Here is a 113419-nt window from a genome sequence, read left to right as displayed (position 1 = left end):
TTCAGTGCTCAAATGGAAAAGAGGTATCAAGGCATGAAAAGACATGGAGGAACCTTAATTGCATGTTACTAAGTGAAAGAGGTCAATCTGAAGGGCTACATACTGTATATTCCAACTATATGAATTCTGGAAAAGATAAAACTATGGAGAGAGTAAGAAGATGAGTGATTGCCTTGGTTTAGGGATGGGGGAGGGTTGAATAGGATACCAGTCTACAGAAAATGTTTTCAGAAGTTTTTCTGAAAAGCCGATAACCAGAATTTCATATGCTCATGAGAAAGATCTGGTAGAGAAGGAGTTCCAGGAACAATTTAACTCAACAACAAAGGAGCCATTATCTATGCAAGACATGATGGATGTTCCATTCTTCAAAAATGCTAAATCTCAAGTCTTAAGTGCTTGGCACGTAGACAATCCAGTGGGCCGGTCAGGGTGAAACAGGGAATAAGATAAGCTCACAAACATATAGGTACAGTACCCAGTGCCATTGTAGGAATGAAAATGTAAGAAAAAGGAAGGATAAATCACCTCTACTCCGGTTAAATAGAAAAAGGGTTCATGGAGGAGAAGGCATTTGAGGAAGTTACCGTTTTTTGGCTCTGTAAGTCACGTCAAGGTCAAGTCCTCACAAGGAGGCCTGATCATTATGTCTCAAAGTGATGTTTTTACGTGCGTGCATGCTTTTCTCCTACATTGGACGGGATCTAGAGCAGTGCTTGGGACAGAGTAATCATTCAATATTAAATCACTATAATAAAAACAATATTATGATAGTAAATACTGTATGGATGAGTAAAGGAGTGAATGCATGTATGCATTAATAAGTGGCAGTGAGCTCCTCAGGGGCGGTGGACCTTGTTTTGATTATCTCTGAACCCCGGTCTTGCTGCGTGTACCGTGTGTATTACTGTCAATTCACCGGGCGCTCTAATTTCAAAGAGCAGTCTCCAGGGCCAGCCTGGCTGGGGCGGGCTTCCAAGCCCCGGGCCGGGAGCGACGACTCCGGGCGGTAGGGGGCGCCGGCGTGCGGCCGGGCCGGTCCCCCGGCACCACCCGCGCGAAGCCGGACCCGGGTCTACGCCATGCGCGTGCTGCTGCCACTGCTGCGCACCAGCTGGGCCTGGCGCTTGGGCGCCCCGGCTGCCGCCGCCACAGCCGCCGCCGCCCGCCTGCCGCGGGGAGCGAGCGCAGGGCCCGGGCCGCGCCGCGCCATGGCTTTTTACCGCACAGAGGAGCGCGGCCAGCCCCACTCTCCCGGTTACCGCCTCTTTTTCAGTAAGTAGCTCGCGGGGGTCCCACCGCGCGCCGCGCCGGAGGCTCGGGATGAGAGCGCGGCCTCCATCCCTCCCTCTTTCGGGCCCGCAGCGATCGCCGCGCGGTTCAGGTCACTTTCCCGCACGCGGGGGCCAGCGCCGAGCCATGGGCGCTGCCAGAGATGGGGTCGGCGGACTAAGTCCCCAAACGCGGAGCGCGGAGACGCAGGCGCGGCCTGGGCCCTGGGCGCGGCCAACCGCCCTCCCCGAGCCGCGGGCGGAGCGCGTGGGAGCGCGCCCGGTCACCTGCCCCGGCCGGCAGCCGTTAGCCCAGCCCGCGTCACTGTTCTGGGTTCGCGTTGACTCCGAACGCGAGGAGCAGAGTCCACCGGTTAGCCGCCTTCCTCCTCCCCTCCCCCTCCCGGTGGACGTAACACAACTCCTCCTGCTGAGGGACGCCTGCGATTGGAGAGGCAGGAGGGACTTCGGAGATGCCGGGTCCAGCGGTTCTTTTTCAGGGCGGGGACTCTGATGAAGGATCTCCCAGCAACGTGAATTTATACTCGCGAGTTTGCACCTTGAATGCGATCCACGATCAAGAGCCCCGCTGGTTCCAAAGTAGCTCCTTCTCCTCCGCAAATTGAGCAAACCCAGAGGGCGAAGCGACTTGGGGCGCTGACCTGGCCAACTAAGATGGGAAAACACCCAGGTCTCCATTACTCTCATTTTTCTTTGCACCCCGATATTTCACTGTGTAGGTTAGCTATGATGTGAAATAGCGAGGTTGGTTGAGTTGCTTTCATGCCTCACTGATTTCAGAGCCCCGAGGGGAGTAGTACCTTTTTTTCTGTAAAGTCGACCTTGCCTTATCGCCCACCTATTAGGAACACCAGCTCTAGAGAATTTCAGATCTCAGCTCGAATCCTGGATTCTTTAGCTCTTATCTGGGACCCTGGACGAGTTTCCTAACTTGCTGAGCCTTAGTTCTTCTCGTCTGTAAAATAGGGCTGTAAGAATTACATGGCATAGTGTATGCAAAGTGATTAGTCACCAGGTCTAGAATATAAATTCTATTGTTAATAATACTTGTGATCATTATTGATACCTGTAATTTATAAAATGTTTATACGTATCCTATCTGAGCTTAGGGTCGAGGAGTATTTTATGGGAGAGGAAACTGAATTTGCATAGTTTTGTGGTTATAATGCAGTTGATACTGAAGTTCCCATTTTCTTCAGAATTGACTCCATATTCTTTTCCATCCTAATTTGGTCAAGACTGATCAGGTAGAAAGGAGCCATTAACAAGAAGCCCCAAATTTCTGAACGGATTGTTCCAAAAGGTTACAAAGTGGTGGTTTGAGAAACAGCTTTCCATAGAAACAGTGTTACAAAATGGCAGTTAGGTTTTAAAGTAGATAAAAGCTGTCTAACTCATAAAATGGTGAAAGTAATACAGTAATAAATGATAGACCAAAAAGTCAATAAATATTTATAAAAGCTGGACACTGTTAGATGTGGCACTGAGGAAATTTTAGTTATGGGCCCTGACCTCAAGAGATTGGTAATATCAATATAATTAATTAAGGAAAGTATAAAAACACTAAAAAACTCAAATAAAATTATTTGAATGTTGGCTGAGAAAAAACAGTCTTGAGGATCCTGGAGCATATGGTGTAACCCACTGAGCACTGACTTTGGCATGGGGAGTCCTAGGCCTTGGTTCTCGCTCTGCTGTAACTCACTGTGTGCTGATTGGCCAGGTGATGGCTTCATTTCTTACATGTTCAGTTTCTTTAGCTGTAAAATGAAGCAGTTGACCTACCAGTGATCTTAAAGGTCCTTCTTAGTGCTGATAGTCCTTGGAGACATAGGATGAATAATAGATACTCTTAACATTATCTACTGGGGCCGGGCCTCTATTAGGCATTTTTGAGGCTATATTGGCCTCTCGCTGTGGTTTGTTTCTTTAGCTGCAAGTGTATTTCAGACTCACGATTTTCTTTAACTGGAATGCCACAAATAAAATACATATACATTTTTTTCACTCAGTTGGAACAAATGACAGAAAAGAAGAAAAAAGGTTTTACTGAGGTAAATGGGCAAAAATTGGAAGAAAGGAGAATGTGGTTTGGGGGAGGGGCCAGGTGGTGAGATAGTCGTTGGAAGGTATTGTTGGGTTGAACACTTCCTGAACTAAACGCCAGATGGCATCCTTGGCCCAGGACTGTTTACTGCTTGCTGGAAGGGGTTGGACAAAGTGAAAGGAAGCCCCTTTAGGATTAAGGGGTAATGGGGAACAATGAATAATTTACTCTTTATAAAGATGGTCACAAATTGTATATTTTATACTCTGGCAGTATCTATGTGCAGTAGTATGGTGCAGTTCTCTCCCTTCAAAGAACATGAATATAGCACTACTTGGCTGAAAACTATTATTTAGCATTATTACAGTGGAATCATTTCCCACATTTCCAAATGTATCCCAAGCCTATGAAATACGAGTGCAGTTGGAAGGTAGACTTTTTGGCATTTCATTTCTGTAAATGGTTCTCTTTACCATCATTCAGAAGAATTAGAATAAATGATAGATGCAATACTTTTTTTTTCCTTTTGATTGATGTTGAACTTTGTGGGAACAGTATTGAAGTGAGACAGGGTGACAGGGGAAAAAACATCCTGGTGGGAATCATGAGGCCTCCTGGCCCTGTAATTAACTTTTTGTGTGGCGTTGCATGAGTAATTGAACCTCTTTGTACCTCATTTTATTAAACCATGGAAAGAGGAGATTGGACTTGATCATTTCCAAACTGCTTAGTTGAGCACAAGCATCCCATGGTATGTTACTAGGCTTTCTTTAAAGGAAGAACTTAATGGTTTAATAAATTAGCAAAACACTTCTCATTTTATCACCTTGGGGAGTCACAATGTGCATATTAAAGTTGTTGGAAATTCTTATGTAAAGTAACTTGTCCCAAACTTTTGAATCCAAGAGCCCCTGTTTCTCAGAACATTTGTTGACATCTTAGTAACTCTAGAGTTTGATGGAATTCTATTTGAGAAGCATTGGGTTCTAGACAAATAGTCAAAACACTTAGGTTGTAGCCCTGGCTTGACTCTTTTAGGCATCACTTGACATCCCTTAGCTCCATTTCGCCATCTGTAAAATGGGGATAGCACTGATGATTTTATAGAATTGCTGTGGCCGTTAAATGAGACCATGTTTGTAAAGACTATCAGTGTCTCACACATGGCACATGGTTAATGTTTAATATGAATTATTTCTTTTTCCCTTTTGACTTTAAGACCAAAATTCTTGTTATATTTTGTGAAGGATGAGAACAATGGGATGTGGATAGAATTGCATACTTTGAGTAAGTCCTGATTTATTAATTCCAAGTCTTATAGTTTTAATGGGTACTGACTTGCAGTCTTTTGAATTAGTTGGGAAATCATAACAAAGTAAGACTTGTCCATATGGGACCAAAGACATAGCACTGCATGCCAATATTCTTTGGTAGTCTACATGTTTTTGTTTTGTTAATAACTTGAAAATTCATTATTTTAGATTTTTTAACTTTTCCGAAAGGGTGAGGAGAAGCTACACTTTTCATAATTTGGATTTTATTTTTACTATGGCATAGGTGACTGGTTCACTTAGAGAAATAGTGCTGTAGATAATTCAGGTTGCTTTTATTTAGTGTCAGAAACAAAATGTGTGAGAACGAATCATGCAGTTCTTTAACAATGAATTTGTTTTATCATTTGTAGTAAGACTATGCTTATGTTGAAATTACTATATGTTTTGTTTTTTAAGTATGTCATTTGAATAGTAGGAGGAATCTGCCATTGAATGTACCACACATTTGGACTTAATAAAATTTACTGAATTACATGAAACATGTGTTTGAGTCTTAAATATGAGTTTCTGTAACTTTTTTTTTTTAATTTGGCCCATATCATAAAACTTGAATTGACACAGTAGATCTTAATGGTTATTGTGTGGATATAGAAATGTTAATTATATTTATTTGGTTTTTGTCATTGCCACAGCTTCCAATAAGAATCTCTATAAATGCTTTTAGTAATGATACGTAATAATATGTTGGTACTTAGCATACATATAGCTATTTAATGTGTATCACATATATAATCAGGTATAAGTTTTGCAATCCATTCAGTTTCCTCACTTGCTAATACAAGTAATAAACTTTCATCCTGATACAACTTGCTGTTATAAGAGAAAAACATATAGATTACTTACAAAATGATAGAATAAAATCTCATTTCAGTCCAGTCGAAGGGAAAGTTTTGACACTATTTGGCAATGTCTAATGTATATTGATGGGCCTGATAGAATTCATTAGCTTATGCCTAGTAGGTATGTAGTCTGATTTTTGACAAAGTGAAATACCAAGACGAGATGGTAGGGTGACTACAATTGTTTGTCTTATCTCCCTCCTCATAAATATCCTATTAAAGTGATAGTAGGTGGATAAAAAAGGATAACCCTGAAACAACAAATAAGAAGGAGCCATCAGAGCCAGTGATTTCAAGATATTTATAAAGGAAGAAAAGCAGATGGAGATGTGGTTATTGATGAAGCAGCACGGAGGCAGTCCCAGCTGAAGTCTATGTGCTGAGGGGGCTGTAGTTTCGGAAGAAGCTGAACTGCTTTGCAGAACCTTAGAGAGTTTGTGGACATGTTGATGTCAGATTGGAGGGAGAGAGAGAGAGACATGGAGCCTGACACAGGGGGAGCAGTTTAAGTTTTATCATGGAATAGCACACAGATGTTTACCATGCAGGCCTGGGGCTTAGGCGATGTGCTGGTTCCTTCTGCAGAAATTGAAGAAGGTGTTTGGAGGTCAGTAGCCCAGCCTGACGGTGTTGCTGCTCGGCAGAGCTCTGGGCTCTGTGGCATTTAGGGAACGCCCCAGTGTCACAGCCAGCTTCTTACCCACACATCTCTGAGGGAAGCTGGCCGTTCAACAAGCCTCTCTGCGTGCACATCAGTCTTTTCTAGCCTCTTATTAAATATAAACCAAATTGTCAGGGATCACTTTCAGCCAGGTTTTTATCCTCTGTCTGCCAAACTGCTTTGCCAAAAGGTGTCCTCGGCCTGGTGCCAAGGCGACTCTGATGCCCGCGGTCTCCGTGGAAGAGGGAAGATGGTGCTTGACGGACCAGAGCAGCTGGAGCTGGAAGAGGGGAAGGCAGGCAGTGGACTCTGCCAATATTATCTGTCCAAGATTGAGGAACTCCAGCTGATTGTGAATGATAAGAGCCAAAATCTCCGGAGGCTGCAGGCACAGAGGAATGAGATTAATGCAAAAGTTTGCCTGTTGCAGGAAGAGCTACAGCTGCTGCAGGGAAAGGGCTCCTCTGTGGGGGAAGTAGTCCGGACCATGGATAAGAAGAAAGTGTTGGTTAAGGTACATCCTGAGGGCAAGTTTGTCGTAGACGTGGACAAGAACATCGACATCAATGATGTGACACCCAATTGCCGGGTGGCTCTCAGAAATGACAGCTACACTCTGCACAAGATCCTACCCAACAAGGTAGACCCACTGGTGTCACTGATGATGGTGGGGAAGGTGCCAGATTCAACTTAAGAGATGATTGGTGGACTGGACAAGCAGATCAAGGAGATCAAAGAAGTGATCGAGCTGCCCGTTAAGCATCCTGAACTCTTTGAAACGCTGGGCATCGCGCAGCCCAAGGGAGTGCTGCCGTAGGCACCCGCAGGCACTGGGAAGGCAATGTTGGCCCGGGCTGTGACTCATCATACAGACTGTACCTTCACTCGTGTCTCTGGCACTGAATTGGTACGGAAATTCGTTGCGGAAGGAGCAAGAATGGTGAGGGAGCTGTTTGTTATGGCCCGAGAACACGCTCCATCTATCACCTTCATGGACGAAATTGACTCCATCGGCTCCTCACGGCTGGAGGGAGGCTCCAGAGGGGACAGTGAAGTCCAGCGCACGAAGCTGGAGCTGCTCAACCAGCTGGATGGCTTCGAGGCCACCAAGAATATCAAGGTCATCATGGCGACTAATAGGATTGATATCCTGGGCTCGGCACTGCAACGCCCAGGGTGCCTCGACAGAAAAATTGAATTCCCACCCCCTGACGAGGAGGCCCGGCTGGATATTTTGAAGATCCATTCTTGGAAAATGAACCTGACCCGGGGGATCAGCCTGAGAAAAATTGCCGAGCTCATGCCAGGAGCGTCAGGGGCTCAAGTGAAGGGTGTGTGCACTGAAGCCAGCTTGTACGCACTACGGGAGCGGGGAGTCCACGTCACCCAGGAGGACTTTGAGATGGCAGTAGCCAAGGTCATGCAAAAGGAGAGTGAGAAAAACATGTCCATCAAGAAGCTATGGAAGTGAGGCAGATATCCTTTGTGTGGATCCCTCAAATAAAGCTCTATAGGACAGGGAAAAAAAAAAAAAAGTGACCTCCATGTGGCAAATTTAATGATAAATTTAAAATTCTCATCTCATGTGAATTCTCAACAGTATTTTCACAATGAAGCCCTCTTTCTTCCTTGAAATGTTTTCTTTTTCCTTCTGGGACGGTGCTTTTATCTTCTTTTGATGGCTTCTCCTTCATCAGTCTCCCTTGCTGCATCCTCTGATCTGAACCCTAACCTTTGAAACGGCCCAGGACTCAGTTCTTAGCCCACTTATCTATCTGTTCTCTCTAGGGCAGGGGTTGGCAAGCCCTTTCTGAAAAGGGCCAGATAGTAAATAGTTTAGGCTTTGCAAAACCTGTGGTTTCTTACAACTACTTAACTCTGCGTTGCAGGGCAAAAGCAACCAGAGAGTAAAAGTATGGGTATGGCTGTGTCCCAACAAAAGGTTATTTATAAAAATAACAACAGGCCATGTGCTGACTTTGGCCCATGGTCTGGAGTTTCTGTTGTTGCTTTTGCTGTAGATGATCCCATCCAGTCCTGTAGCTTGAGATACCATCTATGCCTCCCAGATGTGTAACGTTAGCCCTAGTCTCTTCTTGAGCTCAAGATTTACAGATGCAGTAAATGTACTCTGTATTTCCACTGAAACGTCTAAGAAGCATCTCAAGGTTAACGTATACAAAACAGAGCTCCTGGTCCCCTGCCCCCACCCAACTATTTCTTTCTGTCTTCTCACCTATAAGCAGTAACTTAGGAATCACTGTTGTGGCCACCACTACTCTTAGCCCATATCCAGTTCATTAGTTTCTCCCTTCAGTCCAGCTTTTGAAATGTATGCAGAAGACAATTCTCTCCACTCCCACCCTTGCCACTATATCCATGTCACCATTGTCTTTCACTTGACCAATTGCAGTAGCCTCCTGATCCTTCACCTTGCCTCCACCATTGTCCCCTGAAGTCTGCTTTCCGCCAGAAGTCATCTTGATTCTTTAAGACGTAAGTCTGATCGTGCCAGGTTCTGCTCCTCGTATACAAGTTCCTGTGTGACCTGATACTGGGCTTCCCCTCTGAATTCATTGCTTACCACTCTTCCTTTTGATCACTGTGCTCCAGCCATCCTGGCCTTCTGGCTGTTTCTCAGACATGCCATGCATATTCTTGCCTCTGAGTTTGCTCTGCATGCAGTGTTCCTGTCTAGATGTCTGCTTGACTCACGTCCTCACTTCATTCAGCTCTGTGCTGAAGTGTTACCTATCAGAGAGATCTTCCCTGGCATTTCCATATTTCTCTTTTTCCCTCTCTTCTTGCCCTGTACCTGCTAGAGTTAAAAACATCTCCATCGCTCCTATATATCGCCTCCCCCACCAGAATATAAGTTCCATAAAAGCAAGGAATTTGTATACCTAGTACCTAAAACAGTGCTTGGTATACTGTATGTGTTCAGTAAATATTTACTGAATGAATAATTTTAAGAAAACCTTATAAGCTAAATGGGAACAAAAGAAAGTAGAAAGAGAACTTGAATTTTTCAAAGTCGCATGGGTGTCCTCTGAGATTTCAGAAGCGATGGCACCCATTAAGAAGGAAGAGGAGGCTATGAAGAAAAGGCAATCAAAGAACAAGAACTCTTGGAAATTAAAAATGTGATTGTTAAGACAAAGAAGTCAGTGGACGGTGTAGTGGGTTGAATGGTGTTCTGTTGTTTTAAGCCACCAAGTGTGTGCTAATTTGGTATAGCAGTCCTAGAAAGCTGATACAGAGAAGTTAGAACGTAAGGTAAAGAAATCTACCAGAAAGTAGAACAAAATGTCTGAGACAGCAAAAAAATGAGGAAGAAAGAAGAGACATTGAGATTTAATCCAGGAAGTCTAACGTTTGGCTAATATGAGTTCCAGAAAAAAAGAACAGACAAAATGTAGAAGAATTTTCAAAGGAATAGTGGAAGAGATCTAAGAATTTAAGTACCCAAGTGTTCTGAGTCCCAGACACTTTCTTGTGAAATCTCTGAAAACTGAAGCTTCTATAAAGAGGACCCTAAAAGTCCCTGGGGTTGGGGTCAGGGGTGGGGAGGGAGAACAGGTAGCCTGCAAAGGACTGAGAATCAAACCGGTATCTGACTTAACCAGCAGTGCTGAAAGCTCGGAGACTGGAGTAATGCCTTTGAAATTCTGAGAAAATGATTTTCCTCCTAGAATTTACCCAGGCAACCATTAATCTAGGGTGAAGACTGAATCAAGACGTTTCAGACATTTAAGAACTTGGGAAATTTACCTCCCATGCATCCTTTCTTACACAACACAAGTTAAGGATATGCTTCTGCAAAACATGTAAGTAAACCAAAAAAGGTGAATGCATGGGATCCAGAAAACAGATCTAAGCCGGAAACCAACAAAGCAGAGTCTAAGGGTGCCAAGAAAACTTCCAATCCAGATTGCAACAGGAAGAATGAGATTTCCAAAGGGAGCTATTTGGGTAGAGAGAGGATTCCATAGTTTTTATGGAAGCTGTGAGACATTTGAATAATTGATAGATATGATTATGACTGACAATGGAAGGAAGAATATTAGAAGCACAAGTCATAGAAGCTGAACAAGAAAGGAAATTTATTTATGACATTCTACCTGGCCAAAAATCAACACACAGACAGTGCTTCTTAAACTTGCCTGACTCTATGAATTATTTGGGGGTGCTTGCTAATAATACAGATATCCAGATTTCTCTCCTTAAGATTCTGATTAGATATGGGGGTCCAGCGATCTGTTTAACAAGTAATTCAGGTTTTTCTTAATCTTAGGAAATATACTAACAGGAAAAGCATAGAAAACTCAGTGTGATTATAGAACATTTTATGAGCCTTGAAAAAATAAAAGTGCAGAAGATAAAATTAGAAGAGAGAAGGATGAAGAAAGAGAGGTAAAAAGCCAGTTAGCTGAGTCAAGAAATACTGTATATGTTTGGTGGAGCAAGGAATAAAGCTGTGAAGTATTAAGATTGGCCAATAGAGAATTTAAAGGGAATAGGTTGCGGTCAAATAAACTAAACTTACCTCTCAGAGCTGGAATCAGTAGACAATATTCTAAAATTGTAAATTAAAAACTAACCATATAAATATATTATTTAGGGAGATGAAGATAACATCTAGATCTAAAGTAAGTTAAGGAGGCGTAGGTGGGTTGCCCTAGAGTGGAGCTGGATTGGAGAGAGGTGGGGACTTTTTTTAACCATGCACATGCATTGCTTTGTTTAAACAACAACAAAATAGATATTTATAAAAGTAAGTTGGCAACGACTTGGTTTCAATTGTAAAGAAACAACCAGTCTGAGCTACAGATAATGAAGTTCAAACTTAAGATTTATCACTAGTTTACTCTGAGGCTCTAAGAAAGGGCTATTTCTAATCTGTGCTTCAGTTGTATCTTTACAAGGTGATTACCACAGTGCTTGCTGCATATACCGTGTCTCTCTGTCTATGCCTCATAGGTATACTATAGATTACCCTGTTCATTTTATAGTTGATCAGGATAGGTAGTACAGGTTTCTCCACTATCCAGAAAGGGAGCAGTCCTATGAAACCATTCGTAAGCCGAAATGGCATAAAACAAAGAAGCAATACCTTAGGATACATCTTGCTAATAATGAATGCACAAAGTAAATGGAGAGAAAGCACAGGTGCTCACAGACACAGTTCAAAGCTATGGCAGCTTGCTGCTGAGACGATGAGTAGTTCCCAGGGAAGGAGCTTGGCCGGGCCACTCTCACTGCTCAGGGGTGCTCGCTGCCTCTATAACAGCTGCTGAAAAACACACCGAATGCTGTTTTCGATTTTTGCCTTTTTTTGTAAAAGTGAAATTCCTCTTCGGATTTCTTTCTGTTAGCAAAACCAGGTACTAATGTAGGTCTTTTGTAAAAGTGAAGTGGCGTAGAGCGAACTTTCAAAAAGCAGGGGATACCTGTACCTATCTTTAAATCCACCTTTAGAGAATCTTAATACCCTTTAAGTGGAGCCTAATAGCATACTTATAGCACTGACTCTAGAAAACTTTTAATGGATTCTCATCCTTCCTTTGTGTGTTAGGTCAATGATTAGCTCTCTAATTGTGCCAAGAGGACTCCTTTGTTTTTAAATTTACAGGATGATGCTGATCCTGATAACATGTAGTACTTGCCCTATCTTATCTGTGGGCATTGCTCACATTTTAGCACTTTTGTATTCTGGCATCTAGTGTGTTGCCTTTTACATAGTACTAAATTGTATCTTGCTTAATTGAAAAAAATTGAGAAAATTAAGTTTCAGAGAAATCGAGTGACTTAATCAAGCTCAGCAAATACATGGCAGATTCTTGGCCTCTGTATTCATTGCTCCTGTGCAGAGTTATTGGTATGTTGCCCATCAAAGCATTATGATTATCAGCTATCTAAGGCCCTATTTTATTTTCCCAGAAATTATTCTTTTTTTCTTTATTATTATGTTTTTATTTAAACTATTTCATGATCCAAATGGCTTCTAGTAGGTTTGGTTATCTGAGTCAGACCATTCACTTAACATTTATATTCTTTTTACCTTCCAAAATGGCAATTAGAAAACAATTTTAACATATATATTGACATTACCTTAGTGTTTGAATATATTTAGATCCCAATTTAAAGAAGTAGGTATCTAAGCACGCTTCTCACAGCTCTTCAGCTTTTAGTGATCACAGCCTAGTCTAGTCCTGTTTTTCCTCATACTTGAGTAGCATGCGTTCCTCTTACATCTTAAGTTTGTTGGGGCTTGTCCCCAGTTAACGAGAGCTTTAGGGAAACTTAACACAAAATCAGTGTGCCAAAGGTATCATTTACTCTTAATTACAAAGGCAGCCTAGCTATTCTGTCAAGTTTCCTGTACTTCATTAATTTTAATAACAAACTTTCCTGGTTTGTACAACTTCCTGAATTCTTAGAGCTGAGATTATTGTTAATTTCCATCACAATGGTAGGTTCCAAATATAACAACTGAAGTAGTATGCTAAAGGATTACATCTTTCTTCTCTTCAAAATTCTGCCTCCTCTTTGTGACTTAAAGCGGAGAAAAGAATCACAGATAGGTAATTGTTATTTGGAATAGGTGCTTCTATTTATATGTTAATATACTATATTTTTCTTAACTGCCTTCTTTTTTTTTTTTTTTTGCTCCATATATACTTATTTTAAAAATTACATAGAATAAAATTCACTCTTTTTTTGGTAAACAGTTCTGAGTTTTAGTAGAAATATAGATTCATTTAAACATCATCACAATCATGGTACAGAACAGTCTATCACTCCCCAAAATTTCCTTGTGGCCCCTCTTTCAAGTCAACTCCACCCTCTACCCTCAAACTCTGGCAACCACTGGTCTGGTCTTTATCCCTATAGTTTTGCCTTTTCCAGATGTCATCTAAATGGAATTGTTTGAGTCTAGCTTCTTTCACTTAGCACATTACACTTTAGATTTTTCATTTTCTTGTGTGTATCGATAGATCACTCCTTTTTATTATGGACTAATATACTATTCTGTAAAGTGCCATTGTGTGGGTGTAACAGAGTTTGTTTATCCATTTACCAGTTGGACATTTGAGTTACTTCCAGTTTTTGTGGTTATTGAGTAAAGCCACTATAAACATACACTTAGAAGTTTTGTGCAAACATAAGTTTTCATTTTTCCTGGTTAAGTACTTAATAGTAGGATTTCTGGGTCATATGTTTAACTTTATAAGAAACTGCCAAACTGTTTTCCAAAGTTGCTGTACCATTTTCAATTCCTACCACTATATTTTATTTTAATAAAAAATATGTAAATGTGACCCACTTATGTACCCTTGTTATTTATAGAAAAGTAGATAATCAAGCAACAAACTGATAATTTTGTTCTTTCTGTTCTTGTGTTGCTCATAGAAGACTTTAAAATCAGGCACAGAATTTGAAATTTGATGCGGTATGCAAAAGAGAAGATTTTTTTTTTCAAGATGCATCCTTTTTAACTGATGGAAAAGAGCTTTATAGATCATAGTGAGTTTTATACCCTTTGCCACTTGTGTGCTTTTTCTCATCTTTATCCTACTTTGTGCACCGGGGTCCTTCATGAGTTACCTTGTTGCTAGGGTGGGAAAAGAAAAATTACATTAACAGCTTGTACAGGAAAATGAAATAGTAATAGAGGTATTTGCTCAGCAAATATTTACTGAATGCCTACTAAGTGCTGGAAACTTTTCTGGATGCTGGGGATCCAGTAGAGAGCATAACAGAGCAAACAACAACAAACAACAAAAAAATCTCCTTTCTTCAAGAACTTTAGTCTATTGATAAGTGCTAAGGAAAACTCACACAGCATGAGAAGAGGAAATAAAATTTTGGTGGAGTGGCGGCCATTATTAAGTTATATACTTCTGATTTTATTGGGCCGAAGCCATGGCTTGTTTTTCATTTGTTTGTTTAAATAAACTTTATTTTGGAATAGTTTGCGATCTGGCAAGGTTGCAACAGTAGTACAGAATTCCAGTATATCTCTTACCACGTTTTCCCTAACGTTAACATCTTTCATTACCACTGTACATTTGTCAAAGCTAAGAAATCAACATTGGTACATACTATTAACTCAACTCCACGTTTTATTTGGGCGTCACTGGTTTTTCCACTAATGTCATTTTTCTGTCCCATGATCCAATTCAGGGTACAACATTGCATTTAGTCATTATATTTCCTTGATCTCCTCTAATCTGACAACTTCTCAGTTGTTCCTTGTTTTTTGTTTTCTAATGACCTTGAGATTTATGAACAGTATTGGTTAGGTATTTTGTAGAATGTCCCTCAGTTTGGGTGTGTCTGATGTCTTTCTCACGATGAGACTGGAGTTCTGGGTTTGGGGGAAGAATACGACAGAAGTGAAGTACCCTTCTCATCATGGCATATCAGGAGGTACATGCTATGAACATGACTGGTGATATTAACCTTGATCACTTGGTTAAGGGTACTGCTTGTCAAGATTTCTCCACTGAAATGTTTTTCCCCTTCCATACTCTATTCTTTGGAAGTGAGCCACTAAGTCCAGTCCACAATCGGGGGGACAGGGTAAGCTTTACTTCTTGGAGGGGAGGACATCTACATATATTGTTTAGAATTTTTCTGAAAGGAAGATTTGTCTCTTACCCCTCATTTATTTATTTATACAATCATTTATTTGTATTACTGTGGACTCATGTATATTTATTGTATACTTTGGGTTATGATTCAATACAGGCATACCTTATTTTATTGCACTTTGTTGTACTTCGAAGATATTGTGTTATTTACAAATAGTTTTGTGGCAACACTGTGTTCTACAAGTCTGTTGGTGCCAATTCCCAACAGCATTTGCTCATTCGGTGTCTCTGTGTCACATTTTCATAGTTCTTGCAATATTTGTTATGGTGATATGTGATCAATGATATTTGGTTTTACCACTACGACTCACTGAAGGCTCAGATGATGGTTAGTGTTTTTTTAGCAATAAAGTATTTTTTAATTAAGGTATATATATTGTTTTTTAAGATATAATGTTATTGCACACTTAAAAGACTACAGTGTAATGTAAACATAACTTTTATATGCACTGTGAAACCAAAAATTTGTGTGACTTGCCTCATTGTGATATTCACTTTATTACAGTGGTCTGGAACCAAGCCCACAGTATCTCCAAGGTTTGCCCATACCTATTATTTATTTTGTCGCTCAACTTGTTCCAGCTTTGGCCTTTGGGAACTCTTTCAGGTTGGCTCCATTTCCCTTTGACATACCTCCAACCTTTTGTTTTGGGCACTTGGTTGGTTTCTGGTATTACAGGATATTCCAGGCTCATCTTGTATATTCTTTGCCCCAGCCTTAGAATCAGCCCATTCTTCAAGAAGCCCTAGTTCTTTTCATTGGAGAATGGTATTTAGAAGCCAAGATTTGGGTGCTAGGTATACTCATTGCTACTGGAGTGTCAGCTAGTCCTCATTTTATTTATTAAGATATTTTTAAAGTCTAAATTTGAAAATTATACCAAAGAAGTAGCAGGCCAGAAGTAGAACATACCCTGACTTAGGAAATTACCAAGTGAAAATTTTCTATGGCTATATTAAGCCCAGCTTTTGGAAACATGCATTACAACAAAAGGATGCATTGGGTTATTGTATTTTATTTAAATAATATATACTTTTAAAGGTATTTTATATATACATTTCAGTATGCAATGAGGATAAAATAGTTTCTGTTATTGAAATTTTCGTTTTAAGCTTAATATTAGCATCCTTATCACTTTGAGTGGAACAAATGATTCGTTTCTTTTAACTTGGTAGGACCTTTAATCCTTTGTTCATGTGAATTGTAGGTGGAAATTGGGAATTCTATTGCTAGGTTTCTCTTGGGAAAATTGACATCAGTTTTAGTCCGTTTCACTTATTAATCAGTCTCTTTTCGAAAGTAAGATTTTTCATATTTGGGGTTTTAGTCTAATTTAGACATTTTTTGCTTTGGATGTTGAAGCCACAGGAATAAGTAAATGGTTTCAGCAACCCAAATATGGTTGATTTGGTATATACAGCAGTCCCCCTTGTCTATGGTTTTGCTTTTCACAGTTTCAGTTACCCTTGGTCATATGTGGTCTGAAAATATTAAATGGAAAATTCCAGAAATAAATATTTCATAAGTTTTAAATTGTGTGCCGCACTGTTCTGAGTAGTGTGATGAAATCTGGTGCTGTCCTGTTTTGTCCTGCCTTGTCCCTGTCCTGGGCATGAGTCATACCTTTGTCCAGCCTTAGTAGATATCTTGGTTGTCAGACCCACTGCCCAGGCATCACAGAGCTTGTGTTCAGGTAACCCTTATTTTCCTTAATAATGGCTCCAAAGCGCAAGAATAGTTATGCTGGCAATTTGGATATTCTCTTACTGTGCCTAATTTATAAATTAAACTTTATCATAGGTATGTGTATATAGGAAAAAAAAAAAAAACATGTGTAGGGTTACTATCCACAGCTTCAGGCATCCACTGAGGTCTTGGAATGTATCCCCCGAAGATAAGGGGGGACTACTGTTTTTCTCTTTGGTCATCAGATTGGAGCAAGTTTTAAAAGTTGAATTAAACTTTAAATTGGGGGTCATCAGATTGGAGCAAGTTTTAAAAGTTGAATTAAACTTTAAATTGGGAGTTAAAGTTAATTTTGAAAAAAAAATTAAAAACTTGTTTAAAATTTAAAAGTGGGTAAGAGTATAATTTGCTCTAAAGAACAAGATAGTCCATTGCTTTAATTCTGTGTTTTTGTTTTTGTTTGTTTTCCTTTGCAGAGAATGTAGCTGGTCACTACATTTCCCCCTTTCATGATATTCCTCTGAAGGTGGACTCTGAAGAGGTATTGTTTTAACTTGTTTGGGGCATGAAGATATGTACTTCTCGTATCACCATAAAATGCTTTTTGGAAGCATCTTGAAAGGAAAGAATGTGGTCGGAAGCTGAGAAGGGCAACGGAGTTATCATAACAGGATTATAAACCTCCTTCGTGAATTAGAATTTGGATAAGAATAGGATTCTTCCAGGAGGACTTGGGGAGAAAGAGATGTTAGTAGTCGATAAAGCTTAGAATTTGGTCAGAAATAAAGATTTAAGGTATAGAATTTAAGAGGTTAACAAGAGGCTTACTGTAAGTAGTAGTAACAGTAGTAGTAGAAGTAATAACATTTGTGAATTATTTTGTTTGCTAGCCACCATGTGAACATATGCCATTTCATTTAATCCTTATGAGTTGCTATTATCATCTCTAAGGACACCGGAGCTGAAGGCATGTTATTGACTTGTCTAAGGTCACACAGCTGGTAAGTGCCAGAACCAGGTTTTGAACTAGCATTTCTGACCACAGAGTTCACGCTCTTTAACTACTCTACGAGACAGATGCTAGAAAGATAAAGTTGGGAAGATCGCAGTCTTTGAATAGTTATTCTTTTAGAACGTAAAATTACTTGACAGGTGTGAGGGTGGAAGGGATGTAAGTCAGGTCAGAGGGAGATCTGCTGCTGAAGGTGGAGCTAAGAGGGGCTCGGAATATTGGAGCCTTCCGAGGACTCGCCTGACCAGTTGGCGAGATGACGTAATTGGTAGTGGATGTTAGTAGTCACCATGACGTTGGAAGTTCTTTCCTTAAAATCTGAGTAGTTACAGTAATTGGCTTACTTCATCTGTTAAGTAAGTAAGCAGGACTGTGTTCCTGGTTGAGATTCTATGGGGCTAGTTAGTGGGCTGGGGTTTTCTAGAACTTTGGGGAGATCAGTGTGAGGGCAGAGGCCAGTGAAGAAGTGGGAAGCTGCTTCAGATGCAAGGCTGGTTTGACCTTTCTGGTGTTACCTCAGGGGCTGAATGTCAGGCATCATCCTAAGGTTCTGGAACGCTGGAGTAGGATTTATGCTGCCTTGCAGCCCTTCACAGGGCTGGACTGTCCGTAACGGTGGCAGCGGGGAGAATAATAGCAAAGATTTATTGAGTGCTCCTAGTGCTTAGCCAAGCACTGTGCCCAGAGCTTGACTTGCATTGTTTCAAAATGTCCCGGGCTACTATTATCATCCTTATTTTGTTAATGAGGTAAAGTACCTTGCCCATGGTCACAGATCTAGTTTGTTGTGGAGGTGAGATTTGAATTTAGGTGCTCTAACTCCACAGACTGTATCTTTTTTTTTTTTTTTAAACATTTCTTCAGGCTTTATTTATTTATTTATTTATTTTTTAAATCATTTGTGCAATTCACAGCACTTTTTTTTTTTATAACTACTTTTATTTATTTATTTATTTATTTTTGGCTGTGTTGGGTCTTCGTTTCGTGCGAGGGCTTTCTCCAGTTGCGGCAAGCAGGGGCTAAATCGCTGTGCGGGAGGTCACTCTTCATCGCGCTGTGCGGGCCTTTCACTATCGCGGCCCCTCCCGTTGCGGGGCACAGGCTCCAGGCGCGCAGGCTCAGTAGCCGTGGCTCATGGGCCCAGTTGTCCCGCGGCATGTGGGATCCTCCCAGACCAGGGCTCGAACCCGTGTTCCCTGCATTAGCAGGCAGATTCTCAACCACTGCGCCACCAGGGAAGCCCCAGGCTTTATTTTAAATGATAGCAGGTTTGAGGTCAAGAAGACAATAGGTGATGGTGACTTGATATAGTTAAAAAAAAAAAAAAAAAAGCAAAAGGAAAGGTATTTTATTCTAAACTATTATTTACAAACACATTTAAAACTATAGTCATTTCCTATAATGTCTGTAAAATTTTCTATAAATAATTTTCCCAGAAAGAGCGAGGAAAAGGATGCCCAGCAGGAAGGGGTACCCTTTTCTACAAAGCCTGTATCTTAACTGCTCTTGTGTAATTCTTCTAGCTCATTACTTCTGAGGAGTATTCAGCTACAGGACAAGGAGTCATGTAATCTGGAGAGAGAAAGAAACCAATGAGAGGGCAGAAAGAACTCCACAGTACTGTGTGTGTGTGAATGTGTGTATGTGTATGTGTGTGTGTCCATGTGTTTTGTTTTGACCAGTGAGCTATCTAACCTAGATATCTCACATCTCCCAAAAATTCTCTTTGATTTTGGCCAAAAGTGCGTGCGTTCACCTATTTATTTATTCATAGACTTATTCATTCAGTAAACAGTTATTGCATGCTTATTATGAGCCTGACAGTATTCCAAGCACTAGAGTTGCAGTGGTAAATAAAGTGAATATAGTTCCCACTCAGCTGGAGGAGACTAACAACCTGAAAATAAACAAGTCAATCAGATAATGTTATGTGCTCGGAAACGAGAATAGGGTAAGGAAGGTAGGAGTGAGTGGTGGGCGCTGCTTCAGGTGTGCTGTGACAAAATCTTTATACCTAATAATACCTATACAGTAACAGTGATGATAATAACATTCGGAGGAATCATGTAGCAGGTAGGGGTGGAGGTGGAACAAAGAGTGGGCTTTAAACATCCCAGTGGGCATAATATTCTGCCTAAGGAGGATGGGTTTTGGGGAACATGAGATTTGGGGTTGTGAAAAATTGAGGATAGGGCAGGACAAAGTAGAACAGGCTATACCGGTGAATTCTGGGCCTTTTGGAGACTGGTACACACAGCGGTTATGTAAATAGGTTTCCCTCGTTCCCAGTCCTAATGGTTAGAATGGTTGCACCTTATACTTTGGGTGGTGGTATTTTAGGAACAGAAGGAATGTTTCCGGGCTGACTTGGAATAATTGTTTTTCTGTTAGTTTTTGTTTCCTCCACTAGTTGTTTTGGTGTGTAAAAGTTACATATAATGTGCGAGCATTTGTGAATGGCATAATTTTTCTTATCAACCCACCACATACTCTTAATTTAAAAGTGCTTGATGGAGGCACAGTCATCACACCTTGGTGGAAATCACAGGCAGGAGGTGCAGCCGAGCGCTTTCATGGCTTGTTAGTCACACTCCCTGGAGTTTCACTTCAATAATGAAATGACTGTTTTAAGCATAGTCACTGGAAACTGCCAGTCTTTCCTTAAAGACTGAACAGAGCCTTTGCTTGTTTTATAAAAACTAGGAAAATATACTTGAAAGAGATTTAGCTTTTCTGATAATTTGTTTTATGAAACGCTTTGATGCTCATGCACTGGGGATGCGAATGCTGAGAGAAAAATGAAGTGGGCATTTGGTGGATTCTTTGTTGAGTCAGGTTTCTGGAAGCCTCTGTAGTGGAATGTTTATTCAATAGGCGTATTTTCATTGCTTTGCAGTCAATGCAGCTGTATTCTTTCATGAAATATCACAATCATAAATACGTTCTTTTTTAAATTGAAGTATAGTTGATTTACAATGATTCAGGTGTACAGCAAAGTGATTCAGTTTTATATATATATATATACACACACACACACACACACACAATATATATATTCTTTTTCAGATTCTTTTCCATTATAGGTTATTATAAGATATTGACTATAGTTCCCTGTGCTATAGAGTAAGTCCTTGTTGTTTATGTATTTTATGTATAGTAGTGTGTATCTGTTAATCCCAAATTCCCAATTTATCCCTCCCCCTCTTTCCCTTTTGGTAACCATAAGTTTGTTTTCTATGTCTGTGAGTCTACTTCTGTTTTGTAAATAAGTTGTTTTGTATCATTTTTTTAGATGCCACATGTAAGTGATACCATATGATATTTGTCTTTCTCTGTCTGTCTTACTTCACGTAGTATGATGATCTCTAGTTCCATCCATGTTGCTGCAAATGGTATTATTTCATTCTTTTTTATGGCTGAGTAACATTCCATTATAGGTATATACCACATCTTCTTTATCCATTCATCTGTTGATGAACATTTAGGTTGCTTCCATGTCTTGGCTATTGTAAATAGTGCCGCTATGAACATTGGGGTGCATGTATCTTTTCGAATTAGAGTTTTTGTCTTTTCCATAGATATGCCCAGGAATAGGATTGCTGGGTCATATGGTAGCTCTATTTTTAGTTTTTTAAGGCACCTCCATACTGTCCTCCATATTGGCTGTATCAATTTACATTCCCACCAACAGTGTAGGAGGGTTCCCATTTCTCCACACTCTCTCTAGCATTTATTATTTGTAGGCTTTATGATTATGGCCATTCTGACCAGTGTGAGGTGGTACCTCATTGTATTTTTGAATTGAATTTCTCTGATAACCATCTTTTCTTTTATAGGAAAATGGCATTCCTACAAAGAGAGCACGAAATGATGAATATGAGGTATATCTAAAGGTTTTTATTTGTGTGTCTCACTTACATTGTCTTTTAAAGACCTTGATGATAGTTTGCATTTGTAAAATGATTCTGAATTATTCTCCCTTGCAAAACTTTTGTGTGCATTCTGATGTTTTTCTTCTTCTAGTAACTCTTTAAGGCAGCTAGGGACAATATTACCATTTTACTTTTTTTCCCTTGTGGTAAAATATACATAACATAACATTTAGCATTTTATCTATTGTACACTTTTTAAGTATACTTTAAGTGACATTAAGTACTTTAGCATGTTGTGCAACCATCACCACCATCCATCTCCAGAACTTTTTCATCTTCCCAAACTGAGACTCTGGACCCATTAGGCAAAAGCTCTCCATTCCCACTTCCATGCAGCCCCTAACCACTATTCTACTTTCTGTTTATGAATCTGACTATTCTAGGATCCAGGAACAACTCTTTTGGGGGTAGAGAAGAAAAAAAAAAAAGTTATACCAACTATATGCTAAAATAAATACATTCTAAATCAATCTTTCAAGTATGTGACTGTCAAACTTTTAATATTTCTTGGCTTAGGATCAGAACATTTGACATATTTCTTGACTTAGGATCATCCCGTTTCTTGCTATTGATACCTTTTTATCTTGCTGCTTCCAGGCAGCTTTTCCTGCCACTTCCTTAGCCTTCTTTTCCCTTTCCAACCTTACTGCTATCTAGTCTCTCGTCTGGCTGAAACTTGTGACCCCAGCCTTTGAATCCACTTCCAAATATGGCTGTGGAGCTGTTTAATTCCTGTCACCTTTGCCTGCCCTCCATCTTGTATTTTCCTAAACTAGTGTTTGTCAAAATGGTCCTAAGCCATCTGCATTGGAACTGCTCAGGCCCCTTGTTAAAACTTCTGATTCCTGGTCCATTCCATATCTACTAAATGAGAATCTCTGCTCGCTGGGGACTGGCTAGTCTACATGCTTAACAAGTGTTCCAAGGCATCCTATACACCTGAAGTTTGAGAACCATTGCTCTAGATGTTGGGTGAATAGACATTCAGGGGCTCAAGTCTTTATAGGTTCCTAGAGACTTTGAGTGTTAAACTGGGAACAGTTGTTTCAGTGGGAGAAATGTATTCCGAGTACACACAGCCAACTTAACATTTAATTCTTAGTTACATAGTTTGTGTGTCAGAGACTACCTGATTTGAGGGTTTTTTGGTTTTGTTTTATTTTGTTTTTTAAAATTCTCTCCTATTTCCCCCACCCCCTAGGCCCTGGCAACCACTTTTCTACTCTCTTTATATGAATTCGGCTTTTAAAAATTTTTAAGATCCCACATATAAGTGATGCCATGCAGTATTTGTCTTTCTCTTTCTGGCTTATTTCAGTGAGCATAATACCTTCCAGGTTCATCCATCCTGTCACGAAGGGCTAGATTTCCTTCTTATGGTTGAATAATATTCCCTTGTATGTATACAACATCTTTATTCATTCATTTGTTGACAGGCCCTTAGGTTGTTTCCATGTCTTGACTATTGTGAATAATGCTGTAATGGGCATAGGAGTGTAAATAGCTCCTCAGTATCCTGTTTTCATTTTTTTTTGGATATATATCCCAAAGTGGGATTGCTGGGTCGTATGGTAGTTCTATTTTTAATTTTTTGAGGAACCTCCATACTGTTTTCCATTGAGGCTGCACCAATTTACATTCCCATCAACAGTGCACAAGGGTTCCCTTTTCTCCACATCCTTGCCAATACTTGTTATTTCTTGTCTTTTTGATGATAGTCATTCTAACAGGCATGAGCATCTATCTCATAGTGGTTTTGATTTGCATTTCCCTGATGGTTAGTGATGCTGGCCATCTGCATGTCTTCTTTGGAAAAGTGTCTATTCAAGACCTGTGCCCATTGTTTAATCAGATTGGTTTTTTGCTGTTGAGTTATATGATTTCTTTATATATTTTGTATATTAACCCCTTAACAGATATATGACTTGCAACTATTTTCTTCCATTCCATAGGTTGCCTTTTCATTTTGTTGATAGTTTTCTTTGCTGTGCAGAGCTTTGTAGTTTAATGTATTCCCATTTATTTGTTTTTGCTTTTGTTGCCTTTGCTTTTAGTGTCAAATCCAAAGTTTATTTGATATTTTAAGAGAAAGAGGATAGAGGAGTGATTTCCTCTCATTTTTTTCCCCAAGTATGTAAAATCTACTGACTGCTTTTTCATCTTTTTTTTTTTCCCCTGCAATAAAAATAGAAGGGAAAAATAGAAAGAAAAGAACTGAAGGAGGAAGTAAATGCCCCTGACCCATACTCAACTTTCTGAATTTGAAATGTGTCCCCTTGTATCTTTGTGATTTTTCTAATAAGTTTCAGCAGGCCATTTTTGGTTTGTAATTAACACTAATCTTAGGATAACCAGACTAACATTGGCTTTAAAACATTACAGGTCGTATGCATTTTAGCCAGAGAGAAGAAAAACAGGCTGGAAATACACTCCTAGTGATCAAGAACAAATGATGAGGGAGAGTGTAGTTTGCAGGATTAAAATTCAAACCTGATCCATTGTTCTTTTGGCCTAATTCAAGTCTCTGTGAGTGCTTTTGGTAGGTGTCGTTGTGTAAAAGGATTGTCACTAGCTTTGTCTTCTCTGTCACCTCTGAGTATTCATCTGCATGCATTTGTTCTCTTATAGCCAGACTTTCAGGGATGAATAAATTATGTGAACATCTGCCATTTCCTTAGGTTTTTCTTTTTAACAGCTACTTCAGACATATTTAAACAGGTGCTGGGGTACCTCATGAAAGAGCATAGAAAATGAAACATAACAGCAGGCCTGTGTATAAGGTTGCTAAGATAGGTATGAGACATACTTCTAAGGAGCAATTGTTGAGAATTCATTCTCAGCTTTGTTCCTTATCTCGTTATGAGTATGCAGTTTTGTCACTGGTAAACTTCAGTCTTATCTAGAAGAACTTACCATCATTATTTTTGTGGCTTGATTTATATTTAATTGTATAAATGGCATTCTTTGAATTAATAGCATTCATGTTTCACTGAGAAAGCCCCAGATATTGTTTAATAGTGCTTTAAACCAGAGGTTCTCAACTCTGGCTGCATATGAAAATTGCTTGGAAAGCTTTTAAAAATAAGCAGTGCCCTGGCTCCACCTGAGAACCATTGAATTCAAATATGTAGGAGATGGGACTCTAAAAATCGTTTTCTTTTTTTTAATCGGTTACAGCTCTCCAGGTGATTTTGCTGTGTGGCACAGCTGAGAATAAGTATATTTAATCACTGTTTCCCAAATGATCTGTGGTGAAGGACAGTTTTTTTGTTTATTTCTAATCTGTTGTGAACTGATACTTTAAAAAAATACAATCAAAATGAATTATTAGAAAAGTGTAATTCAAGTGCCGAATTTTTATTATTAGGTCAACAGTCATAAAAAGTACTCTGTCAGATTGTTACAAATGTTTCTAAATGAACCAGTAACAGTCAGATTACAGATTAGCCCTGGTCCATGACCACACTTGGAGTAGGACTGTTTTAAAGTATTGCTTTGATAAGTTGTTGGTTACTGATATCAGAATGGCATGCAAGTCAACTTTACCTGTAAGACTTTCTCTTTGTGAGGCCGTTACTGTAGGAAATTATTTTTACTCATCACTGATGTAGAGTCTCCTTTGTTTTATGTATTCTGCAAAGTTCAGAAATGCTAAAAAGAAGCAGTGGTCCTTTTATAACTTTAGGGAACCAGAGATCACTAGATATGCAAGCTAAGCTTTAAAACTCTTTGTAAGCTTTATAACTACCTATACCAATAGCCTTAATTTTATATTATGATCATAATAACTTGGATTTAAATATTGTTTTATAATTTAAAAAATTACTTCATAATTGTCTGTATTTTCATTTAAAATATGTAATTCATCTTCACAACAACCTTGTGTGGGGTGAGGAAGGAGATTATCACACTTACTTTGTAGACTGGAAAAGTGACACATTCAGCTCTCATTCCTATTTTAGCTGGAAAATAAAAATTGAAACAAGTTTCCTGGCTCCATTCTGGTTCTTTCACTACCCTGCAAAGGTATTTCCAGAAATGTAGCAACTCCTAACACTGTACGGTAGTGGGCAAGTGACACGATCAGGTTTAAATTCTGTTGTGTTTTAAACAACTTCTCTAATTTTTTAGAAGGAATTTAAGGCATAGGGAGACATATGATGCAGACGCTCAACATTTTTTGTGGGAAAAAAACTAAAGCATTCTCATGCAGGAGATATGTGAAAAGATAAAGGAAGGCAAAATTTAAAATTTTTTCTCTTTGTTGTTTTTTTAAATTGCAGAATTTGTTTAATATGGTTGTAGAAGTACCTCGGTGGACAAATGCTAAAATGGAGGTATGGATATAGCCTATTAATATCAAATGGAAATGATAATAATGATATAAAAACTTGGTTTCAAGTTGTTTGCCATAATATTTTGAAATTGGGATGGTTGACAAACTTCTTTATAATTAAAACAATGGAAAACATTCTTGTGAACTTATTTTGAATCTAATTTCAAAAAGGAAAATATTATTCAAAGCTGAATTTACACTTTAAAGAAAGTGTTTTCCATTTTTGCCTCCCTAGTTTGTTATACACGTATTTATTTAATTTTTCTTGACTCCTCTGTCTTTGAAAATGACAAATATTTTCAAGCTTTTCTTAAATAGATTCTGAGATGTATTTTGTTCATAGACACAACTGAAACATATTATTTGGGGCTGATGATAATTTTGGTTTCTCAGGACTTAATTTTCCTTTAGATTTTATTTTAGTCTACTAGGAATGAAAGCATTTTGCTGGCCAACTCTTGGTTTCTGAGCACTTTCTAAGAGCATCTGCTGTTCCCCTGGTTAGCTTTTTTTTTTTTTTTTAAAGTTTTTCCGTGAGACATGAACCTGTCAAGAACTTCCCTTTTGCTTTTCAGAATTTTAGGATTTCATCTTCAGTTCGGTAAGATCCCTTATAGTTCCAAGTGAAATTTAATTTATGGTACTTAGTTTGTTTAGTTATTTAAGCCTTCTCCTACAACTTTGGATGTGACGGCAAGTATTATTTCAAGTGTTTAAGGATTGTTATGTCAGTATATATTTCTCAGATTTTATATTTGGAGGATTGTCAGTACCTTCACCAAGTCCTGGTAGTATTTTTTTGTTGTTGTTAATATTTTAATAGGAAAAAGTAAAGATACTAGATTCTTCTTTTGTTCTTGCTTTAAATACAATGTTTTATCACTCTGGCTACTCTCTACCTCACTTGGGTATAGGATCAAGATTCTGTGAGATTCTGCCTAATTTAAGCAGTGTTTATTCATTCAAACATGGCTTCAGTTATTTTTTATATACTTTATAGGATAGTTTTTTTTTTTTTTTCTTTTTGCATGGCAATTTGGATATGTTTGATTGAAAGGTAACCTTGAAATGAAATCACTTGGTGAAAATCTTTAAGTTAACTTTATTATAAGATTGATGGTAGAAAGTCCGAGATTAGTAACAAAGAACAAGTTGATTAATCCTTATCCTCTTGCCATTTCAATAAGCTTTCTTATTTGTGTTAGAAATAATGAGTTCATAAGTAATAGAGTGCCTTAAAATATAGTCTGATGCTTCCTTTTCAGACAGTTTTTTTAATACAGAACGGTAAATTAGAAACAAGAACTGGCTTAGTTTATTTTAAAGTGTCTTTGATCAGTAAGTTGGATTATGAATACTTAGTCTGATAATGGCAGATTTTAAAAATACTATTTGAATATAGGATTAATCGTTTCTTATCCCCCACCCCCCTTTGTTCCATGACCTGCTTAGATTGCCACAAAGGAGCCATTGAATCCCATTAAACAAGATGTAAAGGATGGCAAGCTTCGCTACGTGGCAAATATCTTTCCTCACAAGGGTTATATATGGAATTATGGTGCCCTCCCTCAGGTAACATTTTTGTTATAATGGTAAAACTTCTCTGTCTTCTGAAAAAATTGCCTTGTAAATCCTGTGAACTACTTGAATTTAAATTGGTTCTGAGGACATGTCAGTGTGAGAGATTTGTGAATATAAATTTTTTTAATGTGGAATTTTATTGTATCAGTAAATTTTTTTTTCAAAGTATATATATGTCTGTACTCAAGTTCTTAGAGTTAGGTATATAGAACAATCACATTTGGCATTTTGAATGCATTTCTTTTTCTGGGCTTGGCTATTAAGAGTTGGTGAAAAATGTTTTATCTCCTTTATCTGCAGTCATTTCTTTGGAATGACAAGTTATGGTTTTATATACATTCATATATGACAGCACGAATTTTGTTTTTTAAATTTTAACAGATGAACCTTTTAAATTGTTACCTCTTTCAGAACTCATTGTGAATTGAATAAAGCAACTTAATTATATACTATTATGAATTTATAATTTTTAAGTGGGAAGCAATGGAAACAATGACTAAGTAATGGTAAAGCAGCATTCCTATTAGAGAGTAACACTATTTGCTTTTCTTCCTTTCTTCTCCCTTTTTGTTTTCTTCTCATGTTTCCTCACTCCTGCGAAGTGGTAACTCCTTCCAGATAATTTAGTGAGTAAAACTCAGAATATGCAGATTCAGAAGTCTAGGTTTGGGGACACAGAGAAGCATCTGCCTTTATGTTTATAAAAGCCATTAGAGCATCTGTCTATCTGAATATTTAATTTTGATTATTTAAATTTTATTTATTAATTTTAATATTTTGCATGAAATTCCAAGATGCTTTTTGGAAAATATCTGAGAAAAGGAGGTCTTGCTTTATCCAACTCAGAGAAACAGCTGCCCATGTAGAATAAACATTCACAGGAAAAGAAAAAAGAAAAATGTTTTCTAAAGAGTCAGGCTGTCTTTGATGCAGTTAGACCACCCAAGTAGATAACATTCTTGGTTAAAACAGGCATTTCTAACATGGTGTGCTAAGAATGAGGATGTCTGTTGAAACCAAGAAGGCAGGTTTTCTGACTCCCCAGGTGCCTAAGTAGACATCCTGTTTGACCTAGCAGTGAAAGAGCAAGAATATTTTTGTTAAGCTTGGGGGATAGGTCTGTACGAGAAGACATAGATGAGGGGAAGGCCAAAGAAGCCATTGAATTAGAGAAAGACAAAAACAGAGCCATAAAAAGTTTGTATTTGTTTATTTCATTAAACATTTATTAAGGATTTATGTGCTAAGCTGTGTATTAGGTGTTGGGTAAACAAAGAAAAATGAGAGATACGTATAAGGTCAAGGCAGCATAATAAGTGACTAAGAAAGTTGATTTTGGAGCCAGCTTGCCACTTCCTAGTGATGTGACCTTGGGCAAGTTCCTTTGTCTTTCGGTACCTCACCCTCTTTATCTGTAAAATAGAGATGATAAAGTACCTACTGCACATGGTCCTGTTGAGGTTAAATGAGTTATTGCCCGTTTATGTTAGAATAGCACCTAATAGATAGTGATCACATTACTATTACTGTTGGTACTTTTATTATTATATGGTCTTTATATAGTCTCTTGGGGGTGGGTGATCATCAACTAAACCAGCGGTTACAGTGGAGCATAATAGATGCTACTAACTCATCTTTTGTAGTTTATCTGTTTAAAGTCCTGACAAATTTTTGTGCTCCTCTGGATGTGTTTGAATGTGCAAGATGCTCTTACTGCTATTATATTGGTCTGTTAGGTGCAGTGGTTCTTATATTAGAGCAGAGTTCGACTGCAGCTGGCTCTTTGCCCCCTGCCTTCACCACTGCCTACCGAAATTTTATACTCCACCTAGTATCCAAAATACCATTTTGCCCATAAGAGAACCTTTTAATGGTTTCCTATTGCTAAAAGGATAAAATAAAAAGTTCCTAACATGGCTCCTCAACCCTTCATGAGGTGGCCCTGCTTCTCCAGCCTCGTTTTGCAACCTTTGTCCTTCCTCACTTCCATCCCACCACAGCAGCTTCTTCAGTGTTTCGAGTGCCCCTTGGCGTTTCCACACCAGCCCTTCCTTCACAGAGCTGTTTATTCGTTCTATACACATTTTTTGAGTATCTAACGTTTGCCAGGCCATGTTCTAAGTACTGGAGGTAAAGCAGTGATAAAAGGGACAAAAATTCTTCTGGGACTTTTATTCTGGGCAGAGAGACAGACAAAAAAAAAAGTAAAAATGTACAGTACATCAGATAGTGGTAAGCGTGTTAGAGAAAAATAAAGCAGGGAATGGGGCTGGGGTGTGTTGGGATTGTTGCAGTTTACACAGGGAGAAGGCCTCAGTGAGGTGGTATTATCTGGGGGGGAGACCTGAAGAAAGTGGGAAGGTGATTATCTTAGTAAAGACCTGAGGAAGTGAGGGCCATCCAGGGCCGTCTAGGGGAATTCATCAAGAAACAAGTATAAAGGTCCCGAGGTAGAAGGAGGCCTCGAGTGCCTGAGTAACAGAAAGGAGGCCAGTGTGGCTAGAATGGAAGTGAGGAAGAGGAAATAGACCTGTATTCTCTCTGCTGTTTTCAACCAGAGATCTTTACTATCTTTTTACACCCAAACTGATGTTGTAGCGTGTGTGTGTGTGTGTGTGTGTGTGAGTCTTCAGCAGAAGAATGTACTATAGACTGCGTAGAAGTGAAACACCAAACAAAAATAGCTACATAGATTCATGTTTATAAAAAGTTGAAATTCGGCCAGTTGTTGATGGGCAAGGTACTGTACCCAATATCTCTTTGCTTCCTTGTCGATGTTAAGACAGGGTGAGCCTGTTAAAATGAAAGCCAGCCCCCGGTTCCATTTACGTTTTTGATCTCGTGTCTAGCTTCTCTTGCTCCCTCACCTCCACACTGGCCTTCTCACGACTGCTCGAAACTCCAGGCACACTCCTGCCTCAGACCGTCACACTTACTGTGTCCTCCAGCCCGGGACACTCTTTCCCAATGGTCTCATGTCCTGCCTCCTTAAATGTCTGCTGATCAGTTTCCTCCTTCATGATGTCTGCCCAGAACATCCTTTACAGTTTTAACCCACGTACTCCCATTCCTCCTTCCATACTTTATTTTTTTTCCCTTTTCCATTACACCTACCAACTTCGGACATGCTATATAACTTAGTTATTTATTATGTTTATTGTTAATATCTTTTAGCTAGAATGCAGTCTCCATGAGGGCAGGGATTCTGTCTGTTTTGTTCACTGATGTCTTCCAGCTGCCCGGCTTAGTGTCTGGCACCAAGTAGGTGATCAATAAATATTTTGGGATGAATGAATCCATGAATGCACGGTGTACGTTGCATTTGCTTCGTAGGCACGTGTGGGTAATTGGGTTTTGCTGTTCTCTTACGATTTGTCTTGTAACAGCAGGAAGTTTGTGCAGAGCAGTTACCAAGCCAACCACGCTTGGAAGAACATTTAAGCAGCAGAATACTATTTAAGTAGCAGCCTCTCCATTTAGCTTGTGATCCGTCTGTGCGCCCTCATTTCAGACCTTCATCTGCCTAGACTGTTTAACCCTGATAACTTCCCTTGCACCAGCAATAATGCCTTCCTCAAAGTTTGAGTTTGGACTGGGCAAGAATCATCTTTGTTTGTCTTCCCCCGATTGTTCATATTTCCCACATATTATTCAAGTGTAATAACTTTCTGCGTAAATATTTAGAGGACCTGTCTGAATAATGTTAAAGGACTGGAATCACTAACTTCAAGATTTCTTCAGTCTTAATGTAATATCATTGTATTTATTACTTTGAACTTCATTATAAATTTGGTTCAAGGACCCCAAGTTTCATTTAGTACCGCTTCTTAGCTTTAACCTGGGACCAGTGACTAAATGTCTCTAGGCCTATTTGTTCATCTGTATCATCCTGCCACCTACCCCACAAGGTTATTGTGGATATTGAATGAGACGATCAAAGCAAGTTTAGCCCCGTAGTGAGTGTTCAATAGTATTGTCTCGGTGATGACACTGTTGCCACTGATTGATATTAGCTGCTAATAGTAAGTAGCTTTTGCTCCAAATTGAAGCTGGTGAAGTTCAGGTAGTGGTTGAGTAGATCTTACTTCCTTTGACTTGATGATAGGAATTCTGATTGATCAGGAAGGAGTTCTCAAGAAGCATCTGTATACCCAGCTCTGTACCATTCAGTGATTTTTTTGGGGAGACTGAAGCACCAGCTCATGGTGATTACAGATGTATTGGTTAATATTTATAAGATTGTAAGGTAATGATCTCAAAACCTTCATGAGGATGAGTAAGGTTTGTTTTAGGCTAGATCAATAATCTGTGTATTCTGATTTTTTTTCATAGCTTTATAGCCATCCTTTGTATGAGTTTAGCATTATTTGTATTCCTCTTGATTGGTTTTTAAACCCTTTTTAAAGCTTTTCGTGGGTCCCTGCTAAAATTTTTCTATATAGTTAACATATATACATATATACTACTAAGTATATGCCTGTGAGTCAGATTGCTAAGTTCTGAGTTACATACCTATTTACTTTACTAGGTATTCCCAAATTGTTTACAAAAGGAGTTGTAATAATAATACTCCTACCAGTAGTAGTAGGGTTCCAGGTTTCTTTCATCATTACCAGTATTTAGCATTATCAGATTTTTAAGTTTTTGAAATAGCATCTCATTTTGGTTTTAATATGTATTTCTCTGATCAGACTGGGTATCTTTTCATATATTTGTAAGTCATTCATGTTTCCTCTTTGAATTACCTGTTCCTGTCTTTGACCCATTTTGTATTGCATTGCTCTTTTTCTTATTTAACTGTAGAAGTTATTTCTAAATTCTGGATCTAATCTTTTGTCACTTTTGTGAAACAAATATTAAGATTTGGAATTTCCTCTTCTGGATATTTCTTTTCTAGCCTGACTGTGCTTTTCTAGTTGTTTCTCTGCCTAGTTAGATACTTAAAGCTTCACTCGAGGGCATAAAGTTTTAAATTTGTCAAGATTTCCTCTCCTAGTGATTGTTTGAAATTATACTATATTTTTAAGTTAAGTTAGAAGCCATTTAGTATGACTCTCTTTTTGTAGTAAAAAACTGAGCCCTAAGGTATAGAGTGTTAAAGGCAGGACTAGAGATAGAAAGAAATAGTATGGTATTTTTTTCTGGTGAGGGAAATCATGAACCACTGGCCCTAAAATTGACAGCATTTTTATAGCTTAAGAATTTTGCCTGTATGTACTTATTTCCTCAAGAGAAGGAACTAAATCGATAGGTAATTTTGAAAGTGGAGTTTCTGAAGGGAATGTAGACCAATGAACCTCAAAAAACAGAAACACTCACAAAAACCCAATGGAATACAACTTATATGAAGACAGTTTTTGTGTCAGTACAAGAAAGGACTTTTGTAAATATTAAATCTGACCAAAATGGGCTAATTTATCTCATGAATTTGTGAGCTTCCTGTTCACTGGTGGTATTTATGTAGATTATGAATGACCACTAACAACCATAGAATTCAGGGCTAGGATGTATCTAGCAATTGTCTTATTTAAGCCATTCTTTTTATAGGTGAGGAAACTGAGGTCTGAATGTTTTGGCCAAGGTAGTTTGTGGCTAAAAACTATCTTCCTTCAGGCCAGAGTGACTTCTAGCTTATCACATTTGTTCCCTTCTGAGAGTGGGAGTGAGGTTAAGCAAGGTTCAAGAAAGGATTCCTGCATTAGGAAGGAAGAACCTCTCAGATATTTTCTGATTCTGCCTCTGAGTTTTCTAATTCCACTTATACTTCACTTCCATCTTGGTTTCTCCAGCACATTAAGATTAATTTTGTAGCATTGTGACAAATACTATACCATTTATCAACATGGTGTTCTTCAGGGTATTGACTGTGTCCTGTTGGTTTCTGTTCCTAACTCCTGGTTGAGAGTAGGTAATCAATAAATATTAACTCAATGAATGGATGCCTGGTAATAGAAAACAAGAAGCAGTAAGGGCAACAGTAGGAAAATATACTTAGGAGATTCTGAGAGTAAGAGAATTTAAAAGAAGAGAATCATGAATAAGGTTATATCTGAAAGTAATTGCCATTCAATTACCAAATATTTGTTATCAAAATCTGGGCATCATAACAAAATTTTTAATAGCATGTGTTCTAATCCCATTGCCACCATTTAGAATCTGAGCTTGGCAAGTTTAAACTCTGTGCTGCAGTTTACTTATCTGTACAATGGGGTGAATAATGGTACATTCTTCATGGGATACATGTATGTCTATATATGTGTGTGTATATCACTGGGAAGGTATCTCTCACCTATAACCAATATGTAAGGTTAACAGTTATTTTTATTATCCTTATATTTTATTAGTAATATTAGTATTTGGGGGTAATGAAATGTTGTTAGTCGTGGTTTACTGATTTTGCTTTCTGGTAAGGATGGGTCAGTTTATTCCTGAATATGCTATAATTATGATCAGAAGGGAAATACTAGAGTTTATCTAGGGTTTAGCTGTAAATAGGGTTCATTTTAAATTATCTATATAAAATTAGAGGAGCCAAGCTTGGATAATCTGAAATTCTAGGTAACATTCTTGAGATGACACAGTCTCTGCACATCTTATAAATCTGAGAGAAATAATTTCAAGGAACTTCTACAGTTCCATTTAGAATCAGCTAATTATGGAGCTTTTGGGGAACAATAGTGCCTAAGGGATATTTAAACTTGATAACAAATTTCCGTTATGCTGTTCATTTATAAAAATACTCAATGTATATAGTTTATAGCCAACAGGGTATAATCTTTTCAGTAAACTAAAGAGTTGACATCTTTTCATGGTTTTGTCAAGTTTTCGAGATTTGATGACAAAGGTAGAGGATTTTTAAAATGGAATGAAATGAGACAAAAATGGGTTTTTCTTTCGTAGATACTTGTTCTTTGGTTTATGAAGGGAAAACTGGGTTTGTTCTAGTAAAAGTTACTTAGAGTATAGGAAGTTTATTTTCAAACCTGGAAAGCCAGACCCAATGCTGTTCCATGTCAAAGGAAGCAGTGAGTAGTGGAAGCAGCAGTCCAGACAGTTAGTGGAAACAAGGGCACAGACAACGGGAACGTCTGAACTGAAGCTCTAAATAAAAGTGAGCATGAATTTAGACACTGACTGAACTTGGAAGAAGAGTGTGTTTGTAAATGCCACCCACTTTCAGACGTGATTATACAGACAAATGAGAGACAGAAGGGAGGAAATAGTATGAATCTGTTTTAATTATTATGATGCTTAGGGATGTACTGGCATGTTGGCATTGAGCCTATTTAATTTCTGAGAATTTTTCCCTCGGATTATGGCTATCTGTAAAACTTCAGGGACATGTGGAAAGATTAAGATACATTATAGCGAGTATTAACCTATATTCCACCCACGCCCTTCTGTTTTTTAGACTTGGGAAGATCCCCATCGAAAAGATAAGAGCACAGACTGCTGTGGAGATAATGATCCTATTGATGTTTGTGAAATAGGCTCAAAGGTTTGTTTCATAGGCTGTTATTCTAACATATGTTCAACTTTATTCATGCCATAAAATTTCAGTTCTCTTTGGAAGGCACCGATTCTTCAACTCTTCAAAGTTCTAGCCTATTTATCCCTCTGATATCAGTTCTTTTTTGTATCTTTACTTCCTTCTCTTAAACTAGGGGTTGGTAAACTATAGCTGGTGGCCAGTCAAATCCAGCTCGCCACCTGTTTTTATAAATGACACAGCTCCAGCCGTTCATTTACATATGGTCTACGGCTGCTTTTGCACCACAGCAGCAGTTGAGTGTAGCAGAGACCGTACAGTCCGCGATGTCTAAATATTTACTCTCTGACCTTTTACAGAATAAGTTTGCTGAGTCCTGTCTTCATCGTCCTTGCCCATTATCCAGACAGGAAGTTCAACACTGATGAAAGCCAGCTGGAACTCTTTTTTTGTGCCTGCTTCCAGGCTGCCGGGTCCCACTGGGGACAAACAAAACCTGAGCTTTCATAGGTTACTGCTACCCATAGAATACTGTGTGTCTTTGCTCTCATTCTTCCTTTCTCCTATTTTCTACTGCACTTATTGCCAATATTTATTGTTCTCTGCAGACATTAAACTCCTTGTACTTTGTTCTCACTCCCAGCAGAACATGTTGCCTTTAATTTTGTAGAGCTCGTAGAAACCAGCATGTAGGAACCCCCTAACTTTCCCCGTTAGAGTACCAGACACCTGTGCCTGAAACACTCCTTCTTCCCTTCCTTCTGTTACTATGAGACAAGGGCGTCCTCTAGATCATGTCCCTTCTTGCCTCTTGAGTGACACTATTTTCTTAGCTCTTCTCTGTCCTGTATTTACAACTTCTCTTTCTTTATTGGCTTCCTCCCATATGCCTCCTCTCTTTTTTCTTTTCATAGGAAGACTTGTAAATAGAGTAAACACTGACCTCTGTCTCCTCCTTCCCACTTAATCTTCAACCTATTTCAAAATTTTTTCCGTCCCCCCATTATTTCAGTGAAACTGCTCTTACTAAGGTTACTGGTAACTTTCTTTTAGCCAAATCCAACTGGCCTGTTTCACAGGTTTTGTCTAACTTGAATTTACTTTAGTATTTTATACCTTTAACCTCATCTTCCTTCTTCAAACAGTCTCTTTGCTTGGCTTTGATTATATCATAATATCTTGGATATCCTCTAATTCTCGTTCCTCCTGGGTTTCTTTTGCAAGCTCCTTTCTTCTGCCTGCTCCTTGAGCATTGCTTCGCTTGAGGGTTGTGCCCTGGTTCACCTCTTCTTCACTTCGTGTGGAAACTCCCTTGGTGATCCAGTCCCAAGCATTCATGGTTTTGCTCTCAAATTAATGTCCAGCTCAGACCTACATTCTCAACTACCTACACCTACACTTGGGTGTCTCCCAGGCACCTCAAACTCGTCGTGTCCGGAACTGAATTCATTGTTTCCTCCTGTCCACACGAAGGACGTCTCTCCTCCTTTCCTCCTCACCTCCAGGTTCTGGAGCCAGAAACTGAGGGGTCATCCTTGATCATCCTTTGCTTCTCTTTATCCTATTAGTCATGAAATACTGATTCTGTGTTCTAAATGGCCTTTACATCTCTTTCTTTCCATTGTCACTGCAGCCAGCTTTGTCTAGTCCTCAATTATATTGCATTTGAATTATTCCTACTACTGACCAGTTTCCTTGCCGAGTCTTATTTTCTCTCCCAATTCCAGATTCTTTTCCGGCTCTACTCTTTTTTAGTGCCTGTCCCCTCCTTTTCTGACTTCCTCTCCTGCCACTGTTTGTCTGCAGCTGTACCGAACTTCCAATTCCTATAATGTATCTGCCGTCCCGCACGTACAGGCCTTCACACAAGCTATTCCCTTTATGTAGAATGGAACATTCTCTTCCTTCACTTTATTTTACTTTCCCCTTCTTTTCACTCTACCTCCCCCTGCTCATTCTTCGGATCTCAGCTATAATATCCCTTCCTCTCAGGAGTCTCCCTTTACCCTCCGTACACTAACATACTTGCTCTTTGGTCTGTGCTTCCTCAGTACCAATAGTGCTGCGTTTTTTGTCTAATTGTCTCCTCTGAGATGGCAGTGAGCTCTGTGAGGATGGGACTCACCGTTACAGTGTGTAACTCAGTGCCTGGCACAGGGCGTGTGCTTAATGTAAGACGTTCCAAATGCAATCATTGCTTGGTCATATTCTTCTGGCTGAGATTAAATCGTTTTTTTCTGGAAACTCATATTAGCACTTTTAGGTTTCCAGAATGTTATTCAGTGAATAGTGTCCTCTGATTCTTTGTCACTTTGTTTATTTACTATGTTCTTCTGTTACTCTTCTTTTTTCTTTCTCGTCTTCTTCCTCATTCTCCTTTCTTATTCCTCCTCTTCTTCATCCTCTTCTTAGACTTTCTATTCCTTCTTTTTTTGCTTTTTCTCCTTCTGTTCTTCCACTTCCTTCTTTTTTTCTTCCTTGTACTTTTATTCTCCTCCACCCACCCCCCACCCCCGGCTTCTTTTCCTTCCCCCTGTCTCTTACTCCTTTCCTGCAGGGGAGATCCCCATCCAACTTAGATTTCTAGTTTACACCCAGATAAGGACAAATAGGGGCTAGAGTTCATGCTTGTGTGACTCTATAATTCCTTTATCTCTCCAGCAGAAATATGGCCAAATTGTTTGCTTTATTTCAAATTTAAGCTATAGTTTACAAATTTTTTTTTTTGGCCTTTTTTCTCCAGAGGGGGTAGTGAAGTGTGTATAAAATGAATAGATTGAAGGAAGAATATAAATATTTCAATGAGTACCTCCTTTGTTCCAGATGCTGTGCTATATACTTTGGGTCACTTTCCTGTGTCTTATTTTATGATAAGAAGAGTCACTAAATTAAATAACATTACATCGATGGAAAGGTTATATAGTAGAAAACCCTAATTCTTTTTATTTTATTGAAGTATAGTTGATTTACAATATTTTGTGTTAGTTTCTGCTGTACAGCAAAGTGATTCAGCTATACATATATATACATTCTTTTTCATATTCTTTTCCATTATGGTTTATCACATATATTGAATATAGTTCCCGATGCTATGCAGTAGGACCTTGTTGTTTATCCATTCTATATATAATAGCCTGCATCTGATAATCCCCAAATCCCTATCCATCCCTCCCTACCACCCCTACCCCTTGGCAACCACAAGTCTGTTCTCTGTGTCTGTGAGTCTGTTTCTGTTTCGTAGGTAAGTTCATTTGTGTCATATTTTAGATCCCACATATAACAGATCATATGGTATTTGTCTTTCTCTTTCTGACTTACTTCACTTAGTATGATAATCTCTAAGTCCATCCATGTTGTTACAAATGGCATTATTTCATTCTTTTTTATGGCTGAGTAATATTCCATTGTATATATGTGCCACATCTTCTTTATCCATTCATCTGTCAGTGGACATTTAGGCTGCTTCCATGTCTTGGCTATTGTAAATAGTGCTGCCATGAACATAGGGGTGCATATATCTTTTGGAAATTACAGTTTCGTCTGGGTATATGCCCAGGAGTGGGATTGCTGGATCATATGGCAACTCTATTTTTAGCTTTTTGAGGAACCTGCCTACTGTTTTCCATAGTGGCTGCATCAACGAACATTCCCACCAACAATGTAGGAAGGTTCCTTAGAAAACTCTTATTCTGAAGGTGTAATCCTTGGGGCCACTCAGTTTATATTAAGTGCAGATTATTAAATTAATTTAAATCCTTATGCAGATATTAAGTGTAAGTGAAAAGATTAAATGAAAGTATCTTATTTTCACTGATGTAAAAATTTGTCAGTGAGCACGTAATTAATGAGATTGGTAACTGGAAATCATGAAAATCTCAGTACCTGATAAATTGATTTGACTTAGTAACACTAAGTCATTATTGACAAAACAAGGGAATCTAAGAAAACTTGATATACAGGCTTTTAAATAAACATATCAAAGTCACTAAATATGTGGAATAAAATTAAACGTTTTAAATGTAAGTGATTTGTAACAAGGTATACATCATTAATCTTGAAAGCATACTTTTGTATGCAGAGAGCAGTCCCTGGTTGACAGCCAGCAAGTTTAGGGGGACCTCAGTCCTACAATTGCAAAGAATTGCATTTAAATGAGTTCTCCCTTAGAACCTTCAGATCAGAGCCTAGCCTGGACAACACCTTGATTTTGGCCTTGTCAGGCCATAAGCAGAGAATCTAGCTGTGTTGTGCCTAAACTCCTGACCCATGGAAACTGTGAGACAATGTACACTATTTTAAGCCTTTAGATTTATAATAACTTGTTACACTACAGTAAAAACCTAATACACAGGATAACAGGCTTTAAGCAGTTTTACTTTCCATAGTTTTTTATATTGATTGGGTCCAATTGAAGGTTTACCTCATTCTTCAAATTCTAAATCAGCACAGAAGTTTTGTTGTAGACCACTATTACAGTCTGCTCATTCCAGGTTCCCAGGAGTTAGCAGTTGACAAGTGTGAGAAGATAAGTACAGGTAGAGCCCAGAGAGAAAAAATACTAATATCTGTGGAAGACCTCTTGTGTTCTAGTTCATTCATCTGTTGTTTCCTTTGCTCTTTATCTTTACATCAAGGAGTAAGTCATGTGATCTCCATTTTACTGTGGAGAAACCAAGTCCTAAACTATTGTGTGAAGTAGTTGGCCTCAGTCACCTCTAGGAATGGTGGAGGAAGAATTTGACCCCATATATTTGTGACTTAAAAATCCTATCTTTTGAAATATTTTTATAATAGCTAGAAAAGTCTGTAGTAACCCTAGTCTGATTCTGCCTGAAATCTTTGAGGCATCCCTACATTCTTGTTTCAGAATGTCAACTCATTTTTGAAACATGGTCAACTGTATGATTCCCAAGGAATTAGTAACAGAATCTGCTGTGTACATTAATTTCCTCGCAGGGTAGACTGAGAGTTTTATAATGGAACTGAGGCAATAGGTTTTATCTTATATCCAAAGCAATTTATTCTTTTAGTTAATGAGGCCCGAAAAAATATTTAGTAAACGTGAAGTAAGTACGTAATCGCCATCTAAACAATAGGCCTTTGTTGGGACTACGCTCCTTTATCTTGTGCCGGGCTGTGCCTGGCTAGTCCTTAAATCATCTATAAGGAACATCATAGAAGAAAGCCTCTTTTAACACCACATATGTAAATGGGCAAAGGAAAAGGAGCAGAGTCCTGGAAGTTGTTAATAGACTTAGAATCACAGATACAGAAAGTTTTAAAGTTAAGTTCTTTGAGAAGTGTTATTCATTTGGTATCTAACATTATGTGTTCTGCAAAATTTGTTGAATTGCTTTAGACTGAATTGAATTGTGGGGTATTCAGAAGAATTTTACCATTTGTTTTTAAGCATCTTATCCTGAGTTTTTGGTTTGATTGAGAGAATTTCCTTTCCAGTTTTTAAAGTGTAATTGCAAGGCAGTGGTTTGTCTAATCCCTTTCTGTTGCTTATGAGATCAGAGGGCATTTATCATTCTGATGAAACTTGATAATTCCCAGACATGCTTCCTGCTTGCCCTTGTAACCATACAAGTCTCAAATCTGCTCTTATGTTGTATGAAATTTCAAAGTAAATTAATTCTTGTGAATAAAAATAAAACAATTTAGAAGGTGCCTTTAAAAACTATATATGATTCCCAGTAATTCTGATAGACAGCCCTGTCACCAAAGTCTGCTGCAGGCTCCTCAGCTTCGGCACTGTTGACATTTTGGGTGGATGATACTGTAATAGGAGGCTGTCCGGTACAGCTTCCCTGACCTCTTCCCCGCCAATATGCTAATAATACCCCCCAGTTGTGACCACCCAAAATGTCCCCAGGCATTGCCACATGTCCTCTAGAGGGCAAAATTGCCTCTGGCTGAGAAGCAGTGATGCAGTTTATCACTGAGTTAACCAATGGAGCCACCTTTCATTGATGATTATGTGATAACTTTGAACATTTTTGTTTTATAAAGGACCTCCTGGCGGGAGGTGTGTAAGTCTCCCCAACAAGATTGTAAACCTTTAAGAAAGGGGATGCTTTCTTTTTGTATACATAGTGTCTAATATACATAGTGCTGGGTACTAAATAGAGCCTAAACGTGTGAGAGTCTGGCTAATATAATTGTGCATATTCTCCTAAAAGTGGTATTTCAGTTTAGTTTATACAGTCACATTAATCTGTTGGATAAACTAATTTCACCTTCATGCAGATTTATATTAAGATTTCAAAGTCATTTTGCAAATGTTCTGAAAGGATTTATTTGACTTTATGGTTTAAGATCTGTTTTTTTTCTCTCAAATAATTTCAAGATACAACTGTGACTTTCTTTTGCATACCTTGATTTCCAGATGTAAAGCTGCATTTTGAATCATGAAGGAATTATTCTGAAGCATGTGTTCAGATTTCAGCTTACAGTGAAATTCTATAGCCGACTAAACCTTTAAAAATAAAAGGCTATAGAAAGAATGTATGCATATAAACTTGGCATTGGCAACTTGAGGGAGCCACTGAAATAACTTTCTTTAGTACAAGGAACATCTGCTTCAACATGATGCTGTTTCTTGGTTTCACTTAAAATCTTTTTAAAGCATTTTATGAAACCTGGTTTGTCTCTATCTTTAACATTTTAATAATTATTTCACTGTCATTCATTATCTTAAGGCTGTATTCAGATATGATAAAAATTTACTTTTCACTAGTAACTGATAAATATAGTTTGCAAAAAAGGTACTATAAAGCAGTTTCAAAGGATTCTCATGTCTTTTTACCCCCAAGTTTCAAAGGATTCTCATGTCTTTTTACCCCCAAACAGCAGAAGCCAGATTTATATTATAACATGATATACATGGCTTTATTTTCTGCTTAGTATGAGTTTCTAGGCCTAGTACATTAAATTTTAAGATCTATAAATAATTTCAGTTTCCAAAAAGGGATCAAGACATCTATTCTAAGAAGGATATCATAAAAGGCTTTATGACTGTGTTTACAATAATTTTAATTAAGTTTCAGTCTATAGTGCTTTTAATCTTTCATATAGATTTGTATGATATATGAGTAAATTTCTCCAAAGCCTTGCAAATGCTGAATTTCTTTTCTCTTTAAAGGTTCTTTCTCGTGGAGATGTTGTTCATGTGAAGATCCTCGGAATTTTGGCTCTTATTGATCAGAGTGAAACAGATTGGAAATTAATTGCTATCAATGTGAATGATCCTGAAGCCTCGAAGTTTCATGGTAAGTCTGTAACTTTCCAGAAACAGAAGTAAATCAGTGTGTCATTGGAGTTCTTAGAATTTAAAAGAGGCTCATATAAAACACAGTGTATATTTTGGGAGTTAAACTTATACGTTTTGTTTTTTAATTCTCTCTCCATGGACAATTCAATATGATTGTGATTCAATATGATTGTGTCTGAGTTATGTCGTACTGCTGGGAGGAGTAAGAGAAAGAAAAGGAGTGCAGACAGACAGACGATACTTCAGATTAAGAAAGTACAATCTATGGGCTCCCTTCCCCCTCACCTCCTTCCCTCCCGCCCTTCCTTCTTTTCTTTCTTAAATCTCTCTTTTATTCATTTGAGTAACAGGAAAAATAAAAAACAAAAAGGGGAGTGTTCATCAAAGACATAAGCTGGTTTTATACCTAGTTTTTGTTCTGTCTTGTACAGGTGAAGGGAAAGATAACGGCCCTCTAACAAAATTTTGATGTCCCAGAAATTTAAGTTCCAGAAGTTTGGTATGATAAAGAGTTAAATTTCTTTGGTGTCGGACAGACTTCAGTTTGCCTTCTGGCTGTGCTACTTTCTACTTGAGTGACTTTGGATAGATCATTTAACCTTTCTGAATTTCAGTTTGCTCATCTAATAATGTAGGTAATTATACCTACTTGTGAGCTTGTTGGCAGTATAAGAGATGATTTACTTAAAGCATCTGGCTGTCATATGAAGTGTTGAGTATATGGCCACTATTATTATTCTCTGACCAATTTTTTCCCCTAGTTTTCTAACCTTTTTCCTTTCAGTTTCATCCTTATTTGGGATCCTGGTCTTTTCTAGACCTCAATTCTTACCTCAATTTGAAAATATACCATTTCTGTATTGACTGAAACTCATTAACACTTACATTTTAAACTCTCTTAATTTATGTGCATTTAAAACCTTTTCTTCACCATGGAGCAGAAAGGAGAAGTACAGAGCGGGAAACTCCTGATACAGAAAACATACTTTGCAGACTTCCCAGTTTTACACAGAGCTGCACTAGCAAGAGGGATGTGTAAAAGCTGTTCTTAGGGATTTTTTTTCCATTGCAATTGTGCATGCTTAATTTAACGTAGGCATTACCACTGATCAACATTGCTTTTTGAAATGCACCAAAATGTAAGCATAGCTGCATTTAATAAAGGAAGTGTTTTCTTCAAAAAAACAAAAAAACAAAAAACTTTTCTTGCACATGGAACAACAAGAGAGATTTTATGCCATTCTTGCTTGTAATTGAGAAAGGGAGGGGTCTGATTGGGTGAAGTACATATAACCTCAGGGTCAAAACTAAAACATGAAAACTACAATTAAAATATGAGACTCAAACCCATAAACCATATATTTTTCTTATCTATTTCATTATTTTACACTGGATTTCTTTATTATCGTATTTCTCACATATATATGTATGCATGTATATATGTATACATATGTAATAAGAGTAAATCAATACCCAATTTAGAAGTTTTTTAATACATAAGCTGCTCCTCAGATGAGAACTGATAATATAATGATGCAACAGCCAGCAAAAACAAACTGTTCAATTAATTCATTTGTGATGTGGCACACTAAAGTCACGAAACTCTACTGAGGGATGTCCCTTTAAACTGGAGAGGCTGAGAGTCTAAGGAAACTAGTCTTTAGCTCAGTACTGTTGGAGATGTGATTTAACACCTCAAATTCCCTAACATATGCCAAACACTGGTGCCTGTCCTAGTACATATTATTATTCTTAATTTAGAAGAATCTCAAAGGATTTAAATAAATTGCCTAGGGACTTCCCTGGTGGCGCAGTGGTTAAGAATTCACCTGCCAATGCAGGGGACACGGGTTCGATCCCTGGTCTGGGAAGATCCCACGTGCCGCGGGGCAGCTAAGCCCGTGCGCCACAACTACTGAGCCTGCACTCTAGAGCCCGTGAGCCACAACAACTGAGCCTGCGCTCTAGAGCCCGCGAGCCACAACTACTGAAGCCCGCGCGCCTAGAGCCTGCGCTCCACAAGAAGAGACGCCACCACTGTGAGAAGCCCACGCACCGAGAAGAAGAGTAGCCCCCGCTCGCCGCAACTAGAGAAAGCCTGTGCAGCAACGAAGACCCAACGCAGCCAAAAATGAATAAATAAAATTTTAAAACAAATAAATAAATAACTTGCCTAAGTTTGCACATTTAGTAAATAGTGGAACCATGATTTGAACTCATTTCAGTCTGATGAGAAAGTCCATTGTCCATCTACCGTGCTGTACTGCACAATTCATATTTGTGTAATTTACAGTATTTGTAACTAGCAGTATTGAAACCAGATTACATAGTATAAGTACCTTACTCCTACAGTTTCCTAAGGGTTAGAATGAAAAAATATAACTATTTTCACTTTTTTTCTGTTTATACCCCAAATGGAGATGGCTTGCACTTTGGGCATCCTCTTCTAAATTCTTGTTGTGTATGCTCGTACAGAGAGACATGCAGAAATACTGAAACCATGACATGCAGAAATATTGAAGCTTATTTTGGTTGAGATGAAATTATCAGACTAGAATAATTAAAATAAGAAATTATTGTTTTGAAAGGAAAAAAGGACTTCTTTTCCATTACACTAAAAGGGAACACATACATTATCTTCATCTTAAGAAATACAACAGTGCTTCTTTATAATAACTTTTTTAAATCTTAAAAGACTAGATGAGTAATTATTGACATATTTTGCTCTGAAATGGTAGCTGACATTGTGCTTTGTGTTTATTTCCAGAATGAATAAGGTATACAGGGGAAAATGGATTATTTACTTTAAGGATATTTGCATATTATTTACACTGAGTAGTTCCAATACTTAAGTACTCTTATATATCTAGATTTTGTAAGATAAGTTCTGTAGTTTTAACAGTTATAAGTGTTTTCTTTTGTGACTTCTCATTTCTTTTACCTGCACGTTACTGTACATACTCCACATATTCCACGTTTCTTCTCTCCTCTTTTATTCGATAGAGACCCAAGAAAAAAAATAGATGTAGGCACAAATTGAAAGGCTGAAGAGTCTGCAGTATAAATTTTTTTTTTTAATCCTAAATCATGGAATACTAGGTAACTCTATGTAGCAGCTTTTATTTTCCATTGAAACTGAAGTTTGGTTTATATTTATCATATCTCTCTAACATCATCCAGCTCTCCTCTGAAACGATTTCAGACAAAAGACAGAGTTTCTGTTGTCCCGCTGCTCAAGCAAATATTAATGGACAGAAATCATTCCTAACCTTACTTTTTTTCTTCACTGCTTAGCCTGGTGTGTTGTCTGTGTTTTCATTAGCACCTGTAAAGGGGGGGAATTGGAAGGGGTGAGAACTGAAAGAGGCTCACTAATCACAGGGGTTGAAAGCTTCCTGAATTTGTGAAGGAATTTTTACAAAATTAGTTTCTATGACTTGATTACAATATTTAATAGCTTTCTCTTGTATCATAATAATTCATCTTCTGAAGGTACCTAACTTATAATTCAGGAGGCGCTTAAGTACTACTGTAAGCATATGGCTTATTTTATAGGATGTTACAGGTTAAAAATAGAACCTTGGCAAGGGTGAGGGGGCCTCAGAAATAAATAAAGGAATCAGCTTCATGATTTTGAGATTAGGGGAAATGCCTCTGATAACAATTTATGGTTTTACTGTAGTAAGATAAAAATGTATATTTGGATTCATATGATTAAATAAATACTAGCTAATAGATATTAGAAGTTTGGTGCTATTCTCTATCTACTATAAATCTTTAAAAATTAATCAGCAGTATTTAATCTGAAACCAAGCAACTTTTAAACATTTCATTGTGTCCCTCCCACGTGTACCTTCTAAAATCACAAACAGAAGACTTTGGATGGCATTTTTTTAATTATAAAAAATAGTCATATGTTTGGAAATAAAAACTCAGAAGTATAAAAAGTGTATATGAAATGAAAAGTAATGTTCTCCTTCCTACTTTTTCATCCCCATCCCCCTAGTCTTACTTCTCATATCTTCTTCCCCATATGTTTTTAGTTCTCAAGTGGTTGCTTCTGTTCTGTAATCAGTGTGCTCACACCTCTGTTTCTTTTCCCTGTTAACTTAAGTTGCTGCTTTCAAAGATTAGGAATTTAACATCTTATACATCTCTCAATTTAGTTACCATATTTCTTCTTCTGTTATCTTAATAACTCTAGGTATTACACTTTGAGCTGTATTTATTGCTTCATTAATTTTGAACAGTAACTCGTGGCTGCCCAGTGTAAAACCAGGGCATTCAGGTTTCTGTACTTCTTTCCTTCTCTGCCCCTTACAACCCAGCTTCCCTCATCTACACTATGAGTTCTACAGTGTAATACATTTGTAATGCGTAGGTTCTGTTCTTTAAAACCATAACTGTTTTTCATGTTTTGTCTCTTGAATCTGAAAGTTGAAAACTAATAAATAGCATTTACAGTATTTATGTGACTATCATTCACTTCGTTTATCATACTGTTTATCGAATGACTGGTTTTAGACAGGCTGTACCCTTGAGCCTGCTGCATAGCTATTATCATGGGGTACATTTTCCAAAAATTTTTACAGAAAATGCATGGGAGATTGATTTCATACATGTCGGAGTCCATACATGTCAGAAATGGTTTGTTTTGGTGGTCAACTTCTCCTTAAATAACTTTAAAATATCTAATGCAGTAACCTTAAATATAAATTACTGTATTTGAGTTGAAATTTCTATCACAAAGGAGTGATTTTTTTAACAGTTTAAACATTTGTCATCTATACTTGGCATTTTTATTCAATAGGAAGAAGAATTAAAAACATGTAGGGAAGGGTAACTATCTGGAAATTCTTTAAAATTCTGTAGTTTTCTGAGGATGTGTGTAATACAGAAATTTACAGGGAAATTTTTTTATTATTTCCTATATATAATTGTTATTTAGACATTTAAAAAATAAGTCCCTCCTATTAATTTCTACTACCTTAAGAAAAAGAAGCTGTTTTTGACATGGTCAGTACCTATTTTTTCTTTTTTGAAAACAAAAAAGTGTGTTTTAGTTTATAGACAGTATGTTTTATCTATCTATATATATATTTTTTTGGTGTATTAATTCAGACACATTTGTATTTCTGTAAGGAAGTTCTGGGGTTGGGAGGTTTTTTAAGCAATTTTTATTACTCTTTAATTTTTATACATGTAGTTCTAGATGTATCATGCTTGAAGCGTGGTACCAATTTTTTAAAATTAATTAATTTATTTTTGGCTGTGTTGGGTCTTCGTTGCTGTGTGCAGGCTTTCTCTAGTTGTGGTGAGCGGGGGCTACTCTTCCTTGCTGTGAGCGAGCTTATCATTGCAGTAGCTTCTCTTGTCACAGAGCATGGGCTCTAGGCACGAGGGCTCAGCAGTTGTGGCTCGCGGGCTCTAGAGCGCAGGCTCAGTAGTTGTGGCGCACGGGCTTAGTTGCTCCGCGGCATGTGGAATCTTCCTGCACCAGGGCTCGAACCTGTGTCCCCTACATTGGCGGTTGGATTCTTAACCACTGCGCCACCAGGGAAACCCTGTGGTTGTTTTATTTGTTAGGAAATAACTTCTTTGATCCTGATGAACATGTACAGACTTTGGTAGACTGTAACATCCTGTTTTAATGTTTATAGTTTTTTAAACTTTGACTTGACTGAACTAAAACTAGCCATTGCATCAGAGAATACATTTCAGTTGGAAAGAAACTGTGGTTGCTGGCTATATTTCTGTAATTTTAACATTATTATTTAAATCTTCAAGTTTTGCCTTCTGAAAGTGGAGTAGCAACTTGGAAAATCTAAAAAAAGTCTAAACAGCATTTGAAAATGAATTCCTCATATGCCCTGATAGAAAATTGGTCACTTTGGCTGGCTCATTAACACTTGGTGAGCACTAAGACCTTTTAATGCACTGTAATTAGGTTCCAGCCCCTAATGCTCTTAATGGTACCTTAATGACCTGCAAGAGTTAATAAGACTCCCAGGGCACCTAAATTGTCACTAGAGAATGCCTTGGCTGTTAGGGATGATAGCGCTTGGTTCTGAAATAACCAAGTTCAGAGCTTTTTAAGAAGATGGAAATGCTAGGGCATATGTAATTTCTCTCTTGGTTAAATTAACCACCTTCTATAATATAGAGCTTCAGATATTCACCAAACAGATGTTTGAGCCTCTTCAGGACCGCCAACGATGCCTAAGGCCCTTATGTCAGGAGAAGTAATGTCATAAGGAGGTAATTTAAGCCTAGAAGCTATGTCAACTTGCAGAGCAATAAAGATTTCTTTTGATTGGTATTAAATAAATGAAAACTATTGTCTGATGTCCTGTAATAAATATTGCCTGGGCAGTGAGGTTAAAGTTTTCAAAAATTGAAAATCAGAACAATTATATTGATGTAGATACATTCTGGGATGAATAAATTACATGAGTAATAAGGGAATTATTTTAAATGAGGCAGTTGGGACTTTTTCGAAGGCCAGCATTGCACTTGTCCTGAAATTATCAGAATTTATATGTATTTCATATTTGTAGAATTTCAACTTACATTTAAAGAAATTTGAAAGTCAAATAAAACTATGTAGTTTCTTTTATTTTCTTTCAAGGCAGGAACAAACACATGGAAACCAAATCTATTTGACTTAAATTTTCATGTGCTAAATAAACAATTCTAGTGCCCCTGCAATTATTATTTTAAAAATAAGCCAAATTAATAAGGTATTTAATTTCCTTACTTCCTAAAACACAAGTTAACCTTATCATTTAGGGAAAAAATAGGGCACAGCATAGTAATCTTAAGGGAAAATATTCACATTAACCTTTGTAACCGGAAAGAATGGCGTTCCGTTTGCTTTCCTTTGCGTGTGTTCTTTGGCACAGAAAGGGGCCGGCATGTCACCATTGTCGTCCTAAAAGCTCTAACATTTCTGGAACAATTACTGTATGTCGAGGAACTATGCTGAGTGCGTCTTTTGGAATATCTGTTGAATGTTTACCTAAGTTCAAGCAAGATGTGCTAGTGTTCCCTTTTTTGTTTCAGGTTGGGAACCTGAGGCACTGGTGGTTGGGGGCGGGCGTTGGTCGGTGACTTCCCTAAAGGCTGCGGGAGCCACTGCATCGCATCGACGCTCAGAAAAGTAGTTGTGGCCTTGGACTGTCTTGCTTTCTGGGAGCGCTGACCACTTGCTCTTCAATAGTTGAGGCATCAGTGGGATAATTATGATTAGAAGTCCCAGTAAAAGATGGCTCTTTTGATCTTCATTCCTTTGATTTCATTAATAGGTATGGCTTAATAGGCGTGTGTGGGTAGGGATGGGATGTGGGAGGAGGCAGTTGAGGAACGGGGACAAATCAAGTAAAATGTACTATAATTAAGGATAGAATTAAATTACTGGGAATCATTTGCCTCTTTTTTGAACCTTGACCTCTTCCAGTGTTTTTTCAGTCTTCAGTCATATTCCTACAATGTGAAGAGTAGGGGAGGCCTAAATTCTAAAATCCTTTCTTGTATGTATTAGTTATCTGACCTTGGGAAAGTCACATAACCTCTTTTTTTTTTTTTTTTTAATTTCCTTTTTCCCTCCAACACATGCTCCCAATACACAGATAAGCTTTTTCTTTTTTTTTTTAACAAATGTATTTATTATTTATTATTTATTTATTTATTTTTGGCTGAGTTGGGTCTTTGTTACTGCACGCGGGCTTTCTCTAGTTGCTGCGCACGGGCTTCTCATTGTGGTGGCTTCTCTTGTTGTGGAGCACAGGCTCTAGGGCGTGCGGGCTTCAATAGTTGTGGCTCACGGGCTCAGTAGTTGTGGCTCGCAGGCTCTAGAGTGCAGGCTCAGTAGTTGTGGCTCACAGGCTTAATTGCTCCGCGGCATGTGGGATCTTCCCGGGCCAGGAATAGAACCTGTGTCCCCTGCACTGGCAGGCGGATTGTTAACCACTGCGCCACCAGGGAAGCCCCTCACATAACCTCTTGAAGCTTTCTTCATCTCTAAAGTTGTGGGGTTGATCCTCTAATCAGTAAATGACCCCTAGAGCTTTTCTTCTCTAACTTTTGGTTGTTTTAGGAATATTTCAATCCATTATTTAGACAGGCTAAAGCCTGTCTTCTTCTAAAATAGAAAGACCTAAATTATCTTCAGAGTTAGTGCTGAACAAAACGCAGTTTAAATGAAAGATCATGAGATAGATTTCTTGGGGACATTGGCACATTTTTAGGTACTTTAGGGAAGCTGTTAAGTGGTGGAGCTGAAACTTCAGTGAAAGTCTGGCTGACCCAAAGCCTAAGCTTTTAGCTACTTGGTAATGTGGTTCTAGTTAAAATTAGATTAGAAAACCATTTGGATTTCTGTGTTACAAGGCACCTGGATGGTTTTCATTCTATTGGTCATGTAAAATTTCTTGTGAAATGGTAATAAATATTTGTATTTGGGGAAAGAAATCTACCAAGTCTTTTCCAAGAAGTTTTTCTGATACAAGACAAATAGGCTTCTATCTTTGTTTGGTTTTAACTTATTTTGAAGTATATTTCCATTTTTCATGATGTTAACATATATTTTTAGTACAGACGTTGATAAGAGTAGAATTTGTGGAAAAGGAGAATAGAGAAAGAAAAGGCAACTAAAATGAAGGATACTATTCATTAGTCTGTGTGCTATTAAGCATAGATATGCAGAACAGTGTGGAAAACATGAGAACCTTTTAGGGATCCCATGTAAGTGTAGCTATTAAAACATTTCTCTGAGCTGGAACCTCTATTTGTGATGATACAGTGAATATTATGGAACAGAACTGTTATTTCTTGTGAATGTTTGTAAAATGTCATTAAAAACGTATGTTCTCACTTCCCACAGACTTTGTTTGGAGGCTGGTCTTGCACACATTTAGCTCTGTGAGAACAGCATCTACAGCATTGAAATGAGAGCTTTGTGCATTTATGTCACTTCCTTTGGTGGCATCCCTTAGAATTGGAAACTCCTTTTTTACTTTTTTTTTTACTCTCTTTGGACAGAATTTCAAACATGAGCACATTTTCTAGTATCTTTTTTTTTTTCTTTTAAATAATATGGGCAAGGAGATATGGCACTACATTTGTGTTACTGTTTTTTATCTGAAAATAAAAACAAAACTCCTCAGCTGATTATATGCTTTCCTTACTTCCTGTTGTGGTCTGGTAGAGATAATGCCGGTGAAAACAGCATTTTCATGTTTTTTTCCTCTGGATCATTTTCATGGAAGTACAGATGGTTCTCTATATGGGGATGTGGATAGGAAGTTAATGATGTGACTGTATATATAGTTTGATAAATATCCCTGGGTGACCCTGATGGGTTCCTCCAAGTTGAGAACCATTCTGTTAATCTATTCTTCTTTGCTGGTTTGATAATCCAGTCTTGGAACTAGAATAATTGATAACAATTTTGATATATGTTCAGTTAGGAGATGTAATCACCTAACCAAATTTGATGATGTTCTTCTCCCCACACATACCCCTGCCACCCCATATTTAAAGGTAGCGCAGGTGACCCTTGAACAACGCGGTGGTTAGGGGCGCCAACCTGGCACAGTCAGAAATCCACATGTAACTTTACACTTGGCCCTCCATATCTGCAGTGCAGGCATCCTCAGATCCAGCCATCCGTGGATCACTAGTACTGCAGTACACACATTGAAACGAATCCACGTATAATAAGTGGACCTGCACAGTTCAAACCCATGTTGCCCAAGGGTCAACTCTATATCGAGGTTACTCTATTCCCTTTAAGATCTTGAGCCAATTACTTAACCTCATGGAGTCCCAGTTTCCTAATTTACATAAAGGAAATAAATAATGCCTGATTTACAGCTTTTGAAGCTTCAATGACATACTATTACTGAGCCTTTAAAAGTTTTTTGTTTTTTTTTTTGCCAATCTAATAGATGAAAATGGTATTTTGTTTTAATTTTACATTTTTCTGCTTAATGCTTGGATGGAGCATCTTTTTCATATATTTATTGGCTGGTTGTATCTTCCCCTCTGTGAATTGCCTGTGCATGGTGCCCTCCATTTTTCTATTGAGTTGACATATTCTTTTGATATTTGGGAGTTGCTTAGATATTTTGGATATTAATTCTTTACTATTTAGGTTGCAAATATTTTCTCCCTATCTTCAGAGAAGCTGTGTTGCCTTTTGTCTTACAGACATTTTAAAGTCTGACGTACTGCATTTGATCAATCATTTTTATATGTGACTTTAGCATTTTGATTCTTATGTAAGGATTTCTTACCCCATAGTCGCAAAGTTGTTTTTCCTTATTTCTTTTTTATTCTTTTATGTTTTAATTTTTTTACACTTGGATCTTTAATCCATGTGGAATTTATTTTTTCCATGTAAATAATATTTTCATCACCTCTTAACAGAAAAATCTTTTCTCTTCCCCCTTTTTTGAAATGTCTCCTTTATTGTATATTGCATTCTTATTTATACAGATAGTCTGCTTCTGGATTCTCTTTGGTGTCAGTGATCTATTTCTGTGCTAGTGCCACATTATTTTAATTACAACAGCCTCATAATAAAACATATAGAAGGCAAATCCTCCTCCTTTTGTTCTACATTTTCCAAGTTGTTTGGTTTTTTTCTAATGCATATATTCTTCTGGGCAAATTTTTGGAATTAATTGTCAGGGATTTCTGCTATCTTTAAAATATTAAATTTTGCAATAATGAGTATGATATGTTTATATATTTCTCCAATTATTCAGGTTTTCTTGTTTATCTTTTAGAAAATTGATGTAGATTTACTAATGAAGGTCTTACATTTTATGTTAGGTTTGTTTCTAGGTATTTAATTCTTCCACTGCAAAAGCTTTGTTCAGTGTCTGGCATGTTACAGGTGCTTGGTAATTTTTTTTAAATTGATGAATAAATGAATGTATGCATATATATATTGATAAACAAAAAATGAATGTTTTGAGCAAAGTTTGAAAATACCTTCAAAATAGTGCATTTTCACTTATTTTAAAGTGAGAAAACATTTGTACTTAAAATTTTGGCATTTTTAACAATTGTAGTTATGTTTCTTTGGAGTTACCTGTACATTGCTAAGGACAAGTATTTTTTGGTATTTTTCTTTCTCTTGCATAATGCTGTAGGGATTCATGCATATTGTGTGTGATCAGTGTAGTTTGTTCTATTTTGTCACTGAATAGTGTTCCATTGTGTAGATACACCGCAGTTTATCCATCCACCTGTTGACAGAAATTTGGGTTTTGAGTTTGGGCCTAATACAAGTAAAGCTGCTATGAACATTCAAATATATAGGTCTTTGTGTGAACTTATGTTTTCATTTCTCTTGAGGAAATACCTAAGAATAGGATTATAGGTCAGTGGGTAATTATATGCTTAACATTGTAAGAAACTGTCAAACTTTACTATGACTTTATATACCATTTTGCATTTCCACCAGCAAGTTGTATGAGAGATCCAGTTGGTCCCAGAACCTCCATCCATCCTTTGTGCTTTGGTTTCATATTGTCTTAAACAATAAAATGCCTTTTAAAAAAATTAAGAGGAAAAACACACACACACACACATATGTATTCTATTATATTTACCCATGTTTTGCCATTTTTTTACCCATATATTTTATTACTTCCTGAAGATCTGTAGTTTCCATCTGGTGTTATTTCCCTTCAACTTTAGCATTTTTTGTAGTGCAGTTCTTTTGGCGATGAATTCTCTCCATTTTCATTGATCTGTCTTTTCTTGTCTCTTCTTGCCTTTGTTTTGGAAGTATACTTTCACTGGATATAGAATTTTAAGTTACAGGGTTTTTTGTGAAGATTTTCCATTTTCTTTTGGCCTGCATTGTTTTTGATAAGTCAACAGTGTGTTGTTAACTTAGTATATAATAATATATTGTTTTTCTTAGACTGTTTTAAAGGTTTTCTCCTCATTTTTGGACTTCAGCAATTTTTCTGTGATACGCTAAGGTGGTCTTTCCTTTATATTTATTTATCCTCCTTAGGATACCCTGAACTTTGCGGATCTGTAAGTTCATGTTTTTGCCACATTTGGGAAATTACTTACCGTTACATTTTCACATTTTTTTCACCCTATATTTTTTACCTTCATTCTGAGACTCATAACATATTTTAGACCACTTTAAAAATTATTATTATATAAATTTCAGGTGTACATCATTATAATTTGACATCTGTATTCACTACAAAGTGATCACCATGACAAGTCCAGTTGCCATCCACCACCAAACCATTGACCCTCTTCACCCACCTCACTCACCCCTCAACCCCTTCCCCTCTGGTAACCATTAACCTAATCTCTGTATCTATGAGTTTGTTTTTGTTTTATTTGTTTTGTTTTGCTTAGATTCCACATGTCAGTGAAATTATACAGTATTTGTCTTTCTCCCTCTGACTTATTTACTTAGCATAATACCTTTGAGGTCCATCCATGTTGTTCCAAATGGCAGGATTTCATTCATTTTTATGGCCAAGTAGTATTCCATTATGTTTATATACCACATCTTCTTTATCTATTCATCTGTTGATGGACACTTGAGTTGTTTCCATATCTTGGCTATTGTAAATAATGCTGCAGTGAACGTAGGGGTGTATATGTCTCTTCAAATTAGTGTTTTCATATTTTTTGGGTAAATACCCATAAGTGGATTAGCTAGATCATATGGCTTTTCTATTCTTAATTTTTTCAGAAATCTCCATACTGTTTTCCATAGTGCCTACACCAAATTACAGTCCTACCACCAGTGCACAAGGGCTCCCTTTTCTCTGCATTCTCTCCAACATTTGTTATTTCTTGTCTTTTTGAGAATAGCCATTCTAACAGGTGTGAGGTGATATCTCATTGTGGCTTTGATTTGCATTTCCCTGATAATTAGTGATGTTGAACATGTTTTCATGTGCCTGTTGACCATCTGTATGTCTTCTTTGGGAAAATGTCTATTCAGATCCTCTGTCCAGTTTTGAATTGGGTTTGTTGTTGTTGTTGTTGTTGAGTTTTATGAGTTCTTGATATATTTTGGATATTAGCCCATTATCAGATATATGACTAGCAAATATCTTCTCCCATTCATTAGGTTGCCTTTTCATTTTGATGATGGTTTCCTTTGCTGCACAAAAAAGCTTTTTAGTTTGATGTAGTCCCATTTATTTATTTTTGCTTTTGTTTCCCTTGCCTTTGGAGTTAAATCCACAAAAACATCATTAATGCTGATGTCAGTGAGGTTACAGCCTATGTTTTCCTCTAGGAAGTTTAAGATTTCAGATGTTATATTCAAGTATTTAATCCATTTTGAGTTAATTTTTGTGTATGCTGTATTTAGACCACTCTTAATTGTCTCACAGGTCACTGAAACTCTCATGTCTTTTCAGTCTTTCTTCCTTAACTATTCTTTAGACTCCATGATTTCTATTGATCTGACTTCTACTTACCTGATTTATTTCTGCCATATCCAAGTTCTGCTATTAAATTCATGATTTTTCATTTCAGATACTCCCTCATTTGTTGTTTTTTTTTGATAGTTTCATAGTTTTTATTCCTCAACTGAGATTTCCACATGTTCATGAATTGTGACCGTATTTTCCTGAACGTCCTTGAACATATTCATAATGATGACTTTAAAATCCTTGTTTGTAGGGGTCCTCTCAGGATTGATTTCTTTTGATTTTCTTTTGTACCAAGAAGTTATTTATTAATAAGTAAGAGTGTGTTTTTCCTTTATTGTTTGTTTTTAATATCCAATATTTAATTATATCAAAAGTTGGGGGGACTGGGCATGGTTCTTTTTGGGTAGGCAAGAGAGTAATTTAAATTATTTTAAAATATTTAATATTAATTAATTAGAATATTAATATTATAATATATAATATTAATAATATTAATATTATATAATATAATAATATCAATAAATATCTTAAAGATATTTATTATAGAATGTGTTATGATTTTCTCATGATTAAAATTTCTTAATTTTTTTTGTTTTTGGTAAATAATTACTTTTAAAGTTCATTGTGTCTTTGATAAGTCTCCAGAGTAAAAATATGTCATAGGTTAGATATTTCTCTCTCTCTCTCTCTTTCTCTCTCATATTGTTCATGGGCTGTATGTATAAAATGAGCCTTATCAACTGAATTTTTTACCTCATTTACATCATTACTGTTTGCTTATTTGACAAAAATAGAGTATTAAAGTGTGTTTAAGTCTGAAATCTGGGTAAAATGGAAGTCTTGACAAATACCTGTGATTAGAAACTGCTCCTAGTATAAGAGAATGTATTTTTTTATAATAAATATTAGAAAGAAAGTCAATTATCAAACCTTTTTTTTTCTTAATAGATTACAGTTTGTGATATTCAGTTACATTTTAGAAACAAGTGAATTGCTTTATACTGAAAAGAAACTTGATTACATGTTGAAAGGTATACAGTATCTAATGAAAGAAAAAGATAAGTCATAAAGATTGCTTTTAAAAAGTGAAAAGTGTTATGATCCTCTCACGTCTACAGAGATAAAGTGGTAGGTTTTGACTAAGATATTTTAGCTTAATTTCTTTGCTTTTATAAATTTCTAAATCAAAATTAGTTAAGACAAACTAAATTAAAATGGAGAGCTCTGGATTTTGAAAAGCCAAATTAAACTTTAAATTTTGTTATATTGCATCATTATTTTGTTTTGCTTTTTACCTGGCATTTAATAAAGAAATTTACAAAATTTCCAATGGTTTTATATAGAACTATGGTTATTTATAAATCATGTATTTTTAGTTTTAATATAAAAATTCCCTTAAGGAGACTGTATATAATCTTTGTTAATTAAACTTTCAAATTTGGAAACAGCTCTTTTATAAAGTAAATCATGGCTGTACACTATTTGTCAGAAGTTATGACACCTTTGATGAAACTAAAAAAATAGGGTGATACATATTTAGGTGACTGCATTTAGTTGTATTATAATTTAAATTGCTACTTAATGTTACAGACTAGTCCTTTTTAACCCTTTGATACTTTAAATTTTATGTAAGTCTGATCTTTACTGGGTTTTGTTGTTTTTAATTTTTTCTTTCACTGGTAATTCATCTCAGTTCTGCTTTCTAATAATATCCAAAACTGACCATTTGTCACCACCTCCATACAACTACAATTATCAAAGCCCTCATCACATTTCGCCTCATATTGGATTTCCTGCTTCCACTTCTTCCTCTCCACGGTCTTTTCCCTACACAGCAGCTAGAATTCTTCATGAAACACGTACTCTGCCCAGAATCCTGTAGTGGCTTCTCATCGCAAAGCCAAGTCCCTAGTCTGGCCCTTAGACTCCTATGTGACTGCTTCTCTAATCTCATCTCCTAATACTCTTACTTCACCCTGCTCTAAACGCAGGGCTTTCTTAACTGTCTTCCTCAAACGTTTGACGCACACTCGTACCTCAGAGTATTGATTGGCACAGTCTTCCTCCCAGGACTCCTCTTCTGCCTATGTGAATGAGCTGCTCCCACACTTCATCTAAGAATTTACTAAGATACTTTTTGTCAGAGGCCGTCCCTGATCTCTCATATCTAAAATCCTCTTCCCCACCTCATTTGCAGATCGATCTACATGTTTAATTGTAAATTTTTACATCTTTGTCTCATCTTTAACTTACCCAGGCCTACTTTGACAGCAGGTATTTTTAGCAATCTCTTTTACTGAATTCTTTTAAAAACATTCAAGTTACTTTCATAGAAACAAAATCTCATTTTTTTGTACTGATAAAGTCACTACCTTATATAGTTTTTATTAAATCTCATAATTATAACAACAGATACAGTTGGCATGAATGTTTTGGGACTAAACGTACCTGCTTGCTAAAGCTAAAACTTAACTGGTGGGAGCCAAGTGTGGGCTTCATTCTAGAGCTGTCTACCAGACTCAGCAGACAGACCACTGTGGACATCAGGCAGAATATTTACGGAAGTGGAGAGTCTTTGTTAATTGTCTGGGGAATTGATCAAGTAGATCTCGATTAAGAGAGTTTAATTGTAGTTAAAAACTGAAACTGAAATAAGCTTAGCTTGATTATATAAAAGAGCGCTTCTAGATTATTCTAACTTTTATTGTTGGATTAGTTCATCTTGAAAATAAATTATATAATTATCTCTAGTAGAAACTTTCGTATAAAATTAATTCCGAGTGGTAATAAATGACTACTAGAGAATCGCTGCTTTTCTTAAAATAACATATATTATAAAAAGTATATCTAATGAAAATATTCTGGAGTTGGATAATAATGATGGTTGCGCAACATTGTGGAGGTACTTAATGCCCCTGAATCAAACACTTAAAAATGGTAAATTTTATGTTATTTATATTTTTCCACAATAAAACCAAAATAAAAATACATCTACACATAAAAAAAATAATATAAATAAACCTGTGACAAATTATTAATGTGCAATATAGAAGAAAAGTCAGAATTCATGGAATTAGAGGACTTGTATTTATATAATACTAGTTCTACCATAAATGAGTTGGCAACATTTTGACAAATCTTTTACATTTTCTTTTTTTTTTTTAATTAATTAATTTTTGGCTGCATTGGGTCTTCATTGCTGCACACGGGCTTTCTCAAGTTGTGGCGAGCAGGGGCTACTCTTCGTTGTGGTGTGCAGGCTTCTCATCGCAGTGGCTTCTCTTGTTGCGGAGCATGAGCTCTAGGCGCATGGGCTTCAGTAGTTGTGACACGCGGGCTCAGTAGTTGTGGCTCACAGGCTCTAGAGCGCAGGTCAGTAGTTGTGACTCACAGGCTTAGTTGCTCCGTGGCTTTTGGGATCTTCCCGGACCAGGGCTCGAACCCATGTCCCCTGCATTGGCAGGCGGATTCTTAACCACTGCGCCACCAGGGAAGTCCCTTTTACCTTTCCTTAGCTGTAGTTTTCTTAAGTTTAATGTGAATTTACTTACTCCTCACAACTCTCGGGAGTTTTATGAGGAACAAATGAGGTTATTTATATAAAAATCTTTTATGAACTGTGTAAGTCAGTTTATAGACTTCAGGTGGAATTTTTCATATTTTTGGAAGAGTAATTCATTGAACTGACTGTTGGTATTGCATATAAGGTTTTGGCTTGAGGCATTTGCTATTGAGGTTTTAAAAATATTTAAATTGCGTATTTAAAATTTTTTTGTGTGTGTGAAAATGCAGCTGTTTATTCCCCAGGGTTTAATTAATTGAGAATGGAAAAGTTTAGCTTATATTTGGAGAGTTACACTTCTTATTGGCATTATTAAATGTTCAGGTTTTTTATTATTGATGTCTTTTCTTACCAGGTTCCCTTCATGACTTCTGAAGGGAAAACCTTGCAAGCTGAGGTAGATACTGGATAACTTAGTTTTTCCTTTCTTATCTGAAATCAGTGTGTTAAAAAGCAATTATCAAAAAAAAAAAAAAAAAAGGTTTATGCAGTGGAACAGGAAATGGTAGACTGGTTAAGTATAATGATGTCATAAATCAGATTTAAGTAATAGAAAATTATTTATTTTGGACATTGATTAAAGTGAATTTCTGGTTGCTCACCTTCAGTGGACTAAGAGATATTTTCTTCCTCTGAGTAAGAAAACAGTGAGTTGGAGGAACTCAGTTAATTTACAGAGATTTATTTTTTGCAAAAATAAAGATAGGATGTAGGAAAATGGTCAATAAAAAGCTCACTTTAGAAAGAAGCTCTTTTTATAAGAAAAAGAGGAAAAATAATCAGAATTTAATTAGCTGAAATCTTTATTGAATGTTTCATTGCGGCATAACAAAGAACTCTGTGCCTGGGATACAATGTATAATATTAAAAAGATGTGATCTTAATCTTTAGAATTCACTGTTTTAAACATCCTCCATCACTTACTTAACCTGTGTTCAGTTTCAAGTGATTCTTTTTTCCCTTAGTTAGTTGTAACATTTCTACAATTTGCTCCAGAATTACTTTAGATAGATGTGTGGCCCATTGACGTATTTTAAAATTTTAGATTTGAGTGCCTTTAGGCCGCATACTCAGTCTTTTATTTGCCATAGTCTCTGCCATTTCTATGGTCTCTGCCTTACCACACTTACTTCACTTATGTGAAACACCTGGCCTTTGGAGACATATGTCACTCTTGCTAAACCTTTACCTAACAGGCACAAGGCAAGGATAAAAAGGAAAAGGATAGTTCCTGTCTGTTCAACCCATGCCTGCAAAGTTCTTACCTTTTCCTGTCATGCCTGGTGAGTGGGGATTCCCACAAGGCTTGGATGAGCGTGTCTGAAACCAAGTGATCTTTAAATTATCCCTCTGCCTGGTGTCATCTCCTGGTTTTAGTTATAGCTTTCTAATGCTCCAAGTGCTGCTAAGTCTGTTTGTCATTTGCCATAATATACTGTGAATAAAGGACTATGCTAAATTTCCCTTAAGCCACAGTCTAGTGGAGAGTAAAGACTTCTAGTTTTATCTAGTTATTTCTCATACTTTTTGAATTGATATTTTTGGAAATGGTACATTCCTTGGGGACCTCTTTTGGGGGAGGGGCCTATTACTAATACAGTAGTATTTCCAATTATATTTAAATGAATGTCTTCAAAATGTAATGGTTAAGGTGTTTACGTGGCAATAGAACTTAAAAATAAATCCTATAAATCATTACTAATTTGAAATGAAAAACTCTGAACCATCCAGGTATCACTCTGTTTAAAATTGCCCTGACCACATTCTCTGTCTTCCTTACTCTGATTTATTTTTCATCAGACTTTTCACCACTTAAATTGCATATCTATGTCTTTATTTGTTGTCTGTCTCTTCCTACTATGTAAGCATGTGAGCAGGGACTTGTTTCTGATTCCTGTTCTATTTCACTGCTTACAACAGTGTCGGATACATAATGAGACACTTACTAAATATTTGGTGTAGGAGTGCCTGAAACCCTTCTCATCCACCTGTAGTATGTTCTCCTCTGGGTGCTGCCCTCTCCACTCTACTGTCAGCATCCTTTGGCTTAGTACATAAAAAACACGGATCCTGATGTTGTAACTCTCCCTACTCGAAGCCCCCCATTGTCCTCAGAATGACATCAGTCCTTAAGTATATCTCACTTAATCCTCTCACTTTAATACAATTTGTTGTCTATCTGCCTGTTTTTTTTTTTAATTAAACCTTTGAGCTCCTTGAAGAAAAGAACTTTGTTGTCTTCATCGACTTATCCCCTACCCCTTACATGGTATCTGAAGGTGCTCAAGAAATGTCTGTAGAATGAAGGAGTAACATTTTACATGGGGAGAAAAAGGCAAGTCCGGAGGTGATAGGATACATGCTGACGGTGAGCAGCAGGGTTGGACTGACTCCCTCAGGCCAGTGCTCTACCACTAATCGGAGTGGATTTTGATTTTTAACAAAAAGTAGTTTTGTTTCTTCACTTACAGATATTGAAGATGTTAAGAAGTACAAACCTGGTTACTTAGAAGCTACGCTTAATTGGTTTAGATTTTATAAGATACCAGAGGGAAAACCAGAAAACCAGTTTGCTTTTAATGGAGAATTCAAGAACAAGGTGAAGTTGATAATCTTTATTCTAAAATGTGCCTGTGATACCTGTACAATATTTCTTTCACTTTGGGCGATTTCATATGTGAACATTTGTATTTAGTATGATAACAAAAGTGCTCTTTACCAACTTTCATATTTAAGGACATTATTTTATCATTTTTATTTTTTAAAAAGTTTTAGGAGATCTCTCTAAGTAAATCAGTAAGGCTGATAAATACCTATATGCATCTGTTTATCTATCAGTAAGTCCTTCATCTCAGAAAATGAAGGATTTCCATGATCAGTCTAAGTCTGCAAATTGTATATGAAGAAAAGCCTTCCATTTACTTATTCCAGAGAAGAGAAAGTTACTTACCATTAATGCAGATCCAAAGGGGCTTCCCTCCTAAGTGTTCATCCTACCATGGCTGAATTAAGCTGCTTAACAATTAAGACAGCACTTGAATTATCTTACTGTCAGAGGATTTTTCTATTAGAAAACCACAAAGTTACCAGAAAGTGGCTCTAATATGACACATATGGAGGAAATAGACCAAAGAGTTAAAGTCAAAAACATGGACTATGTCTTTTAAACTTACTGCCACTATATAAATTTCACATTATAAACCAACCTTTAAGTGGTACTAATAAATAAAGTATGTTTTGCAGGTAAAGTAAGCCATGGTCGTGAAAACTTTAAGATTACAATAAGTATTTTGTTATACAAGAGTTTATTGCTGAACCCAGTATTTTTTAAAGGTACGTTAAAAGAACCCTTAAGGGCTTCCCTGGTGGCGCAGAGGTTAAGAATCTGCCTGCCAGTGCAGGGGACACAGGTTCAAGCCCTGGTCCAGGAAGATCCCACGGATCCGAGATGCCTCGGAGCAACTAAATCTGTGTGCGATAACTACTGAGCCTGCGCTCTGGAGCCTGCGAGCCACAACTACTGAAGCTCACACGCCACAACTACTGAAGCTCGCCTGCCCCAACTACTGAAGCCCGTGCGCCTAGAGCCCGTGCTTCGCAACAAGAGAAGCCACCGCAATGAGAAGCCCGCGCACCACAACGAACAGTAGCCCCCGCTCGCCGCAACTAGAGAAAGCCTGCACACAGCAACGAAGACCCAACACAGCCAAAAATAAACAAATAAATAAAAATAAACTTATAAAAAAATAAATAAATAAAAATAAAAGAACCCTTAAGATCTTGAGGGCTTTGTCTAGGATTTTCAAAAATAAATGTAAAACTATTATTTTAGACTGTAATCTCTCACTTAAGGAAAATTAGGAACATTTTGGGGGAAAAATATAAAGAATTTTCTGCTTTGGAAAAATAAAGCAAGTTTTCCTTAGACGGTCTTACTAGATCTATATCTATTGTTGATTTTGCATTTTTAGACACTATATGAATTCATACTAAGAAAAAAAATTAGAAAATTTTGAGGTTTACTACCTTCAGACAGTGGATAATCTAAAACGATTATGCAATTGGACTACTTACAGCTTTGATGATGATGAAATTAATAGGTATATGCTTATTTACAAGCAAGATATTGATAGTAGGCTAACCACTTTACATTCAACATCTTATTTATTCTTTCAACAACTCTATGATTTAAATCAGGGGTTGGCAAATTTTTTTGTGTAAAGGACCAGAAAGTAAATATTACAGACTTTGTAGGCCATATGGTCTCTGTCTCAACTACTCAACTCTTCCATTGTAGCACTAACGCAGTCAGAGGCCATGCACAGATGAATGGGCATGACTGTGCTCAATAAAAATTTTATTTACAAAAACACATGGTGAGCTGGATTTGGCCCACAGGCCCAAGTTTGCCAACCCTTGATTTAGATGATCTTCATTACATTGCATATTATAGATGAAGAAATTAATACAATGAGATTAAGTAATCTGCATAAAGTCACACAGCTGGTAAATAAGGATGTGAGAATTTATACTCAGGTTTGCCTGACTACAGAGCTCATGTTCTTAATAATTAACTGTCATACTATGACTAGTTCCATGTTAGTATAATGATGTGATTGCAGTGTCTGTTTTTGGTTTTTAACTAGGCTTTTGCTCTTGAAGTTATTAAATCCACTCATGAATGTTGGAAAGCATTGCTTATGGAGAAGTGTGCTGGAGGGGCTATAAATTGGTAAGGACTTGTCTTTTCTATGTAGAGTTATTTTATTACTAACTGGTACTAAAGAGCCATATGATACTGCTCGGATCTGATTTTTTTTTAAGAGAATTGAAATATTTTTTCATTTAAAAAATGTTTACAGAGCACCTATTTGAAAGGTATTACCAAGTGCTGGGCACTATGAAATTAGGAATTGACATGACCCCTTTTCCCAAGGAATTTATAGTTTAGTGGGGTATACTGTCAAATAAAGAGGCATTTAATTATAAGGCACTGTGAATATATGCAAAGGTGGATTTTCAGCGACTTTTCAACATGCAGACGTATGATTAATTGATGTAATAAGTACCACATCATTTCTTGGTAAGAACAGTTAAAAGCCTTCTTATCCAACAGGATCTGGGTCACCAACTAATTGATTAAGGGGAATCAAACAATAGTAACATATATAACTCAAGCGTTTTATTTTACTTTAAAACATTTAAGTGTACATTCATTTATCAATCTGTGGATATAGGGCTAAGACCTTTTCTGTATAGATTACATATAGATTATATATAGCCTAACTTAATATATAATAGAAAGTAAAGATCAAATCCTGTAATCTTTAAACTCCTTACACTTAAAAACCCTTATAAATTTTTAGGGTTCTTTTTTTCTAACCTTTTACAGTTGTCTTACCACACCTAATTTGATACCAGTTTCTTATAGTGATTCACCTTTATGGAGGCTTTTTACAGCCTCGATAGTGTGTACAGCCTCAGTGGTTCTAGAGCCCACTTGGTGTTCATAGAAACAGTTCTCTTTCCATACTCCCTTCATTGATGGGCGTAATTACAGCTTTAATTATGAAATTGTAATACCAAAGACCACTGACATAAAAAAGGTTTGGAAACAAAAACAGCTGACTCTTGGTAAGCCTAACTAGGAAGCAAAAGTACACAGTCTTTCTGGAGAGCAGAGTCCTACCCATCTTCATTGTCCTCTTTGAATCAGGGGACAGTGGGAAGCCATTTACTCTTCAGCAAATACTGATTGAGGGTCTCCTGCCAAGTACTGTGCTGATAGTAGGGTTGCTGCTGTGAATACAATAAAGAGAGTCCCCGTCCTTCTGGGGCATAAAGTCTGGGAATCAAGAGAGACATTAAAGAAATCATTAGAATAAAGTAATATGGAGTAAAGAATTAGGCAGTCTCAAGGAATATTTTATCCAAGTCATCAGAGGCTCATCTTGCAAATGCTTGGGCGTTATAGCTTCCGATTCTGTTTCTCTTGAGTCTAAAGTAACACTGTGGACTCCATCTTCTCCTCCCATTTTTCTTACCTCTTTTGTGTTGATAGAATACCCTTTTTTTTCCATATAGTCTTAAAATTTAGGTAATTGTTTCTAACATAAATAGTACAACTTACTAACAAGAAAACTGGGTGTAATGAAATGTCATCTAGCCCTCACTATCCTAGTAACTAACAGACTGAATTCTTCTTTATGGTCAAATATTCTAAGTCAGATATTAATGTGATGGGCTCCTCTAAAAAGAGGGGCCTCTGATTATCCAAAGAGGTATTTGCTTGCCGTTTGCTTTCCTCTCCTTCCTAATGGTACTTTCAGAAAAGCTTTTGCAGTCTTTAACGGGACTTGTATGGTTCCCAGGTTTCCTGAGCTGCACAGCTAGAGAACATCTCTGGTTAGGTTTTCTATAGCTTGATAGCATTCCTTCTATGCTGATTCTAATTATCTTTACTGTGAAGGTAACTTTATTTCTATGCTCCGTGGAGTCATTTTGCTGTAGCTTCCTAGGTAAAGATAAGGATTACATTAACAATAACTGGCATTTATTGAACTCTAGTAGTTTTCAGGTTCTAAGAGTTTTATATGTATTATCTAATTAATATTCACCAGAACCCTATAAGATGTGTATCATTATTTTATCCATTTTACATATGAGGAAATTGAGGCCACGTAGAGATTGTGACCTATCGAAGGTCTCACTGTGTGATAGATTTAAGCCAGACTTCAAACCTACTCTCTCAACAGCTTTATTCTTCCTCTATGTTTTCAAAGAAGACAACAAAATTAATTTTTTTAGCTTGAAAAATTTTAGGATATAAGTTTCTGGTTATAAATTTTACACATCTAGATAATTTCAAGTCAAAATATTCAGAATTTTAACTCATTTTTGTCCATATTTTCTTTATTTTTTGTCATTACTTGATTTGTAAAATATATGTATATTAATAAAATTTTTCTTTCCTTTGTCTTTACCTAATGAATTGCTTCTCTCTCTCAGTTCCTTACAGTGTACTCTGTTATTGATTACCAAACCATCCCCCCTTCCTTTTTAACCTGTTCTCCCCACGCAAATCAGTTTAGGTCTGAACTGAAGACATTATCACAGCAGTTCTCTCAAACAACGTATAGTACAGCACAATTACCCAGGGAAACCATCAGAAAATTCAAATGCGTTATCCTTTTCTTTAAACCTGGTGAATTAGGATCTCTGAGGAGTAGGGTCTAAGCATCTGTATGTTTTAAAAGCTCCCTGGCTTCTGATGAGCTTCTCTGCTTAGAACCATTAAATCCAAACTTCTCTTAGAAGAACAAACAAGGCCTTCCAGGATTTGGCACTTGCTACCCGTCTAGCCTCATTTTCCGTCACTTCTTGCCTCTTTTTTCATGCTGCAACAACTTAGAACCACTTGTCACTCCTCACAAACACCATGTTCTTATTGACCTCTGGGCCATACTCATTTTGTTTCCCTTTGCCGTGATTTTCTTCTCACTTCTTGAAATGGCTGACTTACTTATCTTTTAAGACTTGGTTTTGACGTTGCTTTCTCAAGGAAACTTTCCCTCATCCTAGCCTTGTGCTTGCTAAGGTGCCATTACACTCTATTCCTTGCCCCCCTGTGTAGTCCTATCACTGCATTTATTAATTAACTGCTTGTTTTATGAGTTTGTCTTCTCCTCTAGAGTGTAAGTTCCTCAAAAGTAGATGAATAAAGATGTTGTATTCATCTTTATATTCCTTATCCCTGACATGTAGTAGCCACTCAATAAATACTTGTTGGAGTAATTGCTGAATAATATTTTAAAGCCAACAAATAGATGTTTTTTTAAAATAAATTTATTTATTTACTTATTTATTTATTTTTTGACTGCCTTGGGTCTTTGTTGCTGCACGCGGGCTTTTTCTAGTTGTGACGAGCGGGGGCTACTCTTTGTTGCAGTGCGCGGGCTTCTCATTGCGGTGGCTTCTCTTGTTGCGGAGCACGGGGTCTAGGCGCATGGGTTTCAGTAGTTGTGGCACACGGGCTCGGTAGTTGTGGTGCACAGGCTTAGTTGCTCCGCGGTACGTGGGATCTTCCTGGACCAGGGCTCGAACCCGTGTCCCCTTCATTGGCAGGCGGATTCTTAACCCCTACTGTGCCACCAGGGAAGTCCCTAGATGTTGTTTTTTAAATCCAGTAGTGACTCTACTGTTTCCAGGAGCCCTGCATTTATTAAATTATTTAATTGATAATCTTCTTTATCACAATAAGTTTTGTCATTGTTATTTTTATTCCTTTTCCCCACTGCTTAATGTTTACTCTGGAAGCTACGTATTTTTTTTAGCAGGGATAATTTTGTTATTTCTGTTTTTACCAAAAACAACTTTAAATTCTTTGTCGGAGAAATACAGTTTTTTGCCATTTGGGTTTACTCTTCAACTCCTCTCACCCTTTCTTCATCATGGTTTATGTATCTACCTTATTTTTAAGAAATCAGAACTGCACTGTTCATTTCACCCATTAATTTTATTCCACTAATCATTATTCCCATCCATTCGTCTTACAAATTTTTCAAGTTTTGACTGATTCTCAACTTTCCTTCTAATTATAAAACTGCTTTAATTTCTTTACTCATAAATTGTTTTGCCTTGCAACTACTCTCCTGTTTAACATATTCTTTACAGTACTGTCAGAATTATCTTTGAAAAATACAGATGTGATTGTCATTTTTATGCTTAAAATCTTCTTGTGACTCCCTTCAATTAATAGGATCTAATCCAGCTCTTCTATATATTAAACAGTGTGTCTAAACCGACTTTTCCAGCCTCCTGTTCATCTCCTCGTATTTCATTGTCTTTCCTCCATGAATGCCTGCTCATTCTTCAGGAAGCAGTTTAGATGTCACCTCTGCAAAGTATTTTCATTTCTTTTGGGCAAAATTAACTATACCTCACCTGTGCTCTCATATCACTGCTATTTCACACCTCTAGGTAGAACTTGGAGTGTTTTATTACTTTTTTTATGCTCTAGATTGAGTTTGTACTTTAGCCCTAGTGACAGGACTTGACATATAGTAGGTAGTTTAAACATGCTTACTAAATGAAAAAATTATATAAATATATATGAAGTTTTTCAAAATATGTCTATATTTCAAATATATATATATATATTTTCATATATATATTCTTCCAAATTGTTTATGTCTTAAAGTTGTTTCTTTTACCTTTCCAGAGGAAGGTGTATCTGATCCATATATGGGTAGCTCCAGTTCTTTTAGCTTTGTATAGATTTACTTCAATGTCAGTTTTCTTCGACAAACTCTGGAGGTTATGGACCCAAATCATCATTCTTATCTCTTTAAATTTTCTCTCTCCTTTTTTCTTGAGTACTTTGCTTTAGAATGAAAAGCCTTGAGCAATCTGAATCCTGGGCACTGTCTTTGAGGATTCTCATGAGTGTGGACCTTTGTCTGATTTGAAATTGTCTTGAAGAAAATAATCTTCTCTTGACTAAAATTTCATATTGCTGGCCCTGTAAATTTCATCTTTTAGGTATCTGTTTATTATTTGCAGGTAATTTTCTATTTCTGTTTCTTTTTATTTAATCACTTATTTTGCTCTTTATATAGCTATTAATATATCTTTATTATTTGTAAATGAAATTTGGTTTGTTGTGCATAGAAATTTTGGTATTGTTGATCTTTTGTTCTAATGTCATATCTGCTTATTTTGATCAGCAAGATTGTGTGTAGGGTACACAATGTTTTTAAATTTAGAACAAAATATTTAATATCTTATTATGAAAAGGAAAGCAGCACATTCTTCCCAGTCAGTATTTTTAATCTCATATATAGTAGGCACCATCATCTTTCCTTTAAGTGGTTATACTGCTTCTCCTCTTGTATGCCATAGTCATAGTTTGAAAGCTAGAAAGAACCCTAAATATTACAATGTTCATGGGGGCTCCATGGTTCAACATTGTATCCCCAGCATCTAGAAATGTCCCTAACACATGGCATAAGAATAATTTTTTGAATCAATAAATAACATGAGTCAGTGTTAACTATTTTTGTATAAGGGACAATTCAGATAAAATTAAAATGTTTCTTGATAACATGCCTTTTATTACACCTTCAAACATTCAAAGTAAAAATCACTTCCTTAAATCCTGAGGAAAGTATATTGCAACCCAGATTGCATTCTTTATTAACTAAAAGGATATTAGTGAGGAGGATGGCACTGTTTGTAGAAATAAAATCCTATAAAAAAAGGGGGGGCTATGGGAGAAATAGTAACAAGGGACTTTGTAATCTCTCCTCTTTTATATTTTATATATCATTCAAGAATCTCCTAAGTCCATTTGTATATACCTTCCATTTAATTCTTGAAACAGCCATACTAATAATTTGTCCAAGGTGAAAAATGGCAGAGCTTGTTGGCTTCCTAGATTCTAGCTGGTTACTTGTCAAGATATTTTATTGGGGATATTTTAAAAGTTACTCAGTTTTTTAAATTTACAGAATATTTTAAAAGTTACTCAGTGTTTAAAATTTACAGTGCTGGCTTTACTATTTTCTTTCTTTTCTAATATTTCTGTTGATGGTTTTGCTTTGTTGTGGGAATAGAGGATTACTTTAGAAATAGGTTATCAGATTTAACAGGTAAAAATAGAGGACACCCCCTTAAATCTAAATTTCAGATTTTAATGTAAATGTCTCTTGGGACGTACTTATACTAAAAAATAGTTTGCTTGGGACATACTTATACTAAAAAATAATTTGCTGTTTATCTGAAGTTCAAATTTAACTGGGTGTTCTGTGTTTTATCTGGCAACCCTATTTACAGGATTCCCTGTTCTCTCATCACCATTTTCCCAGAATTCCCGAGGAATGTTTCACTTTGGTGTAGTTTTAATGTTAAAAACATTGTGTGTAGCAGGGGTCCCCAACCCCCAGGCCACGGACCAGTATCTGTCCGTGGCCAGTTAGGAACTGGGCCACACAGCAGGAGGTGAGCGGTGGGCGGGTGAGCGAAGCTTCATCTGTATTTACAGCCGCTCCCCATAGCTCGCATTACTGCCTGAGCTCCACCTCCTGTCAGCATTATGGTGAGTTGTATAATTATTTCATTATATATTACAAAGTAATAATAATAGAAATAAAGTGCACAATAAATGTAATGGGCTTGAATCATCCCCAAACCATCCACCCCCTCCCCCCACCCCAGTCCGTGGAAAGATTGTCTTCCACGAAACCGGTCCCTGGTGCCAAAAAAGGTTGGGGACCGCTGGTGTATAGCATATTTAGAATACACCATGTTTTCTTCAGAGGAGTAGCACTTAAGACTTTTCAGTGTCTGTTTCTTTGCCTTGTTCCTTTTAAATTTAGTTTTGACTTTCTTTAGAGAAACATTTAACTTATAAAGCCTTACCTTTTTCAATTTTTAGCTTACTTAAACATGGGCTGTGAAGAAGAGAGTATAACATAGTTTAGTCTTAAAGATGATAATGCCACCTTTCATCAAACATCATCACTTCTGCCAAGAATGAAAACAAATTCCACATTTTGAGTCTGGATAGAAAGCAAAATGACCACTTTCATAATTGCTATGTACCCAGTGTCTGATTACGGGCAGATGTAGCTGAGAAGATAAATAAATAACTAGATCTTTTATCATACATATCCCAGCATATTTCACAAAGCCATTGCCAAAATAAATTTGATAATGTACATCCCTTAGATCCACTTGGAGAGCACACATGCGTGTGTGCGGGTGTGTGTGTGTGCATGTGTGTGTTTCATCTATTAATTATCTCCTTTAGGGATCTGCTAATCACTTATTCCTTCAATTGTGAAAAATTAATTTGGCTTTAATGCCCTTCTGTACTACCTTTTTCTGTATCCATTTTAATCTGATTTCTTTGATGAAATTTTAAAAAAATCAGACTTAATACGTTTGAGGGGAATGATGCATTTGCTTTCATCTGGGAGGTAAGAAATACGTGGTGGGTAGCATGTTTGTGGAGATAGCATGCTAGTCCCCACTGTGTGGGAAGACTTTGGACTTTATAGAGCCTTTACTGGTCATGGGAGGAGCTGCTGTCTGTGCCTTGCTAAGCTTCCTTACTTGTACAAAAACTGAGTTTTCATGTTCCTGTGGTTTCCTCTCACCACTGTTAGCTTAGTCTTCCATACCTGTCTGAGGAAGAGATTCTACAACATCTTTCAGCAGCCAATTACAGTGTTTATCACCTCACTTAGAGGAAAGTTCTTCCTCATGGTCGTCGTTCTGTGGGTCAAATTTGTTTTTTCTTTTCTTCAGTAAAGGTGAAGGGTAGTGGAATAGCCTTTTATATATACCAGGAGATTATTTAAATTTGTATACTATCATTTGATTTTTTTTTTTTTTAATTCTGGAGAGTGCAATGCTATGGAGCACTTTATATTTATAACTTTGCCTGAAAGAATGTACAAGACCCCAGTTGTCCTAATTTATATTCATCCAGGTCCTTTTTCAGGGTATCTTATTCACATGTCTGCAGTGCTCTAGCATTCTGCATTAGAAGGTCTCTTGTCTCCTTTTGAGTGAGTGAGTGAGTGAGAGACAGAGAGAGAGAGTATGTGTATGTGTTATTATCCACTGAGATCCAAAGACTCAGTAACTGTTGGCTGGGATCATACACTCAAATGTAAAGTATTTGAGAGCTGGTTTTCTTTTTGGCAATTGCTCCTTTTTTATCCTGTTTAATAATAATATTCTCTTTTCCTCTCCAGCACAAATGTGCAGGTATGTGATAGCCCTTTCCATTGCTCTCAAGAGGAAGCAAGATCATTAGTTGAATCGGTAAGGGACAAATGTCCAAGGCATCCTTTATTCTTATAAATGTCATGGGGAAGTCTAGCAGAAATTCTGAAAAATCTAGCAATGAAATGTATCAAGCCTTTTGGGGAGCATAAAGTTTAAAAATAACATTAAAATTATTTTTTTATGCAGGGAATTTAGATTAAAAACCTTAAAACCTTTTAGTTGTATTTCTATTTTCTAAAGTACATTAACCACTTAACTGATTTCATATGATACTATTTTTCACCAATTTATTGTTGTTTTAATGCATTTGCTCTCCTCTATACTGACCTGTTCCAATGAGTTATCCACAATCCAGTGTCTAAATTGTGACTGGCTGCTGGCACAGGTGCATTTTGGCTCAAAAAAAATGAAATAAATACATCTCTTTTCCTTTTTTTTTTTTTTTTCCATTTAGTTTGGTTGCCTCACAAGCTTTCCTTCTCTTAACTAAGAAGATATCCTCGGATTTTTACATGTCTTAGTGATAATGCTGCCTGGAGGCAACTGAATTTATTAGCAAAGTAATGCTTGATTTGGAGGCCACTAAATAAGAAAATTCAAATTCAGATAATCAAGTAATGTTGCTATGTAAAGTGTGTTCAGGAGTGATCTTAGGCTAGAAATCCCATTTATTAATTAAGGGTTTTGGGGTTTTTTTTCTCTTAATTATCAGATAGAAACTAGTGAATTTAGATCTTTACTTAAGGAACAACAAAAATGTTTGCTCACAATGGCTGCTTTGAATTTTTTTCCCATTAATTAATCAGTTATTTAATTATTGCCTGCTACGTGTGGTTAGACTCTTGGTGCTGGGGATGCAGTATTAAAAGACACAAAAACCTCTTTCCTCGTATAGCTGACATTCTAGTTGGGGTGATGGATAATAAATAAATACACAAGTGAAATATATAGTGTTTGTGAATGCGATAAATGCTATGATGAAAAATGAATGAGGGAAGAGGGGATAAAGTGCCAGGAGTGGGATGGGAGTTGTAGTGATTGAAAAGTAGTAGGGGACAGCCCCACCGAGGGGAGAACGGACCTGAGTCAAGATTTGTAGAAGGTAAGGGACTGAGCCAAGTGACTATCTAAAGGAGGAGAATTCCATGCTGCAGCCCAAAGGCCATGAGGCAAGTGGGTACCTGACATGTTCAAGAAATACCCGAGGAGCCACAGTGGCTGGTGGAGTAGAAAGAGTCTAAGGGAGAAAGGAGGAGATGAGATCAGAAATGCGTGGATCTGGGGGTGAAAGTGGAGGCAAGTTATTATGAAAGACACTGTAAAATACCCTTAGAGACTATTTTAAGAATTTCATTTCTTATTCTGAATAAGAAGGAACCATTGAGGGATTTAAGCAAAGGAGTGATATGATCTGACTTAGATTTTAACGAGATCACTCTGGCTGCGTTGGTGAGAACGGGCTAGGGAAGCAAGGGAAGAAGCAGGGGAGCCATGACAGTAAGGCAGGCTACAATATCGGTGTATTTTCTTCAAGTTTTCAATTTTATATCTGTGTCATTAGATTCTGAACTTAGTTCTCATCAATATTTATTATTAATTCTTTAAGAAAAAAATTAAGGAAAACAAATTAAAAACTTTATTCACGTAGTCTCCCACTAATCTCAGATTAAGACTATTTCATTTATTTTAGTTTGGGTGTTATAAATGATAGATATAATAGATACTTGTCTTAAAATTAGCTGTAAGAATAAAGTTTCAATCTTACATCTTTTTTAAAAAGTTGTTTCCTAGCATATTAGTAGGAAAAGTCCTCTTGGAAAAAAATAATAATTGGAGAACATGGATATGATCTGGATAGTTTGATTTGGGGAACAAGATTAGAATTCAGAAACATTAACATCCAGCTTTAATTACATGGTTTGGTAGCTTTGTTGTGTTTCATAATAATGAAGAAGGTGCTATACTGATTTTTCACTGAGAAAGCTATGGTAGAAAATCAAAATGCAGAGAAAGCAGTCCCTCGTCATCAGCTCTAGTGGAACTTACTGTATATGGGATTTCACCGTTAAAAATTTGTAAGTCAAAGAATTGCTCTATTAGCAGACTCATTAGTGATTCAGGAGCTCAGATTAGGTAACAATTTCTCCTGAAAATTTTATCAACTTGTAATAATGAAATTCTTTGTAGTCAGAGCATTTTGATTTGGCATTTTATCTCTTCAGAACCACATTGAGATGTTTGAATCAGCATTACTTAGGTATATATTCCCAGATCTCTCTATTTTGCTATATATTGAATGTTGCACTGACTTCAAAGTACTGTCAGCTTTTGTTTGTCCTTTGCTTGCTCAGAATAACTTAAGGCATTAAAGTCATCCATCAAACTTGATCATGTTCAGACCACATCAATCCTGGGCCTGTATGGAAACAAATTATAACCCCAAGGTTTATTAGTGGACTTAGAATAAGTGAACTCATTCTAACAAGTTAATCAACTTAGGTAATATTATCTTAAGACAGATGCGTAGATGTTAAATGAGTCTGGGGACTTACCTGGTAGTCCAGTGGTTAAGACTTTGCCTTCCAGTGCAGTGGGTATGGGTTCGATCCCTGATGGGGGAGCTAAGATCCCACATGCCTCATGGCCAAAAAAACCAAAAAAATAAATAAAACAGAAGCAATATCGTAACAAATTCAATAAAGACTTTAAAAATGGTCCACATCTAAAAAATTTTTAAAAAATAGATAAATAAATGAGCCCGAAGTTATGCTTAAAACAAGGCCAGATAGTAATACAAGTTTTCACTTTCTAGATGTATATTCACAGAATATTCAGAATGATCGTTAACTAGGTGAGATTTTAGGATCAAGTAATTGGCTTTGGTGAACATATACTTTTAAAGTATACAAAGAAAAGAAATGGACTAAACTCTTGAGGGATTAGGAGAACTGTTGCAGGAAGCATATACTGGTGAACATATATTGATCAAAATACAATTAAGTGTAGTAGCATTGAGGCCTCCCCCCAAAATCATTAAGTAGTCACCCAACAATATGTACAGATCAATTAAATTAGGAAAAATAGTGTCACCATAACCAAGAAAAATAAAATAAAAGCCAACACCCTGATGACTATTATTTGGATGCATTTTAGAAACAAAAGAGAAAATATCTACAGAAGTAATTTGTCAGACTTAGGTTAGAGATCTTAAGAAGGATAGCTGATCTGGATCTGAGGAGGATAAGGAGAACTGAAATGGTCAGAAAGGTTATTGGATTTTGTTTATAAATACAGATGTTTGAATTATATACAATCATGAAAGGCATGGCTGTGTCAAAAACAAGGTTTGCTACTTAGATCTGAACACACTAGGGATCCACAGAGACAGTTGGTTACTCTGGGCGTCCGGGCTACAGTGTGTGGCCACCGGCAACAGGAGTAACTCTCAGTGGTAGTTCAACCACAGGACCACCCAATTACATTTTTCTGGATAGTGTGTCTTTTTTATAGCCAAAAAGGTAGGACTCTTTCCCAATTTTTGAAGACTGTATGACCAGAAGTTGGAGCTTTATTTCAGGGAACAAGGTTCAGAGCCTTTATAGGGAACAAGGAATGTATGTTTGTGCATGTGTGTGCACACATGAGTGTGCGTGTGTGCATACACATGTAGTTTTCCTTTTAGATCTAATATCAGTTGATATTTAATGACAATTGATTCTGGGATTTAAGATGCTAGTTTTAGGATCCTTTACTGTATATAAAGTGTTATTTGGAAAATATATTGAGAAGATGGGAACAAAATTTACAAGCTTTATCTAATGTATATAATTAGAGAATACATTGTTTTTTCTAGTACATGTGGACACTTCCAAAAATTGAGTATATGTTAGGCCACAAAGAGTTGGAAAAAAATACCAAAGAGTTGAGGTAATGCAGACCACATTCTCTGTCAACAGTACAACAAAGTTACTAATCAGTTATAAAAATATTAAAAGAAAAAAACCCCAAATCTGTGTTGTTTGGAAACTAAAAATACCTCTCAAGTCATGCCTCAAAAAAATGAATTATGAAAAATTATAAAATATTTAAAATTGAATGACAACTAAATCACTCTATGTCAAAACTTGCATGATGCAGCAAAAATAGTTTTTGAGAGAAATTAACTGTATACAGCAGAAATGAAGAAAGAAAATTGAGAGGCTGAAAATTCAACTCAATAAGCACTGTTTTTTTCTATCTTTTTACATTATAAGAGAGAAAATTATAAAGAGTAGAGCAAATATTTAATGAAATGGACAACAAGGAGATAATGAAAAGGATCAATTAAAATAAAAGCTGGATTTTCTTCTTTTAAGGCTAATAATATAGACAAACTTATTACAGGAAAGGCAGTGAAATAGAGAAGCCATAAATAAAAATATCAAAAATTAAAATTAAGACATTATTACAGACACAGGAGATACATAAGTAATCAGAAAGGAATACTCGGGACTTCCCTGGTAGTCCAGTGGTTAAGACTCCATGCTTCCACTACAGGGGGGACAGGTGGCATGGGTTCGATCCCTTTTCAGGAACTAAGATCCCACGTGCCACGCAGTGTGGCCAAAAAAAAAAAAAAAAGAAAGAAAGGAATATTCTAAATTGCTTTTGGCAATACCTTTCTAAACATAGATGAATTGACAATTTTTAAAAAAATATAAATTACAATGTCAAAGCAAGAATAAACAGAAAACCCGAATAGACTTATCAACAGTTTAAAGGAATACTTAATTATGAAAATGACAATTTCTCCCATATTAATTAATGAAGTCAATCTATTTTTAATCAGAATTTCAATAGGGTTTTCACTGAACTTGGTAAGATAATCCTAAAATTTATATGGAATATTAAAGGGCCAGGAATAACCTAGAAAAGACTGACAAATTTAAATAAAGTTTTTTTTCAAGCTGTAAACAATTAAAGATACCACAAAATAAGTCAAAAGATAAGCCACTGATTGGGAGAAGATACTTGCATATAAGTGACAAAAGGATTAACAACTTATTCAAATCAACAAGAAGAAAATAACCAGTAGGAAAAAAAAATGGGCAAAAGTATGAATGGGCAACTCACAAGAGGGAATATTTAAATTGCCAGTAAACATGTGAAAATCTGCTTTATTTCCCCAGTGATCAATGAAATCAAATTAAGACATAGTGCAATTTCATAGTTACCAGATAGGCAAACGTTTACAAGTGTTTTTAAGCAAGTGGAGAAGGGAGACCACTCGTACTTGTTGATATGCTTTATGGGAGTATAAATTAGTACAGCTACCTTGAAGAGCAATTAAGTGATTTCTAGTATAGTTGAGGATGCTTATAACCCACTATTCTGAAGTTACCTTTCTAGATGTACATTCTATAGAGACACTAATACATACATTTTTATGATCAGACATGGGAGAGTTGGAAACTCGACAAATGTCTATCAATAGAAAACTGGGTAAATAAACTGTAGTATATTTGTACAGTGGAATACTATACCACAGGTAAAATATGTGAATTAGAACTATATGACTCTACATGGATAAAACCTGAAAGTGCAGTGTTGGGTGAAAAAAGCATTTGCAGCAGGATATAGTATGCATTGTTGAAGTAAAGTTTAAAACACCCAAAGCAGCACCATATATTTTTAATGAATACAAACAGATACGTTGCTCACATTTTAGAAACATAAATAAGAACAATAAACACCAGTTTCAGCATAGTGGTTAGGAGAAGTTACTTCTGAGAGGGAATAAAAATAAATAAGGTCTTTATTTTTGATGAGTCGGGAGAAAAAGAGACTTCAGTTGTAACTTTTCTGAAATAACCATGTTAACTCTAAAAAAATCTAGAGCGTAGATATTTGTTATAATGGTCTCTTCATTTTCTGTGTGTTTGAAGTATTGATATTTCATAATTAAGGGAATTTGTATGCCCAGAAAAACAACACAGAAAATTAATGAAACCAAAAATTGACTCTTTGAGACCAGCAAAACTGATAAACCCTTTAGCCAGAATGTTCAGGAAAGAAAAGAGAGAAGACAGATCTTTAATGTCAGGAATGAGACAAGTGGCATCACTACTGATTTAGGAGCTATTAGGAGAACAATAGAGAAACATTGTGAAAAAACTTTATACCGGTTAATTTCACAAGTTGGATGAAATGGGCAGATTCCTTGAAATACATAAACTACCAAAACTCACTGAAGAAGAAATAGGCATAAACAACTTAAATTTGCACTTAAAAACCTTTCCGTAAATACAACTCTACAACTCTAGACCTTGGGTCCCACTGCTTTTATTAAGCATTGTACTGAAGCTTCTAGCCAGTGCAGGAAGGCATTAAAAAGAAGGAAAAGGCATCCAGGTTATAAAGGAAGATGGCATGAGTGTCTATATTAAATATTCCATAAAATCTAAAGCTACTAGAATAAGTGATTTTAGCAAGGTTGCAAGATATAAGCTCAATATACAATAATCAATTGTATTTTTATATATTAGGAACAAAACTTAACGAAAAATAAATACATTATTTATAATTGCTTCAAAAATATGAAACACTTAGGAATAAATCTGGAAAAAAAATGTGAAGATCCTGTACCCTGAAAACTGTAAAACATTGCCCATAGATATCAGAGAACTAAATAAATGGGAAGATGTATCATGTTCGTGGGTAGGAAGACTCAATATTGTTATGATGTCAATTCTCAAATTGATCTATAGATTTAATGCAGTATCAATCAGATTGTAATACACTTTTTTTGTAGAAATTAACAAACTCATGTATGTGAATACTAAGGACCTAGAATAGACTCAACAACTGTGTAAAGAACAAAGTTGGAATACCAACTCTTCCTGATTTCCAGACATTTTATACAACTACAGTAATCAAAAGAGTATAGTAATGGTGTAAAACTAGAGAAAGATCAGTTAAAACAAATCCAGAAATAGACCTACATATATGTGGACGACTGATTTTCAAAGTAATAAGTTTTCAACAAATAGTGCCTGAACAGTTGGTTATCCCGTACGGGAGCAGTTAGCATCAGTATGTACTGTGGCCACCTCTTTCATCCCTAAACTTTACGGGAAATCTCATAAACGCATGTTGGCGTTTACGTAACCAGGCGAAGGACTTTAGGTGAATCCATCATCAGAAGCGTCTGATGTGAGTCTGAGGCATTGTTATCGCTAAAAGCAATAGCACTTAAAAAAATTCACACCAAAGCCATATTAACATTTTTTTAGAGGCCCACAACAAAGATAATCAATAAAGCAGCTAGTTTAGAAGTGCACACTTTGGGGTTCTGTGCTCTAATGGGAAACTGCCAACTAATGAATATTTTTAAATAGTTTCAAATATGAAAGGTAATGACCAGAAGAATAATGTTACAGTTCATTATAGTTGTTGGATAGGACTTTTAACAGCATGCTTCTCAGATCGTTTCCTTTGGGCATGTACTTCATCTCTGCTTAAAGCTATTGATGACAACAGCAACAGTTTCCTTGCACATCTCAGAACAAGATGACAATCCTTGGCTTCTGGTTTTTGAAATCAAGCCAACTCAAAATTAAGTTCTGAAGTCACTCTGGCTGGGATGCCCTCTTATCTCCAGGGTTGCTTGGACCTCTTGGACTGCCTAGGCAAAAGACCCTTCCTTCTGTGGGCACTCACTTTACATCTGCATCACAGAGGACTGTGTTTCCCTTTAGAGTGGAACCTTTCTGTGGATGTGATTTTTCTAATGAGGTCATGCTACAGTATTTATGCCATACAGATTTGTTTTATTTGTGACTCTGAAAATGAACATCTTTGTGGCAGTTTACTATTAAAAAATTTAAATAATGTATTTTCTTGATAAATCAGGATCTGATTCTAGTATATCTCCCTCTTCCTTTCCCTTTCTTTCCTCTTAAAAGCTTCGCTGCATTACCACTGAAAGATGGACAAAGGAGATGAAAGTAAAATAATTTTTTTCAGCTACTAGCCAATTGTATACATTCTTGAAAGGAAGAGGAAGTAGATTAAACTAACATAAACCTAAAATACTCTTACGGGGACTTCCCTGGTAGTCCAGTGGTTAAGACTCCGCACTCCCAGAGCAGGGGGCCCGGGTTCGATCCCTAGTTGGGGAACTAGATCCCGCGTGCCACAACGAAGACCCGGCGCAGCCAAATATTAAAAAAAAATACTCTTACATTTTGTTTATGGATAACTAAGAATTGGTCAAGTTTTGTTGATTTATAAAGCAGAAATCAGAAAAGAAATGTGAAAATAAAATGAATATAGATGAGGGAGATTAAGAGGTACAAACTTCCAGTTACAAAATAGGTGAATCATGGAAATGAAGTGTACATCAAGGGGAATGTACTCAATAATACTGTAAAATCTTTGTATGGTGACAGATGGTAACTAGATTAATCGTGGTGATTATTTTGTAATGCATAGAAATACCGAATCACTATATTGTGCGCCAGGAACTAACATAGTGTGGTAGGTCATTTATACTGCAACAAACAAACACACTCAGAAAAAAAGATCAGATTTGCTGTTACCAGAGTGGGGGGTGGGGGGAGGAAGAATTGAATGAAGGCAGTCAAAAGGTGCAAACTCCCAGTCATAAGATAAGTAACTACTAGAGATACACGGTAGAGTAGGATAAATAGCATTCATGCCACTGTATGTTACACGTGAGAGTTGTTAAGAGAGTAAAGCCTGAGTGCTCATCACAAGGAAAAATGTGTTTTCTTTCTTTAATTTTGTATCTATATGAGATTATGGCTGTTCACTAAACATATTGTGGTCATCATTTCATGATGTAAGTTAAATCATTATGCTGTACACCTTAAACTTATACAGTGCTGTATGTCAATTATATCTCAGTAAAACTGGAAGAAGAAAAAAAAATGAATATAGAGTAACTGCATTATGAACCGTGGAAACATAATGCAGGGAGAGAATACCCAAGGTAATTTAATTCAACTAAAACCCTACTGCACCTGAATGAAAAATCAGGAACTTTTTTCTCTTTAATTTTGAATCCTTATAATAAAGTAAAAGAACATCAATCCTCATATCATGTAGTAAAGCAAGCTTTTATGTTGGTTGAGTGTGCCATGTTTGTTAATTAATTTGAACAAATGTAACCTGCAGGTGAAAATGCCTATAGGGACCTGGTGGGGTTATCTGAAGGAGTACAAAAGAGTTGTTTAATAGTTCATATTCATTTAAAATACAGTTTACACATGAGTAGGGACAGAAAAGAGTAAGCCTTCTTTGGTTGATAAAAGAGGAATACTTTGGTAATGAGAACACTAAATTTGTTTGAAAGAAATTAAAGATATGAATATTCATGAGAAGTATTTTTGGAGTAGGAGAGGAGAGGAGATAGCATTTTTAGAATGAGAGTATAAAGTAATACAATTTCCTGGAGAATTTATCTTAGATGAGTAGAGGGTGCCCACATTCGTCCCCTACTGAGAAATTAGGAGAAGTAAGTAACTGAAAATCCTTCTGTTTCTTACAAGGAAAATGTAATGATGGTGACTTCTGAGAGTGAGGGTTGGGATTAGGTCACTTTAAAATGCTGCTCTGTGCGTTTCTTTGTTCTTCCATTTTCTGTAAGCAAGTGTAATGTTTAAGAATCAGGAAGTCATTGACAGTAGATGAAGAGTTAAATAGCTGATGTGTATCATGAACCCATTGTTGTTTTCAAATTTAAATGTTGGTCTCTTTTGACATATGTTAATATGGAAAAATGTAAAACAAAAAAAACCAAAAAACTTTCAGACTTTCATAGTTATTTTATCTCTGTTAGATTTACCTGTGATGTTTGTTTTCTTTTATATGAGGCTTTGTACAGTCTGAATATATTCTACCAACCAAGAAATACATTTCAGGAATAAAGAAATAAAACATTCTTGGAATTATTTTTAAAATAAAATGTAATGATAGATGTTTTAGCTAGAGTAGTTTGTCCATTTCTTTTCTGTAATGCTTTTTAGGTTAATGAGAAGCTGCTCGATTATTCTATTTCATATATCATACATTTTCTTCCCCTGAAATGTTTGACAGCTCCAGCAAGAAGCAGCTGCTAATTTTAAGCAGGAAATCTAAACAGCTACCTTTCCAACAAACTCTGTAATAGGCGTCCTGCACAATTTAAAGAACATAAGAATTTCAAAGAATAAGCAAGTTATTCTGTTTTATAGTCTATTTAGAAAAACAGAGCCATCAAATCCCAAAGGCCTAATCTCAATTTTTATGTTGTAGTGTTACTTTCACCCCCAGAATTATTTAAGTTCTGCCATCCTCAAAACCAACCATGGTTAAGCATTTTCCCTGTGCTGGGAAGCCGAATAGAGTTTTCTTTCTTTTTTTTTTTTTTGAAGTACTTGGAAAAATCTCACGGATGTTTTACATAAAATTCGTACAGAGGTCTTCTTTATTTACATTGTTACATCATCATGTTGTATGATAGAAAATAAAACAAAGCATATTTGATTAAACTTTTTCTCAAAGAGTAGAAGGAAAAATAACTTTAACCCATTTATGATTCAGGGGAATGTATTAGCCAGCGTTTTTCAGGGAAACAATCAATAGGAGATACATATGAAGAGATTGTTAAGGCTTGGTGATTCCAAAATCTGCAGAAGGGGATGGCCGGCTGGAGACCCAGGAAAGCCAGGGATTCAGATGAAGTCCAAAGGCAGTCTGCTGGAGAACTCCCTCATGCTTGGGGAGGCTGGTCTTTTTGTCTGTTCAGGCCTTCAACTGATTGAATGGGGCCCACTCACATTATGGTGGGCAATCTACCTTACCCCGAGTTCACCAATTTAAAAGTTAATCTCAACCAAAACCAACCTCCAAGTTGGCACATTAACTATCATAGAGAATCTTTTAATATTGCTGAAATTCATATTTTTCTGCTGAGTTGTTCTTCAAGACTGTCCTTAGACCTAAGGAGGGGCCCTGCTTTGGGTCCTTCTTTTTAGAGGGTCCTGCTTTGGCCCTCATCCAATCACGTCCCTCCTCACAGGGCAAGACCGAGGGACCAAAGTTGTGCACTCACCAGGAGCCCAAGCCCCCATTCTAGACCACCTTTTAGTTACTCAAGTCCCTGGAATTCCTTACCCAGCTAGCTGCAAGCCTGTTTCCAGGGCCTACATGGGCATCTCCCCAAGTGCACGCTCATGACTGTGCGGGCTCTGCTCACCATTACTTCTACAGGGGCCTGTGGGTGGCTGTTAGGAGGCAGGGGACACCTAGATATGTGAGCTACCCTTGTGCAGGTGAGGCCCTCAACACAGAATGGAGCCTGGGGTAGCAGAAGCGGGGTGGGATGAGGGCCATGTGCCTCTTCTCCTTACTCTGCCATGTTCAGGCAGTCTCTAAGGTGTCCAGAATGCTAAACGAGAGCTTCCAAGTCAGTGCAAAGGTATATTTATCAAGACAGTAGGATGCAACAGTTTTTATAGTCACTTTGTTAGCTTGATTTATAACCTTTAAATACTCAGGTGTATGATATATGGGTCTCCATTTGTACATTTGCCCCAGACCTCAAATATCAGAGGCAGATCTTTCCTACTAAGGCTGAGCAAATTCAGAGAATTAGAAGTTGATTATTAAATTTGAAATCTGAAAAGTGTGTTATAAAATCAGGGTGGTGGTTATACCTCAGGGAGAAGAGGTTATGACTGGGGAAGTGCCTGGCATGTTCCATTTCTCGACTTGGGTGTTGGTTACATAGATGCTTATTCTGGTTACTCTTGGGCTTTGTGCATTCTTCTCTGTGGAGAATGGATCTCTCTTTAAATTTTTTTTTAAACCTTTAAAAATGTATTATTCTTAATTAGGAAAAAATCTTATATCTCAGAAAAACTTTTCAATCTTGTCTACCACAGGTTATGTCTGTTCTAGGAATCTTGGCCCAGTCATCAAAATAGAAAAATTAATTTAAACACTTTAGAAGACAGCTAAATACATTATATAATGTGTCTCTGTGTGTGTGTACCTACGTACACATGTGTGCATGTATCTATGAACGTGTGTCTTGGATTTTTGTTCTCAAGGCCTCAGCCAAAGAAGCAACTGAAAGAAAACCCCTCTCCTCTCTTCACATTCTCAGTAGTTCCCACGGGTTAATGACAGAAAATTTTTTCAAGAATGCTTTTTTTTCTTATTTGACTCTTAAGTCTGTGGTTTGTTTATCTGAAAGAACAGGCAATAACAATAAAAGGCAAAGAGGAGTATTCACTTTGTTCTATAATTTCATGTTAAAAAAAAAACCATTCTGGATATAGTTTCTACATCTAAATGTTCGTTGTAACAGAGACTCTGTTCTTATCTTTCAGGTGTCATTTTCACTGAATAAAGGAAGTAATGAAGAAGGTATGGTATATGCTGGTTCTTGAGGAACTAGATATGTAAATTTATTCATTTACAGTAGTGGAGACCCCAAAAAATACAATAGATTAATTTAAAAATTATATAAACTAAGTAAAATACTTTTTTAGTCATTAAAATTTTCAGATGAAATCAATTATTTCCTAATTTCAGAAAATAAGGAACACGTTTATTACTTTTAGGCTAGAAAGTAGTTTGATTGTGCAGTGACTTTGTTGGTGAAGTACTGAGGTTCCAGCTAGTTCTGATAAATTTTAAGCCTCCAAATGTCTGCATTTGGGAGACTTTATTTATTATCTATCATCATTTTAATGAATCACTCATTTTAACTAAAGATCTTAAAATCAAAATTTATAGTAGGATTAAAAATAGCATTTTTTTAAATTACCATTATTTGAAGCTGTTTTGAGAAACAAGTAAAAATGTTCTGTAGTAAAAATTTCAAAATACAAGCATGTGCATGTATCATTTGCCTTTTAAAATATTGCAAGGCTTTTTTGCCTTTTTGTTTTAATGTGAAACTTTAGAATAATATTCAACTCGCAAGTTTGGAGGAAAAATGAAAACTATTTACTATGAATCGAGTTGTAAGATGTTTAGAAAGGAGCAAATGCATAGACATGATTTCGTGGGAAAGCAAACTATATTCCTTATATGGGAAACTAACAGATTGTTTCTTTGCAATACTATCCCGTTTTGGGTATTTGACAGACGGTCAGATTTTACAGTACAGGGTTTTCCTAGACCTTTCATGCCGTAGCTAGGACACTAGCTTCAGTACTATTCAATAAAGACTAAAGTGACCCAGTAAGATGTAGGAAATAAAGTGGGAAGGCTCTAGAATATAAGGCCTTAGCCAAATGAGAGAACTTAGGACGAGAGTTTAAAGGTGAGTGGCTTTAAATATAGAAGTGTGTCATACTAAGTTCTGATTGTTTTTATGTGCCTAAATCTTTCCGAAAGGTCTAAATTAAATTTGTCTTATCCTCCTTTCCTCCCCCCCTCCCTCTCCACCCCTTCCCTAACACCCTGCTTCCCCCATTTTTAAACACAGATCAAGTATGGCACTTCCTTGGCAAGTGATGAGAACATTTGAAGTTCTGCCATCAGGATTCCAGTATCTAAAAACTCCAAGACTCCATCTCCCCCAAGTGCTAGAAACAAGCAGATCTATGAGAATCTGCTAACTTCCTGTTGAAACTTCTTTTTTTTTTTTTTTCAAACTTTTTGAGATATGCAAAGTGTAAATAAACATTGAAATTTTTGAATTAGTTTCCTTTGGATATTTATTGATGTGAAAAGATGTTGAATTTCATAGCAAAAATTTAGAAGCATTGAGTTTCACCAGTTCCAATTTGCATGCCTGACGGAACCCAATGATTTTATTAACTTTTATTTCTGTGAGTTAATATAAAAATGATAAATTTAGTAAGTTAATACGATTTTTGTAGATATTATTGCTCTCATTTTCGTACCATATTATGTTTTTTGAGTCCATTGCTGGTGGAGACTTCATTTAGCCAACCTTTGTCCTCTTAATAGTCCTGTGTAAATGTGTTTACATTTATTAAGGCTCTTTCCTACCATTTATTTTGTAGGTCCTAAACTCCATTTGATTCTCATCAAGTCCTCTTAGTTTTACTTCTCATCTCTATGGTGATCACTCCCAAGTCTACATAAGAAGCCCAGGTCTCTCTCCTGGGGTCTATCTAGCGGACATCTCTTTAAATGCCTTGGATCCCTCTGGTCCAAAACTGAACTCATTGTCTTCCCTTTTTCTTGAACAGCGGAATTAACATTCTCCTAGTTCCCCTGTCAGACCCTTGAAACCATATTGAATCTCCCTTCTCCTCTCTTTACTCATGAAGGTCATCTAAATGTTTCTGTGCCCCCTCCATTCCTTTGCACCCTTACTATGCAGGTTTTCCCCCTTATTTCTCCCAGACTCTTGTAGCAGCCTCCTAGGTCTTCTCCATGCCTCCAGATCCAGCCCTCTGCCTCATTCCCATTGCTCCAGCTCAATTTCATGCCCTCTTGCCTCCTAACCAAGTTGTTATCCTACCTCTGGCTTTCCTTCCTGCACATCGTCTTCCACATTTCCAAATAGTTATGTTCCTAAAGCATGGATAGTGCCTTGTTAGATTTTTCTCAAAATGCCTTCAATGGCTTTTCATATTCTTGAGAACAGAAATCAGGAATGCCATCTTTCAGCCATGTCATGTTACCCCTTCTCCAGGCACATCTCGTGCTTTTCACATTCCCAGTTCTGTTCATATTTTTTTCCTCCCCTTTTTTTCTATTATCATTATGAACACATTGCATTTACATAATGTGTTTTGTGGTTTGAAAAGCCCTGCTATAATAGCATTTCTTGAGCGTCTATTGCATGTCGGGCAGTGTTTTTAGATGTCGTGCATGCATATACCCTATAAGGTGGAAATTGCCCACTTCACGTTGAGGCTCCGAGAAGTTTAATAACTTGCCAGAGGTCACAGAGATAGTAAGTTTCAGAGCCAGAATTAGGACTCATGACTAAATGCTATGGTTTTTTCACCCTGCTATGCATGCTGCTTCCCTCCTACAGCCACCTTGTGATGTGGGCAAAGCTCAGAGCATGCCTGTTTTACAGATGAGGAAATAGGCACAGAGTTTGTCATTAGCCCAAGTGAAATAGCAATGTTCACTTGAGATGTCTTTGGGAATGTGTGAACCTCTTTGAGGGACATCAAAGAATGTAAGGAGAGAATCTATTTTTAATTTTATATATTGATAGCTTAAGCTGTGAATATAATAAAACTTATGGAAAGATATAGAGAACAACTTTTATTTCAATTCAGTTGGCCCTTGAACAACATGGGTTTGAACTGTGTGGGTCCATTTATATGCAGGCTTTTGTCAATGATAAATACTGCAGCACTGCATGATCTGCTCTGCTACTTGGTTTAACGCATGGATACGAACCACAGGTACGGAGGAACCGCATATACAGAGGACGAACTGTAAGTCATACACAAATTTTCGACTTTGGGGAGGGTCTGCACTAAACAATAAGCAAATTATCAAAGGATAGATTAATGGCTTATGGCATGTGGCATATTAATCTCCTGTGAGTTGGAGAAGAAGCCATGTCTGGTGGGCCTCGTGTGGGGTAACTCACACCTCGTATTTGGCTCCCCTCCTAGCGGTCAGTGATACCTAGATGCTACCTAGTTAGTGACCCTTGCTCACTACAGTACAGTTAATCACAATGGTCTTCATAGTATATGATTTTACATAGTTATAATCTTAAATACATCATTTTGAATTTTAACTCATTATTATAAGCACCTTTCTACATTGCTATATAGTCATCAGTATTACTATGGTGACAATTATATTTCAGTGAGCATCTATTTCATAATTGTTTCAGAATGTCTTCCAGACTAGCTAATCTGATCTTTGCTAGCCCATTCCCATGGAACAATTAACTTGAACACATACTTAGAAAGGAAAAATCCTGCGAAAGAATAAAAATGAATCTTTGTTAAATATCCCCTAAGACAAATTAGGAAACCAAAAGTGATCCATGGATGGGATTTTAGGTAACACCCACAGCTAGGTCCCATGGATATGAAAAATCAAAGGGGTAGACTGTCCAAGATTTATTTTTCTCAAATGTGCTGTCTGAAATTTTTGTGAGCTTTTCTTTATTTTTCACATACAGACCAAATCATTTCGTACATGATACATTTAGTATCACTCCGTTGTTCTGCAGAAGAAACACACTGAATTTCATAAAATGCAGTTCTCCGTCAAGGACTACATGCATTTTTAGCGGTTTGTGTACTCACTAATAGCAACATTTGATGATTTATTCCCAGGAGGGGGTTCACTGCCTTGTCATGACTAAAGATGTTTCTTGTGACTGCTGATTAATCTTTATTACTTACTGCTTTATTATACAGTGGATCACATCTTTAAGTTCTGGGTCAGGTATGCTCTTTTCATCCTTCTTTCTATATTCTGTCCAAGGTGATATCAGTGTTTCCCTGTGGGGTCTATGAAACACCTGCTCCAGAATGACTTAGAATGCTTCTTAAAATACAGATTTCTGGCTTTCCCTAAAATCTACTAAGTCAGAATTTCTGGGGTTGGGGCCATAAACTTGTTTTCCTCCCACCCCTATAAAGTTTTAAACCCATTGGTTTAGATAGTTGAGGAGGGGTAGATCATATTGAGAATTTCTTCATGTTAATATTGTTTGAGGTTATCTTCCCCCTAAAAAGAGAAGAAAGAAAACCAGATGTCTGCCTTCGTAGTGGACTTGTATATAATATTATCACTACTTCCTGTTAGAAAAAAAAATGAAAGGCAATAAAAGTTATATGAAGTTTAGTGTGAAATATTAAAAGTGTTCTTCTGCATTTCAAATCAGAGAAAAATTTACACCTGATGAGAATCACTTGTGATTTCTAAGTTATCAAACTTCCTAGATAAAGTGAGCCCATAATAATTGGTCACCCCCCGCAGACCCACCCCTGGCTTCTGTCTTCCTAAGGCACCTTGAGAGAGAAGTGGCTGCTTCTCATGCGACAGCCTCGAGGTGTCGAAACAATGAAGAGATGGCTCTACTCCGACGGGGTGGGGAAGACAGCAGTGGCAGCAGGCGATGGAAGAGCTCTGAGGAACGTGTGAGCGCTTGTCACGCATGGGCCAGGGTCTCTGTGGCTGACCTGACATTTACCCTACTTAGATCACCTGTTGGGAACAAACTCCACTTCTCAGATCATTCCCCACCTTAAAAGGAGCCAGGAACCCAGTGCAGCCAGGACAGAGGCATAAGCTCTTCTTTCCTTCAGTCAAAAAATATTTATTGAGCTCTCTGATGTCAGGCCGAACAATGCAGCTGTCAGTCCTTTCCTGAAGACCAAGACTCTCGAGGCATCCTGGTACCCCAAGAGGGAAGCTGCCGGTGCTTCATCTTCTCTGTTCAGGTTCCCCAATACAGAAAGGGCTCTTTCCCCTTTTTAAAGTACCTGGTTGCAAAGGGTTGAATCACGCAGAAAGATTAAGAGGTTTGATTACATCAGTCTAGAATGCATTCCATTACCATGATTTTAATCAGCCAACCCTCTGTTTTTAGACATGCTTCCTCCTTTTTGCTATTTTAAACTTCATTCATTCAACAGTTATTTACTGACTGCCTATGTGTAAGTGCCAGGTACTAGTCCAAGTTTTTAGGATACATCAGTGCAAAACTGACAAAAATCCCTGCCCTTGTGGACCTTGTATTTTGTGTGGGGAAGACAGATCATAGACATTGTAAGTAATTTCTATAGTATGTAGGAGAGAAAGAGCAGGGAGAGGGGAAATCAGCAATCCCGCTTTTATTCAGGGGTAGGAATGTGAATTGGAGTTTTAAACTGAGTTAGGTCAAGACAGGCCTCTTGGGAAGATGACAGCCGGGCAAAAGGTTGAGAGAAGCAGAGTGGGACCTCGTGGGTCTCTGGGGGAAGAGAACTGAGGCAAGGGAAATACTCAGAACAGAGGCCCTAAGGTAGAAGTATGACCAGTTTGGAGGAACAGCAAGGAGCCTGTGTGGCTGGAGGGGAAAGAGCGAAAGAAGAGTGACAGAGATGAGGTCCCAGAGGCAGAAGGGAGGGCATAGGCGGCCTTGTCAGCCAACGTAAGGCTTGGCCTTATACCTTGATCAAGTGAGGGTATAAGGGAGGGTCCTGAGCAGAGGACTGTGGTGATGAAACTAGATTGTGCTGGGGCTGAGTGTGTGGAGGGACAGTGTAGGGCAAAGATGGAAACGGGAAGATTCCTTATGAGGTTTCTACAGTAATCAGGTAAACTGTCAGAGTTTTTCCTTCTTTGAGATCATTTTCTCGGTATAAATTCCATAAGAGGGCATCACAGAATAAGAACATTTTATGGCCAAATACATTTTCATAAAGATTATTCCAGTTATATTGCCACCCGTGATATGTGAGACTTTTAGTTTCTTCTTTCCTATCCTTCCTAGGATGGATATTTTGTTGTTGTTATTACTATAATAGTTAATTATATATATACATAACAGTTAATTGTATTATTAACTGTTTCCCTACATTTTTACTAGTTATAGTATCTTTTATGAATGTTCTGTTTATTTTCTTTGCCTATTTATCTACTGGATCTTGATGTTTTTATCAATTTGTATAATATCCTTATTTTCAGGTGCAAAATTTAGATCCTGAAGGCTGGATCCAAGTTTAAAGAGATTAGCCCACATTCAAAAATCTAAACCTGGGCCCTAAAAATATTTATGCAGAGCTAACCAGGGATGCATGGGGTAGTTCTACTAATTTTCCTGGTTTGAGGCAGGACTATCTATAGGACTGTCCTTGTTATGCTCCCTTATTACTGCTTCCTGTTCTCTGTTAAAAGGAAAAAATGAAAGATAAATTTTTTAAAGTTAACACCTTAAATGAAAAATGGATAAAATAGTACAACCAGGACAGTTTTAAAAGAAATCATGGAAGAATGCCAAACAATGAGTTTATCCAATTAAAGCAGCTAAAACTGGATGGCAGACGTGCATCTGTGGTCCTTGACTAGGAGAATTTAGCAGTTGGCAAGATCAGGGATTACCATCCTAAAGCCAGGGTTCTCGCCATCCGGGGAGTAGAACATGAATACTAGGATTCAGGCCAGAACCTCATGCATCAAGAGCACCGCTATGCACAGGTGGACAAAACCAGCTCAGCCCCCAGTGAAATCTGCAAGTAGACTTTGCTGTTCTCTCCTGTCTAAACCAACAGCAAGGCAGGCAGAGCCCCGTGCTCAGGGCCCTCCGTGTGCCGGAGATGCCTGCAGGCTTGCAGTGAGTGATGCAGGCAGGTGTGGAGCAGAACTCGGGCTGTCGACTCCAAGACTGATGCCCTTTCCACTGTATCTCATTGCTTCTTGCACTCTTTCTTATCCTCCAAGTTCAGCTCAAATGCTCCCTTATCTGTGAAAACTTTCCCACTCTTCACGTTGAAATCAATCATTTTCTCCTCGGGGAGAGGGTATAGCACTATTGATTTATTCCTCCATTACAGGATTTCGGTCACTATAGCTTATATTAGAATTGTTCATATTACCTCTACTACTGGATTATAAACTCACTGAGAGCGGAGACTTTGTCATGACAATTTTAGCATTATTGTTTTACACATTAACAATTCATGTTGGTTGTATTAAATTGATACTGCATCCTGTGAGGAAGACAGATATTCTTTCTATTTTACTTATTACATTAACTGAAGTTTAGAGGTTCCTGCAAATCACAGAACTTCTGCATCTGAAGACAGTGTCCTATCACTGCATGGAAAGCATTTTGAGGGTATCTCTGCTCTATTCCAAAGCCATTTAAGATCTTTGAAATATAAGAATCTATTCCTTTTAGGGATATCCAAAAGAGGAGATTTAACATATCTAGCCTACATACCAGTGCTTTTAATTTAACTTACTTTATTTTTAATGTGTATGGACCTGATCACTGTACTCAGTAAACTCCTCATAAATCTTAAGGAATAAAATTAAGTATTAAATGTCTTTTTTTTTTTTTTTGCAAGCTGCGTAATTCTTGCTTCCTAAAATTCTACTTATCATTGATATTTTTCTTGAAAACTCTTCTATTTTACTGGGTTGTTTTTTGTTTCTTTGCTATGGAGCCCTCAAATGAATAAGTAAACATCTCTCTAGTGTAAAAAAAACAACAACAACAAAAAACAGATACTTGTTATGAATTCCATATACTTTTTAATGCAGCCTAGAATATTTTGTGCTTTCCAAAAAAATGATTAGTGTTACCCATCTTTATGTTCCCAAGTGAATCTAAAGGATATCCAGAAAGTAAGATTCTCTGGGAAGGATTTTATCTATTATTTGTATTTAAGGCATTTTGAGAGTTCTTACATGAGATTCCTCTAATGCCCCAGGGGATAAAAGTTCAACTTATATAAAAAACAATACCTTAACTGTGAAAATACTAAGGCTGATCATCACATGTTTACTGCTGCTCTTTTATGGGGTATGAGGCAAAAATAAACATGGAATACTTCAAAATAAAAATAGGCTCAGTGCTCAAAGGCCAAAATTCTTGTCCCAGAGTGGCTTCTTCATGGGTTTTTGGTTTAATTATTGATAATAACTTCCATGTTTGAAACTTGACCTTCTGAACTTGAAAGTAGAAGTAACATATTTTGGTTTTCAGATTAGGAACACTACAAGAAGCACCATGATAGAAAACCTGAATAATCCCAAGAGTGGTAGGACAAATAAGATTAATACGCAGTAGAAATGAGAAAAATGTAATCCATGTTGATCTAATGTAAATAGTTCAGTTGATAAACTCATTAAAAAAAAAAACCCTAAAACTCCACTTACTCTAAACTACTGTATTTCAGGGAATATTTTCTCACAGAAAAGTTAGCTTTTCCTACTCTTCCCACAATATCAAATGTCACTCCTCTGATTTCTCCTTTTATTTCATTTTGAAGAACAATTTGAAGATTTTAGAAGTTCTTGGTAGGCTTTCAAACCATAATTTGATTTTTACCAGTATCCTCCCTAGCCTCGATCCTTCTGACCCTCAAAAGTCCTATAAACATAATTTACAGTAGTATTCGTATTATCTGTAGAATATAGCTAACCACTTACGAATAGATTTTCTGTAATTCAGAAATCAACCAAAAGCACAGTAGGTATAGACTGTAGGTTGCTTTTCTGAATCTGAAGGGGGATTTAGAATATAGAACGTTTTGAACTGGAAAGAACCTTGCATGTAAGTTGAGGCAAGGAGGGCCCAGAGAGGTTAATTGCTAAAGCCACGCAGCTACTGAGTAAGGGAGACTGACCTGAAACTAGATCTTCTGAATCCAAGCAGATTTTGTTTTTGCTTTTGTTTTTTTGTCATGCTTTCCTGTGTACTTTGTGGTCTTTAGAGTAGAAAGGTAATTTTTGCCCCCTTTCTGTGGTATGCATTGAAAAATAATTGTGTGACTGTGGAAATGATGATACTGTCAACTGGAGAAAAAAAAAAAAAAGCACAATGTGAGAGTTGTGAGTTAAGTTTTATCTGGAGCAAAATGAGGACTATAGCCCGGGAGACAGCGTTTCAGATAGTTCTGGGAAATTGCTCCAAAGAGGCAGGGGGGAAGGTCAGCATTATCTGTGATTTTAGTGAAGGGGAGGGTACAGTCAAGCACACACGTTGACAGAGGCTTGCTGCTAGCCATGAGGAGCAGATGTCACCATTAATGATTTTGGTGCTTTTCTAGATGCGAGGAGATGCAAGAATTGGGCTCATAAAATCTCCTGAAAATACCTAACTATCTGAAGACCTGTTCTGCCAGTTCTTCCCAGAGCACAGAGGGCCTCATTCCTGATCTCCACCCTGAACTCCTCTCAGGGGGTGTTGAAGGTCAGCGGCTGCAGCGGCTCATGATTTGATCCTTGTAGAGGTAGATGGCAGGTGCCAATTTGTAGTTGGCAATATGCATCATTTTGCAATTCTTTGGCATAAATTTTTCCCCAACTATTAGCTCTTTAAAATATTTATGGTTATAATAGAAAACAGTATTCTTTATATGGAGGTTTCCTTTTTGTAATAGAACTTCTTGGCAGTCTCTCCAACCACAATTTGATTTTTACCACTGCCCAACCTGGTAATATTTCTTGTAAATATAACTATGAATTAAAGATCAAATGTAAGTCCTAGAATACAATGTATGGCTTAACATTTTACTTGTGATTGACTTACAACAACTTTTTTGGGCAAAATTGTGTTTAATTTTTGTGTGTGAGTCTGACAATATACTTTTTGCTCATCTTTGGCGTGTTTCCATTCTGTGGCTCTCAGCATCCCATGCTGGGAACAGGAAGGAGATGAATGCAAATCTGTGGCTGTCTTCCCCTTAATGCTTATGTTAGACAATGAAAATGTGGATCAATCTTAAGTTTTTCATGACGTGTTATTATGTTGAGCAAGTGGGAAGAACACAAACCAACTATGCTATTAAAAATACTGTCTTTGTATTTGCTAGCATCTGTTTGGGTGGATGTTTTTCCCGTGGTGGAAAACAAAAAGTGCAACAAATTAGGTTTGCCACTCCTTAGTGCTATTTTCCAATGTGCACTGAATGAAAGATTTAAAACAGAGACCGAATTCCAGAGAAAACAGGTGGTGTGAGAGCTGGACTTGATGTTGGCCAAATCCTCTGTGGCAGGGATTCACCCTCTCTAAGCAATTGTCCATCCCATGAAAGCTTTTTGAAATTGATTACAAGGAACATATTATGTGAGGAGTGTTGAGAGTTGGCCTCAGGGTTGGACACTTGGGAGGGCTGTGACAAAGGATTATGTGCTGATACCTATGTGTACATGAAAAATTATCCATTTTATAATGTAATTTCAAGTTAGATTAGTACTTATTTCTTGGAAAAAGGAGGTACTGTTTATACTCAGATGGCATTTGGCTTTCTACCTTCTTTTCTCCCCTTGGAGGGACGATCTAACTGGCAAACATGATTATACTTGACTGTGTGTGTGCATCCATGAGTATGGTTTAGGCAGTGCCTCTTGGAGAAAAAAGGGAGAAATAATGAGTCTTTGTTGATGGTCTTCACAAACGGAAATTTGGCAATTGCTTTACATAGGACATAAATCTTTGATGATAGGATCAGTGTAAAAATTCTGTTCCCAAGAAAATAGTTCACAAAAACAATTATCTTCCTGTAATTTGTGAAAATAGGAGTACAACAACTTCACATACAAGGAAATAAGGTTATCATCAGGTGGTGGGTGCCCCTTTGGCTTTGTACTGTCACAGAGAATGTGGTCAGTTTCTTGCTGGCTATTGGCATGGGGTCTCTCCAACATGGCAGCTTGCTTCATCAAAGTGCCCAAGCCAAGAAGGAAATAGAGTCTCCCAGCAAGATGGCAATCACAATCCTCCATGAGCTAATCATGGGAGTGACGTTGCATCATCACGCTGTATTCTGTTGGTTAGAAGTAAGTCACCAGGTTTAGCCTACACGTGAGGGAAGGGACTAAGCATAAGAGTGGATACCAGGAGGCAAGGATTATTAGGTACCATTTTAAAGTCTGCCTACCATAAGTAGTGGAAATTCAACATTGGACAATAGAAGGTTGTGTGTGAAGGGAGATCAATACTGCCTGTTCCAAGGGAAATGGACTTGCACAAGATTTGTGAGGTTTACCTGAGTCAGATTTCCAGAAAAGTGGTGTTCTAGAAAATTGAGGCACAGTATGGGGAAAACTTTCCCCTAGAAATAGTAACAGAAGTCTTAAGGTGAGGGACATCCAGTCAAAGAGAAGGTGACATCCACAGCTTAGGCCAACAATCAGTAGTTAGTTATGTCCATCAAAAGCATTTTATGCTTTGGAATCTTTGTAGGTGTCTAGTGAGTCATGAAAAACACAGAAGATACAAAGGAATGCATGATTTAAAGGGAAAATAAAACAAGCTAATACATTTAACTGCTAAAAAACAAAACAAAACAAACTTTGAACAACTACAGAGATTTTAACATACAACTGTCAAGGAACATAACCCTGGAAGCACTGATAGTGTGGGTTTCTCACACGTGACTCCAGATTCCCAGGGGAGTTTCAGAGCCCTGAGCAGCTGAAGGGGAAGGGAAGTGCCAGGGCTGTTTGTGTGGATGTACAAAGTGATTGGAGAGGAATTTGCAGGATATGAGATATCAGGGATATTAAGTAACAAACATCTTTCAGGAGCAATCAGATAGTATGGCCTGCTTGTTAAAAGCTCTGAAATCAAACAGAAACTTGCTTCCTAGGGCCATTACTTGGTTTGCTGTGTGATCTTGGGCAAGTTACTTAATTTTTTTGAGCCTCTGTCTCCTTTTTCTATAAAATGGTTTTATCAATAGCATCTACCTCATGGGTTTGAGAATTAAATGCAATAATGTAGATGCCATTTAGTGGTACACAGTAAATGTCCACTAAATATTAACTATTACTATTATATAAATTGATGACTGCACACAGAGGAGAGAGAAAGAGTTGAGAAAGGATGATACAAGGTTTCGGCTAAGGATGCTGAGAGAATGCTGGTACCATGCACTCACCCAGAGTAAAGGTTGAGGTGAGGGTGTCATATCGTTTGGGTTGGGGTATGATGAGTTTTGGGCTTGTTAAATTTGAGATGGCAGCATGTGACGAAATTGAGCAAATCTTTATGTGCTCAGGTAAGAGGTTAAGTCTGGAGGTGACGATTAGAGCTAACATGTTCTTCTGACCACTTAGTCATAGTCGATCAACCCTAGGTGAGAACTTGACCCTTTCCCTTGACTGGACCCACAGTCAAAATTGATTTATTCAAGACCCAAGCCTAAGCTGAGCCAATCAAGATCCTTTCTTAGAGATTTGGGACTGAGACCAAGACATTACAGCCCAGTCTTCCTGGTCTCTGCAATGAAAGAGATGTAAATTCAGTCTGCACAAAGGAAAATGAAATAGACACAAAGAAAAAGAAAACAAAATAGGCAAAAGAAACAAAAAAAGCCACATGTTTTGAGTCCCTAATACCAGGTGTTCCTGAGGCTCGGCTTCATTACTGCCTGGGATCCTTAAATATGTTTTATATTTTTATGCGGGTTCAAGTTAGGTTTCTAATATTTGCTACTCCCAACCAATCCCAAGAAGCCACATGTAGGTGATAATTGCAGGTATTTATAGTGAATGAACTCCCTGAGGAAATGGGAAGAAACCATGAAAGGAACAGTAAAGGTGCAGTGCAAGAAATGAGTGCAAAGCTAACCTAGTATGGTGGTAGCCACGGGAACCAGGGCAGGGTTGGGGAGGGGTAGATGGACTGCCTCATCAATGCTACAGAGTGGTCGAGGAGAATGAGATTGGAGGAATGGTCACTGACCTTAGTTTTTAATTTTAATTAAAATTTAATTTTTTTGAGTTACCACTGGTAACTTTAAAGATGTCTACCATTCTCAACAGATTATCTATAATGAAATCTCTAAGTTCAAACCTTTTTGAAGCTCGGCAAATAGTGTTTCCTCCTTTATAAATCTTCTTAGCACACATGTTGAGTATGCCCGTATTTTATTTAGAATTGTTGGGTAAATGGATTGACTGAATTAAATCTACGTTGGTTATGGTTCAAAATGATCTGATCTTTAATGGTAAGGTTACTGATTAGGGCTGAGTTACTTAGTCTTGAGCTTAGGAATCAGCTCAGAAACAGCTGAGGGTGACATCACTGTGGCCACTATAAAAGGCAGGAGAAGAGGGGTATTTCAGCCTGCTTCAGGATGGAGAGCTTCACGGAAGGGAGCAGTGCCCAGGTGGAAGAAATTATGACCCAGAAGAATGGAGCTGATCAGAGACAGGCTTCTCTGAGAATCAAGAAAGACTCAGCACAGGTGCATTGAGTACACTGGTGCTGTTGGCAACTGAGTAACCAAGTAGCAAATTTTCTACCTTTTTAAACACTGAGACTTGACTTAAAATAAGAGTGAATCCCCTTATAAACGTAAGGCCAAGGGATGATCAACATAAGCACATTGAGAAACATAGGAAACCTCTTTTTTTCCTCCTTTTGTTTTTCATGCTATTATGTGGTTCCATGTCTGTGTGTTTGACAAGGAAGTTAACTGATTTGTTTTGAAAAGAGTGTGTGTGTGTGTGTGTGTGTGTGTGTGTGTGTTAGGATAATTAGTAGGGCTTTGCTTGCCCATATTTACATTTCTACAGGCCTAAATCACTGTGTTTTTTCCACTAGCCGAAAGAGGCACACAAGCCTTCTAGCAACACTGAGTGATGGTCTAGATGAGAAAAATTCAAGGATGTCCACTAATAGTTCCAGAGGTACCTCAAATCTCTCTGAGTCTTAGCTGTGGTCAGAAGGGAGAAAACTCCATCTTAGATTTCTCTGTAACACATCTGGGACCTATCTGGACAGAAGATAGGGGCACACAACTTTAAGTGCTCATGGAAATTATAAGTTACCATTGGAACTGCATGTCTCCTACTGACCTGCATTGCCCTCAGGACAAAAGGCCTCATTGCCTCCATCCCCAGCTTCTTTATCTGTTGCTTTGGGACCCTAAATTAAGTATGAAGAAAACTCCCAAAATCTTTTGCCAAGGAAGTGATGGGTGCGTATTTACCCCCTACCAGGCAAATGAAAAGCTGATAATATCCTGGAATCGGCTCTCCTGCTTTCAGTTGGGTTTTTGCTTGCATATGGCCAATGTTTGTCAGCACTCATGGTAAGGGGGATGACCGTGAGCTTGTCACCTAAAAGGTAAGTAGTTACCAGATTGAGAATTGTTTAAAGAAGTAACTGAAAAAACTGAAAGTTTTTACCATCTAACACAGGTGATGTGGCCTCTCAAATGATAGTTTTAAAAATTAGCAGTACAGAAAAGTGCTTCCTGACAAGTTAGGTGAAGGGAAACTAAATACAAAGTAGCATCTGTTATGATTAAAACTAGGTAAAAAGTATACATGTGTACAAACAGAACACATTTTTTGTACTTTTTTTTTTTTTTTACGTAGACAAACTGAGGAGGGTGATTTATTAGAGTGATGGGCATCTGGATGATTTTTTAAAATTCTTGTTGACGTTATAATATTATGAGTGTAACAAATTTAAAGTAACCAAATTTGATGGATTTGTAGCAAGTGATGGTTTTCTGCTTGAACAACAATAAAAACGTCTTAACCTAAACCATGCACGTAATCACTGAATCAAAGAGTGGCAGAAATCCAGATTCTTGCGAGCCAAGCAGTTATATGGGGTGATAGAGTGGGGAGGCCTCTCATCCCAGGAAGGGAGCCGAGGGAGCTCAGAAAGGGTAATAGGATCACTTAAGTGAGCTTTCTTTCTCCATAAAGGAGGCCTAATAGCTAAACTCTGAAGCTGGGCTGTGCAGAAGTTACACAAGTAACTCTGGGTTCATGGCTAGTTAAGAAGAGAGAAAATATATGTCAATTTCTTCTGGGAAATAGTCCACGAAGCTAAACAATAAGGATGGTCTAGTGGTGACAAATTGTGCATAGAAAATTGACCAGAGGAAAACAAAACCTTTTCTTGAGAGGAGATGGGTCTAACTTACTGGAGATATATGTGTTCTGCAAAAGTAATTAGAATTAGAGTCCTTGAGAGATGGCCAATTCAGCTAGAAAGCAGGAAGTTTCACTTCTCTTGACTTAATGATGTAGATGAAAATATGGGCCCTCTATGCCTGTCTGTCTCCAATGAGCATTTGTTTTTGCATATTAAACTTTAAGAAGACACAGCAATAACTCCTGAAATCACAAAGATTCTAGCTTAGTAGATTCAGACGGCTTTAGCAGTCCACAATGTATGCTGAAATGGTTAGATCTAAATTAATCTAGTGGTGAAAAGCACAAACTTTGGAGTCACATGGACTTAGGCTTGAATTCCACTTTTTACTGTCTGCATCATCCTGGGCAACATCTTGCTTAAACTCTCTGAGTCTCAACAAAATGGGGATAAGAATACTCTCTTAGAGACCACTGTGTTGCATGGAATGAAATCTACTCAAGGTAATTTAAGAAACGAGAAATAATGGTAAGGATCCAGGCTGTCTCATGAACCAAGGACAGGACCGGAAGTGTGGCGGACCTCATAAGCAAGTGAATCCAGGAACTGAAACATAGCCAGGCACCAGCGGGAGTTCTGAGTCAGTCAGTCTCTCTTAAGACCAAACAGTCTTCATCTGCATCATTCTTCATTCTCCCCAAAGACTTGCAAATGGATCCAACATGGCCTCTCCATCAGACATTTATCTGTTCCAATGTTCAACAGAGACCAACCTGGTTTACCTATATCCAACCGCAAATTTCTAACAGTATGAATTAGTTTGGCACAGTCTACCTACCGTCAGGTGTTTGGTCTAGTTCAGTGTGACCTAGTGGATCAGGATCTTGTCATACGAAAACCAACCCCTTCCTGAAATGTGATGATAAGTGTGTAGGAGTAAAGAGAAAATGATAGACATCTCTAGAAATGAAAATTGAGGATCAAGTGAGATAATGTATGTGAAGGATATAGAACAGTGCCTGACAAGTAGCTCAATAAATGGAGTCTGTGAAATAAACACAGCTGATAGGCAAGGGCTGCAAAATCTCCTCCACTTAATCTTTGAAATCATATTTTGCTGCACCTGTCATCAGAGAAGGAAGCTCACAGAATCATTAATTATGTGAGATCTATGAAAAGTTTCTTTCTTGACCAAAGTGGCCACTATGAGAAAGAGCTGCCCAAGCGGCTGGTGTTATTGTGATCAAGTTCTTCCAGCCTGGTGAATGTTCACATCCCACCTCCCATCTCTGTGGTCTCATCTGAGTTTCCCATATATGTTTACTATAAGTATATGGCTACTTAAAGAGCTACCTGGCAGAATGACTAAATTATTTGGATACTTTCCTTGAGTTTATGTAAAAGACATGTAGCCACTGACTAAATATTTTGTTAAATTGTTTTCTCCTCCTGCATTGATTTTGATGAAATTATAGAGCATCTGAGGCAAGACACTGGGCCCAAATGAAAGCTCCTTGCTTTAACACTGAAATGGTATTTACCTTTCACAAGCACCTCTTCTCTGACTCTGAGAAAAGTATCCCCCATGCAGAAAGAAGCATTCAGTCTCCCAAATAGCCAAGCTCAGCTGAAACACAAGCTCCTACCTGAGATGTGCTATTTCATTCCAGCTTAAATCAGGTTGCCTATTTTTAGAATTTAAATATCCCCTTCAATTAAAGAAACATTATGAAATGGGTATGAATGCACTTTTTCTTCTGCACCTGCAGCAGTTGTCTTGTCCAGAGGTGGTGCTATTTATAAAAGAAAAATTATCCCAATAAACTTGAGTTCTGTACTTGATATTGTATATAAGGGAACTTTTTGAAAAATTCAAAAACCCAAACACACTGAATAGTTTCTCTTTGAGATGATTGGAATTTATTATTGTACCAAATTAAAGCAATGCCTTTCCTTGCAGGTTTTAGAAACCAAAAAATATAATTAAATGCAGAAAAAAGTTAACTTCTCTCTGAAAGATATTTTAATGATTTCATACTCGTGGAAGACATTACTTAATACATTTCCTCCTTTTCTCACTTGCAGCTTTCATACTTTACCTTTCAGGGCTAAATTCTACTTTAGTCTAAGGTCAGTATTTATTTCAGAAACAAGGGTACCAGTGCAGTTGTCAGGAAATGTCTCAAAGAAAACCATGATGCACAAGTTATGAGAAATGCACATCTTGCACGTGTCAGTGAAGTGGCTGTGGCCACCTCTGGTTTTAGGCTGAAGAATCTGGGGGAGAAGTCCTGTCTTCAACCTGGTTTAGGATCACATCAGGAACCTGTATTTGTCCTGCCTGGATCCAGTCCACTCTGGTGCAGACTTCCTAAAATTGCCCCAGATAGCCTTCATAAGATGGACTTAGAGGTCCCTCCACTGCTGGGGAGTAAAGATAATATGGTTTCATGGTGGATACATCACATCTCACTGACATGTTCAGGATTACACAAACATTGTGTAGGATATCAGAGGGCACCCTGGTTATTAAATGGATAGCGTTGGATAGAGATAGAGTGAAGGTACCAGACCTTAATCCTGATGCTGGAGGACACTGCCCTGGGCCTTGCCTAAGTGGCCCACTACCTTATCAACTCAAACTTTTTTCCTGAGCCTGACCTGTGTATCCAGCTGCCTCTTAGACATCTCCAACTGGAAGAAGCACAAAGCCCAGCATGTCCAGAAATTGAACACATGGTTTTTTTCTTCCAAAACTATACATCTTCCATTGGTGAACAGGTTCCAGCCTCCATCCACTTGCCCAAGCTAGAAATCCAGGGGCTACTCTTTGAAATTCCTCTCCACTCACCTCCATATCCAGTTTCACTCAGTCCTGTCAATTCTGCCTCCCAGTAAATCTTTGACTTTGTGGTTTGTACCACTCTTGGGTTCCTTTTAAAGTCCATCAATTACAGTATTTTCTTCTCTCAATTGAAGTGATGATTACTTTCCTAAAAGTGGGTCATTAAAAAAAATACAAATGAATTTTTTGTAAGAAAAACAACAGCATCAGAATTATATATTCAAGTCATTAAGATAGAATAGTTATGCTGGAGTAATATGAATAATAAAAACAGTTTATAGAAAAATGAATATATAAAGTGTTTTTTCATGAAAAAGAACGTTAATGACAATGACCAAACAAAATTAACTGATTTAAGCTCAGTCCTCCTCAAAGGCTAATGGTGCTTACGAATCACCTGGTGATCTTGTTGAAATGCAGATTCTGATTCAGTTGGTCTGGGGTAGGGCCTGAGGTTCTGTGTCTTACAAGCTCCAAAATGATGCTGGTGCTGCTGTTGAGAAGCCCATATTTTCAGTAGCAGGACCTTAGCTGTGCCACTCTCAGTTATGTTCATTTGTATCTTAAGGACTTCTTGCCCCAAATCATCTCCGTCTTACTGAGGGATGTTTCAAACTTGGCTCTTAAATATTAACAACATCGTTCTGATGCTTTTCCTCTGGTGAAGCAACTCCTCAGAGAGATGACCCGTTCACATTTTTTCATTGTATGTGATAACCTCTATTTCTATACCAGGTGTAAAGGCTTCAATTGGCATGAATCCCAGTGACATTGAATGTCATTTGACAGACACATAAACTCTTAAAAGATTAAAAAATAAGAAACAAGACCAGCATTCCATAAATACCTGTGTTTATAGAGCATGGACCTAAAAACACCTCAAGAGCAACTGAGAAATCACTTCGCATCATCCTTAGCCGCTCTCAGCATGAGAAATTGTATTGCCAGCAGAAGTCTCCAAAAACGTTGTAGGACAATATAAACCATGTCATCTTGAAAATAACACATGAGTATTTCCCCTAAAACAATTTTGAATTTTTTCATCACTTTATTCTGAAAATGTAAGGAGATATTTTAGGAGTTGCAAAATTTGATATTTTCTGGAGACAAAATTTTTATATTTTTTTACACAAATAAGATCATGCTATATATTCAATTCACTTTCTCCACTTAACAATGATCTTGGGCATCCTTATTTACTGGTACACTATATTATTTTTAACATATGCTTTTTGATGCCGGTGTATCAAAACCCTTATTTTTGTACATTTGTATGTATTCTGAAATTGAATTTAAAAGCTGTCTGGCCTGAGGTAGAGGTTCATACCCATTAACTGAAAAAAATTAATTAGTTGCATGACTTTAGATTAAATTGTTTTGCTAAACACTTTCTGAATGCTTCCTCTGTCCCAGATACTGTACCAACTGCTTTACAAGCATTATTTCATTACATCCTGGGGCAAAATTTAATGTAAGGTGTTGTGAACCTAATATGTAGATGTGAGTCACTGCTTCTATCCCCAAACCCATTCTGCTTTCATCCTCAGCTTTGTGATTTCTTATTTGTCCTAGCAGATGCAATAACAAAAACAAAACTTTATTTCTTATGAAATATGATTCTGTAAGAACTTTATACTTACTAGTTATTGCTAATGAGTAGATAGAGGTGAAGAAAAAGAGAAAAGAGTCTAAGAAAATCATTTGGATAAAGAGTAGAATGTCCTATTTGGCAGTGGTTCAGATTAACTTTATCATTGTAAAAGGATTGCTATGGGCATTCCAGTTTGAGTGCAAAAACTGCTCAACTGGAAGGGAAAGATTCAATAAAAAATTTAAAGTCATTATGGTATTTAGACTGGCACAGGACAAGAATCTTGAAATGGAAATGGAAAGTTATTTGGGAGAAAGCCAGGCACTTCTGTAGACACTGTCATATTCATTCATTGGGAATTTGCAGGGACAATTTCTTTGTGAATGTCAAAGACCTGCTGTAGTGAATCTTTTGAATTGGCCAATTTCTCTCTGTCCCCTTGAGCGCGAACCTAGTTCAAAGCCTTTGTGACTCCTCATCTGGACTATTGCAGTAGACTCCGATCTGGTCTCACTGCCTCCAATCTTGCTGCTCACCCCTGCCCCAGCCCAAATAGTTTTCCACACTGACAACAGAATCACCTTTGTAAAATGCAGATCTGACTCTGTCATTCCTCTCCAAACCCTTCAGTGATCCTCCATCAAGTACAGGGTAAAGTCTCTGCAGCCTATTTGGTGTACAAGTTCCCCACAGCCTGGCCTTTCTTTTCTCTTCACTCCCTCTACTCTAGTCCTTGACTCTATGCTCCTGAAATACCATGCTACACTTAGGTCCCCAAATATATGTGGCTACTTCATCCTTTGTGGGCCATTGCCTACACCACCCCTTTCACCTGGAATCACTAGGCACCATGGAAACAGTAAGCATCATGAGTACAGGGACCATCTGTCTTACTCTCAGAACCTGGCACCGACTTCCAATTTGTATGAAATAAATGCCCCTTTATTTCTTCTATCTCCTCTGTGTTACTACCACAGCCAGCACACATCACAGGCAATGTGTCTTCCCCCACTAGGAGTGAAGGGGTTGAACCTTGTAACTGAAGACAGTTATTCATCTCTGTGGGATAACTATTTAGCACAGGGCCTAACAGTGCTCAGTAATTTTTTTTTTTTTTATTTTTCCAAATTATTTTTTTTATTCTGAATTGAGTCGGTGGTTTGTTATATATGAGATGAACCTGGAGGAAATTTACCCTTAATTAGGATGAACAATTGAGGCAAAATCTCTTCTCAGCTTTTCCTGATCTCATCAAGTGGCTTCTCCATGTTTTCTCATGTTCACAGATGATTTCTGACTTTAAGACATTTTAGTTTGCTTAACTGATGCTTTTTTAGTAATATTTAAGTCTTCTGGGTCTATTTTCCTCATTGTCATCTACTTTGTGAGCCACTGGGGTAGGAAATATGTCTGAGTGACTTAATCTTACACACACACTGAAAACACACCTTTTGAGTAATGGATTGAGGTGGGAGTCTTTATGAACAGAGCCTCTCGCTGTTTATTTCCACACAAATCCTGTGATGGTAATAAAGTGTATAGGAGGCGGGTGGGAAGAAAGACGCACCGGGAAGGGGCAAAGGAAGCGTGTGTCAGCTATTCCAGTCCTCATCATACTTTCTGTGTGGACAGCACATCACATTTGGCTGGGGCTGAAAAGCAAAATCCTATATTTAATGAGCCAATAAAATGCCTGGAGCACCAGTGGGCTTGGGGAGGCTTGACTTTTCACTAAGCTAAAAGCCGGTAATTGAGCCTGTGTGCCAGCTGAGACATGGAGGTTTCTGCTGAAAGAGCTGTGGCTTTCACAATTTTTTTCTTTTTCCCCTCTCATGTGCAGCCAGCTTCTGATGAGGACTCCAATTCTCCCGGGAGTCCTATCACGTATATTATTTTGATTAACCCTTACTCTGAGAGTCTCAATTAACTGACATGCCACATTAATGGCAATGCTCCTGTGTAAATGCCTGAGGGGGGAAGTGATAAACCAGGTCTAATGCCAGGGGATGAGGTTGAGCCTTCTTTGTTGTTTTTTGTTTGTTTTGTTTTTTTTTAAGCTTGAAATAGAATTGTAACAGTTTCTCCTTCACGAATGCACAAGGGAGAGGAAAAGTGTAGCACCAAAGACCATTTTATATCATTTTAGGCTAATCTTCCCCCTTCAAGTGGTAAGTTCAGCTGTGAGATTGCCTTAGTGGGGATATTTTTTAAAACATCGAAGGGACCCCACTGCTTGATCATGTCTTTAAACAATTTTCATAATATATCTGGACCCTCATTCCCATAGTCCTCACTGTGTGTGTCCTGAGTTAGAGTTGATTCTTCTGCGAGTTATACAGGAAGGCTTTCTTGAGCTTTTGAGGCTGGTGGTAGAGAGATGTTTTGGGCATTTAAGAAACTTAAAACCCAACAAAACAAACAATATTGTCTTAGTCCATTCAGACTGCTATGAAAGTATACCACAGGCTGGTGGCTTATAAAAAACAGAAATTTATTTCTGAGTTCTGGAGTCTTGGGTAGTCGAAGATCAAGATGCCTGCAGGTTCAGTGACTATTGAGAGCTTGATTCCTGGTTCGTAGATGACTGTCTTCTTAATGTCCTCATATTTGGGGTCTCTTTTATCCCATTCATGAGGGCTCCACCCTCTTGACCTAATCACATCCCAAAGGCCCCACCTCCAAAACCCATCACATTGGACATTAGGGATTAATATATGAACTTGAGGGGACAAAAACCTCCAGTCTCTAGCAATTATGATAGATTAGTTCCACAAGTCACTAGCCATTATGAAAAGCTAGTTCAACTACATTTGTGGACATAGAAGGCTAGTAATGTGATGACTTTTGAGCTTGATCCAGAACCTGGATCCTATGTTGTGAGATATGATAAAAGAAATCAAATGGGTGTGGTGGTGGGGGGGGGGTGTTGGTGGTGGGATGAATTAGGAGATTGGGATTGACATGTATACACTAATATGTATAAAATAGATAACTAATAAGAACCTACTGTTTAAAAAAATAAAATAAAATTCAAAACAATATATATAACCTGACATTATTCTACATTCAGTGAGATTCATCTTTTGAAATATCCAATAATATAATGGCTTGACATAGAAGTGGAAAGTGGATACTTAATGTAGTGTAAATGAATATAATTATAACTTAGTCAAACAGCCAATGAAATAACAACAGCAACAAAAAAGAAACAAGAAATCAATTATATGACCAAAGTCCCCTGAGATTCTGGTAGATTTTTTTTTTTTTCAAGGTGTATAAAATGAAGTTCAAGGAAACGTTCTTTAATGAGTCATCTGTCAAGTTTAATATATAACTGTGATTGCACACCCCCAAATTTTATGGACAGTAGACAAATTTAAGTGAAAATGGGCCATTACAACTTAGGTAAGTGTATTATATTATAGGCTAGAGCAGCTATGTCAATCTTTTGCCATTTCATTTGCAAAGAGGTTTTATGCCACATTCTTCTTTCACTTAAAAACGTCTGTAGAGAAAAAAAAAAAAAAAAGTCTGTAGAGCATTTAATATAGTTATGTAAGATAAAAGGGTTTGTTTAGCATATTTTCGTCAGGAAATAATTCCCCTCTGGCCTACATTTTCAGACTGTATGTACACACTATCTGGCCAATTGGGAAACCAACTTAAAAACTCATTTTCTAGAGCCAGCTTTTGTTTTCTCTCCTTCTCTTGCCCCCGGTACCCCATTTCTCCTGCATAAATTTCACTTGAAAGTTAGAATTGAGATTTCAGGAGAGTTAGAAGAAATGAAAAAATTGCAGATCAAGGAGGCAAATAATGATTAAGAGATGAGTGGAGCCTGCAAAATTCTTGTCAGATCCTCCGAACTATCCAGCATTAAAGGAGTTTCTGGGCTCCTGTATGGAGTTCCACATGTGTTCTAAATTACACATTATCCTCTGTGATTAAGAACTTTTCCCTTTAAACTAGACTCTTTTTCAGGAAGATACATACAAAAAAACTCTTTTGTTTAGGGAAACAAAAATTTCATTCGTATCCATTAAAGATTAAATTGATACATATGTATAACTGAATCACTTTGCTGTACACCTAAAACTAACACAACATTGTAAATCAACTATACTTCAATTTAAAAATAAAAACTAAAAGAAGAGGTTAAAAAAATAGTCTTATCACCATTGAATATAGCTGGAATCAGTAATAGTTGATGTAATTAACACAATCATTTATTATAAAAAAATTTATTAATTTCCTCCCAGAGATTCACTTTAAAACTGAGAACAGATTTCATTGGCTTAACTTTAAGTTTTGAAATCAAAACATGTGCTTGCTTTATTTATTTATTTATTTTCATAAATTAAAAAACAATCTTTTTTGGAGTATAATTGCTTTACATTGTTGTGTTAGTTACTGCTGTATAACAAAGTGAATCAACTATACATATACATATATCCCCATATCTCCTCCCTCTTGCATCTTCCTCCCACCCTCCCTATCTCACCCCTCTAGGTGGTCACAGGCACCAAGCTGATCTCCCCATGTGATGCAGCTGCTTCCCACTAGCTATCTATTTTACATTGGTAGTGTATATATGTCAATGCTTCTCTCTTACTTCGTCCCAGCTTACCCTTCCCCCTCCCCGTGTCCTCAAGTCCATTCTCTATGTCTGCATCTTTATTCTTGTCCTGGCCCTAGGTTCTTCAGAACCTTTTTTTTTTTTTAAGATTTTTTTAGATTTTTTTTTTTAGATTCTTTTTTTTTTTTTTTAGATGTGTTAGCATACGGTATCTGTTTTTCTCTTTCTGACTTACTTCACTCTGTATGACAGACTCTAGGTCCACCCACCTCACTACAAATAACTCAATTTCGTTTCTTTTTATGGCTGAGTAATATTCCATTGTATATATGTGCCACATCTTCTTTATCCATTCATCTGTCAATGGACACTTAGATTGCTTCCGTGTCCTGGCTATTGTAAATAGTGCTGCAATGAACATTGTGGTACATGACTCTTTTTGAATTATGGTTTTTTCGGGGTATATGCCCAGTAGAGGGATTGCTGGGTCATATGGTAGTTCTATTTTTAGCTTTTTAAGGAAACTCCATACTGTTCTCCATAGTGGCTGTAACAATTTACATTCCCACCAACAGTGCAAGAGGATTCCCTTTTCTCCACACCCTCTCCAGCATTTATTGTTTGTAGATTTTTTGATGATGGCCATTCTGACTGGTGTGAGGTGATATGAAATTAGAACACTCCCTAACACCATACACAAAAATAAACTCAAACTGGATTTATGACATAAATCACAGCAAGATCCTTTTTGACCCACCTCCTAGAGAAATGGAAATAAAAACAAAAATAAACAAATGGGACCTAATGAAACTTAAAAGCTTTTGCACAGCAAAGGAAACCATAAACAAGATGAAAAGACAACCCTCAGGATGGAAGAAAATATTTGCAAACGAAGCAACTGACAAAGGATTAATCTCCAAAATATACAAGCAGCTCATGCAGCTCAATATCAAAAAAACAAACAACCCAATCCAAAAATGGGCAGAAGATCTAAACAGACATTTCTCCAAAGAAGATATACAGATTGCCAAGAAACACATGAAAGGATGCTCAACATCACTAATCATTAGAGAAATGCAAATGAAAACCATGTGCTTTAAACCTAACACTTGTCACAATTGTTCTCGAACGTAAGTGTGTATGAATCAGAATCAGCTGACGGGCTTGCTAAAACACAGATTGCTGGGCCCCATTCTGAGAGTTCCTGATTCAGCAAATCTGGGGTGAGGCCAGAGAATTTGAATTTCTAAAAGTTTCCAGGTATAATAGGCAGAATTCTAAAGCTGTCTCACCAGTAATCCCATGCCCTGGTTACTCAATCAAACACCAATCTAGAAACCCCTGTGAAGGGACTTTGCTGATGGAATTCAGGTTACTAATCAACTGACTATAAGATAGGAGATTATCCTGGAGTATCTGGGTGGGTCCAATGTAATCACATGAGCTCTTAAAAGTAGAAGGAGAGGTCAGATTAGAGAGAGTTGAAGCGTAAGAAACACTCACTCCACCCTTCCTAGCTTTGAAGACGGAGGAAGGAGCCTGCAAGTCAAGGTTGTGGTTGGCCTCTAGAAACTGGGAACAGCCCCAAACAGCTCAAGGAAACAGGGGCTTTGGTCCGACAAGGAACTGAATTCTGACAGCAACCTGAATAAGCTTGAAAGTGGATTCATCCCCAGAGCTTCTAGAAAAAGCGCAGCCTTCGTGACACCTTGATTTTGGCCTTGTGAGACTCTAAGCGGAGAACCACTTGAGCCACGCTGAGTCCAGACATCTGAACTACAAAAACTGTGAGCTAATACATTTGTGTTATTTTAATTATTAAATTTGTGGTAACTAATTACAGTGGCAATAGAAAATTAATACACATGGTAATACTGATGCTGCTGGTCCCAGGAACACGATTTGAGAATCATTGGTTCATCTTTTGTATTAACAATTTAGAGACTTCTGAAAAAGTTAAATCACTTTCCTTGTTTTCCTTATTTCAGAGAACAGATACAAAGCAGAAGGCTGCTATTTTATTATTTAAACTGAAAATAACATTTAAAATGTTTAGGAGAGTGCTTAGCCTTTGCTGAGTGTTCAAAAAAGAGTAGCTATAATAATAACTTTTATTAGTGTGTAGCATTTAGTAAAATGCTCTATGCCAGGCACTGTGCTAATTATTTACTACAAATTTACCGGATTTACCCTCATATTAACTCTGAGGTAGCATCATTGTTCTCATTTTATAGATGTGCAAACTGAGGCTAAGAGGAAACTTGCCCAGAATCAGGCAGTCAGAAAAAAATGGGGGTGAGATGCGAACCCAGACGGTATGACTCTAGAACCTAAACTCTTAATTGCTATTGAGTTCTTATATGTTATTTCACACCTGCTTATGTCTTCATGTCTTGTTTGCCACTTGAACTAAACATCCTTACATAGTTTTACAAAACAATAAAACTTAAGCTATATGCTTTTGTCTTTATTAAACTTGGCTAACTAACATAATAAAGTATATCTATATCATTTATTCAGTCAGTATCTATTAAACACATATTATATACCAGGTACTGGGCTGGGCTTGAGTTTACAAATTTGTGAGTGGTTTCTACCCCTGTTGAACTTACCATATTAAAATCAGCAGTCATTAAAGTACTTAGAGAAACACTATAGCACCATTCTTAGTAAAATCAGAAATAATACAGTGATGCTATCATCAATATTATTTGGCATGATTCATGTAGTGCTAGCAATGCAACTAGCCTTGCCAGGTTGAGCAAATAAAAATATAGGATATCCAGTTACTTGTGAGTTTCTGAAAAACAAAAATATTTTTTTAGGATTGGTATGTCTTAAATATTGCATGGGAAATCCTTAAAGAGTTATCTGTTATTTAAATGAACAAAAAATTTTTGATCTTTTATTCTATCTGGTTACCTTAAATACAGTTTTGGTGCCAGAACATCACGGAAAAGACTGATGTCAAGGGGTTTACTGCCTATGTTTTCTTCTAGAAGTTTTATGGATTTAGGTCTTATGTTGAAGTTTTAACCCATTTTCAGTTGATTTTTGCGTATGGTGTAAGGTAGTAGTCCAGTTTCATTCTTTTGCCTGTGGCTGTCCAGTTTTCCCAACACCATATTTTGAAGAGACTAACATTTCCCCATTGTGTATTCTGGACTCCTTTGTTTGTAAATTTATTGACCATATATGTGTGAGTTTATTTCTGGGCTTTCTATTCTTTTCCATTGATCTATGTGTCTGTTTTTATGCCAGTACCATACTATTTCGATTACTATAGCTTTGTAACATAGATAGATTGAAATCAGGAAGTGTAATGCCTCCAGCTATATTCTTCTCTCTCAAGATTGCTTTGGCTATTTGTGTCTTTTGTGGTTTCATACAAATTTAAGGATTATTTATTCTATTTCTGTGAAAAATGCCATTGGAATTTTGATAGGGTTTGAGTGAATCTGTATATTGTTTTGAGTTGTATGGACATTTTAATATTCTTCTAGTCTATGAGCATGGAATATCTTTCCATTTATTTGTGTTTTCTTTAATTTCTTTCATCATGTCTTATAGTTTTTGTGTACAGGTCTATCATCTCCTATCTCCATGGTTAAATTTATTCCTAGGTATTTTATTATCTTTGATGCAATTGTAAATTTTTTTTTCTTGATTTTGTTTTTGGTAATTTGTTATTGGTGTATAGAAATGCAACAGATTGTGTGTGTTGATTTTTGTATCCTGCAACTTTACTGAATTTATATATTATTTCCAACAGTTTTTTGGTGGAGTCTTCAGGGTTTTCTATATATAATATCATGTTATGTGCAAATAATGACAGTTTTATGTCTCCTTTCCAATTTGGATGCCTTTTATGTACTTTTCTTGCCTAATTGCTCTGGCTTGAACTTCCAATACTATGTTAAATAAAAGTGGCTAGTGGGCATCCTTGTCTTATTCCTGATTTTAGAAGAAAAGCTTTCAGTTTTTCACTGTTGAGTATGATGTTAGCTGTGGGTTTGTCATGTATGACCTTTACTGTGTCGAGTTATGTTCCCTCTAAACCCACTTTGTTGAGAGAAGTTTTTGTCATATATAGATGTTGAATTTTATCAAATGCTTTTTCTGGATTTATTGAGATGATCATATAATTTTTTCCCTTCATTTTGTTAATGTGTTGTATCACATTGATTTTGCAGATGCTGAACCATCCTTCCATCCCTGGAATAAATCTCACCTGATCATAGTTATGATCTTTCTAATGTAGTGTTGAGTTAGGTTTGCTAATATTTTGTTGAGGATTTTTGTGTCTATATTCATACAGGATGTTGGCCTGTAATTTTCTTGTGGTGTCCTTGTCTGGTTTTAGTATCAGGTAATACTTGTAAAATGAGTTTTGGAGGGAAGATTTTGAGAAAAATTATCATTACTTCTTTAACTGTTTGGTAGTATTCACTCATGAAGCTGTTTGGTCCTAGACTTTTGTTTCTTGAGAGGTCTTTTATTACTGATTCAATCTCCTTCATTCTTACTCATTAGTTTTTTCTTGTTGCTCCTCTGATTGGAAGAATTCCACTGTCTTTTCTTTGAGTTCACTGATCCTTTGTTTCACTTCATCTAGTGTGTTGCTCAACCACTCTATTGAATTTTTCAGTATCATTTTTGTATTCGTCAGATCTGTGATCTTGTTCGGTACTATCTTGTGTTTTCTATCTCTTTGTTGAAATTCTCACTTTGTTCATGTATTGCTCTCCTGACCTTAGTGAGTATCTTTATGAACATTATTTTAAGTTTCTTATCAGGTCATTCACTTAGCTCTGTTTCACTGAGGTCTTTTTCTGGGGTTTTATCTTGTACTTTTGTTTGGAACATATTCTTCTGTTTCTTCATTTTCCTTGACTCTATGTGTTGGTTTCTATGCATTTGATAAACAGCTACCTCTCCCAGTCTTGAAGTTGTTTCATGT

General features: G+C 37.1%; 1 protein-coding gene and 1 pseudogene across 7 annotated transcripts; both read left to right on the top strand.

Moving 5' to 3' along the window:
* Window positions 1-1057: 1057 nt before the first annotated feature.
* On the top strand, window positions 1058-85630 carry PPA2 (inorganic pyrophosphatase 2). 7 transcript variants are annotated; one of them, XM_068542295.1, is made up of 13 exons: window positions 1058-1275; window positions 15336-15437; window positions 16994-17058; window positions 21366-21410; window positions 25745-25798; window positions 27250-27369; window positions 34790-34876; window positions 42015-42141; window positions 61610-61737; window positions 63785-63870; window positions 71900-71969; window positions 84311-84347; window positions 85417-85630. In XM_068542295.1, exons 1-13 carry the CDS (start codon window positions 1083-1085, stop codon window positions 85443-85445), a joined length of 1143 nt encoding a protein of 380 aa, XP_068398396.1. In that variant the 5' UTR covers window positions 1058-1082; the 3' UTR covers window positions 85446-85630. The 7 variants fall into 7 exon arrangements, with proteins under 7 accessions (XP_068398396.1, XP_068398399.1, XP_068398397.1 ...); XM_068542298.1 differs by lacking the exon at window positions 15336-15437; XM_068542296.1 differs by lacking the exon at window positions 21366-21410.
* LOC137763836 (26S proteasome regulatory subunit 8 pseudogene) lies at window positions 6424-7668 on the top strand (annotated as a pseudogene).
* Window positions 85631-113419: the final 27789 nt, after the last annotated feature.

Source organism: Eschrichtius robustus, chromosome 4 (assembly GCF_028021215.1).
Source record: "Eschrichtius robustus isolate mEscRob2 chromosome 4, mEscRob2.pri, whole genome shotgun sequence".
In the NCBI taxonomy this organism is placed as follows: domain Eukaryota; kingdom Metazoa; phylum Chordata; class Mammalia; order Artiodactyla; family Eschrichtiidae; genus Eschrichtius; species Eschrichtius robustus.
This window is presented reverse-complemented; position numbering and strand designations above follow the sequence as displayed.

Excerpts from the sequence above, each read along its gene's own strand:
- PPA2 (XM_068542295.1), top strand. The coding sequence starts at position 1,083 with ATGCGCGTGCTGCTGCCACTGCTGCGCACCAGCTGGGCCTGGCGCTTG. Across the intron at positions 17,059-21,365 it reads TGAAGGTGGACTCTGAAGAG|GAAAATGGCATTCCTACAAA; the intron begins GTATTGTTTTAA and ends TTTCTTTTATAG. Across the intron at positions 34,877-42,014 it reads TTTGTGAAATAGGCTCAAAG|GTTCTTTCTCGTGGAGATGT; the intron begins GTTTGTTTCATA and ends TTCTCTTTAAAG.